Source organism: Neoarius graeffei, chromosome 18 (assembly GCF_027579695.1).
Source record: "Neoarius graeffei isolate fNeoGra1 chromosome 18, fNeoGra1.pri, whole genome shotgun sequence".
In the NCBI taxonomy this organism is placed as follows: Eukaryota; Metazoa; Chordata; class Actinopteri; order Siluriformes; family Ariidae; genus Neoarius; species Neoarius graeffei.
Genome location: NC_083586.1, coordinates 23,342,966 through 23,487,144, shown reverse-complemented (window position 1 = coordinate 23,487,144; position 144,179 = coordinate 23,342,966). Strand labels below are relative to the sequence as shown.

General features: G+C 41.9%; 2 protein-coding genes across 3 annotated transcripts; both read left to right on the top strand.

The window, feature by feature from the left end:
* Positions 1 to 4,425: 4,425 nt before the first annotated feature.
* gaa2 (alpha glucosidase 2) lies at positions 4,426 to 67,840 on the top strand. Its single transcript, XM_060898573.1, has 20 exons — positions 4,426 to 4,595; positions 11,220 to 11,849; positions 27,466 to 27,611; positions 32,798 to 32,963; positions 40,813 to 40,909; positions 43,649 to 43,768; positions 45,622 to 45,740; positions 46,237 to 46,368; positions 47,715 to 47,825; positions 47,940 to 48,053; positions 48,165 to 48,249; positions 48,333 to 48,450; positions 48,588 to 48,721; positions 59,512 to 59,663; positions 59,968 to 60,116; positions 62,634 to 62,775; positions 62,890 to 62,988; positions 66,215 to 66,379; positions 66,602 to 66,748; positions 66,837 to 67,840. The coding sequence occupies exons 2-20, from the start codon at positions 11,229 to 11,231 to the stop codon at positions 66,897 to 66,899; spliced, it is 2,880 nt and encodes a 959-aa protein (XP_060754556.1). The 5' UTR covers positions 4,426 to 4,595; positions 11,220 to 11,228; the 3' UTR covers positions 66,900 to 67,840.
* An 8,432-nt stretch (positions 67,841 to 76,272) lies between these two features.
* micall2b (mical-like 2b) lies at positions 76,273 to 124,807 on the top strand. 2 transcript variants are annotated; one of them, XM_060898572.1, is made up of 18 exons: positions 76,273 to 76,411; positions 80,538 to 80,838; positions 88,027 to 88,075; positions 95,381 to 95,522; positions 95,593 to 95,714; positions 96,999 to 97,129; positions 98,165 to 98,581; positions 101,188 to 101,472; positions 101,741 to 101,922; positions 104,442 to 104,502; positions 104,932 to 105,146; positions 106,337 to 106,398; positions 108,098 to 108,215; positions 109,086 to 109,188; positions 110,653 to 110,726; positions 116,447 to 116,561; positions 118,651 to 118,697; positions 123,799 to 124,807. In XM_060898572.1, exons 2-18 carry the CDS (start codon positions 80,696 to 80,698, stop codon positions 123,879 to 123,881), a joined length of 2,349 nt encoding a protein of 782 aa, XP_060754555.1. In that variant the 5' UTR covers positions 76,273 to 76,411; positions 80,538 to 80,695; the 3' UTR covers positions 123,882 to 124,807. The 2 variants fall into 2 exon arrangements, with proteins under 2 accessions (XP_060754555.1, XP_060754554.1); XM_060898571.1 differs by having other exon boundaries at positions 80,484 to 80,838.
* The last annotated feature ends 19,372 nt before the right edge of the window (positions 124,808 to 144,179 follow it).

Below are 144,179 nucleotides of genomic sequence, written 5' to 3'. Positions count from 1 at the left end.
GAGATTAGCAGCCATCTATGTGCTGCAAGATTTCATGCACCCAGATTCTCCTTTTCTTCTTCTTTCGGCTTTGCCTTCTGTGCAAAATGAACATCATAAGCAGCTCTTCCTCATTGTCACTGTCAGCCGTTGTGTGCTGCTGAGTGCACTGGGTGTGCACACAAACAGCATACAACCGCTACGTTTTCCTGCAAAAACCAACAACTGATAGTCAGGATTATAGTTGTGGTGTGACTTCTCCAGACTAGAACTAAATTCAGGTATAGTTATTGGTGTTGTGGGACCGGGGCATATAACAAATTCCTGGCTGCTGCGCGCTCGCTGCACACAATGCATACGGCGCAACACATTACCCACTTCTGCTGGCTCCAGCGCTGAAAGTCAAAGTGCCCAACACAAGGTTGACACTTGCTGTGCAGTGAGCTCTTTGGGATGGCGCTTCTGACTTTTGTTTCCATATCATAGGAACTGCTCTGCATACCAGACGTCACTCAAATCCTTCTATGTGAATTTGCCTCACAAATTTATCTTTTTCAAAATGTATGGAGCAGACACCAAACCATCCTGTCAGCTTGAAGTTATCTCTTTGTCTATACAAATAGAATCAATTCATCCCGTAAGTGTCCTGCTGACTTTGGGCTATAATGGATTGAAATTCTGCTTTTTTTTAATCAGCTACACTTGAACAGCCTTGAACAACAACACCTCTTAGGAGGCAATGCTTTGGTTTTCATTTTGTTTTGGAATTTTAAAAAAAATTGTTAAAAACATGCTACACTTTGCAAAGCAGACGAAGCCAGAAATGCTGCAACCTTTCAAGCATTGCACGTATGACATCACTTCCTTTGAATTAACAGTAACTTACCAGGAACGCATTTGTGTAATGGCAGACTCAAAGAGCCAAACTTTACCGGCTAAATAGAGCGTGTTCCTGGTCTCGTATTAAAATACAATTTAGACAGTAAACTCATCTCATTATCTCTAGCCACTTTATCCTGTCCTACAGGGTGGCAGGCAAGCTGGAGCCTATCCCAGCTGACTATGGGCGAAAGGCGGGGTACACCCTGGACAAGTCGCCAGGTCATCACAGGGCTTACACATAGACACAGACAACCATTCACACCTACGGTCAATTTAGAGTCACCAGTTAACCTAACCTGCATGTCTTTGGACTGTGGGGGAAACTGGATCACCCGGAGGAAACCCATGCGGACACGGGGAGAACATGCAAACTCCACACAGAAAGGCCCTCGCCAGCCACGGGGCTCAAACCCGGACCTTCTTGCTGTGAGGCGACAGCGCTGACCACTACACCACCGTGCCACCCTAGACAGTAAACTATTTAACATATAAGGTATAATTTCCAGGGGTGATGTCATTTTCGTAAGACTAGGACTTTAAAGATTTGACCAAATAATGTGTCTATTTTGATTGATCTATGAGTATAAAACAATAATACACAGAACATGGACTGTAAACTATTGTGCAGTGTAGCAACAAAAGGTGTTTGCGACATTCTACAATGCACTAGTTTTAGGCCTGGTTTTGCGGCAGCCATGGCCTGATGGTTAGTGAAGCAGTCTGGGATATAAAGGGTTGTTGGTTCAACGCCTGGGATTGGTAGGAAAAATGTGAAGAATGTTGAGTAAATGAACAGTATTTTTCCCCTCTGTATCATGGCTGAAGTGTCCTTGAGCACTTTGTTAGTAGGTTAACCCCTTCAGTGCCCTTGGACAAGTCATGTACATCATAAAATCTTCTACCTCCATGCCTTATGATGTACTCTACTCGTCATAAACGCCTCCTTTTATGTACCTTACATGGCATATTACTTTTACTTCATAGTAGCACATACTGTGAGTTAGCCTAGTGGTTAGTGTGTCCGCCTCTTGATCAGGAGAGTGTGAGTTCTATTTATGGTTGGGTCATACCAAAGACCATTATAAAAATGGTACTCAGTTACATGGGTTTTCAAGTACTAGTAATTCATGTTTATTGACAAGACCCATTGTTTTTGATTAGTAAAGTTATTTTTACTCTACAACAATGTTCTTGGGGTGGCACGGTGGTGTAGTAGTTAGCGCTGTTGCCTCACAGCAAGAAGGTCCGGGTTCAAGCACGAGGGCCTTTCTGTGCGGAGTTTGCATGTTCTCCCTGTGGGTTTCCTCCGGGTGCTCCGGTTTCCCCCACAGTCCAGAGACATGCAGGTTAGGTTAACTGGTGACTCTAAATTGAGTGTGAATGGTTGTCTGTTACCCCTTTTCCACCAAATCAGTTCCAGGGCTGGTTCGCGGCCGGTGCTGGTTCACAACTCGTTCAACTTGCGAGCCAGCTGAGAACCAGTTTGCTTTTCCATAGCTTGTGGTGCTAAGGGGAGCCACATCATTACGTCAGTTACATCGCTGCATTTGCATAAACTTTGGCACGAATATCGAAGCAACAACAACAACAATAATGGATGACTTCGCGTTTGTACAGCTGCTGCTTCTCGTCGCTTAAAAATGGCGACCTTTCGCGGTCTTGCGATTGTTGTTGGTCTTAACAACCCCCCCCCCCCCCCCCCCGCTGACGTAAGCGGTTCTTTCCTCTGGCCCAGCAAAGAGCTGGTGCTAGCCTGGAACCGGTTTTTCTGGCCCCAGAGCCAGTTCTTTGTCAGTGGAAACAGAAAACTCGGTTCCAAACTAAGCACTGGCCCCGAACCAGCACTGGAACTGCTTTGGTGGAAAAGGGGCATGTGTCTCTGTTACCCCTTTTCCACCAAATCAGTTCCAGGGCTGGTTCGGGGCCAGTGCTGGTGCTGGTTCACAACTCGTTCAACTTGCGAGCCAGCTGAGAACCAGTTTGCTTTTAGCTCGCGGTGCTAAGGAAAGCCACGTCATTACATCGCTGTATACGTCAGTTACGTCGCTACGTTTGCATAAACCTTGGTGCGAATATCGAAGCGAAAACAACACGGAAGAAGCAGCAGCAGCAGCAACAACAACAATAATAATAATGGATGACTTCGTGTTTGTACAGCTGCTGCTTCTCGTCGCTTAAAAATGGCGATCTTTCACGGTCTTGTTGTTGGTCTTAACAACTCCGCCCCCCCGCTGATATAAGCGGTTCTTTCCTCTGGCCCAGCAGAGAGTTGGTGCTAGCCTGGAACCGTTTTTTCTGGCCCCAGAGCCAGTTCTTTGTCAGTGGAAACAGAAAACCAGGTTCCAAACTAAGCATTGGCCCCGAACCAGCCCTGGAACTGCTTTGGTGGAAAAGGGGCATGTGTCAGCCCTGTGATGACCTGGCAACTTGTCTAGGGTGTACCTCGCCTTTCGCCTGTAGTCAGCTGGGATAGGCTCCAGCTTGCCTGCGACCCTGTAGAACAGGATAAAGTGGTGAGAGATTCTTTGTGATTTTTCTATACAAATATTAAAAATATAAAGTTCTGAAGAGGCGCATCTTGTCACCAGTCAAGGCAGGCAGCTGCTTGGGGCCCCTGACCCACTAGGTGGCGAAAGAGAGTCAAGATGTGACACTTGCGTTTTGAAAAGTCATTGCGCGTATTAACCTGCAAATAGAAAATTGTGCCTGTTGTACATAAACCAGCTATTCTTCTAATTACGACGTCAAGAAGAAAATGAAGAGGAGCTATCCACCTGGGAATGTAAAAAGAAAAAAGAGGAGGGAAGAAAGCAAGACAGTGGTAAGTCAGTCGAAATAATAATGAATGATGTAGTGCTATATAATGGTGCTAGTCTAGTTTCACTCACGTTAGCATGGCCATACTTTTCTTTTGTTGATTTTAATGACTGTACTACAGTCACTGCCTGGTTTAATTTGACAGCAAAGTTAGTTAACTTAAGTTGGCTCTCCAACAGACCGCACGGTCTGTTAAAATGAACAGAAACTTACAGTAACTTAAGAAATATAGAAAATGCTGCTCACAAATTGTTGTTTTTATGAAACATTTATGAAAATGCTGACATCTATTTGTAACTTTTTGTAACTTCATTTTTTGTAGCGTGTGAAATAAAAAAACATTACTGTTCACAATTTGTTGTTGATTTATTGAACTGCATGTGTTCGTAACTTCACAATTTGTAACTTGTGAAATAAAAAAAACTATATTGCTTAGAATTTGTTGATGTTTTATTAAAAAAAAAAAAAGAGTTTGTCCTAGTGAATTTCTGTTGTGTGGGGTGGGGGGGATTTCTGCTTGGGGCCCCACCAGACCCTAGAATCGCCTCTGGTTCTGAACAAGTTAGAGAAAGATTATTAAAATATCCCAATTTTGACCTATTTTTGTCCTACATGCCCGGCACATTACAATTAATAATGGGTGGCAGCCAAGGGGTTAAATGCAGAGGAGGAATTTCACTGTGCATGAATGTACAGGTAACAAAAAGACTGTAAAGGCAAAACAACGTTCTCTCAGCTACTGCATCAGACATGAATGTGCGCAGGAGGAGTGTAGAAGCTGCGGGTGTGAACACACCTACACCTGATCTCACAGGATCAGTGCTGCGGTATTCAGAGGCCAAACTCCTGGGAATAATAACAACAACAACTTCTCTCCGGCATGTAATGTCTGTCAGCTCTTTTTCTTCAGTCAGAAGGTATCATTTCTATTTTAATATAAATGGAAATAAGTGTATAATGTGAGATGGCTGTCTTTCTTGCAGTAGTAATATATCTGAGCGTTAAATCAACTTCACACACGTTTAGCGGATTATTTCTGGAAAAGAGTGAAAGGATGAACACAATGTTTTCAAATCTGTATCTTCACATAGCCAGTCAGTATCAATCAATAAAAGGACAGCTAACAAGAAGCTATCCTGCAGCTCTGATTAGTTTACACTGACTCTGAACGACTTTTTCACCTTAATATCACATAAATATTCCTTTTTATCGATTCGTTTTTGGAGTATTAAATGTTAAGACTTGTATTTTGTAATTTTAACTGAAGTCTACAGTTCACATGTTGGTTAATAACTAGCTAGCTGCGGTGCTAAAGTGAATCGTTTTCGTGACAGGAACCGAAACCATCAGCAAAGATGGACCTCAGCGTCTTAAATCACAAAATAAAAGATGTTAAAATTCATGACGGTAAACGTATATCTATAATTAGGCCCTATAATGAGAGAAATTAGCCTTAAACATTCTTATCCAGGCGGATGTGATGTGTAGTTCACAAACGAGTCGACTCCCTGAACCGAATCTTATAGGCGAACCTTAAGAGTCGACTCTCCCATCTAAAAAGCCAAACGCTGTGTCCGAAATCACTCACTCCTCCCCTACTCCCTATATAGGGGATTACTGTATAGAGGACTATATAGTGAGCTCATTGGTTAAAAAAAAAAAAAAAAAAAGCTTTTATTTACGTTATTACTGTCGCACAATTAAAACGTACCAGATCAGCCGGCTGCTGGGTTTTCAAAATAATAAATACATATGTTTACCAGCTTAAGGTCGGTCCGTATCGTGAAATACCGTGACCGAGGTCAGTATTCCACCATACGGACCGACCTTAAGCTGGTAAATAATATATTAATTTTTTTCTTTAGCAAATTCTAACAGAAAACGAGAGCGCCCGAAAGGGAAAACTGAGCCGAGCCGCCATTTTGAATCCTCATTCACGGCTGTAATGCAAATTGCTTCCTCCTCGGTATACAAGTGCACTTCCATGACAGGAAAACAACTACATTTTGCCGCCTATGTAGTCCCCTATTTATACAAATAGGAGTCATTCAGGATTCAGCCATGTTTTTGCTTGGCGTTAGCAAGCTACAGTTTTTAGCTTTCTCCTGAAATGTTTTCTTTTATTTCTTCTTCCTCAGGGTAGTAAAACTCGCTTTCGCTGTGAACACTGTCGTTATCACTATCGATGCTGTAAAATTAATGCTATTCTACTGAGAAATGCGAAAATAAATGTTGACAAAAATCGCTACTTTGTTCGTTGTTATTGTGAACGAGCGAGTCGCCAGAGGTCCATATCGGTAGCCTGACTAACGCGACTGCAAAGCTCTCCGAGCTATTGGTCTGGCCAAGATATTCAGCCCAACCGTTTCCCAGAGCCCGTGGTTGACCCGCCTCCCTGAAATGCCTCAGTTTGCTACTGGTCGAAGCCAGAAAAGGCTGTGACGAAGCTTAAACCAATCACATCACTCTTTCCTCTGACGTATGCGACGCGACGGAAACTGGGGGCTAACCAGTGTTGCCAGATTGGGCGGTTTTCCGCCCAATTGGGCTACTTTTGATTACATCTGGCGGGGGAAAAATGCATTGGGCGGGTATATACAATTTGGGCTGCTTTTGCCAACAACTGGCGGTTTTTTAATATTGTGAAAACTGCACAACAAACCGTTATTTTATGGTTTAAAAACAATACAAATACAAAATTCAGTATACATCACTCACTCGTATTATGGTCATTGCAGTGAGTTATTCAGTCGCTATAACAACGTGACGTCACATCAACAAACTAGCGTAGTGCGCCGACGCAGAAGCCCGCGCTCTCTCAACTCTGGTATCCTAGTCGTTCTGGGCTCTGTGCTGGTATTCTGGTAGCGAAATAGTCATCATGCCGAAGTGGGGAAAATATAAAAACTTTACAGGAAGGAATGGGAGACCGACCCTGAATTAAAAACCTGGATCGCGCCTGTCCCAGCAGACGACAGCAGGGCTCGTTGCAGAGCACACCTCAACGACGTGCCAAACCTCACGGCGTTGTGTGCTCTTGATCCATGTTAGCTGTCATACTGTAGACTAACAGCTGTAGCGCCATGCGTCTTTCAGCACCCTGGTGGAGAGTGACTGTTCATGTAAATATGGTCTCCATATGGCCTGTGATTTGCTATCTGTAACAGTCTAGATATTTCTGCAGTGTCGAGTAAGGCCACAAGAGGGTGGCGCCTACTTTTTTGTATCGTGTATGCACTATCTTGTTCTCCCCTGCCACACGGACTTCCATTCTCTTTCTTACGCTTATATTCTCTTGTAAGTGGTGATAGTATCAGCCTATGCGATCCTACGCATGTATGGGCCCTGTCACACTACGACGTTCTCACCAGCGTTCGAGTAACGTGTTGCGAAACGCAGAGGAACGTCGAGAACGTTAGAAAAAAGTTACAAGAAAGTTAGACGAGCGTCGGCAAACGTTGGGGAACGTCGAGGGACGTCGGCGAACGCTGAGGGTGAAAAATAGTTTTTGGTGTGCACAAAAATTCAGGACGTTCTATCAAAACGCTACTTACACGTTAGAGGAACGTTACACGAAAGTTTGCGGGCGTTACTCGAACGTTACTCGAAAGTCAGGACGTTCCCTGGACGCTAGGCGGACGCCGGCCCATCAGGGTCGAGTGTCCAGCGCGTGCCTAGCGCTTGGGTAACGCTTGCCTAACGCCTGTGTAACGTCCATCGAACGTCTGTCCAGCGTGTCGCCAACGTTTTTCAGCGTTCGTCAGCGTTCGCCGAGCGTTCTTAACGCTCATGTAACGCTCTTTCAACATCTTTCTAACGTCTGTCAGCGTTCTGAATTTTTCCAGCGTCTGTGTAACGTCCAGAACATTACCTGGACGCAAGGCAGACGCTACCCAAATGCTATGATAACGCTATCAAAGCGCTGTGGACGCTATGAGAACGCTAGGTTTTGCTGCTATTTTGGACCACAAACGTCGCCTGACACTGAGGGAACGTTGGCTGAGCGTTACCCAAACGTTACAAGAACGTTACAACATCGTTGACCTAGAAACTTAATTTGAAGAACGTCGACGTTCCCCGGCGTTTCTCAAATTTTTAAAAACGCAACCAAACGTCGAACAAAATGCTATAGTGTGACAGGGCCCTAAGACTAATAAACGCAAATACCGTTGAGATCTGGCAACTTAAGCCTTTGGGCGGGATTTTATTGGATTGGGCGGGTTTCAAACTGTGACTGGGCTGGAAACTGTCACTCTCATCTGGCAACACTGGGGCTAACTGGTAGATTAAACTCTTACCGAAGCCGGTCGGGAGCAAGGCGAAAACGGCCTTCCTTTCAATAAATACCTCCAGGGCTGCTCTTTGCTCCGTTTTCAATGAGAACTTGCTCCATGTTCGTAATGTTTCTAGTGAATGAAGCGCTTCCGGCATAGATTCTGTAAACAATCTATGGCTTCCGGTCGCAGTTCTACTACGTCAGTGCCTTGAACACGCCTCTACCCAGGGCCGTTGGAGATGCTCAAAGTTGATTGGCTCTCGATTTTTCGGGAGCTTGGAAGAGCTGTAGATAGCTTGCCTGGCCAGACTAAGCTCGCAACAGGCCCTCGTGTTGCGTCACGCTTAGGATGGGCGGGCCCAGGCTACCATATCGTAGGATACAGACCCGCTCGCCAGCCAATCAGAGCGCAGGATTTGATGGAAACCGGACCGTGAAAAAATAAGAGCATTTATTTTTTTCGCAGTCTGGTTTCCATCAAATCCTGCGCTCTGATTGGCTCGCGAGCGGCCCGGAATCCTACAATCCAGACCCCGGTTACGGACCTTTAACGACTCGCTCGTTCCTGTGAAGAATCTCAGTCATCCAGGTACATAGTAATCTGTGGTTGGTAGAAGAGAGCAACTGGACTTGCTTGAAGATTCTTGAAGACGTTTCGCTTCTCATCCGAAAGGCTTCTTCAGTTCTGTCTGACTAATAGGGAGTATCAAGTATTTATCCTCTCATGGATCATCATAGAATCCGAATCAGAATGCTGATGGCTGCATTGTAGGTGGCTGATAAAAGATGTCATAGACACCCACCTCTGTTCACTGATGGTCGTTCCAGGTTGGCAAAAATGAACGATCCTCTCTGGCTAAGATGTCTGCCAGTTTTCTGGAAGATATGTTTCTACACACTTTGGGATGAGATCCCTTCGACTGGTGCGGGAGTATGAGAGGACTTCCAGAAAACTGGCAGACATCTTAGCCAGAGAGGATCGTTCATTTTTGCCAACCTGGAACGACCATCAGTGAACAGAGGTGGGTGTCTATGACATCTTTTATCAGCCACCTACAATGCAGCCATCAGCATTCTGATTCGGATTCTATGATGATCCATGAGAGGATAAATACTTGATACTCCCTATTAGTCAGACAGAACTGAGGAAGCCTTTCGGATGAGAGGCGAAACGTTTTCAAGAATCTTCAAGCAAGTCCAGTTGCTCTCTTCTACCAACCACAGATTACTCGCTCGTTCACAACAACGAACAAAGTCATGATTTTTTTTTTTTTTGGTCAATATTTATTTTCACATTTCTCAGTAGAATAGCATTAATTTTACAGCATGGATAGCGATAACGACAGTGTTCACAGCGAAAGCGAGTTTTACTACCCTGAGGAAGAAGAAATAAAAGAAAACATTTCAGGAGAAAGCTAAAAACTGTAACTTGCTAACGCCGCGCAAAAACATGGCTGAATCCTGAATGACTCCTATTTGTATAAATAGGGGACTACATAGGCGGCAAAATGTCGTTGTTTTCCTGCCATGGAAGTGCACTTGTATACCGAGGAGGAAGCAATTTGCATTACAGCCGTGAATGAGAATTCAAAATGGCGGCTCGGCTCGGTTTTCCCTTTCGGGCGCTCTCGTTTTCTGTTAGAATTTGGTAAAGAAAAAATAAATATATTATTTACCAGCTTAAGGTCGGTCCGTATGGTGAAATACCGTGACCTCAGCCTTGAATACTGACCTCGGCCCAGAGGGCCTCGCTCAGTACTTTCAAGACCTCGGTCACGGTATTTCACGAAACGGACCTCCCAGCTGGTAAATAACATTATTTATTTATTTATTTATATATATATATATATATATATATATATATATATATATATATATATATGCGTGTGTATTTTTGTGATAAATCCATATTATACTGAGTGCATTTCCCACATTAATCAATAGAAAGTAGCTGCGTCTTTCAGTTCTTTTAAATCAAGGCTGAATACTTTCTTCTTTGCCGCTGCCTTTTATTAAATCAAATTTGAGACTTTTTTTAATTTGATTTCTTTCAGTGCGACCACAATGCATGATGGGATATATTGCTTGGTTAGTGACCATCGGTTGTACACTGTTTTCCGTGATGCATTGTGGGATACTTTGAGTGCGCTATATAGGGTGTAAATAATCCTCACTAAGGTTTCGGACAGCACTACAAAATGGCGTCCTCGCTATATAGTGAGGAGGACACAGGGACGAGATCCTTTTTGCTGAAGATTCATCATCACTTCACCTTTCAGACCCTCAACAGAATGCATTCTGATTGGTCAGAAGGTGTTGATTAATTTTCTATAAAAGCAGCTCTGAAAGTAGTTCCGGCTGCAAGGCAAATCACAGGTTTGTATTAATGCGCTTGTATATTAATAATAAATTGGTTAAGCCTAAGTCACAACCAGACGTACGATTTTTTGGCCATGCGATTTTTGGCGTTTCCCAAATCGCTGCTTTTTTTTTTTTTGTTCATGGAGAAAGACGCACGTTGGCCGTAAGTTTGTCTTGCAACCTGAAAAAAACGTAAGCGCCCGTAGAGTTTGTTTGACACGACAAAGAACCTCTGCGGCCGGTCTACGGCTCGAAAATCAGCACGTCACACGCGCGCCCTCCGTGCGTTTCTTGTGTTTTTTGCACGTAGACCGGCCGTAGGAGCACATACAGCCGGTTGTGACCGAGGCTTAAAAGTGTGTGTGGTTGTTGATGTGGTGAAGTGTTGTGTCAGGAGAAATGTGTTTGTGTAACGTTAACGGAAGGAAGGAAGGAGTCTCCAGTGTCAGCGCTCTGTCCCAGTCAGAGGTGAAGCTGTTCTTTAACCTGAGCCTAACTCACATCCATGTTTGTGAAATCTTTCTATCAGTCATGTGGATTATATCACGGGACGCTCAGGAGGCGGATCATAATCCAGCGATCATGTGACCATCTGTGGCAACACGATGACACGAGGATATGATTGTGACTTCCTCTTCTTCCTGCTTATGAGTGTTTCTATGACTTTCAACACATCTGCAGCTGACAATGAGGCACAGATGTGGGAATATGTGATGTAGTGCAGGGAATCAGACACTTGGGGGCGGTCTAGGAAAAACATGCAGCGTTTTATTAAAAATCACAACAATTACAAATTATATATATATATTTTTTTTATCAAGCACATCATATTCCTGTCAGTTTGTGCTGAATGTTGTGTAAACGTTGTTCTGATTTTAACTCTGTTTCTGTGTCTCTGCTTCAGCTCCACACCATGGTGTCGTATAACAGACTGACCCCGGAGGAGTTGCACTTCTCTGGCGTGCCCTTACTGCAGCCTCAGGATGATTCACAGGACAGTGAGCTGACGGTGGATGATGCAAAGCACCCCCTGCTGGCCCGGAGGCCTCACTGCTCTGTCACTGCTGCCCTGTTGACCCTCGGAGGCTTTATCCTTGTTGTCCTCGGTGTCTGGTTACTCGGAACCGTGCTTTGGCTGCATAGTAGCTCTTCAGTAGGAATCCACCGCCCTCCGTCTCCTGTGGCTCCACCCAGCAAGGGCGTGGTGCAGGAAAACCGAACGCAGCCAGAATCCTGCTCTCTTATTCCAGAATCCTGGAGGTTTGACTGCTATCCGGAGAGAGACGTTGTGGTGACGGAGGATATGTGTCACGCCAGAAACTGTTGCTTTACACAGTCAGGAAATGAGAAGACCGGCGTCCCGTGGTGCTTTTATCCACCAGATTTTCCATCGTACACGTTAGTGGCTGTTAACGACACCGAGACGGGATTGACTGGGAAACTGGTTCGTACTCAGAAGACATATTACCCGAAAGACATCGAGATCCTGAAGCTGGATGTACTGTATGAGTCGAACAGCAGACTGCGTGTAAAAGTGAGAGCTTTGGTTTTTGTTTCTGTTTGCTATCTCATCTTATTATCTGTAGCCGCTTTATCCTGTTCTACAGGGTCGCAGGCAAGCTGGAGCCTATCCCAGCTGACTACGGGCGAAAGGCGGGGTACACCCTGGACAAGTTGCCAGGTCATCACAGGGCTGACACATAGACACAGACAACCATTCACACTCACATTCACACCTACGCTCAATTTAGAGTCACCAGTTAACCTAACCTGCATGTCTTTGGACTGTGGGGGAAACCGGAGCACCCGGAGGAAACCCACGCGGACACGGGGAGAACATGCAAACTCCACACAGAAAGGCCCTCGCCGGCCACGGGGCTCGAACCCAGGACCTTCTTGCTGTGAGGCGACAGCGCTGACCACTACACCACCGTGCCGCCCTGTTTGCTAGCTCTAGTCATAAATTCATTAGTTAATCCATAGCATATGGGGAAAATTTCAAAGTTCTGCTTGTGTGATTTATGGCCCTTTTCCACTACCCTTTTTCAGCTCACTTCAGCCTGACACGGCTCGCGTTTCGACTACCTCAGAGCAGCACGACTCAGCTCGCTTCAGCCCTGCTTAGCACCCAAAACTCGCACGGTTTTGGAGTGGGGCTGAAGCGAGCCAAACTGAGCCGAGTGGGGCTAGGGGCGTGAGCAGACACTCCCCTGTGCACTGATTGGTGAGGAGGAGTGTCCTCACATGCCCACACACGCCCCGCGAGCACGCTGGGATCTGTAAACACCGTAAACCCGGAAGAAGAAGAATTACGAATTACGAGAATTTCTGAAGCCTTATGCGCCTCGCCTCATCTATACGCTCTTGCCAGTATCTGTCCGCGTTGTCGGTGACAACAAGCCACAGCACCAAGACCAGCAACACTAACGACTCCATGTCCTCCATGTTTATTGTTTACTATCCGGGTCGTGAGACTACCGCTTAAAAGATCACTGATGTCACTGTTTGCGCCGCCTAACGACATCACCTGACGTCCACCCACTTTCGCTAACTCCACCCAATGTGTCCACCCACTTCCAGCCAGCACGGTTCAGCGCGGTTGTAGTCGAAATGCAACTCCAGCAGCCCCACTCAGCTCGACTCAGCCCAACTCCGCACCACACGGCTCAGCCCGACTCAGCCGCGTTGGTAGTGGAAAAGCGGCATTAGTTACCGAGAAACCAAACTGAGGCTGAAAAGTCGTAGCGAGCATAATATAATGATGTACATCAAGCTAGTGAGCTAGCTAAGTGCATTAATACAGATTGTATATCCTTTTCTAAAAAAGAAGTGTGTGAGGTAAAACATCGCATTTTTGCACACGTCAAGTTAGTTAGTTATGGCTGGGGTTTTGCCCAAACTGTTAATCACATCATCAGTTTTTCTCTGGCTGATCAGACACAAGGTACAGCACCACTCTTGCCAGAGCAGTTGGGGGTTAGGTGCCTTGTTCAAGGGTACTTGAGCCAGTCCTGCTGGTTCAGGGAATCGAACCAGCAACCTTTTGGTCCCAAAGCTGTTTCTCTTACCATTTGGCCATAATAATTTAATAATTTGTATAGAGCCATTTACATACAATGATCAAAAGCACTTTACAATGTCAAAAATAAATATCAATACAACCAATTATTTTAAAAAAATACAGTAGCTAAAAATATATACAGTGGCGCTTGAAAGTTTGTGAACCCTTTAGAATTTTCTATATTTCTGCATAAATATGACCTAAAACATCATTCGATTTTCACACAAGTCCTAAAAGTAGATAAAGAGAACCCAGTTAAACAAATGAGACAAAAATATTATACTTGGTCATTTATTTATTGAGGAAACTGATCCAATATTACATATCTGTGAGTGGCAAAAGTATGTGAACCTCTAGGATTAGCAGTTAATTTGAAGGTGAAATTAGAGTCAGGTGTTTTCAATCAGTGGGATGACAATCAGGTGTGAGTGGGCACCCTGTTTTATTTAAAGAACAGGGATCTATCAAAGTCTGATCTTCACAACACATGTTTGTGGAAGTGTATCATGGCACGAACAAAGGAGATTTCTGAGGACCTCAGAAAAAGCGTTGTTGATGCTCATCAGGCTGGAAAAGGTTACAAAACCATCTCTAAAGAGTTTGGACTCCACCAATCCACAGTCAGACCGTTGTTACCCTCCCCAGGAGTGGTTGTCCAACAAAGATCACTCCAAGAGCAAGGCGTGTAATAGTTGGCGAGGTCACAAAGGACCCTGGGGTAACTTCTAAGCAACTGAAGGCCTCTCTCACATTGGTTAATGTTAATGTTCACGCATCCACCATCAGGAGAACACTGAACAACAATGGTGTGCATGGCAAGGTTGCAAAGAGAAAGCCACTGCTCTCCAAAAAGAACATTGCTGCTCGTCTGCAGTTTGCTAAAGATCACGTGGACAAGCCAGAAGGCTATTGGAAAAATGTTTTGTGGACAGATGAGACCAAAATAGAACTTTTTGGTTTAAATGAGAAGCGTTATGTTTGGAGAAAGGAAACCACTGCATTCCAGCATAAGAACCTTATCCCATCTGCGAAACATGGTGGTGGTAGTATCATGGTTTGGGCCTGTTTTGCTGCATCTGGGCCAGGACAGCTTGCCATCAGTGATGGAACAATGAATTCTGAATTATACCAGCGAATTCTAAAGGAAAATGTCAGGACATCTGTCCATGAACTGAATCTCAAGAGAAGGTGGGTCATGCAGCAAGACAACGACCCTAAGCACACAAGTCGTTCTACCAAAGAATAGTTAAAGAAGAATAAAGTTAATGTTTTAGAATGGCCAAGTCAAAGTCCTGACCTTAATCCAATCGAAATGTCGTGGAAGGACCTGAAGCGAGCAGTTCATGTGAGGAAACCCACCAACATCCCAGAGTTGAAGCTGTTCTGTACGGAGGAATGGGCTAAAATTCCTCCAAGCCAGTGTGCAGGACTGATCAACAGTTACCGCAAACGTTTAGTTGCAGTTATTGCTGCACAAGGGGGTCACACCAGATACTGAAAGCACAGGTTCACGTACTTTTGCCACTCACAGATATGTAATATTGGATCATTTTCCTCAATAAATAAATGACCAAGTATAATATTTTTGTCTCATTTGTTTAACTGGGTTCTCTTTATCTACTTTTAGGACTTGTGTGAAAATCTGATGATGTTGTAGGTCGTATTTATGCAGAAATATAGAAAATTCTAAAGGGATCACAAACTTTCAAGCACCACTATAAATAAACTCCAATAAAAGATAAAATAAGTAGTACCGCCACTAATAATAAAATTCATAAATGAAATCAAAATGCAGCGTAAACAAATGCATCTTTAACTTCTGTTTAAAACACAAAGTTATTTAATTTCGCAGAGACAAGGAGGAAGGCTGTTCCACAAAGTTGGTGCGGTGTAGGTAAAGGACCTGGCACCCTGTGTTTTTACGCATGATCTCCCGAGGAACTGCTAACGTAAACAGTATGAGCCATGGCTTCCCCCCAAACGCATGAGGGACATTCCACGTCAATTCAACCGGGGCCCGCGCACTTAGGTCTCAAAAAATTCTGAAAAAATCACCAGATGTACCCATGTTACCTAGGAGAAACACTGTAAATGTATTTGAATGTAAGATGTATACATGTTACAGCCAGTTTTACTGGGGGGGGGGTCAGTTTTGTTCAGACTTTTTTTTTTTTTTGTCAAAGTTCACAAGCCCATAGCTCAAAAACTAAACCATGTAGGAGGCTCAAATTTTGCATGCTGGTACATAAATAGGAATAGTACGTAGCAAAACTGTCATTTTGGGTCTGGATGATCCTGCATGGTCACAGCACTCCCTCAAAGATGATCAAAATTTTATTGGAGTTTTTGGCTGGGCTCTGTTTAGGCCTTCAGAAGACATATTTTTACCCAACATAGGCTCTTTATTTTTTTCCCCTTATTGAGATAAGTAGAAACGCTCTCAAAAAAAGCAATAAATGGAAAGGAAACTCTATCAGTGTTTGAACAGAAGACCTCACAAGTCTGACAAATCATTTTGGATGTCATTTTCAGAGCACCGTAACACCTTGTTAGCCTGGGAAATCCCATGCTGCTTTGCAGAATCGTTCCGATCTGAAAAGACAGCATGGAAACTATGGTCTAAAGGCTCGCCTGAGTTAGGGAGCCAATCAGAGAGTGGGGAGGGGTGGAAAGACGGTGACGTGTACTACTCGACAAACGGAAGCTTATAGTTTATTTGGGACTGTTTACGGATCACATTTAACATGGCGGCGAGCGATACAAACCAAACTTTCGATCAAGCTTTAGACACTGTTTTGAATAGTTTAGAGCAAAAGTTTGTTTTAAAAAAAGAACAGCGTTTGGCGTTAGTCTTTCTTCGCCTCTTCGTCGCTCTAACTACGTCACCGGGTACAACTGCCATGATTGGCCATGGGCTACGTATACGCCAAATGATAGACATTCGCAACGTCCAATAAGCGGCCGTTGACAATCGTAAACCACACCTCCCCTACGAGAAATTCAATAGGCGGATTCCAGACCATATTTCACTTGTGATATGGTCTGGTGTTAACCAGACTAACACCTTGTGGGAATGTGCGCAGATTTTTAAAATATTTTTTTCTTTATTCTCCATGATCCCTTCTTTTTAAAAACACCAATTTGGCTTGTCTTACTCGAATCTTTCTTTTTTATTTTCCATCCTGAACATGGGCAAAATGCACCATTGAGAGCAATATGTTTTCTATAACATTAATGTAAAGAGTAAATAACCAAAGGCCAATTTTGCCCTGACATGATCACCTTAGAGCGCCCGTGCAGGGGTGGAGGGATCCTTTTCAATTTCAATGATTCAGTGACTCAATATTGAGAGTAACCACAGGTGCCCCTAAAATCACTGAATCATTGAAATTGAAAAGGATCCCTCCACCCCTGCACGGGCGCTCTAAGGTGATCATGTCAGGGCAAAATTGGCCTTTGGTTATTTACTCTTTACATTAATGTTATAGTCGGCCTGCCAAGACCCTAAAAAAACCTTTTGATGGCATTTTTTGTTAAAAGTTGGCAACCATGCCAGAAGTTATCAGCATGGACTAAGATTTCAGAATCACCCGGTTGCCAACATGGAACTTGACCTTTAAGGTGTAATATAGAGGTCCAAAGGTCAACCGAGGTCAAATATCAGTTTTGTTTTTTTTATTTTGTGATGTGCTTTCATAAAATACAAATTGTTTGCCATAGATATTGGATAATTAGTACCTGGGGGATAGGAAGTTCAAATATATTGATGAATTATATGGATTAATACAACCCCAATTCCAAAAAAGTTGGGACAAAGTACAAATTGTAAATAAAAACGGAATGCAATAATTTACGAATCTCAAAAACTGATATTGTATTCACAATAGAACATAGACAACATGTCAAATGTTGAAAGTGAGACATTTTGAAATTTCATGACAGTAACACATCTCAAAAAAGTTGGGACAGGGGCAATAAGAGGCTGGAAAAGTTAAAGGTACAAAAAAGGAACAGCTGGAGAACCAAATTGCAACTCATTAGGTCAATTGGCAATAGGTCATTAACATGACTGGGTATAAAAAGAGCATCTTGGAGTGGCAACAGCTCTCAGAAGTAAAGATGGGAAGAGGATCACCAATCCCCCTAATTCTGCACCGACAAATAGTGGAGCAATATCAGAAAGGAGTTCGACAGTGTAAAACTGCCAAGAGTTTGAACATATCATCATCTACAGTGCATAATATCATCAAAAGATTCAGAGAATCGGGAAGAATCTCTGTGCGTAAGGGTCAAGGCCGGAAAACCATACTGGGTGCCCGTGATCTTCGGGCCCTTAGACGGCACTGCATCACATACAGGCATGCTTCTGTATTGGAAATCACAAAATGGGCTCAGGAATATTTCCAGAGAACATTATCTGTGAACACAATTCACCGTGCCATCCGCCGTTGCCAGCTAAAACTCTATAGTTCAAAGAAGAAGCCGTATCTAAACATGATCCAGAAGCACCGACGTCTTCTCTGGGCCAAGGCTCATTTAAAATGGACTGTGGCAAAGTGGAAAACTGTTCTGTGGTCAGACGAATTAAAATTTGAAGTTCTTTATGAAAATCAGGGACGCCGTGTCATTCAGACTAAAGAGGAGAAGGACAACCCAAGTTGTTATCAGCGCTCAGTTCAGAAGCCTGCATCTCTGATGGTATGGGGTTGCATTAGTGCGTGTGGCATGGGCAGCTTACACATCTGTAAAGACACCATCAATGCTGAAAGGTATATCCAGGTTCTAGAGCAACATGTGCTCTCATCCAGACGACGTCTCTTTCAGGGAAGACCTTGCATTTTCCAGCATGACAATGCCAAACCACATACTGCATCAATTACAGCATCATGGCTGCGTAGAAGAAGGGTCCGGGTACTGAACTGGCCAGCCTGCAGTCCAGATCTTTCACTCATAGAAAACATTTGGCGCATCATAAAACAGAAGATACGACAAAAAAGACCTAAGACAGTTGAGCAACTAGAATCCTACATTAGACAAGAATGGGTTAACATTCCTATCCCTAAACTTGAGCAACTTGTCTCCTCAGCCCCCAGACGTTTACAGACTGTTGTAAAGAGAAAAGGGGATGTCTCACAGTGGTAAACATGGCCTTGTCCCAACTTTTTTGAGATGTGTTGTTGTCATGAAATTTAAAATCGCCTAATTTTTCTCTTTAAATGATACATTTTCTCAGTTTAAACATTTGATATGTCATCTATGTTCTATTCTGAATAAAATATGGAATTTTGAAACTTCCACATCATTGCATTCCGTTTTTATTTACAATTTGTACTTTGTCCCAACTTTTTTGGAATCGGGGTTGTATGTATATTTAGAAATTATATGGCCATTATTATTGTGGTATGAATAACACAAAACGTTTTCTACAGTGACTGAATAACAAGACTGTATGTCAACAGATTGTTTCTTTATTTCAAGGCAAGAATTCAAATTCAAATGTGATTACAGACTGCATATTTTTGTAGTATGTTCAATTTTATGTATTTGTAGTAGTTGTGTAGCGTTGCACTTATTGTTGCTGTTATTGCAAAAAGGTTGTCTCATCCTTATCATGTTCCATCCCTGCAGTGTTTAAACATCCATCTGCATCACAACCACATGCAGGTATACAGGGCTGTCCATTCTTCAGGCAACTGCAGGCATGTGTACGACACTTGGTTCTACAACCACATGTTATCAGTTCTAAGCAACTATGTGGAACTGGAGGCTTCCTTTGCCACACAGCCACCAAGTGTTGGTCTACCACTTTCCAACCACCTGTCTCCTCAGGGCTTTCATTACCTCGTCAGACTGCAGCCATACCTTTGCCTGATGATTTGCACGTGCAAGATGCAATGCCAATGCATCACTCGTTGGCGGTAACATGTCAAGATTGCTTCATCTCAATAATCATCTGACCTTGTGCTCACATGAGAAACATAAGAAGTCATTATTTTTCTATGGAGTCTGTGAATTGGATGGCCAAAGCAAAGTCGCTGGTGAGCCAAGGCAAGGCAGATTTTATTTATATAGCACATTTCATACAGGCAGCTTAATGTGCTTCACATAAAACAAAAGAATAAAGTGAATTGGGTGACCAGGGTGAAAATTTAAAATTCGGTTTAAGTTAATTTTATGTTAATAAGCTATGATGTGTCTTGGCGAAAACCAGTTCGAATTATACATTTCAGAATGTCCAAGGCTGACTGGCCACAGTCGCTCCATGATGAGCTAAATCAAGCATCCCAATATAAAGTCTTGAGCATATATTATATTATATTATCTCATCTCATTATCTCAAGCCGCTTTATCCTTCTACAGGGTCGCAGGCAAGCTGGAGCCTATCCTAGCTGACTACGGGCGAAAGGCGGGGTACACCCTGGACAAGTCGCCAGGTCATCACAGGGCTGACACATAGACACAGACAACCATTCACACTTACATTCACACCTACGGCCAATTTAGAGTCACCAGTTAACCTAACCTGCATGTCTTTGGACTGTGGGGGAAACCGGAGCACCCGGAGGAAACCCACGCGGACACGGGGAGAACATGCAAACTCCGCACAGAAAGGCCCTCGCCAGCCCCGGGGCTCGAACCCAGGACCTTCTTGCTGTGAGGCGACAGCGCTAACCACTACACCACCGTGCCGCCCCTATATTATATTATATTACCACTGGAATCTGAAACCTCAGACCCTGCTGATAATTAATAACACGGTTGCCAGCTTTTAAAAAGAATGCCATGAAAATACAACCCCACAAAAAGACGAATCAGAACATCCTCGCTTCTGTTTTTTTTTATTATTATTATTATTATTATTATTATTATTATTATTAATTTTCAAATTTGACATTAAAGTACAAATATGACTTTGGCAACCACTGAAGTCTGGAACTTCAGACCCTACTGATGACTTCTAGCATAGTTTCCAACTTTTAAAAAAAGAATAGCATGTAAATAGATCCCCCCAAAATGGACGAACCACCCATTTAATTTATTTATTTTACTTTTTTACCTTCAAATTTCACCTTAAATTTGAAATATGATTTTGGCAACCACTAGATTCTGGAACCTTAGACTTTATTGATAACTTCTAGCATGGTTGCCAACATTTGAAAAAGAATTCCATGAATATAAGGCCCCCAAAAAAGACTAACCATAAAATGCATTGTTTTTGACCTTTTGACCTTCAAATTTGACCTTAAAGGTCAAGTTCCATGTTGGCAACCGGGTGATTCTGAAACCTTAGTCCATGCTGCTAACTTCTAGCATGGTTGCCAACTTTTAACAAGACTTTGCCATCAAAAGTTTTTTTTAAGCACTTTTGCTGCCATTGGCTGGCCGACTATTATAGAAAGCATATTGCTCTCAATGGTGCATTTTGCCCATGTTCAGGGTGGAAAATAAAAAAGAAAGATTCGAGTAAGACAAGCCAAATTGGTGTTTTTAAAAAGAAGGGATCATGGAGGATAAAGAAAAAAATATTTTAAAAATCTGCGCACATTCCCACAAGGTGTTACGGTGCTCTGAAAATGACATCCAAAATGATTTGTCAGACTTGTGAGGTCTTCTGTTCAAACACTGATAGAGTTTCCTTTCTGTTTATTGCTTTTTTTGAGAGCGTTTCTACTTATCTCAATAAGGTGAAAAAAATCAGGAGCCTATGTTGGGTAAAAATATGTCTTCTGAAGGCCTAAACAGAGCCCAGCCAAAAACTCCAATAAAATTTTGATCATCTTTGAGGGAGTGCTGTGACCATGCAGGACCATCCAGACCCAAAATGACAGTTTTGCTACACACTACTCCTATAAGCGAATTGCGAATCTCGGCCCGTGCAGTGCATTATGGGATCGCTAATTTTTTTGGCTACAAAACAGCACTTCAAAATGGCGAAAAGCAGTATTGACAACTACGATTTAGATCAGTTTAAACTCTGGAAAGTTGACGATTTGAAACGGTTTTGCAGTCGTCGTGGACTGCCTGCGACACTGACAATTCATTTGTAGCCTATCCTTTATACAAAATTTTATCTTAGGCCTACATTGTCTAGACCAGGGCTTTTCAAAGTGTGGGGTGCGCCTCCCCTGGGGGGCGCCAGAGTTCTTCCGGGGGGGTGCAACGTGAGGAAACATAAACCAGAATAAGTTACTATTACGGATATTTAGTGAACTTCAGCTAGCCTTTGCCAGAGACAAAATGGATCGATTTTTAGTACCTAAAGCTACAGTGAGTGAGGAGACAGAGTCTGGGCCAAGCAAAAAAAACAGACCCTCCAGGATTTCGCGATGTTGCGATTTGCAAATTCAACCAATCCCCGCGAATTCAGGGCGGTGTTGCAATTATATCCAATCACCGCAACCTTCCCGCAAATTTGACCAATCGTTGGCGTCGTCTTGAGGTGACGTCGACAAACTACCTTCCGCCTTACTTCCGTGTATACGTTCAAGAGAAGCAGCATGCGCTCAGCGTTGCCAGATTGGGCGGTTTTAAGTGCATTTTGGCGGGTTTTGAACATATTTTGGGCTGGAAAACGTCAGCAGTATCTGGCAACATTGCATGTGCGAGTCAGTGTTTATATAGGCTTAAATTCTGTTACTGAAAGTGTGTTATGTTTACAGTGAAGGACTGTGTGCACTTTATATTATTTTTTTTACTTAATACAAGAAATTAATGGATGCCAACATTTTTGCCAAAATGGTATTTTATTTTCCATTGTTTAGGCAGCTTCAGCATCATACTGTGAGATTCTGTTCAAATTGTTGTTGTTTTTTTTCTTCTATGAAGCCTGAGCCATTTATTTTATAATTATGACTTGTCCAGGGTGTACCCCGCCTTTCGCCCGTAGTCAGCTGGGATAGGCTCCAGCTTGCCTGCGACCCTGTAGAACAGGATAAAGCGGCTAGAGATAATGAGATGAGATGAGTTTATAATTATTGTTTAATTTAGTCTTCAGGAGAGACTGCTTGCACACAGTACTAGTATTAATAGTTTTTTTTTTTTACATGAAAGCTGAGGCATTTATATTATATTTTAAGGTAACTTCATGTTGTGCTGTGAGGTTCTCTGCACTTTAACTTTTGAACCAACAGGTGCATTTGGATAAGTAAAGCCTATTTTTCTGCATTTTTGTAGTCCTGGTAATCTTTTATATTGGTAAAGTTGTTTTATAGGACCATTTCTCAGTGTCTTTGTTTTTTTAGTCAATAGTTTTTCGGTAATAACTTAATATTTAACATATCACTCAATTTTAATCACAAAAAGAGAAAATCGCAACAATTTCTCCCAACTTTCACTTTCTCCCGCAATGTAATCGCAACAAAAACCTAAAAAACACTGCAACTTTCATCACAATTTTTTGGAAAATCCCCCGCAACATCAGACATTTTAGCCCGCAACAATCACAAAAAAGGCCCGCGGAATCCTGGGGGGACTGAAAAAAGAAGGAAGTCTGACCACGATTATTTAAAGTTTGGATTTTCATGGACTGGATCTGAAGATGCTCCACTGCCACAGTGTGTTGTCTGCCAAGAGGTGCTAGCTAACGATGCTATGAGATGTTTAAAATGTGTAAAACAAGATGTTTTAAAAAGAAAAGCGCAGATGTTTAAAATGTGTAAAAAATAAAAATGTGTACAACAACCATTTTTTTTTTAAATATGAATGGAACATTAAGTATAGCAACAACAAAAATTGTGAGGGGGGGCGCTGTTGTTTATTTGCTCTCTGAGGGGGGGCTCACTCTCCCACACTTTGAAAACCCCTGGTCTAGACTATACACACATACATGTGTGTATATATATATATATAATATGAATACATCTACTGTTAATTATATAAAGTAATCTAAGCCTGCTTTAATCTGTAGGCCTCCTGAATATAATCTATATGGCCCTTATTATGGGACACGAAGGTGGGCGATATTACAGTAAGATGGAAAGATGTAGTAAACCTGTAGGCCTTTTCTGCATAATAACTACGTAATATTTTGTTAGAATTGCCAAAAATAAATGACAAACTAAATATCTGAACAAACTTACAACTTTTTGCCATCTTTTACGTCCTTCTGGGTCTTTTTTTTTTTGGTTGGAAATGTAATCAAAACAAACGGAGGTTCACATTTACATGACCCGTCTTCAGATGTAGGCCCAGTACAACTGTGTGTTTTCTTCCACCGCTTAAGTTTATAACTTCCGTTAGTACATTGGTAAAAAGCACAGTGTGCACCTGTCATAGTTTTACAATTCGCTTAAGGTCTTTAAGCCATTCGCTATAAAGCTTTAAAGTTCACGGTCCGCTACCTGTCTTCCTATAGTAACTTCAGCGTCTCGGTAGTTCGTTTGGTAGCCGAAATAGTTGACCTAGAAAAGCCGCGCATGTGTACAAGTGTTGCGCACTTCGCTTATTTATGTACCAGCATGCAAAATTTGAGCCTCCTACATGGTTTAGTTCTTGAGCTATGGGCTTGTGAACTTTGACAAAAAAAAAAAGAGTCTGAACGAAATTGACCCCCCCCCAGTAAAACTGGCTGTAACATGGAAAGTATACATCTTACATTCAAATAAATTTACAGTGTTTCTCCTAGGTAACATGTAATCTGGTTAACACCAGACCATATCACAAGTGAAATATGGTCTGGAATCCGCTTATTGAATTTCTCGTAGGGGAGGTGTGGTTTACGATTGTCAACGGCCGTTTATTGGACGTTGCGAATGTCTATCATTTGGCGTATACGTAGCCCATGGCCAATCATGGCAGTTGTACCCGGTGAAATAGTTAGAGCGACGAAGAGGCGAAAGACTGTAACGCCAAACGCTGTTCTTTTTTTTTAAAAACAAACTTTCACTCTAAACTATTCAGAACAGTGTCTAAAGCTTGATCGAAAGTTTGGTTTGTATCGCTCGCCGCCATGTTAAATGTGATCCGTAAACAGTCCCAAATAAACTACAAGCTTCCGTTTGTCGAGTAGTACGCGTCACCGTCTTTCCACCCCTCCCCACTCTCTGATTGGCTCCCTAACTCAGGCGAGCCTTTAGACCATAGTTTCCATGCTGTCTTTTCAGATCGGAACGATTGTGCAAAGCAGCATGGGATTTCCCAGGCTAAGGTAACATGGGTACATCTGGTGATTTTTTTTTTTTTTCAGAATTTTTTTGAGACCTAAGTGCGCGGGCCCCGGTTGAATTGACGTGGAATGACCCATGACAAAAATGAAACGAATGTTTGTCTATGAGCCGTGGTGTTTTTTCTGTATACTTGAATACGACTCAAATGTTTCCTTCCTCTTGACATGTATAACTGTGATGTGATTACCAGGGATGTGATTTTTCCGTGAATTCGCGGAATTCCGCTTTTATTCACCTCAAAATTTGAAAAAAATAATTTTTTTTCTGATTTTTCGCTCAAAAATCCGCATTCGTATCCTATTCGTTCCGACTTTCAGTAATTCCGTCATTGAGATGAAACGAGGTACGTGATTGGCCTATCGCTCTGTAACAACCAATGAACGCGCTTGTTAGATAGCTGTACGTAAGCTCGCTTCAAACAAAGAGTTGAAAGATGGCAGCCTCCGTGATCGATCGTAAAGATGCAAATCGAGTTAAAGAAATCGACAGAATAGTGAAAAACAAGTTCCGCTGGGAATGGTTGGAGAAAGAGGTTGCTACAGACGTTGGACATAAGACTGTGAGACATTTGTTCAGCAATTTCGTTCTTTGGGGGGAGGGCAGAGGTCTCTGGCTGCCAAGTTTGGGGATGCTGGGACCTCCCCTGCCCGAGCTACGAGCGTGCAAAGTTGGGCTGGAGCCCGGGATAGAAACGAAACCTAAGCGGAGCGCCGCGGCTCGCCTCGGGGCGAATTACGTCCCGAGGCGCGGGGCTAGCGCGTCCTGCCCATGCTGGTTCTTTGGGGGGAGGGCAGAGGACTCTGGCTGTCAAGTTTGGCGATGCTGGGACCTCCCCTGCCCGAGCTACGAGCGTGCAAAGTCGGGCTGGATAGAAATGAAACCTAAGTGAGTGAACACAGTAGTTTTGAATATCCTTAAGTGAGTGAACACTGGGGTTCTGAATATCCTTAAGTGAGTGAACACTGTGGAGTTATGATTATCCTTTGGTGAGTGAACACTATAGAGTTATGTATATGAAGTTGACATTGCTAGAGTAGAAACTGCAGAAAAAAGTGACTGATCTGCTGGAACTGGACATGGATGCTCGCATCTTTTTTTTTCTTTGAGAGTTCCTGAAGACGTGTGGATGAATTCTTATGTTGCATCATGTTTGTTTGAAAAGGCACATTTAGGTATGTTCAACTTCTACAGTAATTGAAAGTATAAATTTTGTTTTTCCTTATACAATTTTCTATTTATTCTAATGCAGATGATTTAATTTAGAATGACATTTTTAGGTTTCATGTTTTGGCTTTTTGTCAGTTAAGAATCATTGAATTTGCTATAGGGGCTCAGAGTTGCATGTTGACCATTAAATTGGCTTGAATTTGTTAATCATGACAAGTTTTTTCTTGTGTGTTTGCTTGCCATTTTAGTACAATTTTTAAGTCAGAAAACCCCAGAACCCAGGAGCTTCGGGGGGCTTCGCCCCCCTTGTCCCCCCACCAGGGCGCTGCCCTGGACCAGCTGGGGGCCTGCGGCCCCCAGACCCCCGGCTAAAATTTTCAGATAATTTCACCAGCCCCAAATCACATCCCTGGATTACATGTTGTGCTCACAGGACAGCATTAACCTGTAAATATTCTTCAGTTCACTGCATGAGAGCAATTTGTTCACACTAGGGCTGCGTACCGGTACTGTACCGTGAAAATCGATTCGGTACAGGTCCAAAATACCGGATCATGAAGTACCGGTACTGTACCGATATAAATTTACACCAAGTATCATATGCTTATTTTGTGACTGAAGATGCATAAATACTTCCACAAAGACGGAAATTTAGCACTGGAAAAGACGTAAAATGCCGCACTGAAACTTGAAATCAGAGCCATCTTTGATTTGAGATCCTCTCACCACAGTCTCACGAGACATTGCGAGAGCTTGGCTGATCCAGCGTTCTGATTGGTCAAAAGCAGGTCAGCCGTTTTTCCTTTGCTGGCATTGGCGGGCTTTGTTGCTTTGTGTAATTTTGCCGCACAAGTTAAAGGCCGCAGAGTGAATTTGTTTGTCATGCCACGTGGGAAGACCAGTAAGGTCTGGGATCACGTAACAAAGCTTTCAGGGGGCCAGAACGCAAGTTATCTCGCTGTGAGACAACTTATGACTTTTTGTCCCAAGTTAACCAAGTGTGAGACTGAGAGAGCGACTGAGAAGTGAGGTAGGAAACCTAGTTATGTTCGGTTTTCTTTGAATAAAGATACTGACAAGTTGTCAACAGTTTATTAATGTTTGTCGTTATTGAAGAAGTTCAGAAGAACACATTAATTTGTCAAATTGACCTGTACCTAAACCTCTGTACCTGTACCTGATGTTACGTTTAGGTACGCAGCCCTAGTTCACACTGTCATCCGTGTATCCGGAGAGTTAAACACTACATCCACTAGGGGGCAGTGTAGAGCTGAGACATCCCTGAGTCTCTATCAGCTTCATCTGTGCTCCATTTCTCCAGAATTTTTCACATTGTCGCACGTTTCCATGTCGACTTCTAAAAGCGTAGCAATTTCCCACCGACTAACAAAGCATTTTAATTTTTTTTCTTCACTCTGATGCAGACGTAACTGTGCACAAGCTGTACTCTCTCTTCTCTGCGCTGTTGTTGTTGCAGCACGTCTCTCTGGTGCTGATGTGATGTGATGTGATGTGATGTGATGTGATGTGATGTGATGTAACGTCACGCTACAGTGCCCACACTTGTTTATTTTGGTTTTGCTCCATTCTGACACTGATCATTTTCGGCGCTCTAAACGATCCCAGGAAACATGTAGCAGCTGTTGTGTGATCATGTATTCAGTGTATTCGAAACAAGAGTAATAAAATTAATCCAGTAATGTGATGTTTTGATGATTCGTTTTATTGTTTTAGTCGGCACCATCTCTGTTCCTCAGATCACAGATCCAGCACAGCAGAGGTTCGAGGTTCCTATAGATGTCCCTGCGGTGGAAAAACGAGCTGCAAGTCCCCTGTATACAGTCGAGTTCTCCACACAGCCGTTTGGGATTATTGTTAAGAGAACGCAAAGTGGAGCTGTGCTGTAAGTACGTGAAGGAAAGAAATGTGAAAAGAAAACATTACCAGTAAGGAATAATTGAGAAATGTTTATAGGTGAAAGTGAAATGGAGAAATTTCCTGTTTCTACACAATAGTGACAGTTTATTAGGAATTTACTGGCTGCACTACAGCAGTGCTCTGGCACAATAAAATAATTCAGTTAGGGGTTAGACTGTGTGTGTTACACTAAGACTACGTTCAGACTGCACCCTGAAACGACCCATATCCGATTTTTTTGCCCATATGCGACCTGTATCCGATTTGTTATTGACAATCTGAACGACACAGATCCGATTTTTTCACATGCGACCCAGGCCGCTTGGATATGTGGTCCTAAATCCGATGCATATCCGATATTTTCACATGCGACTGCAGTCTGACCGGACAGGTCGCATTCATGCGACCTACACGTCATCAACAAGAGACAAACGTCACTATTCTGCGTTGGCTAATCCCGCCTCTTTGGTGGAAAACAACAACATTTGTACAGTTTTCAGAATTTAAATAGACTTTTATAGAATTGATCAAGCTAATGGTGGATTTGGTAGGGACCTGGATGTTGATCTGTTAGCCTGATTAAATAAAACAGTTTCTATAACTGATTTATAACTTAAACCATCCTGTATTACAAGATTGTTCTGGAAATTTCCAGTAATTTGACACCTTCGGTCTCATTAGTCTGCTGCCCACATTAATCAGATTATTGTGTGAGTTCCGCCGCCGCCACAAAAACCACATCGCCAGGTCTCGCCTCATCTCCATAGCAAACTGCGCTGGTGTTTCTGCACCTTGAGCCAGCGCTGAGAGAAGTTGCAGAATTCAGCTGGCTATAAACAATCTAAATAAATATTTATAAAAATGTAGAAAAAGTTTATTAATATGATGAAATAAGGGCGGCACGGTGGTGTAGTGGTTAGCGCTGTCGCCTCACAGCAAGAAGGTCCTGGGTTCGAGCCCCGGGGCCGGCGAGGGCCTTTCTGTGTGGAGTTTGCATGTTCTCCCCGTGTCCGCGTGGGTTTCCTCCGGGTGCTCCGGTTTCCCCCACAGTCCAAAGACATGCAGGTTAGGTTAACTGGTGACTCTAAATTGACCGTAGGTGTGAATGTGAGTGTGAATGGTTGTCTGTGTCTATGTGTCAGCCCTGTGATGACCTGGCGACTTGTCCAGGGTGTACCCCGCCTTTCGCCCGTAGTCAGCTGGGATAGGCTCCAGCTTGCCTGCGACCCTGTAGAAGGATAAAGCGGCTAGAGATAATGAGATGAGATGAATATGACGAAATAAATATGTGCAAATTATTAAGCCTGAATTAAGAGTTTGGTAATACAGCGGCCGTATCCCAAATGACTGCCTACTGAAGCTCGAGTGCACTATATAGAGTTTAAACATCCATTACTTCCTAGTAACATGTAGTGCACTTATATAGAAATTATAGAAATATAGAGAGACATTTAGGAGTCAACCCTCGTTACCAGGCTACACGTTTTCATTTCAGTTCAGAAACAAAAACACACACGAGACCTCACACTTTAACACTAACCAGATAATTAAACAAACCAACAAACAAAAAGAAATCATTAAACTTGAAGAGTGCGCTTTTTTTGTTTACGTATTACGTAGATGTGCTTATTACGTGTCAATTTGCGCATGTGGGACACTTTTGAGTCGTTTTCCGTTCATATTGGAGATCGCATACAAGTCTCATATAATTGGTAATGTGAACAGCCTAACAAAAAAATCGGATTTCACAACAAATCGGATATGGGTCGTTTCAGGTTGCAGTCTGAACGTAGTGTAAATGCACTACTGTGTTACTGTTGAGCGTGCATACTATACTACTATGCTATACCACACTGTTAGGCTACACTATATTAATGAACAGTTATTCACCGAAGGCGAGGTGAATATCCGTGAATAATAAGCGAGCGGAAGTCGATTTGGCTGGCGTTGAGTGGTATATCAGATATATTTCATTCATCTAGCATGATATTGAACGAGCTGAATGGAATATATCTGATATACCATGAAAAAAGCCATGATTATTATTATACATTCTTATCAGGTATTCAACACATCTTTCTCTTTCAAAATTCTCTCAAACTCTTCCATATTTAATGAAGCAAACCTGGCAGCCATGTTTGTTTATAGACCGTCTCAGCTGCTCACTAGTGCAGAAGTTTTACATCGCCGACGAGTGACGTCATGTTGTCTTGACAACCATGCAATATCGTAAACCATATTCACCGCTTGTTTCCCATTGGATAGAGTGGCGTAATACACGTAGGATAAGCGATATGCTAACAATATTGCATGCTATCAAACCAAATGAATGAAACCCGCTAGAAGGGAATAGAACACATGTTTTTATTCCATCAAAAAAGTGTCCTGTATATATAATAAATGTTATTTACCAGTTGGGAGGTCCATATTGTGAAATACCGCGACCGAGGTCTTGAAAGTACTGACCATACGGACCGACCTTAAGCCGGTAAATAATATATTTTTATTTTTTTCTTTACCAAATTCTAACAGAAAACGAGAGCACCCGAAAGGGAAAACCAAGCCGAGCCGCCATTTTGAATCCTCATTCACGGCTGTAATGCAAATGGCTTCCTCCTCGGTATACAAGTGCACTTCCCTGGCAGGAAAAAAAACCTACATTTTGCCGCCTATGTAGTCCCCTATTTATACAAAATTGAGTCATTCAGCCATGTTTTTGCTCGGCGTTAGCAAGTTAGAGGTTTTTAGCTTTCTCCTGAAATGTTTTCTTTTATTTCTTCTTCCTCAGGGGAGTAAAACTCGCTTTCGCTGTGAACACTGTCGTTATCGCTATCCATGCTGTAAAATTAATGCTATTCTCCTGAGAAACGCTGGCAAAACTTTATAAGATTTTTTTGATAAAAATCTTATAAATGTTGACACAAATTGCTACTATGATTGTTGTTGTGAACGAGCGAGTCGCCAGAGGTCCATAACTGGGGTCCGTACCATAGGATACGGACCCGCTCGCCAGCCAATCAGAGCGCAGGATTTGATAGAAACCGGACTGCGAAAAAAAAAATTCCCGATATTCACCGAGCTTGAGGCGGGTAATTGTTTTATTTTAAAATATATATCATATTAAAAAGTCATTTGTTTCAAATTTCAAAAGCGGCATGCAAATGTAATAAAGGCACGGCGCAGACTTGTATCACTTATCTACGCCGAGTCACATTAAATATGTTGTTTTGAAATTGATAAAATAAATCCCAGTTCCACCTTACCTTTGAATAGTTTTCGACGAAACTTTGTAGCATCTTTAGTGCTTTTAGGAACCGCGTTTTCTTTCGGGCCATCCTTAAAAAAAAATCTGTTTCCTGTCCACCAGGTGAGCAAAAAAATTTTCAGTCGGGAGAGAGGGATTTTTTTTTTTTAATGTATGGGTGGATAAGAAATCGCAATGCTGTGTTTGCGTTTTCTTTCAGTACTTTTTTATTACAAAAGCAGACACATTTAATAAAATATGACGGTTTAATCAACTGAAACTTGTACAAAAACTTTAAGTTAGCATTTTAAATGCTGACTGCAACATTTGCAAAACTTTTACAAAGGTACTTAAAATGTCCGACACACGGACTTTTTGTAGTTCTAAATCGAGCGTTAGGCCGAGTTCGGATGAAATTACACTATTAAAATGATCACTGAATGATTTGTTTTTCTGAATCTTTACTATTTTGTTGTTCGCTAGAATACCATTTTGCGATTTCACACTTAAGCGAATGTTTGAAAACTCCGGATCTCCTTCCTTCATGGTGGCTGCCATTTTTTTGTGCCGCACGGTGCATGCGCAGAGCTGATTCGACAGGGCTTTCCACAAGCGCCGGCTGCCGGCCATACACCCGACTACACAATTAAGTCCAGCCGGCTACTTTAATGACTATTATTTTTGTAGCCCACAGGCTCTAAATATTAATTTTCGATTTTAATAAAATTAAATGTTTATCTAATGGACTGACAATGATGTCAAACTGAACCGCACTCATTTAAGTTGTGATTCGTGCTGTTTGTACCGATAATAACCACAAATTCCCCGCCGACTTCGTTGATCAGGGGAGAGTAACTCATCCGCGGCCCCGACATGCGGTGTGTGCGCGCGCACTCGGCGGAGGCAGTAGTGTGTCGGAGGGAACAGAAGCAGAGATGACGCTTATTTTGTCTCCGGTAAACCAGTCTTCTCTCGTTCAATTACGTGCTGGCATCAAAAGACACCGCTGGTTGTAAATGAAGCCAAACTGAGTGGTTGGAGTGTATTTTCATACACAAATGGAGAAATGTTGGCTGAGTGTGTAATTGTGTCGCCCCACTGCAGACCGTTGTCGTTGTTAATTCATAGCATGCTCAGCTGCGTGAATGTGTCATGCACCGAAAATAAGAGATTCACAAGCCAGGAACGCCTCATGATGCAATACGCAAGAAAAGAAAGAAGATTTACTGCCATTTTACTTTGTATTTGAGTAAAGTGAATAAATAAATGGTCTGTGGAAAATACATTTAACCCTGGGAACTGCGTGCACAGGAGTTTATTTTGTGTTTACCCCCCCGGCTGGCTACTTATTTGTCATGGCTGGCTAGTATGAGCCTTAGTGGAAAGCCCTGGGAATGCGGAAATGTCAAGTTCGATTTTAGATTTACGAACCCGAAAAAAATGTCGAAAAACCGGTGTTAAAAAAAATTTTTAAACCGCACAAACGGCACTCACCCGGCCGGTGGACAGGAAACAGAACATTTTTTAATAATGGCCTTATCATTTGTAATTCTTCCTCACTTACTGTGACGACACGATTGGTCTCCATTTTGCCGAGTTGCTCGAGGTGATTATTGAGAAATAGTCCGAATCTCTCGACTAATCAGCGCGTGCAATTTCCTATAATCAGCTGTGTATTTATAGTAAACTCTATTATAGCTAATACTCTGACTATACTATAACCGCGGAGGGTGTGCACATTATACAATACAATACTATGCTAAGTTATGCCATGCTGTACCACACTGTTATGCTGTACCATACTGTGCTACACTATGCTGTACTGTACTGTGCCTCAGCCATGGAAGGTCTGCATACCATACTATATCGTACGATACTACTCTGGACTGTAATAACCTTGTGTCACTGGTGTACTTTTTGTGTTTAAGGTTGAACACGACTGTAGCGCCGCTCTTCTATGCAAATCAGTTTCTGCAGATGTCCACGTCTTTACCGTCTAATTTCATTTACGGGCTCGGTGAACATCGCTCCACCCTCCTGCACGATGTTCAGTGGAGCACGTTTACCATGTGGGCTCGGGATGCAGCTCCAGAAGTGAGTATCAGCTTTACTCGTCTTAATCAAAGTTCTGCTCCACGTTGTGATTTAGTTACCTAGAAGCCTAACTGTGGTTAAAGAGCGTTAGCTAGAACAATAAAACGATGTAGGTCAAGAAAGTCAGGGCTGTGAAAAATCCGCGGAATTCCATGAATTTGGCCGCCAAAAATATAATTTTAGTAAATCATCTAATTTTGCAATAACAAATTGGGGGGGTAGGGGTTGTTGTCTACCGACCGCTAGTAGTCTCGTACAGCGAGTGTCACCGAGCCGGCGAGTCTGGGAAAGAGCCTACCGCAAATTGTTCTTTCTGTAACGGCATTGTAATTTTTTTGGTATCTTTTTTTCTTTTGCGACAATGACAGGCCAGTTTACGGCATTTGTGCCATGCTTACAAACCACGGCGCGAATCTTGTGTTCTTTTCGTTTTACCATTGTGCTCTTTAAACACGCTTTCGATATCAACGGTTTTGAAAAGGAGAATTTCGCGGTATGTCCGCGTCACGGAGGGACATCGTTCAGAGGGAGGACGGTGAGACCGACGATGTCAAAAACATTGACAAGGAAAACGGCATCAAAAATCCATGGAATTGGCGATGGCTGGAGTTTAAAGCCGGTAGTGAATATCTCCATGAGCACATACGGAAGATAAAAGAACCAGGGAACGCTTACTGCATCTTGTGCCATCAGGATGTGAAGTACGGTTCTGGTGGAAGAACGCGTTTGGTTGACCATGTTAAAGGAAAAAAACATGCGGAATTGGTGAAATTGAAGATGTCGAACTATAGATTACCAGGTAGACCATCTTGTTCACATTTATTATTTATGTAGTTTTAACTTATGTTATTGTTCATAATGTTCATTGTTATCATGAATATGTAATGAAAGAGAGACCAAAAGAGCAAGGAAAAGCCGTATAGAAAGTCAGAAAGAAAAGAGTAGGCTTTCTGAGCTGAAGAAACTGCTAACAAAGAAAAGGAAATAAAAATAAATATTGACTTGTAAATAGTTGTATATAGTTTTTGACTAGAATCTGTCTAACATGAACAAGAAAGACATTTTGATATTGAATCAGTTCAAAAACAAGAACATTAGTGACTATTATTTAATAGTCAGTCTAGAATTTCCCCCCTGGAAAAGACATTACGGTACCCGATGAATTGATACGAATCGACACAAGAATATAAGTGAATTTACAATATGAGGTATGTTATTGATATATTTTCATTCTTCGAGTGAACCCTTATCAGTTAAAAGGTAAATCAGTTCAAATTGTATTATTTCAACATAATAATAACAGTTCAAATTAAATGGCACGGTTGAGAAAATATTTGCTTTCAGGAGATGCTTCAAATCTATCAATATACACAAAATCTGTTCAGCTTCTGGGGCCCTGCGGCCCCCAGGCCCCCTGCTAAAATTGTTTCCTCGGATTTTGTCATTTCTATTTCACGGTCCTGAGAAAGTTCGCTAGCTCAGTACATTAACACGGTGCTTAGGCCTCCTGTTAATCAAGGCAAGTTTATTTGCATAGCACTTTTAACAATAGATATTGTCGCAAAACAGCTTTAAACCTGAGCTAATTTTATCCCTAACCTATCCCCAATGAGCAAGCCTGTGGCGATGGTGGCAAGGAAAAACTCCCTCAGACCACATGAGGAAGAAACCCCGAGAGGAACCAGACTCAAAAGGGAACCCATCCTCATTTGGGTGATAAAAGATAGCGTGATTATAAATAACTCGCTTCTCTAACAGTGTCCTATAGAGTCACAAAGTATCCCTGGGAAAACAGGAAAATCATTATAGTTTTAACACGAAGTCCGTTTTGTTGAAGTTATAAACTGTTCATGACAACTGCAGTCCTAGAGTTAGCAAGTCAGCTGAAGTCCTCAGACGTAAATGTATTACTGTACGTATCCAGAGCGTCCTCCAAGTGCGACTTTGGACTGTCCATATGGGGCCGTCCTGCACAGGAGCGATGTGATGAGACTCCAGCCAGAAGTAGGGCATCAGGATGGATCAGGCAGGTCCGAGGAGCAGAAAAGGCCAGCATCTTACTGGTGTCTCAGGATCGACATGTAACTCAGAGAGGGACAGACAGAGTGAGGGGAGGGGGAGAAAACACAGGTTGTTGGGTGTCACCTAATGAGTAAGAACAGTATACATTTTGCGCTGAGTGCAAGCAGGGACTCCGGCAAGACTAACTATGACAGCATGACTAAAAGGGGAGAACCAGAAGGTAACACAGGCATGAGGGAGCCCCGGGACATAAAGCAGCCAGCCACTACACCGTCAGCAAACCTGAGTGAGTGGGGGACTGACAGCATCCATACATCCCAGTTTACCAAAACACTCTGCCTGAGGATCCTCTAGATCTACTCCTTTACCTAATAAAACTATTAACAAAAGGCTCGACTAAACAGATACAGGCCTAGAAATCCATATATTTTTTTCACCAGCCAGCCAGACTAGTTCCCTTCCAGAGTAACTCGCCAAACAGAAAATCAACTCGCCAAAATTTGTTCATGTATGAATTTTACTTCTGCCAAAAATAACGCAAAAGAGAGTAGTTACCGTTGTTCATGACTAATGTGCATTTATTTCAAGACCCGAGTATTTTGATACTGTTGTTAAATACATAAATGAGAACAACACAGAGCACCATAATATAATATCAACAAATAATAATATATTGGAAAACTTGGCAACTTGGTGTATGAGTATCGAAAACAAATCTACTTACTATCATGACTATCGCACCCAAAATATGTCCAACATGCTTTCTGTATTTAACCATTTATGAGAGAGAAAGCATTAGGAGCTTCATATTGACTAGGAATCAACTTGGAAAAAATTAATTTTTCCATAAAAATCGTATCGCAGCCAAGGCCTACCCTGCTCCCACGTTTGCTTATAAGTCCTTTGTCGTTTCTCCTTCTCGTACGCTTTATCGGCGGCCTTTTTCTCCTCTTCAGACCGAGGTCGCTTTGTCTCCGTCTCTGGCGGTTTCTGTACACCTTTCAGAAAATTCCACATTTCAACGTAGCTTTGGCAGATGTAGATGTAAACAACAACAAAAACACGTTTAAATGGGCGATAATGTGGCCACATCTATTGAATTTGATAACGTGATTACTGCGATATTCAACGAGACGCGTTATATGCATGCGCAGTAATGAAAAAACCGACAGCCTGACTCGTACACGATATGATTCGGAATTCTTCGTTATTTTCCGTCCTGCCAATAAACACATCGATTAACACAGACACGGCACGCGCTTAATATGTGGTGGCTTTAGTTGACGGTGTGTCTGAATCTTCGCTTAATATATATTTTTTATTTTCAACTAGCCAGCCGGGCTGACTAGTGACAGGAATTACCCACCAAATGACAAATTAAGTTGCCTCGGGTGACCGGACCACCGCGAATTTCGAGCCGTGCAGATATGTTTGCGGCCGAGACTTAAACGCTGAGACTGTGTCTGAGTCCGGAACACTACTTGGAAGGCTGTTCCATAACTGTGGGGCTTTGTAAGAAAAGGCTCCACCCTCTGATGTAGCCTTCACTATATGAGGTACCAACAAATAGCCTGCACCTTTTGATCTAAGTAGGCGTGGCGGGTCATAAAAGACCAGAAGTTCGCTAAGGTACTGTGGTGCGAGACCATTCAGTGCTTTAAAGGTCAATAGTAGTATTTTATAATCAATACGAAATCTGATTGGGAGCCAGTGCTGTGCGGTAGTTAATCCATAAACAATGACGTGGAGACAGATTTATTTTAAGTGTCCAAGTTACAGCCACATCCGCTAACTCTCCTGTTAAATTATTTACACATTACTTGCTTTAGTTTTTTCATTAACAGTCGATTTAAGATTGTTGTCTTTTGGATTTTTTTTTTGGTATTCATTACCTTTTTCATTGATTCAAACAATCAGATCATGGCACCCTGACACCTTATTACTTTACTGAAACCTGGACTACCACTGAAGCTTCTTTTTTTGAGTTTTGCAGAATTTGATACTAAGCTTTAAAATAAACGATAATTTTTTTTTTTTTAATGTGAGCATTTCAGTTAAGATGATCTGCTGAAAGAAATACCTCGCTGTTGACATGTCTTACCCTGAGCTTTTTACTAGAGGTTTTTGTTAAAGTAAACATATGCTCAAACTATAATGCGTATAATCTAAATGTTATAAATCTCATCTCATTGTCTCTAGCCGCTTTATCCTGTTCTACAGGGTCGCAGGCAAGCTGGAGCCTATCCCAGCTGACTACGGGCGAAAGGCGGGGTACACCCTGGACAAGTCGCCAGGTCATCACAGGGCTGACACATAGACACAGACAACCATTCACACTCACATTCACACCTACGGTCAATTAATGCTGTGTTCACATATATACCGGTACGAAAGTGGTATAACTGTATCAATACAAAGTAGGGATGTTAACCGATGACCGTTTGACCGACTCAACGTCAACTGGTTAATTTTTTTTTGGTTGTCGGTGAAAAAAAAAAAATCAATCGTTTTGAAGCTGCCGATTTTGGAGCGGAGAACCTGGAATTCTGTGTTGTAAACACTTGGGGCATGCCATGCGGTGTAAGGACGACAGCTGACAAATCAGAAACACCCATTCAGTCACGTCCCGCCCTCCCGCCCCAGTTAAAGACAGCTGACAAATCAGAAACACCCATTCAGTCATGTCCCGCCCTCCCGCCCCAGTTGAACACAGCTGCCACTCGGCGAAAGAAAAAAGTGTAGACACAGGCTTTTTAGCTTACAAATTACTATTCTGTTTGGTTTTTTTTAATTATTATTAGAAGGCACGTCGAGTTTAGTCCTGCCTTGGCCAGTGCATTCTGAAAGTATGTTTCGGTCTGTAGCCAACAACGCATGTTATTGCAGATCAGATCTCTCCACACAAACTAAAGGCGCAGATGCCGACTTTTTCACGGCTTTTTCATGGACTGTAACGGCATTTGCTTATGTAGTAATTTTAATACAGAATTTACTCTGATGAAATTATTCAGACACTCCAACGCGCCCCCCCCCCCAAAAAAAAAAAAATCGGATCTGCACGAGCCGTGAAAAAGGCGCGCCGTTTGCATCCCTGTTTAAACTCATAGGTTAACCGACTTTAACCGGCTAATGAGGCTCGGTGGTCGGTCAAGATTTTTTTTAGTTTTCGCCATCCCTAATACAAAGTATACCGGTACAGTTTAATGCATCTGTCCACACTAGCGAGAAATGTTTGCGGTTTTCTTTCACGGTAGTTGAAATGCGCGTGCGCGAAATGTTTCCGTGGTTACCAAGTAACTTCCTTCCGAGAATATGGCGTATGAAACAACGTGTGTGTGCGTTTTGTTGTCAGTGTACAGTCTGTATTTCTGGTGGTCATTTATTCAGTCGAATCATATAAAACGCGCGAGGCGATTGAGAAAGAAACAAACGAATCTCCGTTCTTCACTTCGATTGAGGTGTGTGACTTTGCGCCTGCGCATTATATTTGTATCGATACAGAGCTGCTTCATCTGTCCACACTACAGCGAAGCGCTACAGTACTGATACTGTACCGGTACGAAACCCATACATTTGTGGGCTTCGTACCGATACAGTTATACACTGTAAAAAAAAATCCGTTGTTTTTACGGAAAAATACTGGCAGCTGTGGTGGCCAGAATAATCCTGTTAAAAATACAGTGAAATGTAAACAACATTACAGAATAACTTGTACATTTCACTGGGAGGGCGGCACGGTGGTGTAGTGGTTAGCGCTGTCGCCTCACAGCAAGAAGGTCCTGGGTTCGAGCCCCGTGGCCGGCGAGGGCCTTTCTGTGCGGAGTTTGCATGTTCTCCCCATGTCCGCGTGGGTTTCCTCCGGGTGCTCCGGTTTCCCCCACAGTCCAAAGACATGCAGGTTAGGTTAACTGGTGACTCTAAATTGAGCGTAGGTGTGAATGTGAGTGTGAATGGTTGTCTGTGTCTATGTGTCAGCCCTGTGATGACCTGGCGACTTGTCCAGGGTGTACCCCGCCTTTCACCCGTAGTCAGCTGGGATAGGCTCCAGCTTGCCTGCGACCCTGTAGAAGGATAAAGCGGCTAGAGATAATGAGATGAGATGAGATTTCACTGGGATTCCATGTAGAATTAATGATAACTAAATGTAAATTTTACAGGTATTCAATGTACAATAATCAATACTTGTACAATAATCAATACGGATATTCATTGTACAATAAACAATGATTCAGAATGGTTACAAGCAACGATCTACTAGACAGATTTTTTGGGGGGCTTTTTTCACCTTTATTGGATAGGACAGTGTAGAGACAGGAAATGAGCTGGAGAGAGAGACGGGGAGGGATCGGGAAATGACCTTGGGTTGGAATCGAACCCAGGTCCCCGGATTCATGGTATTGTGCCTTAGTCAACTGAGCCACGATGGTGGTCATTTTTTATTTTTTTAACAGGGCAATGATGTAATTTTAACCATCACATTCTGTTTTAGTATTACAGTTTGTCTGTGTTTAAACTACAACCATTTGTAAATTCTACAAAAAAATATGATCAATTCAACATATTCTTACTGTTAAATTAACAGTGGTATTTGGTTAGCAGTTTTACAGTATATTGATGTAAATTACACACTGCTTCATTGTTTTTGTATTTACAGTTTTTTTATGTCATGATTTTACATAAATTCACTGTTAATTCTACGGACATTTTTTACAGTGTACCGCTACAGTGGACAGGTGTTGCGGTACGAAAGTAGTTTCGTATCGGTACAAAATCCCTAGTGTGGACAGGGTATTAGAGTCACCAGTTAACCTAACCTGCATGTCTTTGGACTGTGGGGGAAACCGGAGCACCCGGAGGAAACCCATGCGGACACGGGGAGAACATGCAAACTCCGCACAGAAAGGCCCTCGCCGGCCACGGGGCTCGAACCCGGACCTTCTTACTGTGAGGCGACGGCGCTAACCACTACACCACCGTGCCGCCCTATGTTTTAAATGTAAATTTAAAAATTACTCATTATGGTAACTTGAGTAGCTGCTGTTATTATTGCGTGTATCTTTACTTCTTTACAGTTGTGATGGGAGAGACCATGCAGACTGTCTCCACTTATAAATACCTGGGTGTCGTACTTGACAATAAGCTGAAATGGGACTCATGGACTGATTTACTGCATACCAAAAGACACAGCAAAGAATGTACTTCTTAAAGAAACTGCTTGTTTTTAAGGTTGACAAAAAGATGCTTCACATGTTTTATACTGCTTTTATTGAAAGTGTTTTAACCTTCTGTATTACTTGCTGGTTTGGCAATGCCACTGAGGCACAGAAAAAGGTGGTCAGAAAGACAGTCTCTACTGCCAGCAAGCTTCTTGGGATCACTCTGCCAAGTATGGAAAGTATCTATAGAGACAGACTTGTTAAAAAGGCTGATAACATTATTGAACAATACACACACCCGCTGTCCTCTTCATTTCAACTCCTGCCATCTGGACGTCAGTTTTGTCCCCCCCGCTGTCCAAAAACAGGTCAAGGTTTTCTTTTGTACCCCAAGCAATAAAAGCCCTAAACGAGGCCAAGTGGTAATTCAGTCAACCAATGTAGTATTAGTGTGTGAATAGCAATTTTCTGTGTATGTGTTTTTTCTGTTGTTTTGTATGCCTGTCTGTGTCTTGTGCCAGCGACTGTACAGCAAACACAATTGCCCCATGGGGATCAATAAAGTTCTAACTTCTTTTTCATGATGCTAAATTGTGCTTGAAGCAGTTGTGTAATGTTTCAGACTTCAGATCTGATCGGATTTGTTTTATTTTTGTTTCCTGGCGCCATAGGAGTCGATCAACCTTTACGGTGTTCATCCATTTTATCTTCTCATGGAGACTGATGGGCTGGCACATGGGTCACTCCTGCTGAACAGTAATGCTATGGGTGAGACACACACACACACACACACACACAGAAGCTGAGAGCAAGAGAGGGGGTGTAGGGTGTTGTTGTCATGGTAAGCTCTAATAAAAGAAATGTGGCCTTTGGACTTTTATCTTTTAGTGGTTTTATTGTTAACTGCAGAATAAAAGAAGCAGGAAGTCTGATAAGACTGTTCTACATCTCTTTTTCATTAACGCTACATTAACCTTTGAACACTTTTACTGCAACATAAAACACCCGAGTTTCTCTTTTGTCCATTTGCACTTCAAAAATATATATATATTTATTGTACATTAAAGAGTGTAACTCCAACAGAAACACACATGAACACATGACCGTGTCGTTATGTGTCTATGGACTTTTATATAGTAGTACAATAAAAACTTCAGAAGGAAAGAGAGGAAATGAGCCAAGCTCCTCTCCAGGCCTTAGCTCACAGCTCACTGCTTCCTGAAAAGCATCTCACACATTTCATTACACAATAGCACACACATATATATACAGTTGTGTTCAAAATAATAGCAGTGTGTTTAAAAACGTGAGTAAAGCTCAAAATCCTTATAATAGTTTTTATTTCCATGCATTGGGAACACTGCACATTATATTCTACATCAAAACATGAAGAAAAATGTATGAATGTTTTAATTACTTTACAGAAAATGAAGAAAAATGAACATTGGGCTGTTCAAAAAAATAGCAGTGTCTGCATTTTTCATTACAAACTCCAAATATTGACTGTATAAACTGAAAAAATCTTCAGGATTTAGTATTCCTGTGAATCACTAAACTAATATTTAGTTGTATAACCACGGTTTCTGACAACTTCTGGCACCTGTGAACAGGTATTCCAGCCCAGGATGATTTGACAACATTCCACAATTCCTCTGCATTTCTTGGTTTTGCCTCAGAAACAGCATTTTTGATGTCACCCCACAAGTTTTCTATCGGATTAAGGTCCGGGGATTGGGCTGGCCACTCCATAACTTTCATTTTGTTGGTCTTGAACCCTGATGCTGCTCGCTTACTGGTGTGTTTGGGGTCGTTGTCTTGTTGAAACACCCATTTCAAGGGCATTTCCTCTTCAGCATAAGGCAACATGACCTCTTCAAGTATTTAGATATATGCAAACTGATCCATGATCCCTGGTATGCGATAAATGGGCCCAACACCACAGTAATGGTGATGATACACGGGGCAACTTTTTGGGCAATGTTGCCGAGCAATGTTGCTGGCAACGGGCAACTAGGTGAGACACAGGGCAACTTTTCAGGGCAACTAACAATGGGCAACAACAGTTAGCAACGGCAGTTTACAGTTAGCTAAAAAAATCGATGTCTTAATTTTTGCTGTGACCATTTAATCAAGCTGTCTGTTGTTTTTTAGAGCTTTGGTGAGGTAAATTCCTCCATATAGAATATTAAAATAACAACTTACCGGCGTAAAAACAGATGAGGAGTCTGTCCATCTCTTCACTCCACTGACACTGAGCGGCCGCCATATTTGTTTGAAATTTCTGATCCGAACCTCACCGGAGGTCACATGACTCGATACTCGCGTTCTGATTGGCTTATCTCAAAAAGTTGCCAGAGATTATCAAAACCATTCAGAAAGAAACAATGTTGCCCAATCTCAATAGAAAAGAGTCAAAACGCAATTGCCCAGCAACATTGCTCGGCAACATTGCCCAAAAAGTTGCCCTGTGTATCATCACCATAAGAGAAACATTCCCATATCATGATGCTTGCACCACCATGCTTCACTGTCTTCAGAGTGTACTGTGGCTTGAATTCAGTGTTTGGGGGTCGTCTGAAAAACTGTCTGCGGCCCTTGGACCCAAAAAGAACAATTTTACTTTCATCAGTCCACAAAATGTTTTTCCATTTCTCTTTAGGCCAGTCGATGTGTTCTTTGGCAAATTGTATCCTCTTCAGCACGTCTTTTTTTTTTAACAGTGGAACTTTGCGGGAGCTTCTTGCCGATAGATTAGCTTCACACAGGCATCTTCTAATTGTCACAGTACTCACAGGTAACTTCAGACCGTCTTTGATCACCCTGGAGCTGATCATTGGCTGAGTCTTTGCCATTCTGGCTATTCTTCGATCCATTCGAATGGTAGTCTTCTGTTTTCTTCCACGTCTCTCTGGCTTTGCTGTCCATTTTAAAGCACTGGAGATCATTTTAGCCGAGCAGCCCATCATTTTCTGCACTTCTTTACAGTATACGTTTTACCTCTCCAATCAACGTTTTAATCAAAGTGCTCTGTTCTTCTGAACAATGTCTGGAACGACCCATGTTTCTCAGGTTTTCAGAGAGAAATGGATGTACAACATGTGCTGGCTTCATCCTTAAATTAGGGCCACCTGACTGACATCTGTTTTTTCACAGAATGAATGATCTCACTAATTAAACTCCACACTGCTATTATTTTGAACACGCCCCTTTCACTTAATTATTCGATTACACAGACTCAGGAGCATGCATATCATGAATGTTGGGTCTGTTGGTTTTCTATGACTCTACTACACCTACTGGTAAATTATTTGCCATGTAGTAATATAATTTCCACCAAAAACAGTGACTGATCTGGTTAGTCGTGTTGGACTGCTATTATTTTGAACACAAGTGTAGCTCTGGGACACACCCACACACGTCACTCTGAAGGCTGGTCACGTTGTAGCTCATTGTTCTCTGAATGATTTGAATAATGTTTTATCCATGTGTGTGATCTCATTTCTTTAGACGTGGTCCTTCAGCCTGCTCCAGCTCTCACCTGGCGCACCATCGGGGGAATTCTGGACTTTTATATTTTCCTCGGTCCAGATCCCAGCTCTGTGGTTTCTGAGTACCTAGAGGTCATAGGTCAGTGAAACATTCACAACACGATAACTACAATGGCGGCGCGTGTCGCTGAACCAACCGAGGACGAAATAAAAACTCGAAAACTCGAAAACAAATCCCCAAAAAATACAAAAAAGCAACGGAATATGGAATAAAAGTATTTCATGGTAAGAACATATCTTCGGCGGCACGGTGGTGTAGTGGTTAGCGCTGTCGCCTCACAGCAAGAAGGTCCTGGGTTCGAGCCCCGTGGCCGGCGAGGGCCTTTCTGTGCGGAGTTTGCATGTTCTCCCCGTGTCCGCGTGGGTTTCCTCCGGGTGCTCCGGTTTCCCCCACAGTCCAAAGACATGCAGGTTAGGTTAACTGGTGACTCTAAATTGAGCGTAGGTGTGAATGTGAGTGTGAATGGTTGTCTGTGTCTATGTGTCAGCCCTGTGATGACCTGGCGACTTGTCCAGGGTGTACCCCGCCTTTCACCCGTAGTCAGCTGGGATAGGCTCCAGCTTTCCTGCGACCCTGTAGAAGGATAAAGCGGCTAGAGGTAATGAGATGAGATGAAAACATATCTTTTTTTCAAGAATTACTATTATAACATTTTTCACAAATTGCTCCTGTCATTTCGCCGGTTTGTTTACATTCTAAGCGGAAATTATTTTGTCAGCTATTTTGTATAAAGTTTTTATTTATTGCATTTGCGCAAAAAAAAAATGCAATGATTTTCATTCAATCTCGCCGTACACGGCTTATAACCAACTCGGTGCGACACGCCTCATCGCCTATCAGCTCATGGACGACTGGATTTCATGGACTAACTGTTAAATACCAGGACAAGTGTTTCAGTGTTTCCTCAAAGAATCTGCACAAGTATCTTCTGAAGCATGTTTTCTATGGAATCAATTTTGTGCCAAAATGTTCATACAATACTTTTGAAATATCAAACAAAAACGACAAATCAAAATACAAAAAAACAAAAAAAAGTCAATTTTTTTAGACTGGCAAACAAATTATTCGTGTAATCGTGCAAAATATCAGTCTATTACTCTTCAGAAACCTTTTATTTTTGTTCCGCGTCTTTCTCAGTTTTGTTTGACGTAATTTATTTTGGTTGCGATTCCAGCTTTCTCGTTTGCGCTCCCTGACTTTTTGCTTGCAGTTTTGGCACAAACTTCCCGTGTGGGTGGGCTGTCCAGGAATGCATTCCCATTGGCTAACTTGTTTGACTGACAGCTACGCTCAGCCATTCCCTACTCGGATTTTGGCGGACTGTTTGACGAGTGACCGATCCATTGACGGTAAACAAGGATGGAGTGGACTTCAGTGGCGACTATGATATTGAATTTACACTTTGTTGAATTAATTCAGTATCATAGTCGCCACTGAAGTCCACTCCATCCCTGTTTACCGTCAATGGATCGGTCACCCGTCAAACAGTCCGCCAGAATCCGAGTAGGGAATGGCTGAGCGTAGCTGTCAGTCAAACACAAGTTAGCCAATGGGAATGCATTCCTGGACAGCCCACCCACACGTGAAGTTTGTGCCAAAACTGCAAGCAAAAAGTCAGGGAGCGCAAACGAGAGAGCTGGAATCGCAGCCAAAATAAATTACGTCAAGCAAAACTGAGAAAGACGCGGAACAAAAATAAAAGGTTTCTGAAGAGTAAACAGTTGGAAAAGTGACCTTTAAATGTTCTGGAATGTTCTTTAGGAAAAAAAAAACCTTGCAGCACAGTGCAGTGTTATTTTAATACAGATGTAGTATAGTTTTATATAAATGTAAGTCTTTTTAGATTTTTTTTTATCATAATATCACACCACTGTATCATCATGCACACGGTTTTTAGAGCTGATGTTCTTTCTTTCGTGTGCTGTAAACAGGAAGGCCTGCGATGCCGGTGTACTGGGCACTGGGTTATCACCTCTGTCGCTGGGGTTATGATTCCAGTAATAAAACCTGGGAAGTTGTGAGGGAAATGAGGAATTATGGGATACCGCAGGTACACTACACATCAACACTTTATTCATTATTGCGTGTGTGTGAAGTAAAGCTGTACAGAAAGAAGAGAATGTAGTTTTGTGTGTGTGTGTGTGTGTGTGTGTGTGTGTGTGTGTGTGTGTGTGTGTGTGTGTGTGTGAAGTAAAGCTGTACAGAAAGAAGAGAATGTAGTTTTGTGTGTGTGTGTGTGTGTGTGTGTGTGTGTGTGTGTGTGTGTGTGTGTGTGTGTGTGTGTGTGAAGTAAAGCTGTACAGAAAGAAGAGAATGTAGTTTTGTGTGTGTGTGTGTGTGTGTGTGTGTGTGTGTGTGTGTGTGTGTGTGTGTGTGTGTGTGTGTGTGTGAAGTAAAGCTGTACAGAAAGAAGAGAATGTAGTTTTGTGTGTGTGTGTGTGTGTGTGTGTGTGTGTGTGTGTGTGTGTGTGTGTGTGTGTGAAGTAAAGCTGTACAGAAAGAAGAGAATGTAGTTTTGTGTGTGTGTGTGTGTGTGTGTGTCTCAGGAGGTGCAGTGGAATGATATTGACTACATGGACCGCACTCTGGACTTCACCTTTGACCCCATGAGATTTTCCACACTGCCTGATCTGGTCAAGGACCTTCACCTCCACAGCCAGCGTTATGTCATGATCCTGGTAAACCACACATGCCCCTTTTCCACCAAAGCAGTTCCAGGGCTGGTTCGGGGCCAGTGCTTAGTTTGTAACCGGGTTTTCTGTTTCCACTGACAAAGAACTGGCTCTGGGGCCAGAAAAACCGGTTCCAGGCTAGCACCAGCTCTTTGCTGGGCCAGAGGAAAGAACCACTTACGTCAGCGGGGGGGTGGAGTTGTTAAGACCAACAACAATAACAAGACCGCGAAAGATCGCCATTTTTAAGCGACGAGAAGCAGCAGCTGTACAAACGCGAAGTCATCCATTATTATTATTATTGTTGTTGTTGCTGCTTCTTCCGTGTTGTTTTTGCTTCGATATTCGCACCAAGGTTTATGCAAACGTAACGACGTAACTGACGTATACAGCGACGTAATGACGTGGCTTCCCTTAGCACCGCGAGCTATGGAAAAGCAAACTGGTTCTCAGCTGGCTCGCAAGTTGAACGAGTTGTGAACCAGCACCAGCACTGGCTCCGAACCAGCCCTGGAACTGATTTGGTGGAAAAGGGATAACACACACACACACACACACACACACATTCCCTTAATCTAAAAGAGGTCGATGTGTGTGTGGTGTTTTAGGGTGTGTCTCCACATAGCATTTTGTTTTTTTTTTTTGTTGTTGGTTGGTTGTTGTTGTTTGGTTTTTTTTTTTCTGAGCGCCAGCATCTTTTTTCCCGTCATGTCTGATGAGGAGAGTGTATACTGCCACATGCAGCCGCTCCAGCCAGAGTCTTTATTCTCAGCGTTGTTGTGTGGCCGCTCCGAGCGCTGGTGTTGTCACTGCCGCTCCTTTTCAGTCGACCAATCATACGGCGGTGACGTGTTTCAAAATAGTGTTGTCATGGAAACAAAGCCGACGTGCAGCATGGGAGCACTTTTTTTTTTTGATAAAGCTCTCACCAGCGTACTGCTTTTCTGCCAGAAAACAAACTCTATATGAATACACGCCCTAATAATGACCACCGAATGGACGTCTTTCTTTCTTTTTCATCCTGGATTTATCCTTTTTATTTATTTAATTTTATGTCTTTCTGAACTTCTTTTTTGTTTGTTTCTTTCTTTTCCTCTTTATTTAAATTTTCTTTTATGAAATATCCAAATGCATGTGTATCGGAATATCTATCGTCCTGTATAATTTTTTTTTTTGAAAATGTACCTGTCTCTACCAATTTTTTTTTTTACCTATCTATTCTTTTTCATTTATGAATTTCTGGTTTACTTTATTATCTTGCATTTCTTTTCTTTCTTTTATTTGTGTGTGTGTTTGTGCTGAATCAGTGTGTTGTGTTGTGTTGTGTTTCCGCTCTCCTCTGTACTTCTCAGGATCCGGGGATCAGCAGTACTCAGCCTCCTGGTACCTACGAGCCGTTCGAGGAGGGAATAAAGAGCGGCATCTTCATCAACAGCTCCAGCGGAGGAACGCTTATCGGGAAGGTACACGAGAGAGAAATACTCTGTTTTCCCCAGAGCTGAGTGTGTGTCGGAGTTTACTATAAGGAAAGGAATTGTCAGTACGACTCGGATTCCCTACTTTTCTGCGTTCCTCAGGTGTGGCCAGGACTTACAGCATTCCCAGACTTTTCCAACCCGGACGCACACGAGTGGTGGTACCAAAACCTGCAGAAATTTCACAACCGAGTCCCGTTTGATGGCCTGTGGATTGTGAGTGACATTTGAGATTGTGATCGATGGTTAATGACTACGCTTCTTCTACTGCTTCACTTTTCATCACCACTTCTTCTTTTTCTTTGTCCTTTTTTTTTTGTTGTTTAGGATATGAACGAACCTTCTAATTTCTTTGACGGGTCTGTAGACGGCTGTCCTGACAACGAGTTAGAAAGCCCTCCTTATACACCATGTATGAAAGATCAGTGTGTGTTCCAGTATTTCCTGTAACTGAAGTGCGCGCAGGTTAATGTGCATGTTCATGATTTAATGCAGATGTTCTGGGTGGCAGTCTAAAGGCGAAGACCATATGTGCATCTGCACGACAGAAAACCACCTCCCACTACAACCTGCACAGTTTATATGGACTTATGGAAGCTAAAGCAACAGCAAGGTACCACGTACGATAGCTTTACGGACGAGTCCTCACTCAAAAACGCTCCCAAGAGTCTTCCGTACACACAGGACTTTATAAATGGAGTTTTAATTCCCCGTACTCATATTCCCCGTATGCGTGTGTGTGTGTGTTAGTGCTTTGAAGAGGATCCTGGGTAAACGTCCATTTGTGATTTCCCGCTCAACGTTCCCAAGTCAGGGAAAGTATTCCGGTCACTGGCTGGGAGATAACAGGAGCCAGTGGAAGGATTTATACATGTCTATTCCAGGTACTTCAATAGCTCACTGGTAGGAATATAATTTCTGCCGTACTACAAAAGCAGCTTGTACATTTTTGGTTTAATGTTTCTGGCAGCGTAATCCAAAAGAGACAAACAGCTTCAAGACACAGCGTGAGCGAAAATGTCATTAAAACCTTACGGAGTCATTCATCAACAGCAAAAACCTCACAGGATCACATTTCCATAATGGTGTGCGTGTGTAATATATAACAGTTATTCCACAAAATGGAGTCGTACATGATAAGGCGCACAACGCCGAGTTGGCTATAAGCCATGTATGATGAGATTAAGTGGAATAACTGTTTTATTCTATCCATATTCACTGGATTTTGAGAAACGGAGCATTTTTGTCCCCCGCTGGCGAAAAGGCCTGAAGGGGGATTATGTCATGGCGATGTCTGTCTGTCTGTTCGTCCCGGGAAGGGTACTCACCTTTCTATAATCAATTCCTCTCCCAATTTTTGAAGGAATTTCACGAAACTTGACAGGATTTTTTGTTATACAGTGGTGCTTGAAAGTTTGTGAACCCTTTAGAATGTTCTATATTTCTGCATAAATATGACCTAAAACATCATCAGATTTTCACACAAGTCCTAAAAGTAGACAAAGAGAACCCAGTTGAACAAATGAGACAAAAATATTATACTTGGTCATTTATTTATTGAGGAAAATTATCCAATATTACATATCTGTGAGTGGCAAAAGTATGTGAACCTTTGCTTTCAGTATCTGGTGTGACCCCCTTGTGCAGCAATAACTGCAACTAAACGTTTGCGGTAACTGTTGATCAGTCCTGCACACCGGCTTGGAGGAATTTTAGCCCATTCCTCCGTACAGAACAGCTTCAACTCTGGGATGTTGGTGGGTTTCCTCACATGAACTGCTCGCTTCAGGTCCTTCCACAACATTTCGATTGGATTAAGGTCAGGACTTTGACTCGGCCATTCCAAAACATTCACTTTATTCTTCTTTAACCATTCTTTGGTAGAACGACTTGTGTGCTTCGGTTCGTTGTCTTGCTGCATGACCCACCTTCTCTTGAGATTCAGTTCATGGACAGATGTCCTGACATTTTCCTTTAGAATTCACTGGTATAATTCAGAATTCATTGTTCCATCAATGATGGCAAGCCGTCCTGGCCCAGATGCAGCAAAACAGGCCCAAACCATGATACTACCATCACCATGTTTCACAGATGGGATAAGGTTCTTATGCTGGAATGCAGTGTTTTCCTTTCTCCAAACATAACGCTTCTCATTTAAACCAAAAAGTTCTATTTTGGTCTCATCTGTCCACAAAACATTTTTCCAATACCCTTCTGGCTTGTCCACGTGATCTTTAGCAAACTGCAGACGAACAGCAATGTTCTTTTTGGAGAGCAGTGGCTTTCTCCTTGCAACCCTGCCATGCACACCATTGTTGTTCAGTGTTCTCCTGATGGTGGACTCATGAACATTAGCCAATGTGAGAGAGGCCTTCAGTTGCTTAGAAGTTACCCTGGGGTCCTTTGTGGCCTTGCCGACTATTACACGCCTTGCTCTTGGAGTGATCTTTGTTGGTCGACCACTCCTGGGGAGGGTAACAATGGTCTTGAATTTCCTCCATTTGTACACAATCTGTCTGACTGTGGATTGGTGGAGTCCAAACTCTTTAGAGATGGTGTTGTAACCTTTTCCAGCCTGATGAGCATCAACAACGCTTTTTCTGAGGTCCTCAGAAATCTCCTTTGTTCGTGCCATGATACACTTCCACAAACATGTGTTGTGAAGATCAGACTTTGATAGATCCCTGTTCTTTAAATAAAACAGGGTGCCCACTCGCACCTGATTGTCATCCCATTGATTGAAAACACCTGACTCTAATTTCACCTTCAAATGAACTGCTAATCCTAGAGGTTCACATACTTTTGTCACTCACAGATATGTAATATTGGATCGTTTTCCTCAATAAATAAATGACCAAGTATAATATTTTTGTCTCATTTGTTTAACTGGGTTCTATTTATCTACTTTTAGGACTTGTGTGAAAATCTGATGATGTTTTAGATCATATTTATGCAGAAATATAGAAAATTCTAAAGGGTTCACAAACTTTCAAGCACCACTGTATGTCGGTAATACGTATTGCAATTTCGTTCAGTTCAGTCGCATTTTGCCAGAGTTACAGCCCTTGATTATGAAACTTGTGCTTTGACAATTTCATGAGGGTGTATGAAGGGGGAACTGAAGGCAAATTTTTTTTTATCAAAATTCTATTTATTTCTCTTTTATTAAATATAGGAATGCAATTTTGATAGCTGTTTTGTCACTGCTATAGCAAGTTATGAGTGTGTGAAATATGCTATGGGATATATCCGTCCATATGTCAAAGCAATGGCCGTAAACGAGATTCGTTGAGGCCTGTGCGAGGACGGAAGTAAAACGTACAGCGGAAATCAAAGTGACCAACTCTGTGTCCGAAATCGCTCACTCATTCACTACTCCCTGTATTAGGAATTACTATATAGAGGAAAAAAAACGTTTTCGGACACTAGTCCGTCGCGCTGGCATTTACGTCGTTATTGTCGCGCAATTAAAACATGCCAGATCAGCCAGCTGGTTGGTTTTCAAAATTAATAAATACATGCATGTGTTTTTGTGATAAATCCATATTATACTGAGTGCATTTCCCACATTAATCAATACAAAGTACCTGAATCTTTCGTTTCGGCACAAACAGCACAAAATGGTGTCCCCACTATATGAAAGTCTTCCGGATTTACCCGGAAATCTGGATATTTGACAAAACTCTTGAAAATCTCCGGTTTCCCGAATGGAGAAATTTATTTTTCGGATTTTTCGTGTTCCTAGATGCGGCGTAATACTTCGCATCGCCCTTGCACGGGCACGGTCCTTAAATAGCCCAAACATAGTTCACTGATTAAAGACAGGTGTTCTTTGTTAACGGCACGCGTGCCGGAGCTCGTTAGGCGCTAGTCTGGCTAACGCGACTTCAAAGCTCTCCGAGCTATTGGTCTGGCCAAGATATTCAGCCCAACCGTTTCCCAGAGCCCCTGGTTGACCCGCCTCCCTGAAATGCCTCAGTTTGCTACTGGTCGAAGCCAGAAAAGGCTGTGACGAAGCTTAAACCAATCACATCACTCTTTCCTCTGACGTATGCGATGCGACGGGGCTAACTGGTAGATTAAACTCTTACCGAAGCCGGTCGGGAGCAAGGCGAAAACGTCCTTCCTTTCAATAAATACCTCCAGGGCTGCTCTTTGCTCCGTTTTCAATGAGAACTTCCCATTGAATGCTTTCAATACAGCATCTATGCGTAATAGATGCGGAAGCGTGAATGAAGCGCTTCCGGCATAGATTCTGTAAACAATCTATGGCTTCCGGTCGCAGTTCTACTACGTCAGTGCCTTGAACACGCCTCTACCCAGGGCTGTTGGAGATGCTCAAAGTTGATTGGTTCCTGATTTTTCTAGCCTGGGCCCGCCCATCCTAAGCGTGACGCAACACGAGGGCCTGTTGCGAGCTTAGTCTGGCCAGGCAAGCTATCTACAGCTCTTCCAAGCTCCCGAAAAATCGGGAGCCAATCAACTTTGAGCATCTCCAACGGCCCTGGGTAGAGGCGTGTTCAAGGCACTGACGTAGTAGAACTGCGACCGGAAGCCATAGATTGTTTACAGAATCTATGCCGGAAGCGCTTCATTCACGCTTCCGCATCTATTACGCATAGATGCTGTATTGAAAGCATTCAACGGGAAGTTCTCATTGAAAACGGAGCAAAGAGCAGCCCTGGAGGTATTTATTGAAAGGAAGGACGTTTTCTCCTTGCTCCCGACCGGCTTCGGTAAGAGTTTAATCTACCAGTTAGCCCCGTCGCGTCGCATACGTCAGAGGAAAGAGTGATGTGATTGGTTTAAGCTTCGTCACAGCCTTTTCTGGCTTCGACCAGTAGCAAACTGAGGCATTTCAGGGAGGCGGGTCAACCACGGGCTCTGGGAAACGGTTGGGCTTAATATCTTGGCCAGACCAATAGCTCGGAGAGCTTTGAAGTCGCGTTAGCCAGGCTACGATTTTTCGGGAGCTTGGAAGAGCTGTAGATGGCTTGCCTGGCCAGACTAAGCTCGAAACAGGCCCTCGTGTTGCGTCACACTTAGGATGGGCAGGCCCAGGCTAGTTAGGCGCGCCTTTAGGTGCACGACCTAAGGCACGCAGGACTGACACTGTTCTGTGCAAGCGCAACACAATCACACTAGAAAGCATGTTCAAGCTGCCAGTGTAGCTCAGTGTTGCCAGATGTACGATAATTGTCTTATTTGTACGATAATTTTGCCCTATGTACGATCAATAATGGGAAAAAATCTGAAATGTATGATAATTTCAAAGTTGGCGGCACGGTGGTGTAGTGGTTAGCACTGTCGCCTCACAGCAAGAAGGTCCTGGGTTCGAGCCCCGTGGCCGGCGAGGGCCTTTCTGTGTGGAGTTTGCATGTTCTCCCCGTGTCCGCATGGGTTTCCTCCGGGTGCTCCGGTTTCCCCCACAGTCCAAAGACATGCAGGTTAGGTTAACTGGTGACTCTAAATTGACCGTAGGTGTGAATGTGAGTGTGAATGGTTGTCTGTGTCTATGTGTCAGCCCTGTGATGACCTGGCGACTTGTCCAGGGTGTACCCCGCCTTTCGCCCGTAGTCAGCTGGGATAGGCTCCAGCTTGCCTGCGACCCTGTAGAAGGATAAAGCGGCTAGAGATAATGAGATGAGATGAGATGAATTTCAAAGTTTTCAGTTGGTTGTCCAAACACGCATCCCTCTCTCTCTCTCTCTGACCCCCAAGAATCATTTCGCAGCCGGCTTTCCACTCAGGCGCCATCAAAAGACATATACACAGAACGCACACACGTAAACACGTACACGTAGCCATAGAAATGTATGCATCATTACCACACACAACTTTTGAGCCTAGCAGCTAAGAGAGAAACTGTCGACAAAGAGACGTAAAAAGAAAAGTGCCTAAATGAGTTCAGAAAACGAAGGGGAGGATGAAAGTGGAGGAGCAAAGAGAAAGGCAGCATCCGAAGAGCAACGGAAAAGTAAGCACAGGCCACAGACTTACCGCACAGAGTGGGAGAAAGATCCTAAATTTTCCGGATGGCTAAAACCTGTGCCGGGAAATGATGCTAAGGCATATTGCCGTTGTTGCAACATTCAAATGGTAGCAGAGAGCACAGTTTTGCGACCTGGAGGTTGAATTCGAATCTTTCTAGTCTTACGGCAATTGTGCATTTACTTTCTCTTTGTGTCATAGTTTTCCCTCTACTACAGGAATATTGCGAATTACTGTTTAAAAATTTAAGTAATATTCTTTGGAAATTAAAACACAGCTAAAATAACTATATTGTATGCGTTTTGTTTGCGTACGATAATTTCTCACAAAAAATGATAATTTTGAGGTTTTGGTACGATACTTGCATATTTCCTATCTGGCAACACTGGTGTAGCTGCAGTCTTTTTAGTTGCGAATTACAAGTATTTCCTTGTGTTAATAATTCGCCATGTCAAAACAAGCAGAACTTTCCTCCTTCTTTCGACGTGAAGAGAGGTAAGCAATTTATTATATATTTTTTCCACCAAAGTCGCATTTCGTTAGCCTGGCAAGCCAGACTAAATGTGAATATTTAGTCTGGCCTCGATCCGTAGACATTTCCGAAGCAGGTAGGAGGAACAAACCGCTGTCTTTCAAACTGTCTCTGTGCGTATTGAGGTATTTCACTCACGTGACCAAGTCATGTGATGCTGCCATTTTGGACGGCACGGCTCGAATCAGTTTGAATGCGAGGAAGGCGACAAACGAAAAACATAAAAGAAAAAGGAGCGAGATGCAGAAAACACCTTCACTATCCAGCGACGTAGGGCATTCACAGGGCGAGCAGAGGGAGAGGTATTTGCAAAAATTGAGGTTAGCAGGCTTAGAGAACGACGTTTACCTGCTTCCACCAGGATTGTTCACTGACAGCTAAGATTTGTTCACATTTTCATTTACTTTCGGTCCTCAGGATAAACAAAATGTTATTAAATGTCATTGAAATAACTTCTTAGTCTGTTGAGACATGGCCCGTTATAAGTTTTTCCTTTACTGTATTTACTAGTTTACTGAGCGCGCTCCGGGGCTGGCTGGCGCTAGCTAGCTAGCGCTCCGGGGCTGGCTGGCCGGCTAGCTAGCGCTCCGGGGCTGGCTGGCCGGCTAGCTAGCGCTCCGGGGCTGGCTGGCCGGCTAGCTAGCGCTCCGGGGCTGGCTGGCCGGCTAGCTAGCGCTCCGGGGCTCGCTGGCTCAGTAAACTAGTAAATCCAGTAAAGGAAAAACTTGAGACTGAAAGGTTTTAACAGTCATCCAAATGACTGAATGTAAACATTGCTACAGTAACATACTAGCTACTGTTGTTGACATTAGCTAGCTTGCCGTCCAAAATGGCGGACACTGGGGCGTCACGTGACCCTGTGACGTCAGGTGAAATACCTCAATAGGCCAACGCTCTGACCAATCAGCGCAACAGTGACTGTGGCGTAGTCAGAGAGACAGAAAGCAGTGGGGGAGGCCTTGAAATAAATAATTTTTCAAAATGCGTATTAATTAATAAACAGGTTCTAGATATTAAGAAGTTTGGAGATAATGACCACAAGTTTGGAGTCTGTACCACATACACATTTTTTTTTCCAAGTGTTTTTCAAGGGTTTGCTTAAACTGTTTTTGAGAGTTTTTATTTAGTGGTGTTTGGTGAAATAATTTCCCTTAAATTTAAAATAACGGGAAAATAAGAAACAATCAAAAAGTAATGTTTCAAAGCTGTTTATTAATTCTTCGTACTGCACAAACTAGCCCCATCCTTTTGGCTACGAGCGGAGCCAGCTGGTAGATCAGACTTTTGCCATAGCCGGTCGGCAAAACAGCGAAAACGTCCTTCTTGAAAAGGAATGAGCGGAGAGCCTCTTCCTGCTCATGTTTCAACGGAAACTCCAAGTCTAATTCTTCTAAAACTGATTCCAAAGCGGAGTCAAACGCGCGCTGTTCACTAGCCGTAGCCATCTTTCCTGCTGCGCTTTCTCCAGCGTCGCGCAGCTTTGTCGTCACTCCTGCAAAAGCCCGCCCAAAGAATCCAAACAAAAACCTTGCGTTGTGATTGGCGGGCACGATTTGATGCCCGGGGTGTTTTTGTTTATATGGTGCGAGGCTAGACCCACTCGCTAGGCAAAAATATTTTTGGCCGCTAGGCGGGTGGGTCTAGTTTACTAGGCTAGCATTTTGTGGCTTCGAAGCGAAGTTTTAGTGCCGTTTCTAGAACACAACATCAAGAAAATGTGGAAGAAACAGCAATAATGGAAGAGCCGGTTTCTAAGCTGCCTAAAACTAGCAATGGGAATTATTTTTTGTTACATAATGCACTCAGGCTGCCAGTCAGAGTGTGACACGCCCTGATTTACATGAGAAATTTGGTATTCATTGGTGTGTTTAAATTTACAGACAATATGAACTAATGTAAACAACTCGTATAAATCTGAATTGGAAATTTTTAGTTCACTTTAGCTTATGCAAACGCACAGCTCTACTAAAAGATTGATAAACGAGGCTCAATGTCCCCAACATTGAAACCTGAAAGCTTTAGAAACTCTAACAGACCTTTACTTTTTAAAAGTGCTGTTTTGGGATTTTGCTGAGTTTACCGTCAACTGTCTGATTTTTTTTTTTCAAAGTAATGAACTGTGCAGCCAGGAAAATCACCGCGTTTTCTAAATGCACTCCTGAAAATTACTCATTAACTAGGGGAATTAAATTTGATATTTTTGACATGTTAATCATTAAAGAAAAAGGCTTAAAAGTTATAACTTGTTTTAGTGAAAATAAGTACTAAAATGCACTAGAATGCAGGAGTTTTCCGTGTTATGTTATTAAATTTTTTTCAGGGGACATTGCCCCTCCCCCATCTTAGTTGGACTTTCAAAAGTTCAGGATTTTTTTCTTTGCTCCACTTTCATCTCTATATATAGTGCCCTATATAGTGAGTAGGGAGCAATTTCGGACACAGGGTGTGTCAAAAGACGCGCGCGCTCTCTTTCAAATGCTGATGTAATCAAGCCGGAAGTTTTGTTTGTTTTGCTAGCAGTCAGTTTTCTAAATGGCGGCGCTGACACGTCACGTTTCAAAGTCTCGCACAAGTCTCGTGAAGCTCGTGCGGATAAACGACGCCTGCCATGGACCAAACAAACTACATTAGGCCGATAAGTATAATATTTAACTGCAATTAGTTGCCAGTACGAGTCGCGATATAAGGTTGCTAAAACTGAAAACATAATTGAATAACACGTTAATTAGGAAATAAAGCAAGTTTAAAAATGACTTCAGTGCCCCTTTAAGCACTTCTAGCATTGATCTAGTTGCCAGCGGGGGATATTGTGTTCTCAGTGCACACGTGGTGTTTTTATTTTTTTGCAAATGCAGTTAATAAAACTTGTATACAAAACATGTGACAAAATCATTTCCGCTTAGAATGTAAACAAACCGGCGAAATGATAGTAGCGATTTGTGAAAAATGCTATAATGATAATTCCTGAAAAATAAAAAAGAGACATTCTTACCATCAAATACTTTCATTCCAAATTTTGTTGCTTTTTTTGGAGGTGTTTTCGAGTAGTTTTTACTTCATCCTCGGTTGGTTCAGTAACACGCTCTGCCATTTTGTTTTTCTCTACTCACGGTATATGAGCTGATATCCTAGTAGTGGAGTAGCCAATCAGAGCGCGCGATTGCGCATATCCAGTGAAATGTGGATAGAATAATACAGTGGTGCTTGAAAGTTTGTGAACCCTTTAGAATTTTCTATATTTCTGCATAAATATGACCTAAAACATCATCAGATTTTCACACAAGTCCTAAATGTAGATAAAGAGAACCCAGTTAAACAAATGAGACAGAAATATTATACTTGGTCATTTATTTATTGAGGAAAATGATTCAGTATTACATATGTGAGTGGCAAAAGTATGTGAACCTCTAGGATTAGCAGTTAATTTGAAGGTGAAATTAGAGTCAGGTGTTTTCAATCAATGGGATGACAATCAGGTGTGAGTGGGCACCCTGTTTTATTTAAAGAACAGGGATCTATCAAAGTCTGATCTTCACAACACGTTTGTGGAAGTGTATCATGGCACGAACAAAGGAGATTTCTGAGGACCTCAGAAAAAGCGTTGTTGATGCTCATCAGGCTGGAAAAGGTTACAAAACCATCTCTAAAGAGTTTGGACTCCACCAATCCACAGTCAGACAGATTGTGTACAAATGGAGGAAATTCAAGACCATTGTTACCCTCCCCAGGAGTGGCCGACCAACAAAGATCACTCCAAGAGCAAGGCGTGTAATAGTCATCGAGGTCACAAAAGACCCCAGGGTAACTTCTAAGCAACTGAAGGCCTCTCTCACATTGGCTAATGTTAATGTTCATGAGTCCACCATCAGGAGAACACTGGACAACAATGGTGTGCATGGCAGGGTTGCAAGGAGAAAGCCACCGCTCTCCAAAAAGAACATTGCTGCTCATCTGCAGTTTGCAAAAGATCACGTGGACAAGCCAGAAGGCTATTGGAAAAATGTTTTGTGGACGGATGAGACCAAAATAGAACTTTGTGGTTTAAATGAGAAGCGTTATGTTTGGAGAAAGGAAAACACTGCATTCCAGCATCAGAACCTTATCCCATCTGTGAAACATGGTGGTGGTAGTATCATGGTTTGGGCCTGTTTTGCTGCATCTGGGCCAGGACGGCTTGCCATCATTGATGGAACAATGAATTCTGAATTATACCAGCGAATTCTAAAGGAAAATGTCAGGACATCTGTCCATGAACTGAATCTCAAGAGAAGGTGGGTCATGCAGCAAGACAGCAACCCTAAGCACACAAGTCGTTCTACCAAAGAATGGTTAAAGAAGAATAAAGTTAATGTTTTGGAATGGCCAAGTCAAAGTCCTGACCTTAATCCAATGGAAATGTTGTGGAAGGACCTGAAGTGAGCAGTTCATGTGAGGAAACCCACCAACATCCCAGAGTTGAAGCTGTTCTGTACGGAGGAATGGGCTAAAATTCCTCCAAGCCGGTGTGCAGGACTGATCAACAGTTACCGCAAACGTTTAGTTGCAGTTATTGCTGCACAAGGGGGTCACACCAGATACTGAAAGCAAAGGTTCACATACTTTTGCCACTCACAGATGTGTAATTATTGGATCATTTTCCTCAAAAAATAAATGACCAAGTATAATATTTTTGTCTCATTTGTTTAACTGGGTTCTCTTTATCTACTTTGAGGACTTGTGTGAAAATCTGATGATGTTTTAGGTCATATTTATGCAGAAATATAGAAAATTCTAAAGGGTTCACAAACTTTCAAGCACCACTGTATATATACAGACTGCAATGCAGGTATTTTCTGAAAATAGTGAATATCTTTCAGAGAAAAACACTTGTGCATGTGCTATTATTGAAAACTAATCAGCGACAGGACAGGGTGGTGCACAGCAACCCAAAACGGACCAGAGTCACTCTTCCAACTCCAGAACTCCTCTGTCCCGACCATGTTAGAAAACGTAGTTACTGTTGACAAAGTGCTGACACTGGAGGCTCCTTCCATTCATTTAGCGTTAAACAAACATCTCCTGTGTCCATGTTTCCTCCCTGTGAATGAGTGTTACTATGGAAATGATAACGTATTAGAACGAAAAATGCTTGAATGTGTTTTCTTCTTCCAGGCATGCTGACCTTTAACCTTTTGGGCATTCCTCTGGTGGGAGCGGACATATGCGGCTTTTCTCAGAACACCACGGAAGAGCTGTGTGTGCGCTGGACTCAGCTCGGAGCGTTTTATCCCTTCACCAGAAACCATAACACGAAAGACTCGCTGGTGTGTAAAGTAGCGCTGGACTTTCATACACACTCCTAAACAAACACCACCAACTGTCTGCATTTATTCCACTTCATTTATGACACTTTTATTTCATTCAGAGACGGGTATCGTTCTGTGCATTGTACTTTTCAAATGAAAATCTTTTTTTTTTATGTTTTTTTTTTTAGCAGACAGGACAACACACTGGAGAATCCACACTTTTTTCATTTATGCTCAGAAAACTTTTATTTTTATTTTTTTAATGTTTTGTAAAATGTTTGCTCATAACTTTGTGGGTTTTGTCCCCCCCCCCCCCCCCCAGCCTCAGGATCCAACCGTGTTCAGTTCGGCTGCTCGGACAGCGATGAAGGAAGCTCTTCTGCTCCGTTATTCCCTCTTTCCTTTCCTTTATACACTCTTTCACTATGCACATGTCCATGGACACACCGTCACTCGACCTCTGTTTTTCGAGTAAGGCATTCAAATTTTTTCTAAAAAATAATTTATTCATTTTTTAAAATTTAACTTGAATGTAATATTGAATTTCATTTTCAGCCACACTGAAATGCATGGCTGTATTCGGATTAATGTGATTTTCCAGGAAGTGTCATCACCATATAAAGCAGCATACGGTGGTGCTTGAAAGTTTGTGAACCCTTTAGAATTTTCTATATTTCTGCATAAATACGACCAAAAACAACATCAGATTTTCACACAAGTCCTAAAAGTAGATAAAGAGAACCCAATTAAACAAATGAGACAAAAATATTATACTTAGTCATTTACTTCTTGAGAAAAATGATCCAATATTACACATCTGTGAGTGGCAAAAGTATGTGAACCTTTGCTTTCAGTATCTGGTGTGACCCCCTTGTGCAGCAATAACTGCAACTAAACGTTTGCGGTAACTGTTGATCAGTCCTGCACACCGGCTTGGAGGAATTTTAGCCCATTCCTCCGTACAAAACATTAACTTTATTCTTCTTTAACCATTCTTTGGTAGAACGACTTGTGTGCTTCGGGTCGTTGTCTTGCTGCATGACCCACCTTCTCTTGAGATTCAGTTCATGGACAGATATCCTGACATTTTCCTTTAGAATTCGCTGGTATAATTCAGAATTCATTGTTCCATCAATGATGGCAAGCCGTTCTGGCCCAGATGCAGCAAAACAGGCCCAAACCATGATACTACCACCACCATGTTTCACAGATGGGATAAGGTTCTGATGCTGGAATGCAGTGTTTTCCTTTCTCCAAACATAACGCTTCTCATTTAAACCAAAAAGTTCTATTTTGGTCTCATCCGTCCACAAAACATTTTTCCAATAGCCTTCTGGCTTGTCTTTGTGATCTTTAGCAAACTGCAGACGAGCAGCAATGTTCTTTTTGGAGAGCGGTGGCTTTCTCCTTGCAGCCCTGCCATGCACACCATTGTTGTTCAGTGTTCTCCTGATGGTGGACTCATGAGCATTAACATTAGCCAATGTGAGAGAGGCCTTCAGTTGCTTAGAAGTTACCCTGGGGTCCTCTGTGACCTCGCCGACTATTACACGCCTTGCTCTTGGAGTGATCTTTGTTGGTCGACCACTCCTGGGGAGGGTAACAATGGTCTTGAATTTCCTCCATTTGTACACAATCTGTCTGACTGTGGATTGGTGGAGTCCAAACTCTTTAGAGATGGTTTTGTAACCTTTTCCAGCCTGATGAGCATCAACAATGCTTTTTCTGAGGTCCTCAGAAATCTCCTTTGTTCTTGCCATGATACACTTCCACAAACATGTGTTGTGAAGATCAGACTTTGATAGATCCCTGTTCTTTAAATAAAACAGGGTGCCCACTCACACCTGATTGTCATCCCACTGATTGAAAACACCTGACTCTAATTTCACCTTCAAATTAACTGCTAATCCTAGAGGTTCACATACTTTTTTTTTTTAATCATTTTCCTCAATAAATAAATGACCAAGTATAATATTTTTGTCTCATTTGTTTAACTGGGTTCTCTTTAGGGCAATTCCATGTAAATGTCATCCTCACCATGCAAAAATAAAGCAACATGTAATACATCAAAACCACTCCCAGAGATCTCACCTAGGCCTGTATTTTACAGATGTGAATAAGTTGAACCAATTTGTAACCAACCTAATATGTCACTGTCAGTCTTTCTTTCTTATAATGTAAAACCCAAGCTAAAATCAACTTTGATCATGTACAATTCTATATTATTGCCACAAGCCACAGAAATGTATGCTAAAATCCACAAAACAGCAAAACAATAGCCATCCTAAATATTATTTAAGAACTTTGATAGTTTTAGCTGATATTTAGAGAGTTTTTCAAAGGGTTATGGTGGTTAAATTGCTGATTTTCTAAACATATGCCATGTCTATTTCAGACGCGTCACATCCGTAACGGAATTTCGTCACATCCATAACGCTGACTTTTCCTTCCGAAACTCTGCATGAAATACAAAATATTTTAAACAAAGATTTTTTTAATATTCACCTTGGACCCCTCTATCAAATGGATATCTCCATTTCGACATTAGGTTTACGATTTCACAGAGTTTGATAAAAATGTACAGTCACCCAAGAAAAGTGATACTTTTTCTGTCACATCCATAACGCATCTTTTATTGGCATTTTCTGGCATGCCCTAAATGTACTATGGGAATTGTTCTTGTTCTATCACTTCTCCAGTATGGTACAGCCTTAAAATATGCAACACCTGTTTAAATACTGGGAGACAATAAAACATGCACTGGGTCATTTGTTGCCATTTTGAGTTCAAGTGTCACGTCCATAACGCTGGAATTGCCCTCTATCTATTTTTAGGACTTGTGTGAAAATCTGATGTTGTTTTCGGGCATATTTATTTATGCAGAAATCTAGAAAATTCTAAAGGGTTCACAAACTTTCAAGCACCACTGTAACCTGTAATCCATGTAAACTGTGCTGCTTATTGACGAACATGTCCGTTATGTTTCAGGTTCCCTACAGATGCAAAGACGTATACGATCGATAAACAGTTCCTGTTGGGGAAGAGTTTGTTGGTGACACCTGTTCTGGAGCCCGGTGTGGATTTTGTGGTTGGCTACATGCCTGAGGGGCTCTGGTACGATTTTTACACAGTAAGAACGTTTATTTATTCATTTATTGCTCTGCCATAATTCATTCATTAGAATGATTTCTGATCTAAGGAATAAACTGTGTGTGTGTGTGTGTGTGTGTGTGTGATTGTCCAGGGTGACTCACTAGTCAGTAAAGGTGAAAAGATAAAGTTTCATGCTCCTCTGGACAAAATTAATCTACATCTCCGTGAAGGATCCATCATCCCCACACAGGTACTCAGTGTGACTCTACACACCTCTCTAACGGCTGTTTGTGTCTGAGATAAAGTTCTAACTTTATTTGCTGTATATTGTAGAAGTGGTTTATTTGATATTACTTTATATCGAGACATTTTAAAATGAAGAGCATTTCAAGAAATCAACAAGATACAATGCTTTATAATGGGTATTAATTGGAAATATACAGTTCATACATCTCATCTCATTATCTCTAGCCGCTTTATCCTGTTCTACAGGGTCGCAGGCAAGCTGGAGCCTGTCCCAGCTGACTACGGGCGAAAGGCGGGGTACACCCTGGACAAGTCGCCAGGTCATCACAGGGCTGACACATAGACACAGACAACCATTCACACTCACATTCACACCTACGCTCAATTTAGAGTCACCAGTTAACCTAACCTGCATGTCTTTGGACTGTGGGGGAAACCGGAGCACCCGGAGGAAACCCACGCGGACACGGGGAGAACATGCAAACTCCACACAGAAAGGCCCTCGCCGGCCACGGGGCTCGAACCTGGACCTTCTTGCTGTGAGGCAACAGCGCTAACCACTACACCACCGTGCCACCCCAGTTCATACATATATATGTTATTTACCAGCTGAGAGGTCCGTATTGTGAAACACTGTGACCGAGGTCTTGAAAGTACTGAGCGAGGCCCTCTGGGCCGAGGTCATTATTCAAGGCCGAGGTCACGGTATTTCACCATACGGACCGACCTTAAGCTGGTAAATAAATTTTTTTTTTCTTTACCAAATTCTAACAGAAAACGAGAGCGCCCGAAAGGGAAAACCGAGCCGAGCCGCCATTTTGAATCCTCATTCACGGCTGTAATGCAAATTGCTTCCTCCTCGGTATACAAGTGCACTTCCACGGCAGGAAAAAAAAAAAACGACATTTTGCCGCCTATGTAGTCCCCTATTTATACAAAATTGAGTCATTCAGCCATGTTTTTGCTCGGCGTTAGCAAGTTACGGTTTTTAGCTTTCTCCTGAAATGTTTTCTTTTATTTCTTCTTCCTCAGGGTAGTAAAACTCGCTTTCGCTGTGAACACTGTCGTTATCGATATCCATGATGTAAAATTAATGCTATTATGCTGAGAAATGCTGGCAAAAATTTATAAGATTTTTGATAATCTTATAAATAAATCTTATTAAAAAAAAGATAAATGTTGACAAAAAAATGCTACTATGTTTGTTATTGTGAACGAGCGAGTCGCCAGAGGTCCATATCCGGGGTCCGTACCGTAGGATACGGACCCGCTCGCTAGCCAATCAGAGCGCAGGATTTGATGGAAACCGGACCGCGAAAAAAAAAAACATTTATTTATTTATACGTTTGTTATGTTTTGTTGAGAGTGGTGGGCGCTGAAGAACAGGCAAACAGGATCAGGTTCCCTTTTTTGGTTTTATTTAACCACACTTCAACCAAAACAAACGCGCTTTTCAGCGGACTTTAAATAAAATGTCGTATGCCAATGCACAGGCGCGGTTTCAGCCAGGGCAGAACCAGCCACTCTCTGCTCTTTTCTCCCTGTCGCTGTGCGCGCACACACAGACACAGCACATTAATTCACCGCAGGTGCTTCCACTTTGCCACTCACCTTCCCCGGCTTCGCTGTCCATTCACAAACCGGCCCTTGACCACGCCCCTGCTGCCCCAATGTTCCTTTGTTAAATTTGCATTATATCTAATATATTCATTATTCATTTATTTGACTTTTTAAATGTTTAAAAAACCTATAAGTTTAATTAGAGATGATTGATTTTTTTTTTCCAATTCTGAAAGCTGGAGTTTCAGTTGATACAGAGACCCCAATGTTCCAAACTGTTCCCTCAACGTTTTTCACGTCACACTTTAACTGTTTCTCTGATATAATAAAAAATAATATTTAATACAGTGTGAATGATAGGGCGGCACGGTGGTGTAGTGGTCAGCGCTGTCGCCTCACAGCAAGAAGGTCCGGGTTCGAGCCCCGTGGCCGGTGAGGGCCTTTCTGTGTGGAGTTTGCATGTTCTCCCCGTGTCCGCGTGGGTTTCCTCCGGGTGCTCCGGTTTCCCCCACAGTCCAAAGACATGCAGGTTAGGTTAACTGGTGACTCTAAATTGACCGTAGGTGTGAATGTGAATGGTTGTCTGTGTCTATGCCCATGTTTACATTAGACCGTATCAGCGGATCATCAGATTAACGTTTTTAAAACGATTAGTGTGCACACAGCAACACCAATACACGATTCGCGTGCACACAGCAACACCAATACACGGATACGCTCGGCTCCGCAGGCATCCTGCGCTCCAAATCACTCTGCCCTGAACAGCGAGTGCCCTCTGGAGGGTGCGCACTCCGGCCCTGCGCAGCTCACAGAGCGCGCGAGTGAAGTGAACAAGCTGTGATTCGGGACTGAGCCGCTGTGTGTGTGATCCCAGCGCATATCACTTACCACTTGCAAGTGGAAGGATGGCAAGCCTAAAGACAATCATAACTACACAATGGGCAGTATTTGCATCAGTATTTGCAGTATTTTCATACTTTTATACTCTTTAATGAAAGGTGATACAAGGCGGAAGTCCGCGCCGTTTTTCAGCAGTCGCGTCACATGACCAACGCCAGCGAATCAGGAAGGTGGATGTCACAGTGACGTTGTCCAATGAGACGCCAGCTAGAGCTCAGCACAGCGTATCCACGTATTCTGAATGTTTACACAGCACCGGAGCTGACACGATCTGGATTGAATACGTGGATGCTGGCGGATTCCCGTTTCCCGGCGTTTCCAGGCGGTTTAATGTAAACGGACAGTGCATCCGCGAAGAAAACGAGACAGATATGGTCTAATGTAAACGTAGCCTATGTGTCAGCCCTGTGATGACCTGGCGACTTGTCCAGGGTGTACCCCGCCTTTCGCCCATAGTCAGCTGGGATAGGCTCCAGCTTGCCTGTGACCCTGTAGAACAGGATAAAGCGGCTAGAGATAATGAGATGAGAAGAGTGTGAAGTATAAACATATAACGAAATCGGGTTCTCCAATATCTGATCTAACATTTTTCACTGGTATCAGTACTGGTGCTGATTCTGGGTATTGGACTGTCTGCATTTCTAGGTTTATTATTTTTTTGTTTAAAAACAACACAATAATTCAGTTTTTCATTTTCTGTTCATCTGTTCGAGATGAATGACAGAGTGAAACATATTCTCTCTCTCCCTTTCTGTCTGTGTGTGTGTCAGAGACCCAACACTACACTGTGGGTGAGCAGCGGTCAGCCCCTGCACCTGGTGGTGTGTGTGCGTGAGGACGGTCAGGCCAACGGAGATCTCTTCTGGGATGACGGAGAATCTCTGGACACCTACGAGACAGGCAATTATGCCTACATCATGTTCAGCCTGAAACAGGTACCATACCAACATTATATCGCAAACACATAACATATGAACACGCACGTCACAGGGTCAAGAGCACGCTGCTGTTGTAGAAAATTCCCCACCATCTTCTGACCAATCACAGTCCAGAATGCAGCAGTGCTGTGGTTTAATCATTATTCTGTTGTCCTCACACACAAAAGCCATCCTGTACTTCAGCTGCATCCCTCACATCCTTACATTCATCTTCTCCAGAACACCATGACCTCGGAGGTGGTACGCAGTCATGTGGAGGCCACGTACCTCACCGTGGAGACGGTTTCCTTTTACGGCGTGAAGACTGCGCCGAGCAGCGTCACTGTCAATTCACAAGAAGCAGCGTTCAGCTACACGTCCAATCAGGTCATACGTCCTGACAAACTGTGATCATGGGGCGAAACGTCATTATTAAACTTAACATGTTCTCTCTCTTTTCTGTTTTTTTTTCTAGGTGTTGAGTGTAGACAAGTTGGGTCTGAACCTCAGTCAGAACTTCACCATCAGCTGGAAGTGAATTTGCACTTTGAACAAAAATAAAACTCAATAGGCTTCATTTCAAAATGTTTCAAGTTAGCAAGGTTTTTTGTTTGTTTGTTTGTTTTTCGAATTCCGAGATGGCTCGTTTAAAAATAAAACCACGTCCTTTTGTTTTGTTTTGTTGTTGGTGGTGTTTTTTTTTTTCCCCCCACCAACATAATTCTCATTGAAGGGAGTTGATTAATCCGAGTGTGCATTATTCTCCGAGCATTCAGGGAACGGGTGTGGTGCAATAAGCTTCACTAGGAGCAAACGTACATGATGGAAATTCACAAATTATTACATTTGGAATTCAGAGGTGCTGATATTTACAGGATCGCTGTAGCTGTTTTATAATTTTTTTGAAGGCCATACCTGAAAAATCCACTTGTACGCCTTCTCAGCTAAAGCAGCCAATAAAATTCTCCCATCAGAAAAGCGTCCAGAGAATCACGAGTTCGAATCCTGATGATACTACAGCCATCTGGAGCCAGGAGTCAGGACAGCAAAATCGTCACTAGCCAATCGTAGGCGTCTGTGAGTTCATGGATGCGGAAAAGGGCAAATAGCGTTTTCTTCCGAATGTGTTACCGTACGCCACCCTGGGACCTGTGACGCAAAAATGAAGACGTGAATTCCCTGAAGGGGAAAAGGATGTGTGAAAGATTTGCTTCTGGTCGCGGTTAGTTTTGTTTCCTGTAAAGGCCAATTTATGCTGACAACGCAGTCCTCGCAGACGGTGTCGCAGATGGCATCTGTGTAGCCCCCCCTTCACAGACGCTCTGCGCGCACCTCCCAAAAATTGTGACCGCAGAAGCCTCGCAGACAGCGTCGCAGACAAGAGGGCTCTGACTGGTCCACTCTACATCCACTGTACACGCACTTCCGCTTCCCTACTTTCCTGGTTTGGTTTGTTTTCACGACCGCCATTTTTAAAAACACGAGCGAAGATGGAGCAGCACGAAGAGCGGTTGATCGAGGAAGTACAGACATCTATACGACTCCAGTTCTAGTCATTATAAGTAACCGGAGGATAAACACTCCACTAACCACACCCACCAACTACTCCTAGCGATTTTGCGACTTCGCGCCCCCTTGCGTTGTAGCGGTGAATAACATCGCGCATGCCTATTACTCCCCGCTCAACGATAAATTACAACCTTTTTCTTTCGATTACGTTCATTATGTCTTATATTGAATATTGTTAGTTTTTTTTTTCTTTTTTATCAGACATCTAATTTTTTAGGTTTGTTTACCTGACATGTTTCGACGTACGACTGTCGTCTTCCTCAGAGTGTCACCGGATGTTATTGGTGACGCATCTTTTATCAGCTGATGTTTCCGAAGGCGTGGCCTTCCTGTCTGGATTGACAGGTCGGTCACGCCTTCTACTGTCAGTTCGTCCCCTGCAAGATGTCACTCCAGGTATGGGAGAGCATGTATGCTCCCTCATCTCGGTTGATGGTCCTCGGGCTTCGCTTACGGATCTCCATGGCCTCCCTGATCCAGCGCTGATGTTTGTTATCTTCTGTGCGGATGACTCTGGCATTCCCCCAGTCCATAACATGATTTTCCCTTTTGCAATGATCTGTTATGGCTGACTTATAATTTTCCTGTTGTGCCTTTTCTTTTATTGTTCGGGTTTGTCTTGTAGCTGTCTCCTTTTCGCACTCTTTCTTATGTTCATTTTTTCTTGTGTTGAAACTCCTTCCTGTCTCCCCAATATAAGTTTTATTGCATAATTGGCATGGAATCTCATATATGGTGTTGCATCTGTTGTCCGGATGTATTCTGTCTTTGGGATGAACCAGGATCTGACGGATTGTTGTGTGTGGTTTGACAGGTGTGTTAATGTTGTATTTCCTCATTGCTCTTTGAATGCGTTCCGTTATTCCTCTGATGTATGGTAATGTCACTACTCCCCTGTGTTCTTGTTTGTTGGTTTGTTTTTTCTCTTTCTTCTGTGTTTTATTGTTTTTGACCTGTTCCGCCCCTTTGGATATTGCCCATTGTGGATATTGACATGCCTTCAGTGCATGTTGTATATGTTGTTCTTCCTGTTCTTTGTCCTGTGCATCTGTAATTATTGCTGTGCGTTCATGTAATGTTCTGACTACGGATATTTTGTGCATTATGGGGTGTTCGGAAGTCCAGTTTAAATATTGGTCGGTGTGTGTGGGTTTCCTGTGTACTTTTATTTTGATGTCCCCCTCTTCTGTGTGATGTATTTTTAAGTCCAAAAATGCTATTGACTGCTCCGTTTCCTCTTCATGTGTGAATTTTATATTGCCGGTATTGTCTATAGTATTGAGATGGTCGGTGAGTTGTTGAGTGTGTCCCCTCTTTACTTTTTCCAATATGTCATCCACGTAACGTTTCCAGAGTGTTGGCCTGTATTCCACTGGTATTGTAGTGAGTGCTTTCTGCTCCAGGTCTTCCATGAAAAAGCCGCACATGATGGCTAATAGTGGGTCTCCCATGGCAAACCCTTCCTTTTGTCTGTAAATTGTGTTCCTGAACTGAAAGTATGTGGATGTGGCGATGAATTGAAGGAGCTGAGTGATGTCTTGTACGGTGAGGTTTGTATGTTTCTTGAGCGTCCTATCTGTTTTTAATTTGTCTTGTCCTACCTGTATGGTGGCTTCCGTGGGTGTTCTGGTGAAAAGAGATATGACATCATGTGAAATGAAAACTTCGTCTTGTTGCATTTTTATGTTTTTTAGTTCTTCTGCCAGTTGTTTTGAGTTTTTGCAGTGTTGGTCTGTGAGTCCTAGTAATGGTTTAATTATTTCGGTGAGTGCTTTTGATAAGTTGTATGTGACTGAACCAATGCTATCTACTATGGGGCGTAATGGTGTTCCTGGTTTGTGTATTTTTGGTGTGCCGTAAATCCTGGGGATGACATTGGCTGTGGGTACTAAATGATTATATGCCTGTTTATCTATTTTATTTTCATCGAGTAGTGGTTTGAGTAATGCTTTTAGTTTCTTTTTCTTGTCTTCTGTTGGGTCTTTTCTTAATATCTCGAAGGCGTTGTCACTGAGTAATTCCCTCATTTTGTATTCATATTCTTCGGTGTCCATGATAACTACTGTTCTGCCTTTATCTGCTGGGAGGATTGTGATATCTTTATTTTTTGCTAACGTTCTCATGGCTTTGGCTTCCTGTTTGGTGATGTTACTGGGTGGTGGTTTGGCCGTTTTCAATATACCAGCTATTGCGTTTCTTAGTGCTGCTTTTTGTCCCTGATCCTGTATTTTCTCACATGCTAATTCAGTTGCCAGAATGAATTCGTCGTGTGGTATGTTGTTCGGTGTGACAGCGTAGTTGAGTCCTTTTGCTAATATACTGCGTTCTGCTTGTGAGAGTTTGTACCTTGATATGTTGTGAATCCATTTGTCGTTGATGTGTGCGTGCTCCGGTTCTGCCTTCTTTTTCTGTGCGATGAGTTTGTCCAGTTTTCGGATTTGTCGGGTTTTTGTCTCTGTGAATTCCTGCTCGTGTATGTCTGCCAAGTGTCCGTGTATTGCTATTTCCATTTCCTTGTTTTGGGGAAACCGGCGTTTGAAAGTTTCCGTCTCCCTATGTAGTTCTCTATTGATATTCTTGAGTTTGTCAGTTGTGTACCGTATCCGTTCTTTTACCAGAGTCATCCGCACTTTCCTGATCACCTTTTCCGGACTTAAAAATACATCACACAGAAGAGGGGGATATCAAAATAAAAGTACACAGGAAACCCACACACACCGACCAATATTTAAACTGGACTTCCGAACACCCCATAATGCACAAAATATCAGTAGTCAGAACATTGCATGAACGCGCAGCAATAATTACAGATGCACAGGACAAAGAACAAGAAGAACAACATATACAACACGCACTGAAGGCATGTCAATATCCACAATGGGCAATATCCAAAGGGGAGGAACAGGTCAAAAACAATAAAACACAGAAGAAAGAGAAAAAACAAACCAACAAACAAGAACACAAGGGAGTAGTGACATTACCATACATCAGAGGAATAACGGAACGCATTCAAAGAGCAATGAGGAAACACAACATTAACACACCTGTCAAACCACACACAACTCTCCGTCAGATCCTGGTTCATCCCAAAGATAGAATACATCCGGACAACAGATGCAACACCATATATGAGATTCCATGCCAATTATGCAATAAAACTTACATTGGGGAGACAGGAAGGAGTTTCAACACAAGAAAAAATGAACATAAGAAAGAGTGCGAAAAGGAGACAGCTACAAGACAAACCCGAACAATAAAAGAAAAGGCACAACAGGAAAATTATAAGTCAGCCATAACAGATCATTGCAAAAGGGAAACTCATGTTATGGACTGGGGGAATGCCAGAGTCATCCGCACAGAAGATAATAAACATCAGCGCTGGATCAGGGAGGCCATGGAGATCCGTAAGCGAAGCCCGAGGACCATCAACCGAGATGAGGGAGCATACATGCTCTCCCATACCTGGAGTGCCATCTTGCAGGGGACGAACTGACAGTAGAAGGCGTGACCGACCTGTCAATCCAGACAGGAAGGCCACGCCTTCGGAAACATCAGCTGATAAAAGATGCGTCACCAATAACATCCGGTGACACTCTGAGGAAGACGACAGTCGTACGTCGAAACATGTCAGGTAAACAAACCTAAAAAATTAGATGTCTGATAAAAAAGGAAAAAAAAACTAACGATAAATTACAACTGTCTGCGAAAAGCTGTCTGCGAAAGCCTTGTCACAAGAGCATGCAGAGGCCTTAAGTCTGAGCCAATAGAAGGAAAGTGGGTGGGACTGTCGTCCATTTTGGTCATGGAGTTGCTTGTTATTACGTAGAGTTTCTCACATTTGGAGTTTCATCTCACTGCTTTCTTACTATTGTTTGTTGCACGTCTGTCAAAAATAAATATAAATCAATTGACTCATCCGAACAGATGCACTGCGGTGTTTGTGTGAGGGGTGGAGTTTGTTTGTTTGTTTGTTTGTTTGTTTGTTTGTTTGTTTGTTTGTTTGTTTGTTTGTTTTAAACCATGTCAGCACCTCTGTGAATTTCTGAGCTCAGGGCAGCATTAACGATAATATTTACTACATCTTTGTGCTGCTGAGAATCTACAAAAGCAATCCAGACAATACCAAATCCCAGTATTCAAACAATACTGTTTAGGTGGAGTATTATAAAGAGGTGTGTGTGTGTGTGTGTTGTTAACAGATTGTATTGGCTTGATTTGCACTAAAAAGTGATGGTACGCTGACGTAAAAACTATTGCATGTTTAAACTTCCTCATTATCGCTGGACTTCTGATTGTACTGGACATGTTTTTTGGTAATAATTTGCATCTTATGACACCTTGAAGGTGTAATGAGAAGCTTTCATTACTGTAGAAGGCTTTTTTTTGTCATTCGTAACATTTTGTGCCTTATAATGCATCAGAACTGCGATTTATCACACAGCTGCTTTACTGTGAATGTATTCAACTCTGTATCTAAAATTGTGAAATGCTTTAAAGCTAGACGGCCTTTTGAGTTCATAAAATCGGTGAAAATTGGTTCCCTCTCAAATTTGGTCAGTGTGATATGTTTCTGTAATATCTCACAAAATATCAGGCCATTCTGTGGTTTTGAAGTTATTTAACTTGAGCAGATTCCCCAGCAAATAATATGCATGAAATCACTTGCTTCGCGCAGTCAAGCAGACAGAGGAAGTCCGTGTGTGTGTGCATGCACAGGTTTACCTTGACCGTGCACTGACGGTTACATCATTCTGTCGCTAAACGAACAGCTGATCACACCGAGGTGCTCGCTGACTGCCGATATTTATTAGTTTAGTCCTGCGTTTCCTTTCCTTCGCAACATACATCTTTTCTTCTCGCTTTCCGTTACTGTAGTCGGTCTTTCATGTTTCATTCACGTCCTCCGTTTTTCTCTTCTGTTTCAAATTTGTATCCCACAATGCCTTGCGCGAACGGTGAAAGCCGACCACGTGATGCATGATGTAGTATCTTGAATTGGGTCATGGTGAAGCAGGAAAAAATAGCGGAGAATTTAGGGCCATGTGGCCCTAAATTCATTAATTGTTATTTTAAAAAAAAAAACCTAGCAAAATTGGAAGTCTGATTCAAAGTCAGTAGCTTTCGGTGCACTAAACAAAAATGACTGTCAGGAACAATTCTTTTTATGACCTACACTTGAAAAATCTGAAAGGCAGTCGACCTTTAAAGCCATAAAATTATTCGGCGCTGCATCATTCCCACTGGTTAATGTCACATTATTCAGTACATCCCATAGCTATAGGGTTTTTTGTCTTTTAAAACACATTGAAATGTAATTATTCTTCTCATTTGCAATATGTGCTTTTAATAAAAATGAAAAAATGGGTATTTTTAAGTTTGAACAAACTGCCTGAGAGGATGTAGAGGATTTGGGATATGAAGATGAAAATTCCAGATTTTAAATCCCACTTTTTTCATTATTTAAATAATAATCACTGCATACAGCAGTCATGTTTTATAATACATGTACGTGACTATACACTATATCCCAAATGCAGTAGTCATGATGGCAATTTCATTTTATTCACAGCTGTTGCTTCTTTTACATGTACAACCCTGATTCCAAACAGTTGTGACGCTGTGTAAAATGTAAATAAAAACAAAATGCAATGATTTGCAAATCCTGTTTGACCTATATTCAAATAAATACTATACAAAGACAAGATGTTTAATGTTCAAACTGATCAATTTTATTGCAAATATACACTCCATTCTGAATTCAATACCTGCAACGCGTTCCAAAAAAAGTTAGAACAAGGACATGTTTACCACTGTGTTTTATCCCTTTTTCTTTTAACACCACTCAGTAAGTGTTTTGGAACTGAGGACACTCATTATTGAAGTTTTGAAAGTTAAATTATTTCCCATTCTTGCTTGATTATACAACTTCAGTTGCTCAACAGTCCCAGATCTCCATTTTGTGCTTCATAATGTGCCACATTTTCAATGGGAGGCAAGCAGGCCAGTTTAGCACCTGCACTCTGGGTTTTTTTTTTTTTAACTACAAAGCCACGCTGTTGCAACGCAAGCAGAATGTGGCTTGGCATTGTCCTGCTGGAATAAACAGGGACTTCTCTGAAAAAGACGTCATCTGGATGGCAGCATGTTGCTCCAAAACCTGTATGTACCTTTCAGCATTAACACAGCCTGCATAGATGTGTAAGTTACCCCTGCCATGGGCACTAACACACCCCCATACCATCACAGACCTTTGTGCTGGTAACAATCTGGGTGGTCCTTTTCATCTTTAGTCGGGAAGACACAACAGTTGGTTTTCAGCCTTGCCCCTTATGTGCAGAGATTTCTCTGGATTCTCTGAATCTTTTGATGATGTTATGGATTGTTGATGGTGAAATTCATAAATTCCTTTTCATTGTACATTGAGAAACATTGTTCTTAAACTGTTTGGATTATTTGTCCGCACAGGTTTCACAAAGTGCTGAAGCTCACCTCATCTTTGCTTGTGAATGACTGAGTTTCCACTTTCCAATGAACCTCTTTACCTGTAGAATGTTCCAAACAGGTGTGTTTTTTGAGCATTCCACAACTTTCCCAGTCTTTCGTTGCCCCGTCCCAAATTTCCTCAAATTCAGAATAAGTGTATGTTTACAACAAATAATAAAGTTTATCAGTATCTTGTCCTTGTATTCAATTAACGGAATGGAATGACCAGTATTTTTCATTTGTGGTTCACCCAGTGTCCCAATATTTTTGGCCTTTTGGATTGTAGATTCATATTTTAATGTTCCACAAAATGCTGACTTTATTAATAATTGGTCATGCTTATAATTTAAGAAATCACAACAGTTCATGTGTGTGGTTTGTTTGTTTTTTCCATAAGTTTCAATAAATTCTTGAGGAACAGTTCTACATTTTTGGTTATTAGTCATGTGAGGATGGATCACCAATATGAAAGACTGACTGTGGTTTTTATCTGAGATTAAATCTATAGTTTAAGGCCCCTGGTAACGATATTTTTAAAAGTTCAAATCTAAAAATTTTTTTATAAAATTGTCATTAAATGAACATTTACTAATTGTAGATTTAAGAAATAGGTTGCGACTCTGCAAAATGGGGGAAAAGGTTCAACACAGATCATCACCCTGAGAACACCATCCACGCTGTGAAGCATGGTGGTGGGAGCATCATGTTGACGGTTACCCTCACCCACTGTGCCGTGGTTGAGTTGTATTCTTTCCATTTTTTTTTATTCTATGAGCTGTTCGAAGTTAGGGGGGAAAAAAAATCACCAAACCCCTGATTGATATTTTTCCAGAAATGTAACAAAATCTGGGTTCATCCCAGTATACAACAGAAATCATGTGACACTTTATATTGTTTTGCAAACTAACTTTGCAAACTCATCTCATCTCATTATCTCTAGCCGCTTTATCCTGTTCTACAGGGTCACAGGCAAGCTGGAGCCTATCCCAGCTGACTACGGGCGAAAGGCGGGGTACACCCTGGACAAGTCGCCAGGTCATCACAGGGCTGACACACAGACAACCATTCACACTCACATTCACACCTACGGTCAATTTAGAGTCACCAATTAACCTAACCTGCATGTCTTTGGACTGTGGGGGAAACCGGAGCACCCGGAGGAAACCCACGCGGACACGGGGAGAACATGCAAACTCCACACAGAAAGGCTCAAACCTGGACCTTCTTGCTGTGATGCGACAGCGCTAACCACTACACCACCGTGCCGCCCAACTTTGCAAACTATATATCAATATTATAGCTTATTGTTTGGAGATTTATGAAATAAAATCCGAATTAATTTCAGTTCAGTTCACTACCATGTGTGGGGAAAATGCAGGTTTTTCTTTTTTTTTGGGGGGGGGTTTCCCTCCATTTAATAATAATAAGCAAATAGTTTAAAACCTCCCAATAATTAAAAAATAATGCTAATAACTAAATAAATATGCCCTTTTTTTAACAGCCCATCAAGCATGCTAAAGATCGTTATCTTGATATTAGCGACCACATTCCAGTCCATGAGACAGCCGTCATGAGCTGCATGCTGGAACTCGGTCACATGATCAGGAATATCAGCAACTTAAATTATAAATATAAAAAATATATCAAAGTACTTTTAGATCCAGTTTACAGTTAAATGTGAGAGGAAGTGCTGAATACGCGGATGAAACACTGAGCATGTTGCTAAGCTAATGTGCTATTGTATGTGTCAGAAGGTCAGTGTAACTCAACAAGCCTGAACAGGTTCTACAAGAGCTTCTGAGTGAAAGCCACACCCAGAGGTGAATAACGAACCCTGCTGTGGTGCCGTACCTGCCCCCAGGGCAGTTTCAGTGAGACGCAGTGTGGATATGGAACAGGAAGGACAGAGAGGGGGAAAAAAACCAACACAAGCATGAATGTGTTCACTGCTGAACATTCCACCTGATCAACTGAACCCTGAGATTAAACAGAAAGAAGGTAAATATGTTTTTTAAAAAACAAAAGCATTATAACATAAGGTATTTTATATAACAATAATAACAACAATGGCACTAATTCAAATAGTGAAAATTGAAATTTAGTAATAAAATTAATAATAGTCATATTACAGAACAAATTAAATAGATTTTTTTTTCATTTTGTAGATAAAACATTGTATATTGGTAACTATTTTGTGTGTTTATACTGAACTTGTACAGAGCCAGATTTGTCGATGAGTGAGTGTGATGTAATGTTGGGCTTTCAGTGATCCTCTGATCTGTTCTTTTCTGTGACAGAATGATTACAACATTAACGCATCTTTAATAGAAAACACAAGAATTTGGCCTATTTGGGGTTTTCTGAAATCAACACAGGGTCAAAAATATACACCCACTCAGATTATAAATCCAGTGAAGCTGAAGGATCCAAAACTCGCCAAGGCCAAGACCTGCTCACTTCCTGTTAGAGATGATGATGATGATGATGATGAACTCCAGCTGTGAACTTCTCTGTGCACATCATCAGCAGAGTTTGATTGACAGGTTTGAGTGACTGGAAGGTGGAGCCACTTTACTGTAATAAAACCCAAACTGGCACCTTCAGCTGAGAGGAACCTCAGGTTCAGATGGTCAGGAACAGCCTAGATAGATAGATAGATAGATAGATAGATAGATAGATAGATAGATAGATAGGCAGATAGATAGGCAGATAGATAGGCAGATAGATAGGCAGATAGATAGATAGATAGATAGATAGATAGATAGATAGATAGATAGATAGATAGATAGATAGAAATGGAGGAAATTCAAGACCATTGTTACCCTCCCCAGGAGTGGTCGACCAACAAAGATCACTCCAAGAGCAAGGCGTGTAATAGTCGGCGAAGTCATAAAGGACCCCAGGGTAAGTTCTAAGCAACTGAAGGCCTCTCTCACATTGGCTAATGTTAATGTTCATGAGTCCACCATCAGGAGAACACTGAACAACAATGGTGTGCATGGCAGGGTTGCAAGGAGAAAGCCACTGCTCTCCAAAAAGAACATTGCTGCTCGTCTGCAGTTTGTTAAAGATCACATGGACAAGCCAGAAGGCTACTGGAAAAATGTTTTGTGGACGGATGAGACCAAAATAAAACTTTTTGGTTTAAATGAGAAGTGTTATGTTTGGAGAAAGGAAAACACTGCATTCCAGCATAAGAACTTTATCCCATCTGTGAAACATGGTGGTGGTAGTATCGTGGTTTGTTTTGCTGCATCTGGGCCAGGACGGCTTGTCATCATTGATGGAACAATGAATTCTGAATTATACCAGCGAATTCTAAAGGAAAATGTCAGGACATCTGTCCATGAACTGAATCTCAAGAGAAGGTGGGTCATGCAGCAAGACAACGACCCTAAGCACACAAGTCGTTCTACCAAAGAATGGTTAAAGAAGAATAAAGTGAATGTTTTGGAATGGCCAAGTCAAAGTCCTGACCTTAATCCAATTGAAATGTTGTGGAAGGACCTGAAGCAAGCAGTTCATGTGAGGAAACCCACCAACATCCCAGAGTTGAAGCTGTTCTGTATGGAGGAATGGACTCAGGACTGATCAACAGTTACCAGAAACGTTTAGTTGCAGTTATTGCTGCACAAGGGGATCACATAGTTTTGCCACTCACAGATGTGTAATATTGGATCATTTTCCTCAATAAATAAATGACCAAGTATAATATTTTTGTCTGATTTGTTTAACTGGGTTCTCTTTATCTACTTTTAGGACTTGTGTGAAAATCTGATCATGTTTTAGGTCATATTTATGCACCACTGTAGATAGATAGGACTCGACTCATGCTTTGTTCCCGGCATTTGAGCAGCTGCCATCTGGTCGCAGGTTCCGCTGTCCGGCCTGTAAGACCCAGAGGAGGAGAGCAACCTTTGTTCCCAGTGTTATTCTCCTCCTGAACTCTAAGAAGTCTAAGACAGTTACAATAACTTAAGTCTTCTGTACAATACTCTAGTGCAGGGCTTTTCAAAGTGTGGGGCGCGCCTCCCCTAGGGGGCGCCAGAGTTCTTCAGGGGGGGCGCAACGTGAGGAAAAATAAACCAGAATAAGTTACTATTGCGGACATTTAGCGAACTTCAGCTAGCCTTTACCAGAGACAAAATGGATCGATTTTTAGTACCTAAAGCTACAGTGAGTGAGGAGACAGAGTCTGGGCCAAGCAAAAAAAGAAGGAAGTATGACCACGATTATTTAAAGTTTGGATTTTCATGGACTGGATCTGAAGATGCTCCACTGCCACAGTGTGTTGTCTGCCAAGAGGTGCTAGCTAACGATGCTATGAGATGTTTAAAATGTGTAAAACAAGATGTTTAAAATGTGTAAAAAAAAAAGGGTGGGGTTAAAAAAGCACAAATGTTTAAGATGTATAAAAAAAGATGTTTTAATAAAGCTGTTTTAAATGTGTAAAAAAAGATGTTTTCAAAAAGTACAGATGTTTAAAATGTGTAAAAGAAAAAAATAAAAATGTGTACAACAACCTTTTTTTTTTTTTTAAATACGAATGGAACAGGCGGCACGGTGGTGTAGTGGTTAGCGCTGTCGCCTCACAGCAAGAAGGTCCTGGGTTCGAGCCCCGTGGCCGGCGAGGGCCTTTCTGTGTGGAGTTTGCATGTTCTCCCCGTGGGTTTCCTCCGGGTGCTCTGGTTTCCCCCACAGTCCAAAGACATGCAGGTTAGGTTAACTGGTGACTCTAAATTGAGCGTAGGTGTGAATGTGAGTGTGAATGGTTGTCTGTGTCTATGTGTCAGCCCTGTGATGACCTGGCGACTTGTCCAGGGTGTACCCCACCTTTCGCCCGTAGTCAGCTGGGATAGGCTCCAGCTTGCCTGCGACCCTGTAGAACAGGATAAAGCGGCTAGAGATAATGACATGAGAGATGAAAAATTGTAAGGGGGGGCGCTGTTGTTTATTTTCTCTCTGAGGGGGGGCTGAAGGCCTCTGCATGCTCTTGCGACAAGGCTTTCGCAGATAGCTTTTCGCAGACAGTTGTAATTTATCGTTGAGCGGGGAGTAATAGGCGTGCGCGATGTTATTCACCGCTACAACGCAAGGGGGCGCGAAGTCACGAAATCGCTAGGAGTAGTTGGTGGGTGTGGTTAGTGGAGTGTTTATCCTCCGGTTACTTATAATGACTAGAACTGGAGTCGTATAGATGTCCGTACTTCCTCGATCACCTGCTCTTCGTGCTGCTCCATCTTCGCTCGTGTTTTTAAAAATGCCGGTCGTGAAAACAAACCAAACCGGGAAAGTAGGGAAGCGGAAGTGCGTGTACAGCGGATGTAGAGTGGACCAATCAGAGCCCTCTTGTCTGCGACGCTGTCTGCGAGGCTTCTGCGGTGGTCACAATTTTTGGGAGGTGCGCGCAGAGCGTCTGCGAAGGTGGGGGGCTACGCAGACGCCATCTGCGACACCGTCTGCGAGGACTGGGTTGTCAGCATAAACTGGCCTTCACTCTCCCACACTTTGAAAACCTCCTGCTCTAGTGCAATATCACATGTCCTGATGTGCAATATTACAATGTCACTCTAATCATATTGTCATTTTAATTTTATCCACGCGTCATTTTATTTATTTGCCATATTTTATCTGCTGCCTTTTATTTATTTACTTTTACTTTGTTACTGGCAACAGGCCTGCCATTGTATATTGTACATAATACGCTGTTTTTTTTCCCACCCATTTTTGTGATTTTATTTTCTTGCTCTTTTAATGTACCGCTCTTCGCCCATCTAATTGCCCTTCGGGGATAAATAAAGTTTTGTCTAAGTCTAAGATAGACAGAAGCGGACAGAGAGAGAGAGAGTTAGTTTCCTGTTGGAAGAGGGGTTGGCTGACACAGAAAATGACGTAATTCCTGAAAATCTGTCCTGAACCCCTGAGGATTATTTCCTGTGAAACCTGGTTAGAGACAAACCGGGTTAAGACTGAAACAAACAAACTTGAAATCGTTTTCCTCCTTCTCTATTCTTTCACTCTTTTTGTGTGTGTTGGTGTTAAATTGCACTCCTCTGTCTCCGCCCCTCAGTGACACGCCTCTGTCTCCGCCCCTCATTGACACGCCTCTGTCTCCGCCCCTCAGTGACACGCCTCTGAGAGAGAGAGAGGGAGAGAGAGACGCAGTTTGTTCTCGGAGGGAAGTTTCTGTTCTTGAGGCTCGGACCGATCTCCGCCAGCCCCATGTGGATGTTGTTGGCGTCCTGCTCTGCGTTAGTGGTCGTGTTTTAGTGTGTCCGCACCATGGCAGCAGTGAAAGCCCTTCAGCAGTGGTGTAAGATCCAGTGTGAGGGTTACAGAGATGTGTCCATTACCAACATGACCACGTCGTTCAGGGACGGACTTGCGTTCTGTGCCCTCATCCACAAGCACAGACCCGACCTCATGTGAGTATTCCATTCTCTCTCTCTCTCACACACACACACACACACACTTCAGCCGGGATGATCAGTGCTGAGTTTCCCAAAAACATCTCAGCACAAAGATCATCGTTAAATAATAGACCGAGCAGCACAGTGAACTCTCTCTCTCTCTCTCTCTCTCTCTCTCTCTCTCTCCAAGTTAAGATGCTCTTAGCGTTAAAGTGCATATTCTGGACCAATTTCGTTTTTTTTTTTAATGGGTTGTTTTACAATCAGGGTGCGCAAGCTAAAAATCACATTTAACACTTATTATCTTCAATATCAAAAGGCTTGACTAAATAAACTTGGCTGTTTATTCAAGATTCAAGATTTTTATTTGTCATATACACAATAACAGACACAGCGGTTTATTATTGGATAATGAAATTCTTATTTTGCAACTGCCCGACCAAACTATGCTTACCAATATAAAAAGAAATATATATATGAAATAGGGCGGCACGGTGGTGTAGTGGTTAGCGCTGTCGCCTCACAGCAAGAAGGTCCTGGGCTCGAGCCCCGTGGCCGGCGAGGGCCTTTCTGTGTGGAGTTTGCATGTTCTCCCCGTGTCCGCGTGGGTTTCCTCCGGGTGCTCCGGTTTCCCCCACAGTCCAAAGACATGCAGGTTAGGTTAACTGGTGACTCTAAATTGAGTGTAGGTGTGAATGTGAGTGTGAATGGTTGTCTGTGTCTCTGTGTCAGCCCTGTGATGACCTGGTGACTTGTCCAGGGTGTACCCCGCCTTTCGCCCGTAGTCAGCTGGGATAGGCTCCAGCTTGCCTGCGACCCTGTAGAAGGATAAAGCGGCTAGAGATAATGAGATGAGATATATATATGAAATATAAAGTGCATATGGAATGCAAAATATAAAGGTAGAGTGAAAAATGAAGATAACATAACATAAAAAAAGGAGAGGCAAACATGTAGAGGTAGATATACTGTGCAATGTCTTGTGCAAAATTGCTAATATAATCTGTGGTTCAAAAGCCTGATGGCCTGGGGGTAAAAACTGTAGCCCTGTGATAGCTCTATTTCTCATCTCATTATCTGTAGCCGCTTTATCCTGTTCTACAGGGTCGCAGGCGAGCTGGAGCCTATCCCAGCTGACTACGGGTGAAAGGCGGGGTACACCCTGGACAAGTCGCCAGGTCATCACAGGGCTGACACATAGACACAGACAACCATTCACACTCACATTCACACCTACGCTCAATTTAGAGTCACCAGTTAACCTAACCTGCATGTCTTTGGACTGTGGGGGAAACCGGAGCACCCGGAGGAAACCCACGCGGACACGGGGAGAACATGCAAACTCCGCACAGAAAGGCCCTCGCCGGCCACGGGGCTCGAACCCGGACCTTCTTGCTGTGAGGCAACAGCGCTAACCACTACACCACCGTGCCGCCCATAGCTCTATTTACCATGCAAAAAAAAATTTGGTGATAATGTTATTTTGGTGAACGTATGGCAATATATGTCATATTTAGCAAAATTACTCGTGTCATTTAGAAAAAGTGCTTTTTTGACCACAGGTAGCTCCAAAAGGGATGCACTTACATCATTCTTTATACCATAAAACAAATATTTGGTTCCATATCATTGGAAACATAGTTAAGTTTTAATGTTGAATGCCAGTAAGTTTTCAGACTATTTGGATCAAATTAGTATGTAATTCTGTCAAAAAAAAGTCCTCTCCGAGACAGCCAATTTTTCAATATAAAATAACATATCTAAAATGATTAATTTCATCCTAAAATGTGGTCAAGATATTGGGACATAAATATTAGAGACAACTAACACAAAGCTTACAGCCTTATATTTAAAAGCGCTATGGAAGTAGTGGATTCTGAATTGTCAAAAAAAAAAAAAATGTCCTCGCCGAGAATCACTTCATTTGTTTCTCCCAGCCCTGCTTAAAGCTACACTTAATCTTCTTTATCTTATAGCAGATTACACAAAACTACCATACACGCACGTCAAAAAATTACCTGAAATCTGTTCTTTAACTCGTCCTTCACTTAAAAACTGGTACAAGAACCAGTTTGAATCAATTTGAATTTTGGACCCCTGTGACACAAACTTTGTACCCTGATTGTAAAACAACCCTTATATATATGAACGTATGTCCCTTTACACACTCATCCAGAAGGGTAATTTTGCACAAGGTCATCTGTCTACAGCAGAAAAAAATAAAATAACAAAACGCATCTGGAAAAATCCCAAGGGAGTCTGGAGCCAGGTTCGTGACGTCACCTGCAGAAGCGCCAGCAGGCTGCGCAAGCTTTGGATGGTTTCAGTGCACAGCCTGTGTAGACCAAGCGCTCCCATTTCTCTCTCATTTACCCCTTTTCCACCAAATCAGTTCCAGGGCTGGTTCGGGGCCAGTGCTGGTTCACAACTCGTTCAACTTGCGAGCCAGCTGAGAACCAGTTTGCTTTTCCATAGCTCGGGGTGCTAAGGGGAGCCACGTCATTACGTCAGTTACATTGCTGCGTTTGCGTAAACTTTGGCGAGAACATCGAAGCAACAACAACAATAATGGATGACTTCACATTTGTACAGCTGCTGCTTCTCATCGCTTAAAAATGGCGACCTTTCGCGGTCTTGCTATTGTTGTTGGTCTTAACAACTCCGCCCCCCCGCTGACATAAGCGGTTCTTTCCTCTGGCCCAGCAGAGAGTTGGTGCTAGCCTGGAACCGGTTTTTCTGGCCCCAGAGCCAGTTCTTTGTCAGTGGAAACAGAAAACCTGGTTACAAACTAAGCACTGGCCCTGAACCAGCCCTGGAACTGCTTTGGTGGAAAAGGGGCAATTGTCCGGTCTTTTGGAAAACGATGAGTACTAATCCCATCAAGATTGGTGTTGCTACACCCTCCTACAATACGTCTGTTAACCATTTTAATAATTACACGATAACATTGAAGAAATTTGCAGAAAACCACCAGGTCGTTTTCTCATAAACAAACCAGCGCTGACGTAGGATTCAGAGGGAGGCGTCCCGCACGCGACATCACGAAAATCAATGTTTGACGGGAAATCCAAATGCAAATTTTTTCAGAGGCGGACCAATTCGCCTCAAATGGCTTGATTTCAACTGAAATCGTTCGTTTCCCCATCAGCGGGGGTCTGCAGGCTGGGATGTCTGCAGTCTCTCTTGCGCTCCCTCACGCAATCCGTCATATGCGCAATGCAGACATTAATGTTTCGCGTGCACGCTGTTGCTCGCTTGCTCTAGATTCCAGGAGATATTCTCCAATTTGCAGGCATCAGGGAGACGCTATCAATATGCGGGAGACTCCCGGTACTTCCAGGAGACTTGAGATGTCTGTTATATGCATGCGCAGTAGTGAAAAAACCGACAGCCTGACCGTCCTGCCGATAAACACATCGATTAACACAGACACGGCACACACTTAATATGTGGCGGCTTTAGTTGACGGTGTGTCTGAATCTTCGCTTCATGTATCTTTTTTATTTTTAATTAGCCAGCCGGGCTGGCTAGTGACAGGAATTACTCGCCAAATGACAAATTAAGTCGCCTCGGGCGACCGGACCACCACAAATTTCAAGCCCTGAAAGTTTAATATAAAATAGGAGAGTTACAGTGCTCAGCGTAAATGAGTACGCCCCCTTTAAAAAGTAACATTTTAAACAATATCTCAATGAACACAAACAATTTCCAAAATGTTGACAAGACAAAGTTTAATAGAACATCTGTTTAACTTATAACAGGAAAGTAAGGTTAATAATATAACTTAGATTACACATTTTTCAGTTTTACTCAAATTAGGGTGGTGCAAAAATGAGTACACCCCACAACAAAAACTACTACATCTAGTACTTTGTATGGCCTCCATGATTTTTAATGACAGCACCAAGTCTTCTAGGCATGGAATGAACAAGTTGGCGACATTTTGCAACATCAATCTTTTTCCATTCTTCAACAACGACCTCTTTTAGTGACTGGATGCTGGATGGAGAGTGATGCTCAACTTGTCTCTTCAGAATTCCCCAAAGAAAATAATTTCTTTACACCACAAAGGTGAAGGCTACAAGATCAGCAAAGCTTTACTTATCAGTCAGAATACTGTAGCAAAAGTGGTACAAAACTTTAAGAAAGATGGAACTGCAACCATCTCACAGAGACGTCCAGGTCGTCCACGGAAGTTAACACCTCGACAGGAGCGTCTTCTGATGAGAAGGGTTGAAGAAAATTGGCATGCAAGTTCACTGCAGTTATCTAAAGAAGTAGAAAGCCAAACTGGGGTGACTATTTCCCGTGACACAATACGGCGTACACTGCAGAGGAATGGCATGCATGGATGCCGTCCACGAAAGAAGCCTCTCCTAAAGCCCGCCTAGAGTTTGCCAGGGCCCATGCTGACAAAGATGAAGACTACTGGGACTCTATACTCTGGAGTGATGAGACCAAGATAAATGTTTTTGGAACTGATGGCTTCAAAACTGTATGGCGTCACAAAGGTGAAGAATACAAAGAAAAATGCCTGGTGCCTACAGTGAAACATGGTGGTGGCAGTGTCCTTATGTGGAGAAGATGCTACTATCACTCCGTACCCTTGGTCGTTGTGCACTTTTCCAACATGACTAAACACGCATCTAAGGCCACTGTTGGATTTCTGAAGAAGAACAGGGTGAAAGTGATTCAGTGGCCAAGTATGTCTCCTGATCTGAACCCAATCGAACACCTATGGGGAATTCTGAAGAGACAAGTTGAACATCACTCTCCATCCAGCATCCAGTCACTAAAAGAGGTCAATGTTGAAGAATGGAAAAAGATTGATGTTGCAAAATGTCGCGAACTTGTTCATTCCATGCCTAGAAGACTTGGTGCTGTCATTAAAAATCATGGAGGCCATACAAAGTACTAGATGTAGTAGTTTTTGTTGTGGGGTGTACTCATTTTTGCACCATGCTAATTTGAGTAAAACTGAAAAATGTGTAATCTAAGTTATATTATTAACCTTACTTTCACGTTATAAGTTAAACAGATGTTATATTAAACTTGTCAACATTTTGGAAATTGTTTGTGTTCATTGAGATATTGTTTAAAATGTTACTTTTCAAAGGGGGTGCACTCATTTACGCTCAGCACTGTATATTGCTCTTGCTCCTGAATTTACCCGTGATATGCACTTTAAGAGGCTTTTGGGAAACACACCACAAAGCAGTTACAGATGCCCTTTCCTAACACACACAGCCTTTTAAAGCTCCATTGTAAGTCCACTTCCTCACATGTGAACCATCGGCACGGTGGTGTAAGTGGTTAGCACGGTTGCCTCATAGCAAGAAGGTTCTGGGTTCGAGCCCAGCAGCTGGTGAGGGCCTTTCGGTGTAGACTTTGTATGTTCTCCCCGTGTCTGGGTGCTCCGGTTTCCCCCAAAGACATGCGGTTAGGTTAATATGGGACGGCCTTGGGCTGAGGTGCCCTTGAGCGAGGCTCCTAACTCCCAACTGCTCCCCGGGTGCTGTTAGCATGGCTGCCCACTGCTCTGGGTATGTGTGTGTGTGTTCACTGCTTCAGATGGGCTAAATGCAGAGAGGAATTTCACAAGTGTGTGATGAATAAAGTTGTTCTTTCGTTCTTTCTTTCTTTTACATATATATATATGTGTGTGTGTGTGTGTGTGAGAGAGAGAGATCTGAATAACTTTAGTTATTCAGCTGATACTTTGTTTTCATCACTGACCTGAGAAGGTAATGCATGTGTCCTGCTCTGACGTCGCAGGGGGGCATTATTATTATAATTTTAGATGAAAATGTTTCTGCGATAAGTAGCTGGTTTTTATTGCGGTTTTGTGCAAAACAGACCCAATATCTTAATTTCTACAAAACACACTTGTGACTGTTCTGCTTCCAGTGAGTGATGTTCTGTGATTTAAAGCTGGGTTTGTCCTCTCGCAGTCCAGTTTCCTTCCATTTGCTCTTCATGTCATGGGACTTCAATACGAAAAGTGTTTTCGTTTCAGTCTTGCCAAATTGTCTGGAAAAAACCTCTTCATTTGAGCGTAAAATTTTTTTTCTGAGATATTTAAGTTTTTTTTTCCCAAAATTCGTGTTTCCATTACTTCCATTAAGTTTGCGATTTCAGAGGTTTCCATTAACCTGCTTAATGAACAAAAGCCAGAGATAATGGTGTTTCACTGTTTGCGCACCCCCCCCCCCCCCAAACAAACACATTTTCTCACTCGCATTTAATTTTCCAATAACATATCAATGAGAAACGGCGGCACGGTGGTGTAGTGGTTAGCGCTGTCGCCTCACAGCAAGAAGGTCCTGGGTTCGAGCCCCATGGCCAGCGAGGGCCTTTCTGTGCGGAGTTTGCATGTTCTCCCCGTGTCCGCGTGGGTTTCCTCCGGGTGCTCCGGTTTCCCCCACAGTCCAAAGACATGCAGGTTAGGTTAACTGGTGACTCTAAATTGACCGTAGGTGTGAATGTGAGTGTGAATGGTTGTCTGTGTCTATGTGTCAGCCCTGTGATGACCTGGCGACTTGTCCAGGGTGTACCCCGCCTTTCGCCCGTAGTCAGCTGGGATAGGCTCCAGCTTGCCTGCGACCCTGTAGAAGGATAAAGCGGCTAGAGATAATGAGATGAGATATCAAGGAGAAATGTGGTGGAGATCCATGTTCAGAGTTTGATGTGTGGTTAGCTCGAGGTGTTCAGAGCTGCTGATCACCTCATGGTGTGTTCCAGTGGTTTTGGTTAGAACAAATGGACACCATGAGGAAATAAATTTTTCTTTCTTGCTTGCTTGCTTGCTTGCTGTGCTCTCATACTGTAATGTGTCGCGTCGACGTCACGTTTAGCCGCCAGCATGACTGTATGTTTGTTGTTGACACGCCCTCAATTCTGGAAAATCAGGGCTCGTGGAAGAATCTGAGAATCCGAGTTCCTGCGCTGGAGTTACGTCATTGTTGTGGTGTTCACGCACACGCCTCGTAATTACAATCCTACTTCTGATAGGACTTAAATGCTGCACTGCATTGCATTGCTTCACGGCATTGTGGGTGAAATTCTTCAGAATTGCATTACAGAATAAATAAATGATTGTTTACAAGTATGCAAGTTGTTCAGGTTGGATTTTTATGTGTAAATAAATAATTATTTTATTGTTCTGAAAACGTACGTCTCATACAGTTCTTGTTTTTATTGCAGAAACTTTGAGTCCTTGCGCAAAGAAAATGTTTACGAGAACAACCACCTGGTAAGATTTTTATATTTAATGAGAGAAATTACTGTTTAATCTACTTTATTTTGCCGACATTGGGACCAGGACATTGATTATTTTCCTATAACAGCATGCTCTGTCATGTTTTATCCCTTCTTCTTCTTGTATAGTTAGTATGACGTCTTGGTCCACCTGAGCTCCAAATGGCACTCTATAGAATGTGATGTTGACGTGTAAGGCCCTGATCACCCTACAGCTCATGATGGGTTTGCGAATACTTGACAATGGAAAATTGTTAGCATCTCCACCAATCGTATAATGCATGGCGAATGTTCTCCGAGCTTCACGAGTTGTTTTTTGGTCCGTAGCCAAAGACGTCACGAAAAATTTCAGTGCATGCACTGAAATTTGGTGGTGGTGGTGATGCTTTTGTCAGCAAACTAAGCAGAGAGTACTTGCAGATGGGTTTGGGAACACTTCCCGAAGCATCGCCACCAAGCACCTCATTTTCATCAAGAACCCATCGTGAGCTGTAGTGACCATAGCCTAACAGGGAAACACGTGTTCTATAAACAAAGCAAAGGTTCCAGTGCTTCCTGCGTCTCTTTCTCAAAAAGGTCATTGCTCAAACGATGCCTTGGTAGAAAGTTACAGGTCGTTCCATGTGAAATCGTCTCCTTCAGAATTCCCAGAGAAAATTCCTTGATGTACCTCTGCTAGACTTAAAAAAAAAAAAAAAATCCCAAATATCAGATCAAGCTCTCCGAGTTTTTGTTCTCCAGCTTGCCGAATATTTTTTTTTTCCCTTCAAATTTCAGCCGATGTTATTTTCGTCTGACTTTGGACTTCCACTGCTCCTCTATGATTCTACGTACAAAGTTCGTTTTTGGTGCCTCGGGCTATCATTTCCCCCAGAATCATAAAATAAAGTCACTTTAGTCGTATCTTTCTCTGTTATTCAACTGTGAGGCTCCAAAATCAACCAAAAACTCATTCGTTTTTAAAAAAAAAAAGACTTTTCCATTTTATCGTCACAGCTCAAAGTTTAATGGGTACAGATCTGATTTTTTTTGAAGATGCATTTCTATATCTTTCTATTTAGCTCCCAAAACTGTGCCTGTGACTGTATTCGGATGGATCGAGTCTGTGGTTAGTGTCCAGTTAACTCCAACCTTCATGCTTTACCATTCGTTCTTCTGCAGTGGTGTCCGGCTTCCTTTATTTATTATGGCTTTTTAAATGTTGCATCATTCCGTTCTGTTGAACTTCATGATATCTGAGAAACTGTGCATTTTCCTGGATATTTCTGAGTATTTCCAAACCCATGTGCAGGAACATGTAGACTTTGCATGGGGATTTTTCTTGACAAGCTTTTCTTGAAAGCGAAAGTTGATGTAATAGTTGATGGTAAGATCCCAGGCATGTCCCGGTGTGTTGGTGCAGATGTGCTGATTGCAGGTGAGGGCTTGTCTGCTGTAGAATGTAGAGCTGCTGATTTTGTGTACATTTCTGTGCACTTTTTATCTTAAAAAAAAAAACAAAGCACGTACACTCGCACTCACTGGATTGTTCACTGTTAAACTGAAATGTCCCGCCTTTGCCAGATCGCTGACGACTACCTTTGGTAGCATTTCTGCTTTTAAACGATAAGGATCAGGTTTATTTCGACTTTGTGGCGAATTGTTCTCTCATGCATCATTTCTCTTTAACGGGAAAAATTACAACCAGAACTCAAGTTCAGGGTTTTGAGCTTGTCTTTGTGTCTGCATTCCCAGGCTAATGTTTGTTCTCCACTCGAGATGAATGCATGTCAGGAAAACTGCCTTCAAGCATTTCCTGTCTCTGTATTTACTTTAGCTTTTTATTTGTCATCCTGATGCTGTAGCAATCTGGCAGCTGTAGGGGGGGAAAAAAAAATCACATATTTTGGAAATGTCCAGCAGCACAGCTGGTTCAAATCATGATGCTTCTGATACATCAAGAGACACTAATGAGATTTTTCTGTAATTTGGTGTTAAAGTTCATTTCGGAGCTCTGTGTCATGCTGCTGGAATGTATAAAAATAATAAGAAGAAGAAGACGACAAACCCAGGGCGGCACGGTGGTTAGTGCTGTCGCCTCACAGCAAGAAGGTCCGGGTTCGAGCCCCGTGGCCGGCGAGGGCCTTTCTGTGCGGAGTTTGCATGTTCTCCCCGTGTCCGCGTGGGTTTCCTCCGGGTGCTCCGGTTTCCCCCACAGTCCAAAGACATGCAGGTTAGGTTAACTGGTGACTCTAAGGCTACGTTTACATTACGTCGAATCAGCGGATCATCAGATTAACGTTCTTAAAACGATTCGCGTTGACACTAAAACCGTTAGCCGTGCACACAGCAACACCAATACGCGGATACGCTCGGCTCCGCAGGCATCCTGCGCTCCAAATCACTCCGCCCTGAACAGCGAGTGCCCTCTGGAGGGTGCGCACTCCGGCCCTGCGCAGCTCACAGAGCGCGCGAGTGAAGTGAACAAGCCACGATTCGGGACTGAGCCGCTGTGTGTGAGATCCCAGCGCAGATCACTTATTACTTGCAAGTGGAAGGATGGCAAGCCTAAAGACAATCATAACTACACAATGGGCAGTATTTGCATCAGTATTTGCAGTATTTTCATACTTTTATACTCTTTAATGAAAGGTGATACAAGGCGGAAGTCTGCGCCGTTTTTCAGCAGTCGCGTCACATGACCAACGCCAGCGAATCAGGAAGGTGGATGTCACAGTGACGTTGTCCAATGAGACGCCAGCTAGAGCTCAGCACAGCGTATTCGCGTATTCTCAATGTTTACACAGCACCAGAGCTGATACGATCTAGATTGAATACGTGGACGCTGGCGGATTCCCGTTTACCCGCTTTTTCAGGGGGGTTAATGTAAACGGACAGTGCGTCCGCGAAGAAAACGAGACAGATACGGTCTAATGTAAACGTAGCTTAAATTGACCGTAGGTGTGAATGTGAGTGTGAATGGTTGTCTGTGTCTATGTGTCAGCCCTGTGATGACCTGGCGACTTGTCCAGGGTGTACCCCGCCTTTCGCCCATAGTCAGCTGGGATAGGCTCCAGCTTGCCTGCGACCCTGTAGAACAGGATAAAGCGGCTAGAGATAATGAGATGAGAAGACAAACCCATACACTTGTATTGAGTATTTTGTCAAGACTACATCATGATTTACAAATCAGTTATATGATCATAAACCACTGTTTATCTGAGTCGCGACTTTGATTGACTGACGTATTCTGGAACAGTCCTCTCTGTAGGAAGTGTATGGAGCGCTTATAGATTCATGAAGCTGGAAATGAAATTCATAAGAGAGAAATAAATATCTGGATAGTATAAATGCAGAGGTTTAAACTCCAAGTATAAATTTGTATAATTTGAGCTGATGGTTCCAGTCCAAAATAAGAGGAAATGCAGATAAACTGTTTGTATCATCAGTTCCAGAGAGAGAGAGAGAGAGATGCTACACACCTCGTTTTTAATACACACTGATAAATTTGATCATTGTTATAAGCTTGCTGTAGGGGGCATGGCCACATCTGATTATCAGTAGGTCACGTGACAGACCGTACCTGTGCTGAGATCTCAATAAAACTCCCAGAAGTCTCGCTTTTCTGACACGCCCTTTTAAACCTCATCTGTGATTTAAGGGTTTAAAACGACCGACACATTGATGGATTCGGACTAAAATCCCACCGAGACGAGACGTAATCCCATCTGAGCAGAGCTGTAGGGAGTGCTTTATTAGTATAGCTGTGTAAATAAATAGTGTCTTGCAAAAGTATTCATCCACCTTGGTGTCCTGTTTTGTGTCATTACAAGCTGGAATTAAAATGGATTTTTTTTTTTGGAGGGTTATCACCATCTGATTTACACAACATGCCTACAGCTTTAAAGGTACAATATATGTATTTTATTATTATTATTATTGTGACACAAACAATAATTAAGATGAAAAAACAAATCTGGAGTGTCCATAGGTATTCAACCCCCAAAGTCAATATTTTGTAGAGCCACCAGGCCTTTCAATTACATGAAACCTGCGACGGATAACATCGTAGGCGCCCAAATTAAAAAGGCGCCCAAATTAAGGTCAAGCGCCCAAAATATGCTACCAAAAGTAAAAAAAAAAACGAGATGTTGATTAAATAAACTTGGCTGCATAAAACCCAATGTCTTGACTTTCTTATTTAAAAACGACGAAATTAGCGTGTATTTCTCATAATTGATGCAAAATCAGCACCATTTCCATGTTGTTCTGGGTTCGTCGAACTCGCTGTAAGCCTCGCGCAGAGCACGAATTCTCCAACGGCGATCAGCACGCCATGATTTCGTGGAGGAGCGAGACTCGCATACCAATGACCAGAGCGGGATTTCCACATTAAGGCCTCTGCATGCTCTTGCGACAAGGCTTTCGCAGATAGCTTTTCGCAGACAGTTGTAATTTATCGTTGAGTGGGTAGTAATAGGCGTGCGCGATGTTATTCACCGGCACAACGCAAGGGGGCGCGAAGTCGCTAGGAGTAGTTGGTGGGTGTGGTTAGTGGAGTGTTTATCCTCCGGTTACTTATAATGACTAGAACTTTTTTTTTTTATAATGACTAGAACTGGAGTCGTATAGATGTCCGTACTTCCTCACTTCCTCAATCAACCGCTCTTCGTGCTGCTCCATCTTCGCTCGTGTTTTTAAAAATGGCGGTCGTGAAAACAAAACAAACCGGGAAAGTAGGGAAGCGGAAGTGCATGTACAGCGGATGTAGAGTGGACCAATCAGAGCCCTCTTGTCTGCGACGCTGTCTGCGAGACTTCTGCGGTGGTCACAATTTTTGGGAGGTGTGCGCAGAGCGTCTGCGAAGGTAGGGGGGCTACGCAGACGCTATCTGCGACGCCGTCTGCGAGGACTGGGTTGTCAGCATAAATTGGCCTTTAGGTGAATCTTCTTTCTTCTTCTTTTATATTGTTTTATGGCGGTTGGCAAACAGCTTTTATGTGCATTACCGCCACCTTCTGGACTGGAGTGTGAACCAGAACGTTTACTACCCTATTGTGCTAAATTCTCCTAATAATTCCTGTATCATTTAAAAACCTAAAAATAGCCATATATCCTACATTATCTGACCTCAACTGCAATATCTCTCTGATACCTAGTGTCATATGATTTAAATCAGGTAAAAGACTGAATAAAAGAGAGCTATTCAGGACACAACAACTGTGTGTATTTAAGATACAGCTTGCATCTTAAATCCACACAGTTGTGTAAGTGTGGGTGGAATCAGTGGCTTGGCGCTTGGTCCTCTTGTTGATGATAGTCTTAGACACTGGCCTTTGATTTAAACTAAGATCTTTTACCCGACTGCATGCTGTGAATTGCACTACCAATTCTTGTGATGTGACTGAAAAACCTTTAGTGTCGCAGGTCTGCTACAGGTTTGTCTCTTTGACGGCAACAGTGCAGAACTTGCTTTTTCATTCACAGGCTCCTTTCCTCCAGGCTCCCCTCAGGCCCCAACACATCTTTTAAATACTAACTATTCTAATTATTTTTGACATGTACATCAAGAGGGACTAATGCTGTAGACATTTTGCAATAAAGGTAAAAATAACATTCATAGATTTCTTTATTTATTCATAACTTTGTAGCTAAAAAAGCAGCAGCAGGTTTAAACACAGAGCGCTGGGAAAACAGCAGTTTGCGCATGCAGAAAAGCCCAAATTACCCTGGATCATGAAGGAAAAAGTCCAAATTCAGAAATACAGGATGTAGCCCAAATTATGTAATTGAAAGGCCTGGCCACCTTTTGCTGCAATTACAGCTGCAAGTCTCTTGGGGTATGTCTCTGTTAGCTTAGCACATCTAGATCTAGTCACTGGGATTTTTGCCCATTCCTCAAGGCAAAACTGCTCCAGCTCCTTCAAGTTAGATGGGTTGCATTGGTGTACAGCAATCTTCAAATTATGCCACAGATTCTCAATTGGATTGAGGTCTGGGCTTTGATTAGGCCATTCCAAGACATTTAAATGTTTCCCTTTAAACCACTCCACTGTAGCTTTAGCAGTGTGTTTAGGGTCATTGTCCTACTGGAATGTGAACCTTCGTCCCAGTTTCAAACCTCTGGCTGACTCAAACAGGTTTTCCTCCAGAATTTCCCTGCATTTAGTGCCATCCATCTTCCCTTCAGTCCTGACCCTGTCCCTGCAGATGAAAAACATCCCCACAGCATGATGCTGACACCACCATGCTTCACTGTAGGAATGGTGTTCTCAGGGTGTTGGGTTTGCGCCACCCATGGCGTTTCCCATGATGGTCAAAAAGATCAATTTTGGTCTCATTTGACCAGAGAATCTTCTTCCATGTGTTTGGGGAGTCTGCCACATGCTGTTGGGCAAACTCCAAACGGGTTTTAAGCAATGGCTTTTTTTTCTGGCCACTCTTCCATCAAGCACCACTCTGTGGAGTGTATGGCTTAAAGTGTTCCTATGGACAGATACTCCCATCTCCGCTGTGGATCTTTGCAGCTCCTTCAGTGTTATCTTTGGTGTCTTTGTTGCATCTCTGATTAATGCCCTCCTTGCCCAGTCTGTGAGGTTTGGTGGGCGGCCTTCTCTTGTCAGGTTTGTAGTGGTGCCACATTCTTTCCATTTTGCTATAATGGATTTAATGGTGCTCCGTGGGATATTCAAAGTTTGGGATATTTTTTTTATAACCCAACCCTGATCTATACTTCTCCACAAATTTGTCTCTGACCTGTTTGGAGGCTCCTTGGTTTTCATGTTGCTTGCTTAGTAGTGTTGCAGAGTCAGGGTCCTTCCAGAACAGGTTGATTTTATACAGACATCATGTGACAGATCATGTGACACTTTGGTTGCACACAGGTGGGTCTTAATCAACTAATTATGTGACTTATGAAGTGAATTGATTGGACCAGCTCTTAATTAGGGGTTTCATAGGAAAGGGGGTGAATACCTATGCACACTCCAGATTTCTGCTTATTCATCTTCATTATTGTTTGTCTCACAATATATTTAAAAAATAAAATGAAAAATTCTACCTTAAAGTGGTAGGCATGCTGTGTAAATCAAATGGTGCTAACCGCCCAAAAATCCATTTTAATTCCAGTTCGTAATGCCACAAAACAAGAGAAACACCAAAGGGGATGAATACTTTTGCAAGATCCTGTAAGGTTTTCTCTCTGTCTCTCAGCATGTTTGTAGCTCTTTTCATGTTGTTTCACATTTGGATTGCTGTTAACAAAATTACAGTCTTTTTTAAATGTTGAATTTTTTTTCTTCCTCCTTGTGTGTCATGTCAGGCGTTCAGAGTGGCAGAGGAGGAGCTGAGCATTCCTGCTCTGTTAGATGCCGAAGACATGGTGGCTCTGAGAGTTCCTGATCGTCTCAGCATTCTCACCTACGTCTCTCAGTATTACAACTACTTCCACGGCCGCTCTCCCAGTAAGACCTCTGTTATGATGATGATGATGATGATATACACTTTATAGTACTGACACACTTCTGTGTGCAGTCGGAGGTTTAGCAGGTGTGAAGAGGCCAGCTGAAGAGCCCGTCGATCGTACGTCCGGGAAAAAGAACCAACCAGTCACAGCGAAAGCATTCAGCTCGTCTAAAATTGAGACGGAAGCAAAGGTAACGAAATGAAACCATTATACGCATCTTCCGTGATAATGACGGTTCTCATTAGATCAGTACGATTCTATGATTACGATATTTCTGTTGATGTGTTCACCCCGGTCACTTTGAAACCCTTCGATTAGATCTGGGGCACAGAATTGGCACCATGAAGACCACGAGGGTGTAAGTAACAATCAGGGTTTGGTGTAAAAAAAAAAAAAAAACAAAACACCAAATGTTGAATATCCTGCTGAGCAACATTAAATATATGTTAATTAAAAATGATAGAATGTTGAACGACTGAGTCTGACTGACTCAAGGAGGCCTTCCAGCAAAACTCGGTGAGCAGGTAAAGAGGGGATTAGTGAGCGACACTACTTCTGAAAAAGCTGGAAATCCACAGCTCAGATGGAGAAGCTGGACACCAAAAGGCATGTTAGAGATTCAATAAACACGTGGGAAACCGTTCTCTGTGTAAGGAGACCAGAATTGAACTTTTGGCCTTGGCACAAAGTGCTGTGAAGCCTGGTGGTGGTAGCATGGAGGTGGGAATGCTTTTCATCAGCAGGGATTGGATACTGGAGTGGCTAATCATCCTTTTTTGCAGCTGAATTATGAAGGATGCAGCTCAACATGGTCAAGTCGAAAGGCATATAAGGGCACCACTGGCAGCTGCCACGTCTGGAACATGGCTCAGACATTCACACCTATTGGCAATTTAGAGTAGCCAGTTAACCTAACCTGCATGTCTTTTGGGATGTGGGGGGAAACCCACGCAGACACTGGGAGAACATGCAAACTCCACGCAGAAAGGCCCCCATCGGCTACAGGGCTCGAACCCAGAACCACCTTGCTGTGAGGCGACAGTGCTAACCACCATGCCGCCAAAATGTGTGTCAGTCTTGGGGTTGGAGCTTCACCTTTCAACAGGACTGTAACCCTGAGCATTCTGACAAAGTTACACTGAAGCGGCTCAACACCAAGAAGTCGAATGTGTTAGGACGGCCTGATCAAACCTCGTTCTCCAGTCTGATTGAGAATCTGTGGCAAGACTTGAAAGCTACTGTTCAACACCACCACGCCCCATCCAGTCTGACTGAGTGTAATGATTTTGCCAAGAACAAGTGAAAATATGTGCAGAGTGAAGACATGATCAGAGGCGTCATCACAGCTAAAGGCTGTCATGATTCGGGGGGGTGAATACTTATATAAGGCAGTAAATTTATAAACATGTCTATGGTTTGTTTTCAGAGCAGATACGTGTCTTTGGAATTCTGTTAACAAAGTGGTGTTTTGCAGAGAGACGTTCCGGTGGAGCGCCCCGATAAACCCGGCACTATAAACACGAGCTGCAGCGTCTGTAACAAACACGTCCACCTCGTTCAGAGACACCTCGTGGACGGGAAACTCTACCACAGGAACTGCTTCAAGTACGAGAACCCTTTCTTGAGAACATCATTATATTTACTTACTTTTATGGCACGTTGCAGTCTGTTGATTTTATTAATTATAAGAGCAGCAGGATAAAACCTTGTACTCATTGAAATAATAATGAAACCCAGTTACAGGATTTGAAGCCAATCTATCCAGTCAGTCTTCTTATCCGTGAACATTCACACACTTGGTAGCTTTTCCAGACCTGCAGGATTTTTCTGAACACCAAATTTGTTGGGTAAACAATCCTGTAACAGATTTACGAATAAATGTCTAGTGTAATGCATGAGGCCTAGTGTAAGATTTTCTGAAAGTCGTTCTCGGAAATATCTTTTAAAGAAAGAAAAATGGGGGTTTGATCTTTTTGTGTTCTTTCTGGTTTTTCTTATTTTATGAAGTGGAGATGAAGGACAGACTTACCCCCCCCCCCCCCCCCACCACCACCACCCTTAATTAATTAATTTATTTTAATCATTGATTGAAAATACATAGGCATCACAAAAGTTTGTATTTGTTCTACGTGATCTTGTTTAAAGCGAGTGTTCTCAGTGCTCTAAACAAAAATTTGACTCAATTCTGATTCATGCTGCAGGTTTTCATTTGACTCGCCCTCATACAAAGACGTGTAAAGAGACTTTCATACAAAGATTTCGTAATAAGTGCCCTTTAATTTTCACCATCGGTGCGTGTCCGTTACAACCCTTTTTTTTTTTTTTTAAATAGACGAGGTTCTCATACCTTTTTTAAAACTTCAGACTAGTTCTCTCCCTGATGCCATGGAACATTAGCTGCTGACTATTTGGCCTCATGTTGTGTCAACAGGCATAATCAGGCACACATGAGCAGTGAGTCATTGGTGTTGTCCGTAAGAACATGTGTCAGACACTCGGGAGGAAATTCCAGTGAAACCCCATCAGCAGTGTATATTAACCAAACGATTTAAACCACGTGTAACAACATGGAGCAGTTCGAATGTAGGACTTTGATCAAGAGGCTTGATGATTTTTTTTTTTTTCCCCCCCATTTAACAGATGCAGTGAGTGCTCCAATATTCTCCTCTCCGGAACTTACAAACCTGGAAAAGAGCCCAACACCTTTGTCTGCAAGTCACACCAAAACATACAGAAGGCTCCGCCCACTCAGGTCACAGCACCTGCACGCTATAACCAGACTACACCAACAACCACCAAGTCACCACCAAAGGACATCACACTCAAGAGTCTGGGAAAAGATTCCTCTCAGCCCAAGCCAGGCCCGCTTTGGCTGGCGAGTAAGAATGAAAGCTTCTCGGCCCCGAAACCGGCCCCGACAGCCGCCCCTCGCTATAAACCCACAACATCAAATTCTGTGACTGTGACGGTGAAAATTCCCGCTGAACAGAAAGTAATCACGGAGGCTCCTAAAGGTCCGAGCAGCTCCGTCCAGAGGAACCTGGAGGCCAGACAGAGGTGAGGGCTTTAGGGTTTCAGTCTGTGACGTAAAACGTGTTGAGTGACAGAAAATAAACTGATGGCAGCTGAATGAAGCATAGTGTGTCCTGGATCAGTAGGAACTAAAGGTGAACAAAGCAGTAAATAATATCAATAAAATTTATAAATCGTATAAACTTAGTGCCACATTTATTACAACCCCGATTCCAAAAAAGTTGGGACAAAGTACAAATTGTAAATAAAAACGGAATGCAATAATTTACAAATCTCAAAAACTGATATTGTATTCACAATAGAACATAGACAACATATCAAATGTCGAAAGTGAGACATTTTGAAATTTCATGACAGCAACACATCTCAAAAAAGTTGGGACAGGGGCAATAAGAGGCTGGAAAAGTTAAAGGTACAAAAAAGGAACAGCTGGAGGACCAAATTGCAACTCATTAGGTCAATTGGCAATAGGTCATTAACATGACTGGGTATAAAAAGAGCATCTTGGAGTGGCAGCGGCTCTCAGAAGTAAAGATGGGAAGAGGATCACCAATCCCCCTAATTCTGCGCCGACAAATAGTGGAGCAATATCAGAAAGGAGTTCGACAGTGTAAAATTGCAAAGAGTTTGAACATATCATCATCTACAGTGCATAATATCATCAAAAGATTCAGAGAATCTGGAAGAATCTCTGTGCGTAAGGGTCAAGGCCGGAAAACCATACCGGGTGCCCGTGATCTTCGGGCCCTTAGACGGCACTGCATCACATACAGGCATGCTTCTGTATTGGAAATCACAAAATGGGCTCAGGAATATTTCCAGAGAACATTATCTGTGAACACAATTCACTGTGCCATCCGCTGTTGCCAGCTAAAACTCTATAGTTCAAAGAAGAAGCCGTATCTAAACATGATCCAGAAGCGCAGACGTCTTCTCTGGGCCAAGGCTCATTTAAAATGGACTGTGGCAAAGTGGAAAACTGTTCTGTGGTCAGACAAATCAAAATTTGAAGTTCTTTATGGAAATCAGGGATGCCGTGTCATTCGGACTAAAGAGGAGAAGGACGACCCGAGTTGTTATCAGCGCTCAGTTCAGAAGCCTGCATCTCTGATGGTATGGCGTTGCATTAGTGCATGTGGCATGGGCAGCTTACACATCTGGAAAGACACCATCAATGCTGAAAGGTATATCCAGGTTCTAGAGCAACGTATGCTCTCATCCAGACGACGTCTCTTTCAGGGAAGACCTTGCATTTTCCAACATGACAATGCCAAACCACATACTGCATCAATTACAGCATCAGAAGAAGGGTCCGGGTGCTGAACTGGCCAGCCTGCAGTCCAGATCTTTCACCCATAGAAAACATTTGGCGCATCATAAAACAGAAGATACGACAAAAAAGGCCTAAGACAGTTGAGCAACTAGAATCCTACATTAGACAAGAATGGGTTAACATTCCTATCCCTAAACTTGAGCAACTTGTCTCCTCAGTCCCCAGACGTTTACAGACTGTTGTAAAGAGAAAAGGGGATGTCTCACAGTGGGAAACATGGCCTTGTCCCAACTTTTTTGAGATGTGTTGTTGTTATGAAATTTAAAATCACCTAATTTTTCTCTTTAAATGATACATTTTCTCAGTTTAAACATTCGATATATCGTCTATGTTCTATTCTGAATAAAATATGAAATTTTGAAACTTCCACACCATTGCATTCCGTTTTTATTTACAATTTGTACTTTGTCCCAACTTTTTTGGAATTGGGGTTGTAGTATTTGTAACGTTATTTTTCTTATTTACAAACTTGCATCAAACTTGACTACAAACCTGCTTGCTTATGAACTTACAAAGTTACTTATTAATGAACTTTTGACCTTATGAATATAGTTGTTTACTTGTTTAAAAGCTTCATTATTTATCAACTTACCAGCTTACAAATGTACTAATAAACTCACTCGCTTTTGATTTGCTTATGAAAAATTGAGCTTAATAGCAAACTTTTCTTATAAAGTTACTTACAAACGTACGAACAACTAACTAACTTTTGAACTTGGTTTACTTACAAATTTGCATACTTGACATCCTTAAGAACTTCCTTAATTATAAACCTACTTACACGTTTACTAAGAACTTAATTACTTATGAACTAACTTACGAATCTACTGAATTACTAGCTTACTTAGGAACTTGTGCTTACACTCATACTAAGAAGTGAACTACTTACTTATGAACGTGCCTTAGTCTAAAGGTTTGCTTCCATCCTTTTGAAATTACTTCCAATCTTGCAGACTTACTAACTCACTTCCTTATAAACTTGGTAAGAACTGAATTACTTGTGAATGTGCTGCTTTCTTATAAAAGTACTTACTTATTTACAGACCGACATAATTCCTAACTTGTTTTCTCGCGATCTTTTCTTCCGAAGAAGTTAATTCATTAGAAACAGAACGAAACTCTAAAGATCTCTACAGGTTGTGAAAGCTTAGTGTGTTTCTCCCTAACCTTGAGGCGAGAGGAATGCCCAGTCATCGTTTAATGTTAATATCATGAGGCCTGTTATGCCTTGAGTTGACGATGTTTGAGGATTAGACCTTTTACATTATGTTAATGACTTCTTTCTCATTTCCACCAGGTTCTTTGAGCCCAGTAGTAGCTCCGTATCAGTCACTAAGGGCACTACAGCAGTCTCGGTTAATGAAAAGCCAGCAGCAGCAGGAGGTACAGGAGCTGCTGGAGGTGCAGGTAAAGGCAAACTGCTGCTCCAGGCGGATGAGTGGACAAAAGAAAAGAAAAACGAAAAGCAAAATGATGGTGATAAGGAGAAAGCGAAGTCTATCATTAGCAAGTTTGTGACTGATGAGACCAACAAAACCAGCAGCCTACAATCACAACATGGTGGTGTGAGAGCTGGTGTTAAGTGAGTGCTTTTTCATTATTTTTCATATTTCCTTTAAATTCGTCTGCAGCGTCGCAGTAAAATTAGCATTGACTTATTTTAGCACAGGATATTTTTAATTTTATTGACAATATTGTCATTTCCAATACCAATAATACGTTTTTTGGTTATATTAAGGTGTTCTGATGTATTGTATTTTCTTTTTTTTTTAACGGTATCATGAAGTGATAAGCTGGTTTATGTCGCCCCCTTGTGCAGCATCAACGCTAACACAGCTCTGTTTGAACAGGACTAACGTTTCAGTCGGACCCGCTGCCGCTAAAGGGCCGAGCACCAAAGTACGGCTGAAACCACCGGTTATGGATCTAGAACTGAGTACAAACCCCACTTCAGAAAAAACCTCCAGCTGGCTGCGTCCCAGAGACAAATCTCCAGCTAGAGCAGCTAATGCACAGCCTTCTGACCACAATGGTGAGGGGTGTGGTTGTTTTAACTATCGAGGCTGAGCATGCGAGTGTGAAAATCTTTCACTCTTATTTCGGGTCACATGACCTTAAAGGTCACGTTACACCCTGAGCCGAAGCAGAACTAAAGAGTTTTGTGACCAATAATACGACAGTGTCCGTCATCTGTATTTATCTGAAAGGTACTAAGTGTACGAATGGACCGAACGTCCTGGATATCACCGACACTACACATGACACCGGGAACAAGTGATGTGGCAAAAAATATCGATGTAGCTTTCAAAATTATTTTTGACAAAACCTGAACGTATGTCATGTTATGGGGAAAAACCAACAAAGTATATATTCTTAAAATTACTTATGATCTTGCATAAAATGCAACACGATGGAAAGACACGTGTATAAAGTTAGTGCCGACCATGCCAGTGGCAGTTAGTGTTTTGTTAGTATTTAACATGTTTATTTATTTACTTGCTCACTGATTAACTTCTTTACAAACTTGCTTCCAAATTGCATAAAAAGTATACAGTGTCTTGCAAAAGTATTCATCCCCCCCTTGGTGTTTTGTCCTGTTTTGTCACATTACAAGCCAGAATTAAAATGGATTTTGGAGAGTTAGCACCATTTGATTTACATAACATGCCTACCACTTTAAAGGTGCATTTTTTTTTTTTTAATTGTGACCCAAACAATAATTAAGATGAAAAAACAGAAATCTGGAGTGTGCACAGGTATTCACCCCCCCCAAAAGTCAATACTTTGTAGAGCCACCTTTTGCTGCAATTACAGCTGCAAGTCTCTTGGGGTATGTCTCTATTAGCTTAGCATATCTAGCCACTGGGATTTTTGCCCATTCCTCAAGGCAAAACTGCTCCAACTCCAAGTTAGATGGGTTGCGCTGGTGTACAGCAATCTTCAAGTTATGCCACAGATTCTCAATTGGATTGAGGTCTGGGCTTTGATTAGGCCATTCCAAGACATTTAAATGTTTCCCTTTAAACCACTCCACTGTAGCTTTAGCAGGATGTTTAGGGTCATTGTCCTGCTGGAACATGAACCTCCATCCCAGTCTCAAACCTCTTGCTGACTCAAACAGGTTTTCCTCCAGAATTTCCCTGTATTTTGCGCCATCCATCTTCCCTTCAGTCCTGACCAGCTTTCCTGTCCCTGCAGATGAAAAATATCCCCACAGTATGATGCTGCCACCACCATGCTTAACTATAGGAATGGTGTTCTCAGGGTGATGGGTTTGTGCCACACATGGCGTTTCCCATGATGGCCAAAAAGATCAATTTTATTCTCATCTGACTGGAGAATCTTCTTCCATGTGTTTGGGGAGTCTGCCACATGCTGTTGGGCAAACTCCAAATGTGTTTTAAGCAATGACTTTTTTTCTGGCCACTCTTCCATAAAGCCCACTCTGTGGAGTGTACGGCTTAAAGTGGTCCTATGGACAGATCCTCCCATCTCCGCTGTGGATCTTTGCAGCTCCTTCAGTGTTATCTTTGGTGTCTTTGTTGCATCTCTGATTAATGCCCTCCTTGCCCGGTCTGTGAGTTTTGGTGGGCGGCCTTCTCTTGTCAGGTTTGTAGTGGTGCTGTATTCTTTCCATTTTGCTATAATGGATTTAATGGTGCTCCGTGGGATATTCAAAGTTTGGGATATTTTTTTATAACCCAACCATGATGTATACTTCTCCACAACTTTGACCTGTTTGGAGTGTTTCTTGGTTTTCATGTTGCTTGCTGAGTAGTGTTGCAGAGTCAGGGTCCTTCCAGAACAGGTTGATTTTATACAGACATCATGTGACAGATCATGTGACACTTTGATTGCACACAGGTCAACTTAATCAGCTAATTATGTGCCTTATGAAGTGAATTGGTTGGACCAACTCTTATTTAGGGGTTTCATAGGAAAGGGGGGTGAATACCTATGCACACTCCAGATTTCTGTTTTTTCATCTTCATTATTGTTTGTGTCACAATAAAAACAATTTTTACCTTTAAAGTGGTAGGCATGTTGTGTAAATCAAATGGTGCTAACCCCTCAAAAATACATTTTAATTCCAGCTTGTAATGCGACAAAACAGGACAAACACCAAGGGGGATGAATACTTTTGCAAAACACTGTACAATGATTAAAAAACACAAGTTTAGTTCCACATTTTAATCATTCTTACTACCCCATTTATTAACTTACTAAGAAATTAAGTTCCTAAGTGTGTTACTGATTTAAGAATTGAATTACTTGCCAAGTTCCACATACACTTCCAATCTTGCGAACATGGCTACGATGGTGTGATTATTCACCCCAGCAGCTCTGAAACCCATTTTGCCCCCTAGTGGAATAACAGAGCTCTGTTTTATTCCCCTGAAATATTTTTCAGTTAATTTCTGGTCCGCAACACCTTTTTAATTGAGGACGTGTATTCTAAATGGGTCGGATTGGAGGCTTTATCAGCCTGTGGGTTGTGTATTTGACCGCCAGCTGCACGGAATCCTGACGGAACCGGTTCTGTCATTTCAGAAACCGGTACAGCGCCTTCAGACTGGAGATCTCTGCTCAAACCTGTGGCCAAGAACACAAAGTAGGTCTCACGGTGCATGTTTGTTCCGTCTGTCCTGTTCGTCTCACTTCTCAATTTCCTGCCTTGTGCTTTCCTTTCAGAACGATGTTTTTTTGCTCATGATTTTTTTTTCAGACTTGATTTTTCTATATGCTGTTAAATCTGTTTTTGATTGGTTGACTCTCCAGATGCTCTGTCTCTCTCACTCCCTCTCGCTTTGTGACCGGCCTTGACGTGCCGTCCTCGCTACGCCGCTCACAACCAGCGGCATGTCTGATCTGAGCCGAGAATTTCTGCTTAGCCCCACCCGTTTCCCTTCTTTTCCTGTCCTCTTTAAAACCTTCAGCTAGTTTAAAGGTGAGGGGACGTTTAATATGCGATCCACAGCTCGGTGCTGAGTTACAGGAATTTCTTTACTACTTCTGCACCTTTTGCTCTTTCGGTTATCAGATTCAAAAGCTCCCAAGATTCCACGCCGACAAGTGAACCGAAGACATCTAACACAGGATCTCGTCCCTTGGAATCACACATGAAGATCTCCACTCCTCCATCTACTGCTCCTCTTTCTACAAACAGCAGCAGCACAAAATCACCCTCAACCAGTGTACTGAAAAACAGGACGACACCTGGCCAAGGCAATGAGGGCAATGAGGAAGGACTTAAAAGTAAGGAAAGATTATCCATCCATCCATCTATCTATCTGTCTCATTGTCATCTTCGCTGTTTTTGTCAGGCTTGTAGTACTCGAGTCTGACTCGTGACTCGACTTGGACTTGAGCACTGATGACTCGGACTCGTAAATTGAAGACGAGGACTCAAATTTTTTCTTTACTTTTTGTAACATGCCATAATAATTTTGCAGAAGATATTTATATCTACATTAATTTTGTACTAATTTTGTGTAAAAGTGTCACACCTGCGCGCCTTGGCGTGTGCACCAGATAGACAGCGCATGCGCCAAGTGGACTCTCGCGCACGTAAACGACTTGCACCTGCACAGGATTAAGGTGCAATCAGCGCACTGATATAAAAACTGTGAAAACACACTTACTTTGCGAAGTATTGAGTTGCATTGCTGACACATTACCGAGTCTTATTTCCTCGTTTGGTTTCCTGATTTCCTGTTTCTCGTCTTTGATTCTGCCGAGTCTACGAGAGCCTGTTTGTGCCTCGCTTGACCTGTTGCCTGTTTCACCGTTTTACGATTTTGCCGGCCGTTCTGGATTGTTTACCGTCTTCACTTGTATTAATAAACGCACCTTCTGCACTTCCATCCGTCTCCCAATCATCTCTGATAGAATACTTCACACTCCCTGATAAAGAGAAGCACATTCACCTGTTCATACATCATGTTCAGGAATAAACTAATGTTAATGACGCTAAAACAGCCACCGTCACATGGTGCAGTTGGAGACTTGGACTCGACTCGGATCAATAGTGGACTTGACTCGAATTTTTTTTTTTTAATGACTCGGACTTGAATACTGGGGACTTGAGACTGGACTTGGACTTGATGTTTAGTGACTCAACTATAACACTTTTTTTTTTTTTGTATTGTCTTGAACAGCTGGAACAACTTCTTGTGGGATCAGTGTTTATTTGATAAGTTGTTAGGATGACGTGGACCACTTGGGGGTGCCATAGGACAGGAAACTAAAGTGTGTGGGTGAGGGTGTGTGAGCGTCAGGACGGTGTGTGTGATTAGAACAAAGACTGTATTACTGTGAAACCCGTAGCTGTGGGATTAGTGTTGGAATAATTCAGGGGTTTGTTAACATTCTGAAAATGTTTGTCAGATTTTAAGACATTCTTTATGTTCATTTTCTCTCTCTCTCTCTCCTTTTTTTTTTTTTAGACTATAATGTCGAAAGCAGAACATCAGATTCAAATTCCTCTTCAACAACGCCAAAGTTGAAGGTTTGTGTTTAAGATCCGTAACAGTTTTATGTTTGTTTGATAAGAATTTTTCCGTTTGTAAGTAGTGATGTCATTTTAGCCAGATTCCATCAGAGTCTGTTGAAGGTTATGAAAGCAAATGTATTTTTAGTTCATTCACTCACCACTGTTACACATTCCACATCCTCCCCCATGAAGGGTTTGGAATATTCCACAAGACACACCAGGAAGTTGCATCATAATTCATTTCCTGAAGATGATTTTACAGAAGAAACTTCAGCTCTCTCGTTAAATTTATTTTCTTTTCTATATTTGATATTGAGTGCCGAAGTCACTTCGAAAGTATAACCCTGTTACACACATTATAGAGTTAAAGAATGCAGCAAAGAAAAAATTAAGATTTCTATTGGAGATGTTTTAAAGCTTTAAACTCTCAGGTTTTCTTGGATGCAGCGTTGAGGGGCTAAAAAGGTCAGGTTTAGTGTTGAGTTCTGATGCACTGGGGTACCAGGACGCCGCGTCATGTGATGTTTCTTCACTTTAACTGTGTGGCTAATATATTTAACATCAACTTTAATAAACCTTTATTATCCCCTGCTGGTTGAAAGGCCCAAAGGGGGATTATGTCGTGGCGATGTCTGTCCGTCTGTCCGTCCCGGGAAGGGCGCTCACCTTCTGAAATCAACTCCTCTCTCAATTTTTGGAGGAATTTCACGAAACTTGGCAGGATTCTTTGTTATATGTCGGTAATATGCATATTGTAATATCGTTAAATTTGGTCACGTTTTACCAGAGTTACAGCCCTTAATTAATAAAACTATACTTTGACAATTTCATGAGTGTTTTTTCCTTCTGAAATCAACTCCTCTCACAATTTTTGGAGGAATTTCACGAAACTTGGCAAAAGGCATTGCTATACATCGGTAGTACGCATATTATTTTGTTCAATTCGGTCGCATTTTACCAGAGTTGTGGCCCTTGATTAACAACCTTGTACTTTCACAATTTCATGAAGGTGTGTTTGCCTTCTGACATCGACTCCTCTTACAATTTTTGGACAAATTTCTCAAAGCTTGGCAAAAGGCCTTGTTATATGACCGTAATACGCATATCGCAATTTAATTTCATTTGTGAAAATTTTCTCCAGAGTTTTGATTAAATAACTTTGACAATTTCGTGAGGGTGTACATTCTTGTGAAATCAACTCCTCTCACAATTTGTGGAGGAATTTCACCAAACTTGGCAAAAGGCCTTGTTTATATGACAGTTATACGCATATTGAAATTTCGTTTAATTCGGGCAAATTTTACCAGAGTTATGCCCTTGATTATTAACAAACTTTTTAGCAATTTCATCAAGGGGTGCTTGCTTTCTGAAGTCACCTCCTCTCTCAATTTTCGGAGGAATTTCACGAAACTTGGCAGGATTCTTTGTTATATGTCGGTCATACGCATATTCCAATTTCGTTCAATTCAGTCGTGTTTTGCCAGAGTTATAGCAGAGTTGCCAGCGGGGGATATTGCGCTCTCGGGGCACTCTTGTTTCACATGTAAAGGGACGCTGTTTGGAGCAGTGCTGCAATTTCATTGTCCAAGATAATCGCACTAAATTCTTGGATGTTGAATTTTCATTAAATATAAGACGTAAATCTGCTCACATTCACAGCATATCCATACACAGTGTTAATGCCGAGCATTCTTTTGTTCTTTCTTTCATTCAGCCCGACTACATCCCCAGAGACGAGATCCTGAAGGAACTAAAGGAGATTGAGGTGAAGCTGAATGAGCTGGAAAAGAAAGGCGTGGAGTTGGAGAAACGGCTCAGGCAGTGTGAAGAGGGTGAGTGAGTGAGTAAATCCGTCAGAGAGGCATAGCGATCCGACGTGTTGCATCGTTTCGTCCGATCCGACGTTGAACAAAACGTTCAACGGACTGAATAATAAAGTTGTCCATTTGCCATGAAATACCTCTTGCAGTGTTACGTGAGGTGTAGCTGCACTTCCTGTTTATGTCACGCTTCTCTTAAGCACGCTATTAGTCGAGCAGCAGATTAAGTGTGAGAAAAATGGAAGCGTGAGAGACACTAACACCACAAGACTCAGGATTCAGAATAAGCGAGGGATGTTTAAACCCACTTTATCCGCCCTTACTTCCTGAAAAGAAAGGCCTGTAATGTCAGAGTTTTTAATAAAGAGCAGGTAAAAAGCTGGACGCAGAGCGGCGACACTGTGGATGTTGGCAGCCGTCCACGCTGCTCTTCTCTTAATCACGCTCTTGTCTAATAACCCACAGCCAGTATATTTCTAAATTACAAATCAGGGTCAAACTGTGTGTAATTACTGCAGTTAAATCACAGTATTAATGTCCAGCTGCTTTTAATACAATTCCACAGCGTTTTTCCTGACAGCGCTGTGCTTAATTATCACTTCTTCAGAATCTATTTGTCTAGTTATGTGTTTTAATTGATCTCGCACATTTCTTACGCACAGTCCTAGGTGTGTTTCGTTCACTTCTTTATCAGTTCCTAACAAGGATAAATCACCACCTGAATAAATGTAGGAGAGCTATTATTTTCAGTTGATCAAGTCTTAATTAGGAGCTAATTATAAACGTGTTCATTCTCATGCGCTCCGCTCGCTTATACTCGTTTTCCCTCGTTTATAAAGTTCATCCTGATGAAATAAAAGAAATGCTGTGTTTCTATTTCAGAGAACCAAGAGGACATGCTAACGAACGACTTAATGGTGGACTGGTTTACTCTCATCCGAAGCAAACAGGTTTACATCCGGCGCGAATCCGAGCTGGTCTACGTGTAAATATGTGTTTTAATTATTTCGTTATTGGAGATCAGTTTAATCAAACAAAGATGATGTTCTTTACTTAGGGTGACTAGACGTCCCCGGAAATGTCCCCGTTTTTAACCATGACCGACAGGCCCGGACGGGGGGGGACAAAAAGCCAGACCAAAACATCTCCCGATTTCATCAGACGCCTCATGTATTGTTTTTGTGGATCACTTTAAGACAGGCTCAGGCCCATTACAGAGATGTTCAAGACTACCTTTGGTGATAGCCTTTCCAGTATTTTGATTGGTGGAGCTGAGGAACAACTTTTTAGCAGAGCGCTAGAATCTTTGTCTAAACTAAAGTCATTCGTTCAGCTTTGACAGATCGCTTCATTCGCTCCTGGACATTTGAACCATAGTCTTTTCTTGTAGGCCTAAGTGACATTGCTTTGTTTTCTGTTATTTAGCCTTTAAATGTGTAAGCTACATTTTGCGATGTTGTAGTATATGACATAACATTGCTTGTCATGCTGTATTGAGATGTAACGGTCGACCTAACAAACATAGCCTGCTGCAGCTAATGCTAGCGGGAGAAAGCTCAGTGCGGCGCCAATCAGTCAGCTGAAGTTGTTGCTAGACGTAGCGTTGCTGTAACAGAAATCCAGCTGAGGTAAAATTGTAACAGTCCAACAGCATAAACTAATTTACACACTAGTTAGTGTGTTATCCCACAGGTTATGGAAAGCTGTAGACTTATGGTAATGTTACCAAAGTGTCAGTAATCTATATAATTTGTTGTGATGTGTAGCAGACGACACATTTTGATTAAGGCTACTCGTTTAAGCGAGGTCATCAATTCAGTGATGGCTACAGTTTACGCTATGAGAGATCAGGAATCATTTTTATCCTCGATGATAATAATAATAATAGTAATAATAATACGTTACCATTACCTTGAAATTGCTTGGATTGAAGTAAACTGTTTATTTAAATCATGTTGGGTGTTTTGTATATTTTTAAATACGTTGTCCATTACTAGTGGCATATATGGCAATTAATTTAATATATTTACTTTCATGGGTCTAAAACATCTATTTCAGCTTGCCTACAATTTGAGTCTATAAATCTAAACGATGTACCCATACCAGAGATTTTCACATTGTCTTTAATTAATGTGAACCTAAAGTAGTTGCAGAATCGGTCTACAGTGCACTCAGTGAGGAAAATGCCACTTTTTATGCAATGCATGATCAAAATGCATGAAAATCAGAAACGCCTCCTCCCCCCCTTTTTATTACAAAGATGAAAACGTTAGATGTTTTAATGATCTTTTCACCGCCGAGACAAAAATTTCCCCGGTGTTCATCTCAGAAATCTGGTCACCTTATCTTTACTAAATGTGTGAAAGTATTAGGCAGCTTCAGAACTGCAGGTGATGATAAGTAGTGTGCGTGAATCAGAAATTCAGGTGTGTGTGTGTGTGTGAGACAGTGGAAGATCTCAGGACCTGGAGGAAGAGCAGCCTAATGTTGAGGCAGAGCTTCGCAAATTGATGGAAAAACCAGGTAACAAAGCACTTTAAACTTTTTCTCAGTTCGGTGCCAGGAAACAACATTAATTTAACTACTTTTTTCTCTGTCTTAAAGTAAAGATGTGTTTTGTACAATCATTGTGCCACAGAAAAATGAACAGTTCAAAGAAAGCCAAGTATTACCCCGATATTCATGTCCCTGATGAGTGTATGTAAACTTCTGCCTGGAACTGCGTGTTAACTCCTGATTGACTCGCTGCCATTTTTGGCTTACATCACCACTTACTGATTTATTGACCGTTATTTTTATTTTGACTTGATTGATTGATTACTTATTTACAGTCAGGTCCAAAAGTATTTGGACAGCAACGCACCGTTGCTCATGGTTGCCTCTGTACTCCACCGGACTGCATCTGAAATGAAGCCATCAGGATGTGATTTGAAGTGTTGATTTCAGCTTTAATTCAGCATGTTTAACAAATAAATTGCATTAATGGGGAACTGAAGTCATTTTTAAACTTGCTTTATTTCTTAATTAACGTGTTATTCAATTACGTTTTCGGTTCCATTAACCTTATATCGTGACTCGTATTGGCATATTATATTACACTTCTCAGCCTTTTCGGTTTTTAGCCATGTTGAATGTAGTTCGTTTGGTCCACGGCAGGCGTCGCTTATCCACGCGATCTTCACGAGACTTGTGCGTGACTTCAAACGTGAAGTGTCGGCGCTGCCATTTTGAAAACTGTTTACACAGCGGCCAGATCGCCATATCATTCCAATTTGGATTCATTTCGAGATTTGCCAGCTTCATCAGTGATGGAGATTATTCCATACGACTTTGAACCAACGTGGAGTAGAGAAGAGTTGGAAAGACGACAGGATAAGGACGAGTCTGTCGCGCTGGTATTTTACGTCATTACTGTCGCACAATTAAAACGTGCCAGATCAGGCAACTGGTGGGTTTTCAAAATAATAAATACATGCATGTATTTTTGTGATAAATACGTATTATATTGAGCGCATTTCCCATATAATCCTCACTAAGGTTTCGGACAGCACTACAAAATGGCGTCCCCAGTATATAGTGCCCTGTATAGTGAGTAGGGAGCGATTTCGGACACAGGGAAAACTTTCAGCTTGATTGCATCAGCATTTGAAGGAGGGCACGCGTGTCTTTTGACAACATTGGCAGATGTCTGTCACTTTGATTTCCGCTGTACGTTTTACTTCCGTCCTACGAAGTCTCGCACAGGTCTCAATGAATCTCGTTTATGGCCATTGCTTTGACGTATGGACTGATGTATATTACAGAGCATATTTCAAACACTCATAACTTGCTATAGCAGTGACAAAATAGCTGTCAGAAACGCATTCCTACATTTTATAAAATGAGAAATAGAATTTTGATAATAAAAAATTTGCATTCAGTTCTCCTTTAACTGTTTAGGAATTACAGCCATTTATTACTCAGTCCCGCACCGCGAATTGGTCTAGTGGTTAGCATATCCGCTTCTCGATCGGAAGATCGCGAGTTCTATTCGTGGTCGAGTCATGCCAAAGGCCATCATAAAAATGGTACCTACTGCTGTCTGGCAAGGCACGCCGCAATACAGGTGCGAGTGGGGAGTCAAACTCTCACGGTTACTAGAGGACTAACCTCTGCTGTAACCCTAGCTGTATAGGCGAGACGCTGAGGGCTATGGAAATGAAGCTCGGCACCGCACCCATACACCTTAAAGAGTTGATTAGTACTCAGACAGGAGACTACCTGGAAAGACCAGATTCTGGTATGAGAGGGACTTTTGACTTTTTTGATTACTCAGTCCCTCCGTTTTCACAGGCTCAAACATATAATTGTACAATTGACTGAATAGTTTCCTGGCCTGTTTCCTCGTTATTTCATGACAAATTAAGAAAATAAAAGATCTAGAGTTGATTCCAAGTGTTTGCATTTGGAAGCTGTTCATGAGACTCTCAATATATGTGGTCCAAAGATCTGTTGATGCAAGTGAAGGAGGCTGAAAAACAGCCCTATCGGAGAGATAACAGAAACTTTAGGAGTGGCCACGTCAATAATTTGGTACATTTGAAGGAATGCACCAGTGAGCTCAGCAACACCAAAAGATCTCAAAGACCATGGGATACAACTAAAGCGGATGAAGTAGAGTTCTTTCCTTGGTGAAGGGAAAAACCTCTTCACAACATCTAGCCAAGTCAGGGAACCTCAGGAGGAGGTCAGTGTATCACTGTCAAAGTCTACAATCAAGAGATTCCTTCATGAATGTAAATACAGAGGGTTTACATCAAGGTACACACCACTAGGAACAATCAAGAACAGAAAGGCCAGATTAGACTTTACTAGAAAGACTGCACAGTCCTGGGACAAGATTTGGACAGCTAAAACCAAGCTGATCTTTGAGTAGGAAAGGAAGGTCTCATGATCCAAAGTACATTACATCATCTGTCAATCATGGTGGGCATGGGCATGTATGGCTACCAATGGAACTGGGTCACTGGTGGTTATTGATGAAGTGACTGCTGATAGAAACAGCAGAATGAATTCTGCAGTGCTTACAGATATACAGTTGCAACCAGAAGCTTACATACAGTTTAGAAAAAAGACTTTTTTTTTTTTTTTGAGGAAACTTTTCCTGTTTTAGGTCAGTTAGGATCCCCAAATTTTTATTCCCCAGGGGATTGTGTCATGGCGATGTCAGGCCGTCCGTCCCAGGAAGGGTGCTCACCTTCTGAAATCAACTCCTTTCACAATTTTTGGAGGAATTTCATGGAGCTTGGCAGGGTTCTTTATGTCGGTAGTACGCATATTGTAATTTCGTTAAATTGGGTCGCATTTTACCAGAATTACAGCCCTTAATTAACCAAATTATACTTTGACAATTTCATGAGTGTGTTTTCCTTCTGAAATCAACTCCTTGCACAATTTTTGGAGGAATTTCATGAAACTTGGTAAAAGGCATTGTTATATGTCGGTAGCGTGCATATTGTTATTTTGTTCAATTCGATTGCATTTTCCCCAGAGTTACAGCCCTTGATTAACAACCTTGTACTTTCACAATTTCATGAAGGTGTGCTCGCCTTCTGACATCAACTCCTCTCACAATTTTTGGACAAATTTCTCGAAACTTGGCAAAAGGCCTTGTTATATGACGGTAATACGCATATTGCAATTTAATTTCGTTTGTGAAATTTTGTGAGCTTTGACCTTTGATTAAAGAACTTGTACTTTGACAATTTCATGAGAGTGAACGTTCTTCTGAAATCAACTCCTCTCAGAATTTGTGGAGGAATTTCACCAAACTTGGCAGAAGATTTTGTTATATGACAGTTATATGCATGTTGAAATTTCATTTAATTTGGGCAAATTTGACAAGAGTTATGCCCTTGATTATTAACAAACTTGTACTTTGGCAGTTTCATCAAGGTGTGCTTGCTTTCTGAAATCAACTTCCCACGCAATTTTTATCACCCGCTGGCCGAAAGGCCCGAAGGGGGATTATGTCGTGGCGATGTCCGTCCGTCCCGGGAAGGATACTCGCCTTCTGAAATCGACTCCTGTTTCAATTTTTGTTGGAATTTCACGAAACTTGACAGGATTCTTTGTTCTATGTCGGTAATATGTGTATTGCAGTTTTGTTCAATTCAGTTGCATTTTACTAGAGTTATGGCATAGTTGCCAGTGGGGGATATTGTACTCTCCAAGCACCCTTGTTGGAGACATGTCCTGTGGTCTGATGAAACAAAAAATTTAACTGTTTGGCCATAATGATCATCGTTATGTTTGGAGGAGAATGGGGGAAGCTTGCAAGCCATCCCAACCATGAAGTACGCAGGTGGCAGTGTCTTGTTGTGGGGTTGCTTTGCTGCAGGAGGGACTGGTGCACTTCACAAAATGAACAGCGTCACGAGGAAAGAAAATCATGTAGATATATTGAAGCAGCATCTCAAGACATCAGCCAAAAAGTTAAAGCTTGGGCATGGATGGGTCTTCCAAATGGACAGTGACCCCAAGCATATCTCTAAGTTAGTTGCAAAGTGGCTTAAGGACAACAAAGTGAAGGTATTGGAGTGGCCACCACAAAGCCCTGACCTCAAGCCTATAGAAAATTTGTTGGTGGCACTGAAAAGGCATGTGCAAGCAAAAAGGCCCATAAATTTGATTCAACTCCACCAGTTCTGTCAGGAGGAATGGGTCAAAACTCCAGCAAGATATTGTGAGAAACTCGTGGAAGGCTCTCCAAAAGGCTTGATCCAAGTTAAACAGTTCAAAGGCAATTCTACCAAATACTAACCAAATGTATGTAAACTTCTGATTTTGATGAAAGTAATTAAAAATTCTCTTTCTGATTATTTTGACATTTTACAAATTAAAAAAATGGGGATCCTAACTGACCTAAAACAGGAAAAGTTTCCTCAGTTTTACTGTCAGGCACAGAAGGAAAAAAAAAACCTGCCTTTTTCTCAACTGTATGTAAACTTCTGGTTGCAACAGTACTTTCTGCTCAGATTCAGTCAAATGCTGCAAAACTGATTATATGGTGCTTCACAGCACAGATGGATAATGACTCAAAACATACTATGAAAGCAACCCAAGAGCTTCTCAAGGCAAAGAAATGAAATGTTCTGAAGTGGCCGAGTCAGTCGACTCAGTTGAGCTGCTTTTCACTTACTGAAAGCAGAAAGAAACGCAAACATCCAGCAACTGAAAGCAGCTTTATTAAAGACCTGGCAAAGCATCTCAAAGGAGGAAAATTACGATTTGGTGAAGTTCATGGGCTCCAGACTTCAGGGGCTCGTTAACTGCAAAGGATTTACATCCGAGTAGCAAAAGCGATGCTTATATTTATAAGTGCTGGTTTGTCCAGTTACTTTTGAGCCTGTGAAAATGGAGGGACTGCATAATAAATGGCTGTAATTCCTAAACGTTTAATGCAATATATTTGTTAAACGTGTTGAATTCAAGCTGAAGGTCGACACTTCAATCACATCCTGATGGCTTCATTTCAGAGCCAGTGCAGTGGCGTACAGAGGCAACGGTGTGTCGCTGTCCAAATACTTATGGACCTGACTGTGTATTTATACTTTAATTACCAAGCTGCTTGTTTATTTATTCATAATATATTTACTGAATTACTGACGCCTTTTACTTATTTATTTACATAGTGATTTATCCGGAAAATATAGGAAGTGTCCGTTCCTTGTGCAAATGAAGTTTGACAGTTTTGTTAAATATTTCTTTCCTTATGTTGCTCTGATGTCAGTTTCATGATAAACAAGGATCCTAGGTAACTTCAGCGTGAGGTACAATAAACCTGTCATCTCTACGTCTTTACCCGGTCTCGTACTGAATCTCCTTTGGAATGAAATAAATAGCAGTGAATTATTCCTGAAAACAGAGTTGATTCAGCAGAGTGGCCATTAAAGGCCTCCGGATGCTCGGACGCTGAGTGTCAGGTGTTAAGTGTGTAAGTGGTAAAAGCTTCACTGGTTGAAACTGTATAATAGATTAACGTGAAGAAGGACTGCAGAGTTTTATCATAAATTAAACATTGGAATAAGAGCTTTCACTCAGAACGGGGATAATGAATACTTGTAGAAAAGCATGCTGTGAATTCAATACAACTCAATTGTTTTGGGTTTTTTTTTAAAGGGCAGTTTTTAGAAATGATTAGCATATTTTATATATACTTTCTGTGATAAACACCTTAATAAATTGTGTGTGTGTGTGTGTAGAACACCTGAAGACTTCAGTAGATAAAAAACGAGAAGACGAACTGATGGCTAAACTGATGGAAATCGTCAACGACAGAAATGCAATAGTGGATGGACTCGATGAGGACAGACTGAGGTGTGTGGTTTTTTTTGGGGGGGGGTATTAATTTGCGCTAGCGGCGGTAGCGCAAATTGTTACTCTCGCTCAGGATCTTTTATTATTATTATTATTATTATTATTATTATTATCCTCCTAACATTTTTTAGGATGCCATTTCTCCCTCCGTTTTCAACCAATCATTACCAAATTTCACATGAATACCTCTGGACTCAGTTAAGTTGCTATGACTTTTGGTGCTGATCTGAATCACTGAACCAGAATGACCCATGAAAAACCGGCTTTTGTCCTCACTAAGTGCCATTCTCTATCTCTTACCATTCTGGATCTATAGGGTACGGTGACCAGACGACCGAGTTTGTAAGAGCTAGCTATATGCGCCGGAACCCTGTGCTGTGGTTTGACTGTAAAACATGTCTGGAATAAAACACTTGGGGTCATGCAGTTGCAGGAAGATAATCAACAATAGGGTGTTTGTGTGTGTGGGGGGTTTCCCCCTTTTTTTTATTTTAGTATCATCTAGTTCAGTGCTTCTCAACCACTAATGAGTCATGAAGCGCCATCTAGTGGGCCACATTTTTTTTTAAGTTTGAAGCCAAATACTAAATAGTTCAGGATGTTGTAATGTCCCAAATCTGGTAGCTGGTTTGATGACCACTTTTTTTTTTCCAAGTGGAATAAATGGTACATTTTATGAGTGAATTAAGAACAAGCCTTTATTTTTGTCACATTCCTCCTCTACATTTAACTCGTGTGCGCGCACATGGAGAGACAGCACAGTAGATAGAATAAATAAGTTTGTGGGTAAATTATATGGATCTGTGACGCCTGCTGAAAGAGAAGAGCAGGGAGGATTGGGAATCGAGTGGCTGTGGTTTGTTTACACCCAATATTAAAACTTGTAGCATCCTAGCAACCTTCTCAAAGACGCGAACAAAAAGTCCAGATACGTCTCCTTACCCGGGCAAAAATGATACAGGATTTATCTTGTAGTGTCCTGATCCACAGATCTTTAACCCAGCCACGTATAAAAAGTTGTACTCCTTCATGCTCTTCCAGGTTTTCATCTGTGTGTCCGTGTAGAACGATGCCTGCAGCACCAGGTAGTTTGAGATGTCGGGGAACTCAACGACATCTCTGAAAGTTATCCATTCAGAGTTGGATAATTTTCCAACTCTGAATGAATGACTGACTTTATTTAAACACAATCAGTTGATCAGCAGAGCTGGTGGGGTCATGCATGTACAGGTACAAATAATTACAAATACAAAAGACTAAAAATATACACAATCTTAAAACAAACAGACAAAAACAAAACCTTTAAAATCATTAATCCCTTTTGAGTGAGAATGCCCTGCATGCATGGTTTGGCTTCTGGCACATCCATACAGTTTTAAATACAATACCTACAATTAAAAACAGTTTGTTTTTATTGCATTTATTTAATTCCTGGACTCCCGTCTGTAACAGGGAGTGATGTTGCATCCCATTAATACACTTTACAGTAGAGTATTAGATTCTAATAGAATAGATGAGCCAAAATAATCGGGGATCTTTTTTTAATGGGCCCCGACTCGTTACAAGTATGAATAGGTGGGTCTTAAAGTAGAAAAGGTTGAGAACCCCTGTTCTAGTTTATTTATTAGCACTCTTATTTATTAACTTAATAATTTTTCACTGAATTACTGACTGATAGATGTGTGAAACACAATTTTGTTTTTATGTGCAGCATCAAAATGGCAATAAAGGAAATCTGCAGTCTTTTAAGAAGCAGTGTTACTCTCACCGTCCCCAGGTGTTTTATTCCCCTTACACCTGAGTAATTAATTACCACTTGTAATTTATTATTATTATTATTAATAATAATAATAATAATAATAATAATTTAATGTTGTGGAATGCAGGTGATCCCTCACCAGCCTCCAGCACTGACACTGGAGACTCCTTCCTTCAGGGATTTTATAAATAATCTCTTTACTTAAAGAAGACGTGTTCGTTTTTAATCAGTTCATGCAGAGCGTCTGAATTCCACTTTATTCCGTTTAAACAGGAAGTCCCCCCCCCTTTTTTTTTTTTTATAAACTCATTTCCTTTGTTGTTCCTGCAGAGAGGAAGAGGAGGATGAGCAGTTAAATAAGATGATGCAGAATCTTGGTAAGTTGAGAGAAAAAATCACCACTGTAACCTCTACAGTAATAAGAGTGTAGATGTAACTGTAAAGAACAAAGAGTTTCGAGGTGAATTGTACAATCGAGGAGACATTTAGCCGTGTAACTCTTAAACTTTTAAGAAAGATTCGAAGGAAGCATTATAATGTCTGTGTATCTCAGGCTTGAGTCTTAAGAATGTTTAGCATAGAATTCTCAAACCCACAAAGTTAAGTAACGTGAAGGAGGTTGTCGTGAAAGTGTTTTTGTTTTTTGAAACTAATAAACTGATTTGAATGTGTAAAGTGAGTAGCAGGGTCGTACTGTCTGCGTAAACTCCCGAGTCGTTATCATAGCGTCCTCAACATCACAGAGAAAGAAATGAATTTAATGAGAGAACTTGGGTTTTCTTCTTCACCCGAGCTTCAGGAAATCTATGATGCAGCTTCCTGTTGTGGAGTGAATGTGTTCAGGAAACAGGGTTGGGTGATGAATAAAACTGGGCGTGTCGCGGTACGAGAGCGTCGATAAATTCACACGTCAATGAAGAAACGTAATTCTGTTTAAGGATAAAATATAGCGAGATGAGACGAGAAACTTCAGCGCTGTTGATTTTGGTTGTATGAAAGTAAATTCTGTGAAATATGAACATAAGGTGGTGTTTTAAATGTTTTCTATTGTTACTTTATACAGTGGTGCTTGAAAGTTTGTGAACCCTTTAGAATTTTCTATACTTCTGCATAAATATGACCTAAAACATCATCAGATTTTCACACAAGTCCTAAAAGTAGACAAAGAGAACCCAGTTAAACAAATGAGACAAAAATATTATACTTGGTCATTTATTTATTGAGGAAAATGATCCAATATTACATATTTGTGAGTGGCAAAAGTATGTGAACCTCGAGGATTAGCAGTTAATTTGAAGGTGAAATTAGGGTCAGGTGTTTTCAATCAATGGGGTGACAATCAGGTGTGAGTGGGCACCCTGTTTTATTTAAAGAACAGGGATCTATCAAAGTCTGATCTTCACAACACACGTTTGTGGAAGTGTATCATGGCACGAACAAAGGAGATTTCTGAGGACCTCAAAAAAAGCGTTGTTGATGCTCATCAGGCTGGAAAAGGTTACAAAACCATCTCTGAAGAGTTTGGACTCCACCAATCCACCAATTTCCTCCATTTGTGTACAAATGGAGGAAATTCAAGACCATTATTACCCTCCCTAGGAGTGGTCGACCAATAAAGATCACTTCAAGAGCAAGGCATGTAATAGTTGGCAAGGTCACAAAGGACCCCAGGGTAACTTCTAAGCAACTGAAGGCCTCTCACATTGGCTATTGTTAATGTTCATGAGTCCACCATCATGAGAACACTGAACAACAATGGTGTGCATGGCAGGGTTGCAAGGAGAAAGCCACTGCTCTCCAAAAAAAACATTGCTGCTCATCTGCAGTTTGCTAAAGATCACGTGGACAAGCCAGAAGGCTATTGGAAAAATGTTTTGTGGATGGATGAGACCAAAATAGAAATTTTTGGTTTAAATGAGAAGCGTTATGTTTGGAGAAAGGAAAACACTGCATTCCAGCATAAGAACCTTATCCCATCTGTGAAACATGGTGGTGGTAGTATCATGGTTTGGGCCTGTTTTGCTGCATCTGGGCCAGGACGGCCTGCCATCATTGATGGAACAATGAATTCTGAATTATACCAGTGAATTCTAAAGGAAAATGTCAGAACATCTGTCCATGAACTGAATCTCAAGAGAAAGTGTGTCATGCAGCAAGACAATGACCCTAAGCACACAAGTCATTCTACCAAAGAATGGTTAAGAAGAATAAAGTTAATGTTTTGGAATGGCCAAGTCAAAGTCCTGACCTTAATCCAATCGAAATGTTGTGGAAGGACCTGAAGCGAGCAGTTCATGTGAGAAAACCCACCAACATCCCAGAGTTGAAGCTGTTCTGTACGGAGGAATGGGCTAAAATTCCTCCAAGCCGGTGTGCAGGACTGATCAATAGTTACCGCAAACGTTTAGTTGCAGTTATTGCTGCACAAGCGGGTCACACCAGATACTGAAAGCAAAGGTTCACATACTTTTGCCACTCACAGATATGTAATATTGGCTCATTTTCCTCAATAAATAAATGACCAAGTATAATATTTTTGTCTCTCTTTTTTTAACTGGGTTCTCTTTATCTACTTTTAGGACTTGTGTGAAAATCTGATGATGTTTTAGGTCATATTTATGCAGAAATATAGAAAAATCTAAAGGGTTCACAAACTTTCAGTTTCTTTGTAAATGTAAAATCATTGGGACTAAATGGCTCGTTTTAATGTCAGGTGTTGTACCAGCGTACTTGTAGATTTATTTATTTTTTGCTTTAAAGTCATGGTGTTGTGATTTAGTAATAATGACACCAGCACTTACGCTCCAAACCTTTTATTTCAGAGTAATAACGGAGATCATTTGCATTAAAGCATCTGTCTAGTGGTTGGTTTTTGTTTTGAAAGTGAAAGTTGGCTTTAAAAAAAAATAATAAATGGGGGGAAAAAAAGAAGTTTCTTTCCAGAAGTGCTGACACTTTCGCTTCCCTCCGCCTCCGTTAAGCGAGCACTGACTTCTCAGTAATTGCTGTGCGCATGTTTATGTATTCAGTGTTTTTATATAAAGGCCAAAATGTGAATAACACGAGAAGTTCGGCGTTCCATTTGATTTAATGACTGCTAATGGAAACTATCGGACTCAGTCCATGATGGTGACTTGCCCACTTTTTAGCACTGAAATGCATATTCACAAAGGGAAAAAAAAAAAAAGGAAAACAACGTATAATTCACTGAGCCAATTAAGCTGTCCCAGAAACGTGGGCAAAAGTCACAAGCATTTGCAATTCATGATTTTTAAAAACCGTTAAAAGCTGTTTTTGGTTCCCAGATGAAATGTTCCTTTAATGTGAAAGTTCTTGTTGTGTCTCTGAAGGCGAGATTCAACACGGGACTCCAGGCTGGTTTAAAAAAAAAATTATCAAAAATATGGAAATTTGACATTTTATTTATTTATTTGAATAAAACCCAATAATCTAGTCTTTGACTGATTGTTAAAGCGTTCATTTCACTGTTGATGCTGTCTCCATATACACACACACACACAAACAAACAAAATGTGAGTGTTTGTTTGACATTTTATTTTATTGTTTAATCAAAGTAATACCAGGTGTGCTTCTAAAAATATTTTGCCATATTGAGGTATAAAATCATCTAACAAATTTAAATATGACCAAGAGTTTGGGATCTTTCTCAGTACTAGAGTGGCGGCTACAATTATCGACAGTCCATAATTATCGACACCTTTTCAGATTTTCCAATAAAAAACAATTTTACAAAAATGACTTTCGGTTCCAACAGTTGTTGTTATTGGTTAATTAATCAACCGGAAGACCCGCCTTGTCCTTTGATCTTGTCGTATGATGACGCAGCTTGTTACATGAGATGGGATTTTTTTCGCACGATCAGCAATTTGAGGAAAACCCGAATGTTATCACCGCAGGTAAGCATGGTGGGAAGATCATGGACAGGTTTTTACTGATCAAATTCATCGATATTTCATGATCTCTTTGTCAAAACCTACTTTGTTTCTTAGTCTTTCATTTGACAGTCGCCATTTTGTATCGAAACGCGCGCTGGAGAAGTCACGTGAGGTGTCGATAATAGTGATCACTTTCACCGGTGTCCACCATTATCGACACCCTCTGCAATTAAGTGACATTTACAACTGTTATGGATCGATCTTTGTGTAACATTGTTTAAGTAGATGAAGTACTTTAAAAAAAAATAGAAGTGCTGTGATTTTGTAATAATTTTTTTCGGATTCATAACAGAATGGAATTTTTTATAGAGTATTTGGAATCCTATTGCAATAAATAGAATTAGACCAGAATTAAATTCCTAGCATATAAAAAATTGCACGCTTAAAATATTCAGATTTTTTTTCTTTGCAGTTTGTTGTAAATCTCTACTACGTACGTATTAGAATATCAGTAGACATTTTATATTTTGGTTCGAGGAATGAGATGCGACCTTTGACCTGGATTTTCATGTGGTTACAGTGTCAATTGCCTGTTGATATTTATTGGTAAACAACAAAACTAGAAATTAATACAAACAACAACGAATGATTAACAAAATGTGATCTATGAAAATACTTAGTTTGTAGAAAGTGGAAGAAAAAGATTTTCTGACGCAGGTTAAACATTCAGTTCATTTGTTTACAAACATTAGAATTGCTTCCTCATTTACATAAACACTGACTTCGATATATTTATATAAAAGATATTTTGTATTAAGTATAAATCTATGTAAAACAAATTTTAAATAAAAGCTGTTTTGGTAACTTAATACCACATACCCATTATTTTTTAATAAATCATCTGGATGTCGATAACTGTGGACAAAGGTGTCGATAATTGTGGAACGGTGTCATATGATCTGATGCGCAAAGTAATCGGGAATCAACTTTTTTTTTTTTTCCCTAGTGGAAGTTTGAATAATTATTCATGCACAATTTACGTATTGATAGTCTTTTCTACTTTTGTAATGGCCAAAAGATCGTTAAGGTGTCGATAATTGTAGCTGCAGCTCTAGTGTAAATTAAAATTTCATGAATGTAGGTCCTTTAGAAATAGAGGTGGTGGTGGTTGTTTGAATATTTTCTAAAGAAAAAAGTTTTTAATTTTTTTTTTTTTGTATTTTCCATGTCAGTTAGAGCAACTTTTTTTTGTTAAGATAAGAATTATACAGGAAATTGATATGTACATCATAAAAACCTATAAGTTGACATTTTATAACAAGAAGCGAGCATTTCAGGGATACATGACTTGGAGTGGGCGGAGCTTAAAGCCTTGTTCATGGTATCGATGCTGAGTGGTCATGAATGGACGAAATAAAGATGAAAACTATTGTATTGCCGAGATTGAATAAATTTTGTTACTAGAATTTAAGTGTAGATATGTTGTTACAGATGCAGTTTATCAAAAAATGGTAATTTGTATGTCTAATAAATAAACCGGAGATTTATTTGAATGCAAACTTCCTTTTCTTCTTGCCGACAGACATGAAGAAAGAAAAGAAGAAAAAATCGACCGTGTCCAAGTGGTTTGGTTGGAAGAATAAGCGCGAGGCTGTCGAGGACTGATCTTGTCGAGGAACGGAAATGATATTGGACAGATTTTATGATCATGTCTGTGACGTGTTGATAGGAAACGAGCTCCTGACGTCTGATCCCACCTTTAAAACTCTGTTATTAGTATCGTGTGACCTCATTATACATCATTTGAACTCTTCGCTATTACTGTACATTAGCCACTTTGCTATCTACAGAGCTAGCTCGTTAGCTTGTCCTGCTAAATGGTCGTGTAGTTGAGGAGGTCAAACAGCAGACGTTATTTCTATAGTTGGATCATCACGTGTCAGAATTTTTGTGGTGCGAATTGATGGGGGGGAAAAAAAAAACTGCCAGTGTGGTGGTGTTTTACACTCAGTCCAAAAGAGCTTCCACAGAAATGAGGTTAAGATCCCGAGCTGTGGAAAGCCCAAGCCTGTAGGAGGTGAAGCGTCTCGTGTTTTCGCACGTGGACGTGAGCTGAGTGATAGTGATTTATGTATTTGTAAAGTATTGGATTTATTAGAGAACATGTTGAGTCGATAAACACTGATTCATATTGAATCACACACCGAGTCTAAAACCTGAGTCTGTTCTTTTAATATAGATTTTAGTGATTTGGTAGATTTTTAGTGTTGTGATCGATGAAACCCCAGAATGAATGCGGTGCAGTTCTGCAGACTGACCTGCAGGGGGCAGCGTGTATCTTACACTAAACACAGGAACAGTTCAGTTTGTGGAAACGCAGGGATAAGTGGACATTTTAATGCTGAGTTCTTGGAAATATGTGGAATGTACATAAAATATAAAGATGTCAGTGTTCGCCAATTAAATTATTTAGTGTTTTAGGGGAAAAAAGTGATAGAATTTGTGTATAATTAATTCAAAATAAAATCAAGACTTGTGAACTGAATGTAAAATAAAATGTAAGATGATCAATAAAGGTTTTTCAAGAAGTTCTCAAAGTTGACTTATTTGAATAAAATGAAGTTTTGGGGTTTTTTTTAAAGGGAAAAGTTTGTGCACTGAGTATAAATCAAACCGGACCAAAGACACTGTTCCTGAAATTATTTACTGAAAAGTCTAAGATAAATACTGAGAAGTTAGACTTGAGTTCAAGTGTAGATGATGCCAAAGTTGTATGCAGTTAAACTTGGAAACCAAAATGTTACTCAAGTTTTTAAAAAGTAAACATGTTTAACTGGTGAAATTAAAGTTGATCTGATGATGATGATGACCAGATTGGCACCAATGCAATCTTAACATCTAGATGAATCTGAATCTGATTGGATGCTTCAAATGGAAAAGAAATAAAATGCACGTTCAGTTGATTGATGCGTAGCGTTCGAAATAGTGTAAAGACTTGAAACTGCCCGTGCTGTCCTGTAGAATTGGTTGTAACGTGGTTTAAAACAAGGTTTAGTTTAAAAAAAAAAATCATTACACATGTTCAACTTTAAATCTTCATCAGTTCTCTTCAGCAGTCCTTCCACAGTTTCTCAAGAAAATGATCTGGTTGTGTTTTATTGATGGTCTGAAAGTACCTGCTGCAGAACCTGTGGACACTTCGACTCTGTCATTTTTTATGTTGTAAAATTAACATCAGGGGTTTAAAGTAAAAGAAAAAGTTATCAGGTTTGAGAAATGTTTCATTTTTATAAAGTGATAATGATAAAATTGTAGTTCAAGAAAATGAATGTTTCAAGGTTTAAAAAAAAAAAGTGTGAAAGTATGTGTTCTAAAACAGTGGTACATCACACGCACACACTTCACTATAATCCTTTCATTGTGTGTGTAAAGATTTCTGGAAAAGACATTAGAGATGACCTGTAGAGACGGTGTGTGTTCAGCTCACACACACACACACTTTTTATGGCCTGTTTGTCAGGATTTTTAGATTTCTGAAAGGCTGTGAATGTTGCATACGACTATAATGAAAAGAAGAGCAGATCTGCTGACATTTATGCACTTTTAAATGATTTTTTTTTTGCATAAAGTTTAAATCTTTAAAAAATTGCATTCTGCCCTCCCCCCCCAAATAAAAACAGCAGATGAGCCAATTGACACATGATCCTGGAATGATTGACAGTTGTGCAGTTGTTTTTAGACTCTCTGTTATTACCTGAAACCCTGCCCCTTTCACACCATCTTACATTTGTAATCTGTCATCTTAGCATGATTTCCCTGGTAGAAAAACGCGTTGCATGGGGCTTTCTGTAATATTTTGGCTTTATTAAAATGAGAGAAATTCATCAATGTGTGTTCCACTTAACTAACATATTTTGATTGAAACAAATCAAGGAAACAAACCATCAGTCAACGATCAGTGAATGCACTGAGGGTTGTCTGTTCTGCAAAGAGAACTGGAGGTACAGCGTGAATAAAGGTCGATATTTCTACAATGTGGAGTCATGTTGTGTTTTATTTTATGATGATAAACTGCGATCTGCTGCTCTGCTCAGGGTCACACCAATTTATTCGTGTGTTTATATTTGGGGAAATTTGTTAGAAACACATCGGGGTTTTTACAGGGTTCCAGGAGGAGTGGAGCTGTTCGAAAGCAAGTAGAAAAAAAGAATGAATGATATCCCAAACATCAGGTATGTTTGATGCTGAATAGAAATCAGAATTGAGCTCGGACTCGATTGTTACGTCGTTATCAGACGTTTCCTCCTGACAGTCGGCAGGTTCGAGACCAGCCGTGCCTGGGGAAAATGTCGGAGGCCATATGCTGCCATTTTGTCTTGCCCTGATGGTCAGTGGGGTTCACTCGGGGCCTTGTTCCTCTGCTCAGGAACAGGTTTCATCATTTGTCTCCTGTGTTCTCTCCGTGTGTCTACCTGGACAGGATTAAAGTCATGCACAGTGTGAGCTCTTTCTGTTTTACTGGACTGGCTTGAGGCTGTGTCTGAGGCTTCATGCTGTGTGTGTGTGTGTGTGTGTGTGTGTGTAAGAGAGACGAGAAACTGATATATAATTCAATGTGACGCTGCTTTTTCACTCAGAGGTTGTGAATCATGTGTATTGACGTGAGTTTCAGAGTGCAGAACTATTTGTCATGTTTCTTTCAGTGTCTGAAAATCCTGATGAAAGATGAGCAAATTCCAAGACTAACATAGTCAAAGCATCGTTACCGCTTACTGTGTTTGCTCATGGATATGTGTGTGTAAATTGACGTCATATAAATATTGTCTGTGTGTGGGTGGGTGAGGGTTTCATTCTGCCTGAATGAACGCAACTGTGGCCTTCATGCAGGAATCTGAGCGTCGTCTCGTCCGTCATTGTGACCATGACAACCTGACTGATAATCTCCTGAGAAATCATCATCATCAGTGTAGAGTTTTCCATCTTGAGTTCTTTCACATTAGATGCGGATCCATGAAAATTAAATAACGGATTTTAGAAAATCCAAAATTACACCCTGGTTTCAGTAAATTCAGCAATCCTGAAATCATGAAGAAGAAATAATTATTCTTTTACGTCTGTTAAAATGTATTTCAGTTGATCTCTGTCCTTCTCACAAGAACGCAGCTTCTGCTTTAAAACATACATTTACAACTTTATCAGCTTGAATAAATCATAAATCATTAGCATATTCAATTCTACTCTTTCTCTGTTGTTGTTTTTGTTCTGTGGGATTTACTTCAAATAAATGAGGTTACAAATATACCTGGTTATACAATATACAGCTACACTTTAATCATATATAGGGTGTTTCAAAAAAATTTGATATTATTTGAGATGTAAATATCCCAGAAACTACATAGTCAAGGGAAATTAAACTGAACAGGCTTAATGTTGGTTGATATAAGATTTATTCCTCAAAATTTGAATGAGAAATTCAAAGGGATGTGGATTCCATGAACAATTTCAGAAATTTTCGCCTTGTTCGACTGTGTTCGAGCGTACTCTAACACACAAACCACCTTTTCTTTTCCAGTGAATGGCATTTCTGTATCTAAAAAGATAAAAACAAAAAACATTAAACATAAAATTTTGACCTGTTTCCATACATGCTGTTAAAATTTGAGGTCAGTTGAATGAGAATTGGCAAAGTTATTAGATTGTGAAGTGATATCAATTTTTTTTTAATACTCTGTATGATATATAACAATAATTACAGCTCGTGTCAAAATCTCAAGTAAAAGTTAAAAAAAAAACTCATTTCAAATGTACTCAAGTGTTAAAAAGTATAAAGAAGAAGAGGAAGGCAGAGGTGGACAAAGTACCCGACTTCATTACTTAAGTCAAAGTACAGATCCCACTGGTTAAATGTTACTCCGATACAAGTAAAAGTTGTCCAGTCAAATGTTTACTTAAGTTAAAGTACTGCAGTACTTGCTTTTAAAAATACTTAAAGCAGATACGCAGAGCCATGGCCTCACTTTCGTTTATAAATGCCTTGAGACCTCAAGAATGGTATAGGAATAGTTTTAGCATTAACAATAAATCTAATATAGTAATTTTTACGATTAAAGTGATTTATATAGGTAGCGGTCTGAGTGAATGCCCTTGACATCTGTGATGTCACAGCGGGAAGTGTATCGGTCTCATCGCCATTTCCGCTATACTAAAACACAGAGCTGACTGCAACTCTGATCCTCCATTTTAAGCTAATTTATCACCATGCCACGTAGATGTGTTGCTGGCAGGTACAGCAACGTGACAGAAGGTGGATTTACGTTGCATTCATGGCCCAAGAATGTTCAAACTGCAAAGATTTGGACACGTTTTGCGAGAAGTTCACGGGCACATTGGGTGCCTACGAAGTGGTCTCTCCTCTGCTCTGCACATTTTACTGAAGACTCGTACGAGACCTCTGATCTGTTGAGGAGCGTTGGCTATAAGCCCATATTGAAAGAGGGTGCAGTCCCAACAATTAAAGAAAAAGAAAACTACAAGAAAAAGAAAGTATTTATTTATTTATTTTAAAGGAAAGTGAGTTCAGTTGCACCAGTTCTCCCAGAGTGTAAGCCGAGGGCTGTTGGTAAAACCCAGGATGGAACGGGATGGGACATTTCACTCAGGCAGTGACCTCCCTGCGGTTGTTGCTAAAACCGGTGACATCCCGTTCCATCCCAGGTTTTAGTAATTGCCTGAGCCAAGCAGTAATGGCGGAGTACTCAGTATGGAGAAAAGTGAATGAGTGGAGCAGCCGTCTGATTTCTAAACTGAATATTGCTGCCATCTCGCCCTTATGTAGAAGAAGTGAATGAATGGAGAACTGAACGACCAACTGAAAGTCAGATTGTTTCAAAAACGATCGGCCTTCAAGAAGCGAAAACACAGACGGGTAAGCTCCGACTCTCATTTGGATAAAAAAAAAAAAAACACATTGTTTACCTGCATTTAGATTAATACATGTAACTTGCATTGTGTGTTTAAGTTAGCGGTATAAGATTATTTAATTTGCTTCAGAATGTGATTGTCTCAGTTCATCTGATTATTTAATTAGCCTTTTACGTTTTATCAGTGAAAATGCATGCATGTACATATATGTTGCACAAGTTATAACACCTATCCTGTTTTAATCAGTCAACCCACAATCAATGAAGTCAAATCAGTCTTAGTTGAGCGAGTCGGTGACGGGATTTCTTACTTTCACCATAAATTTTTATTTATATGACTTTGATCTATAGCTGTAAAAGGCCTCGGCCTTAAAACCGGTTCCTGCTGTGACATCATGCGCTGAGGGCTGGCTGGCTCAGTGGGGCAGCTCGAATGCCAACTTTGCAGTCAATTTTAACTCTCAAAAATATATATTTTTTATTCCCATTTATGCAGCATACAAGAGTCAAGGATGGAGATGTTATCCACTCAGAAATTTATTTAAAAATAAAGGTTCTGCGCATCTGCTTTAAGTGTTGAGGTTTTTCACCCACGTGACCAAGTCATGTGATGTATCGTTAGGCTGCCATTTTGGACGTCACGGCTCGAATCAGTTTGAATGCGAGGAAGGCGACAAACGAAAAACATAAAAGAAAAAGGAGCAAGATGCAGAAAACACCTTCACTATCCAGCGACGTAGGGCATTTACAGGGCGAGCAGAGGGAGAGGTATTTGCAAAAATTGAGGTTAGCAGGCTTAGAGAACGACGTTTACCTGCTTCCACCAGGATTGTTCACTGACGTACGGAAGTACACGAAGCCCTCGTCTTTACCTGACTTCGGCCCACATGATCTGTATACCTATGTCGTTAAAAACCCATCGCCATACACAGGTATTGATCTGAAAGCGTATGAGAGTTTGGATGCCTACAAATATTTTGTGTCAGGCTGGGTAGCACGCCTACATCAGTGGGTCGTCCCTGGAGCCGGTGGTCGCCATCTTATTACAGCTAAGGTTTGTTCACATTTTCATTTACTTTTGGTCCTCAGGATAAACAAAATGTTATTAAATGTTATTGAAATAACTTCTTAGTCTGTTGAGACATGGCCCGTTATAAATTTGCTGTTACCAGGCAATGACCAAGAACTGTATTATTAGGGTCAGTGTCTGTGTTGTAGCAGTGTACTAGCAGCTAGCTGTTAGCACTAGCTAATGTCAACAACATAGTAGCTAGTATGTTACTGTAGCAATGTTTACGTTCAGTCATTTGGATGACTGTTAAAACCTTTCAGTCTCAAGTTTTTCCTTTACTGTATTTACTAGTTTACTGTAATTATGATCCGGCAGCTATTTACACCGGATCCAGTGTAAATAGCTGCCGGAGCGCGCTCCGGCTTGCTCCCCCTCAAATTAAGCAGCGCACTCCGGGAGCAAGCCGGAGCGCGCTGCTTAATTTGAGGGGGAGCAAGCCGGAGCGCGCTCCGGAACCTCGGCCGGAGCGCTCCGGGAGCAAGCCGGAGCGCGCTGCTTAATTTGAGGGGGAGCAAGCCGGAGCGTGCTCCGGAACCTTGGCCGGAGCGCTCCGGGAGCAAGCCGGAGCGCGCTGCTTAATTTGAGGGGAGCAAGCCGGAGCGCGCTCCGGAACCTTGGCCGGAGCGCTCCGGGAGCAAGCCGGAGCGCGCTGCTTAATTTGAGGGGAGCAAGCCGGAGCACGCTCCGGCAGCTATTTACACTGGATCCGGTGTAAATAGCTGCCGGATCATAATTACAGTAAACTAGTAAATACAGTAAAGGAAAAACTTGAGACTGAAAGGTTATAACAGTCATCCAAATGACTGAACGTAAACATTGCTACAGTAACATACTAGCTACTATGTTGTTGACATTAGCTAGCTTGACCTTCAAAATGGCGGACACCGGGGCGTCACGTGACCCTGTGACGTCAGGTGAAATACCTCAATTAAAAGTAAACTTTCTGGGGGGTGTCGTGGCTCAGGTGGATGGGGCGCCATGCCGTAGATCCGGGGTCCCGGGTTTGGTTCCGGCCCGGGGTCATTTCCCGATCCCTCCCCGTCTCTCTCTCCCACTCATTTCCTGTCTCTACACTGTCCTATCCAATAATAAAGGTAAAAAAAAGCCCAAAACATATCCCAAAAAAAGCCCAAATCCATAGAAAGTCATTTGACTAACCAGACTGCATAGCTATTGCAACGTTATCGCGAGCTCTAAAAGCACAGACAACTTCATTACAAGCTTTCTCTTGTAATGAAACATTTATATACCTCAATATGCTTCCACAGGTTGGACAGCGAGTTTTTATAGGCCGTGATGTGGTTCGTTTCAGCAAGCAAAGCAAACAATTGAAATGAAATGAATCTTTATTCCTTTCAGACAACTGAAAGATGTGTTCTAGGTATGGCCATGAGTGTGTCTGCGTTCCCCAGAAGAACCGCCTCCTTCCATTCTGCCATCAACTGATCATGTTAAATAACGCTGCTGAGAAATCACTGAACTTGATTTTATACAGTCTATGGATGTCACATGACCCTGGTGATTACTGATAGACTGTCTCAATGTTACCTGCAAAAAAAACAATCACATTTTAGAAAAGAAAAGAAAAAAACATCAACTTTCAAAACTGCTTCATAGTAACGAGTAACGAGGACCTTGACAGAAATGTAGTGGAGTAAAAAGTACAATATTTGTCTTTCAAATGTAGTGAAGTTAAAGTCATAAGTTGCCAAAAAATAATACTCAAGCAAAGTACAGATACTCAAAAAGTGTACAGTACTCAAGTAAACATACTTCGTTACTGTCCACATCTGGAAGATCATGTTCATGTACTTGTAGTATCTGCGAGTTTGTTGCACATATGCACAAGTAGCCCTTCAGAGCTTGATAGTGAGTGAATCAGAAGTAAAATATTGTGTTAATAACGGATATTTAGCTTTAGTGAGAAGTTAGATTGTTATGTTAGTGAATGTAATTGCCTGAACAGATTCGTGTATTCCCGGAATGATTCATAATCGTTTTTCATCACTGATTGAAGCAGAATTATGAATAAGATGGTTGGGGTAAAGTGCTGAGTGATTGGCTGAAGGAGAGAAGAAGAAGAGGTTTGAAGGTCTGAATAAAAATACAATAATAACAAGTGTTGCCAGGCAAAACAATCCTCGCCCAGTAGCACTTATGATGAATATGAAGGAAGATATCGTGGAAAAAAAAAATTGGTACCTTATGGGTACATGTGGCTACTGCTTATAAATAAAACTGTTTTCTGATCCCATGTCCATACAGTAAATACAAGGTTTTTCTTATTTCATTACCATTTCTGATTAGTTCTGAAGTTTATCAAGAAATAGAACTGGTAATCGAACTTGATCAGGATAAGTGCTGCTTGGTTACAAACACTGTGTCCTAAATCACTCACTCGTTCACTACTCCCTACTCCCTATATAGGAAATTACTATATAGAGGACTATATAGTGAGCTCATTGGTAAAATGAAAAAAATGCTTTCGGACACTAGTCCATTGCGCTGATATTTACGTCATTACTGTTGCACAATTACAATGTGCCATATCAGGCGGCTGGTGGGTTTTCAAAATAATAAATGCATGCATTTATTTTTGTGATAAATACATATTATACTGAGCGTATTTCCCACATTAATAAATACAAAGTACCTGCATTTTTCAGTTCTTGTCATGGTCCGCCCCGGACATCCACTCCGGAGATTACGGATCTCCCGCGCCAGCACCGATCCGGGGCGGGAATTCCATCCCACCTGAACTCACTTCCTGGTTTTCACTGCTGCTTATTTAAAGGCCGTTCTCAGACTCTGACTTTGCCAGAATGTCTCGTTTGTTTTCTCTAGCCATTTCTGTGCCATTCATGCTTTTCATGGTTTTTCCCTTGAGCTATTTTTCTAGTTCATGTTTTTTGCACCAAGCGTTTTTTCTTGTTCATGGTTTTTTGCTTTAGTGTTTTTGTCCTTACCTATCTCGTGTTTTTGTCAGGTTTTTGTCTCTTGTTACCCGGACTATTTTTGCCATTTGTGTTTTTGTCCTGTTTTACTAACTTTTTGCCACGCCCTTTTTTCCCCTGGATTAAATCACCTTATTTATTGGATTACTGTCTGTTGTGTTTTTTCCTGCTTCTGGATCCAAACTTCACCTCCACCACCCTTAACAGTACGTTCTGGCTAACATGGATCCAGCGGAACTTGCCCGTCTGAGAATGGCCGTCCAGCAACAAGGGATTCTCCTCAGGACCCACCAACAAGACCTACAGCAAATTACCCAGAACCTCGCCACCCTGTCTGACTCACTCAACCTCCTCACCACGCGGATTCAGCACTTTCAAGCCGTGCATACCCCTACCCAGCCACCTCCTACTTCAGCTTCTGCCACCGCCTTTCTCCATGAACCGAGACTTCCAGCGCCTCAGCCCTACGATGGAGAACCAGGTACTTGCAGATCATTTCTGTCTCAATGCTCTTTGATCTTAGAGCTGCAACCTCTGGCCTTCCCCACAGAACGCTCCCGGGTAGCATATGCCATAACGCTTCTCACCAGCAAGGCCAGAGAGTGGGGAACAGCAGTCTGGGACGCCGATGCACCCTTTTGTTTCAGTCTCAAGGATTTCTTCGAGGAGATGAGGAGAACTTTCGACCGCTCTCTATCTGGCCGGGAGGTGGCTAGAGGGCTCATGGAGCTGTGGCAGGGGTCCCGGTCTACCTCAGACTACGCCATCGAGTTCCAGATGTTGGCGACATCGTGCGGTTGGAACAAGAGCGCCCAGATTGACACGTTCCTGCACGGCCTGTCCGATGCCATTAAGGACGAATTGGTATCGCGGGAACTGCCGTCGAACCTCTCCAGCCTCATGGACCTCGCCAACCTCATCGACTCCCAGGTCCAGCAACGGAGGAGAGAGAAGAACCGCCCCAGCTTCACCTCCTCTCTACCTCCCGTCGCTTCTGTCGAACCCATGCAGGTAGACTGGGTTCGGGTGTCAGTGGAGAAATGACATCACCGGTGGAGCACGGGGGCCTGTTTCTACTGCGGTCAGCTGGGACACATCTGCCGAGCCTGCCCGCTAAAAGGACAAGCCCACCAGTTGAATCGAGGGGCCCGGGTGGGCAATGCTCGGAACCAGTTCCCCGCTAATCGTCCGTTACTCCCTGTCATCGTTATCCGTGACAACCAGCATCACCACCTCCAGGCCCTCGTTGACTCAGGGGTGACAAGTACCTGATCTGCTCCGCCACCGCCAAGCATCTGGGCATCCCGCTACTCGCTCTCGACGTCCCTCTCACTGTCCTGACACTCAATGGCACCGGCTTGACCACCTTACTGCCCCACTCACCCTGAAGATTTCCGGTATCCACTCAGAAACCATCCAGCTTCACGTCATGAACGATCCCCACGTACCCATCGTCCTAGGATTACCATGGTTAACGCAGCACAACCCCCACCTAAACTGGGCTGACAACACCATCCTAAGCTGGAGCCAGTCCTGCCTAGCTTCCTGTCTGAATTCTGCTCCCACCAAACCACTGCAGCCTTCAGCCAGCGAATTTCCCGACCTCTCTCACATGCCTCCGGAATATCTGGACCTTAAACTTGTCTTCAGCAAGACCCGAGCAGTGTCCCTCCCTCCTCACAGACCTTATGACTGTGGAATCAACCTCCTACCTGGGACAGCGCCACCCAAGGGACGACTCTACTCTCTCTCTCCCGTCGAAAGGCAAGCCATGGAGAAATATATCTCTGAATCTTTGGCAGCTGGGATCATCCGCCCTTCCTCCTCCCCAGCAGGGGCAGGATTTTTCTTTGTGGAAAAGAGGTACAAGTCGCTCCACTCCTGCATTGACTATCACGGTCTCAATGCCATCACGGTCAAGAACTGCTACCCACTACCGCTCATGACCACGGCCTTCGAACTACTCCAGGGAGCCAAGGTATTTACCAAGTTAGATCTACGCAATGCATACCATCTCGTCAGGATCAGGGAGGGGGACGAGTGGAAGATGGCCTTTAACACCACCACTGGTCACTATGAGTACAACCCCGATTCCAAAAAAGTTGGGACAAAGTACAAATTGTAAATAAAAACAGAATGCAATGATGTGGAAGTTTCAAAATTCCATATTTTATTCAGAATAGAACATAGATGACATATCAAATGTTTAAACTGAGAAAATGTATCATTTAAAGAGAAAAATTAGGTGATTTTAAATTTCATGACAACAACACATCTCAAAAAAGTTGGGACAAGGCCATGTTTACCACTGTGAGACATCCCCTTTTCTCTTCACAACAGTCTGTAAACATCTGGGGACTGAGGAGAAAAGTTACTCAAGTTTAGGGATAGGAATGTTAACCCATTCTTGTCTAATGTAGGATTCTAGTTGCTCAACTGTCTTGGGTCTTTTTTGTCATATTTTCTGTTTTATGATGCGCCAAATGTTTTCTATGGGTGAAAGATTTGGACTGCAGGCTGGCCAGTTCAGTACCCAGACCCTTCTTCTACACAGCCATGATGCTGTAATTGATGCAGTATGTGGTTTGGCATTGTCATGTTGGAAAATCCAAGGTCTTCCCTGAAAGAGACGTTATCTGGATGGGAGCATATGTTGCTCTAGAACAGGGGTCACCAAACTACGGCCCGCGGGCCAGATCCGGCCCGCCACCCCCCTTTGACTGGCCCCCCAGCCCCTCTGCCCCCCATCACTTGAACCGGCCCTATGAGGCAATCCCCAAAAGTGGTCATGGCCTATTTTTTTAAATTGCTTTTTGGCAAATAATAACATGTCTGCATCTTGTATTTTGTTGATTTTATCAATTAAAATTGATATTTAGTTATAAAATGAACTATTCATATTTTCCGAATTTTCGTCATATGCTCGCGATCAAGCAGTGACAGGCAGCGCATGCGCAGAGAACTGTCAGTGTTCAGGACAGCAAAATGGCGAGCGGTCAGCGAAAAGTTGACAGAGAGTGCAGAGTTTTTAAACAACAGTGGACCACCGATTATTTTTTCGTTCAGTGTAAGGGCCGTGCAGTTTGTCTTGTATGTAAAGAAAGTGTGCCGGTTTTCAAAGAATATAATCTGCGTCGTCACTATGAAACCCGCCACAAAGCAGGGTTCGAATTATAAATTTGACCCTATGGGGGTCTCTATTTAAAAAAAAAAAAAAAAAAAGCAATGCATACTTGCTCTCCTGGACCAGCGCACTTTTGCGCACTGCAGTGCACAGCTTTCACACACAGGCGCGCGCATGCACGCACACACACACACACACGGTGTTGCGCATATATATATATATATATATATATATATATATAGTTAAACAAATTATATATATATTGTATATATATATATATATATATATATATATATATATATATATATATATAAAATTATATATATTGTTAAACAAAGGAAGATCGTTGTGAGATAGAGGACAAGTCTTCTTCGGACTTAACTTCACATTCGATTTCGCAGGCTGCAAATTTCAGTTTGCGCGCATAGTGGTGTGGTGGTGAAGTACAGCTGTACATGTTGCGGTTTAATAACACGTTCAATACAAAGTTATGGCTGCATGGTGATCGGAAATGAAATGAGTTTTATTTATATGGTGATATAGGCTATTCAAGCTTATTATGGTGATATATGACGTATTTGAGAGACTTCCACAGAAAATTAAGTTTGCTTCTTTCATGGGAGCCTGAGGGAATGGGAGCTCAGCTCCCATTGGCTCCCACGTAATTCGAACTATGCCACAAAGAGTATGCTAGTTTGCGAGGGCAAACAAGAGAAGACAGGATTCGGAGGATGAAATGCGGACTGGCTGCACAACAGAATGTATTCCTTCGCCAAACCCAGATCAACCAGGCTGCTGTCTGAGCTAGCTATAAGGTAGCTCACCTACTAGCTACCCATGGAAAGCCGTTTACTGATGGGGACTTTGTTAAAGTATGCATGCTTGCTGTGGCCGAGGAGGTGTGTCCCGACAAGAAGGATGCGCTCAATGCGGTGAGTCTCTCCACACCTACTATGACCAGGCGAACCGAAGATTTGGAGGACAACGTGTATGACCAGCTGAATGAGAAAGCGTCAGAATTCGAGTTTTTTGCTTTGGCCATGGATGAGAGCAATGACGTGCAGGACACAGCACAACTGCTGTGATCTATTGATCTATTGCTCATATTATTATAATTTCACTGTTTTTTAAAATGTATTTATTTTATAGGCCTATTTATTTGACCTTTATTAAGTGCTGCATACAATTATTATTAATATTATTAATAATATCAACAGGCCTACCTACAATTTATAATTTTCCACTCACCTTTGCCAGCGTCAATCACCTCAACTAGGCAGATGTTTCTTACCTTGACAGCTTTGATATTATTTTTATTAGAAAATAAATAAATGGAATATCAGTGGTATTTCAAATTAAAACAAAGTGTGAAGACTTGATTACTACTTTTGCAAACCACTAGTAAAGATAAACAAATATGTGCCAGGAATCAAGTGTTGATATAGTAGTGTTGATATAGTAGTGTTGATATAGTAGTGTTGATATAGTAGTGTTGATATAGTAGTGTGGATATAGTAGTGTGGGGATATAGTAGTGTGGGGATATAGTAGTGGGGATATAGTAGTGGGGATATAGTAGTGTGGATATGGCCGTGCCAGGCTAGTAATCTCTACTACACAATGAGGCCTGCTGGTGGTCATATTTGTCTGGGTTATACAATTCTATGTGATATAGCTGACCCGACCCCGGCCCCCATCACAGTCAGGAACGACAATGTGGCCCCCAGAGAAAAAAGTTTGGTGACCCCTGCTCTAGAACCTGGATATACCTTTCAGCATTGATGGTGTCTTTCCAGATGTGTAAGCTGTCCATGCCACACGCACTAATGCAACCCCATACCATCAGAGATGCAGGCTTCTGAACTGAGCGCTGATAACTTGGGTCGTCCTTCTCCTCTTTAGTCCGAATGACACGGCGTCCCTGATTTCCATAAAGAACTTCAAATTTTGATTCGTCTGACCACAGAACAGTTTTCCACTTTGCCACAGTCCATTTTAAATGAGCCTTGGCCCAGAGAAGACATCTGCGCTTCTGGATTATGTTTAGATACGGCTTCTTCTTTGAACTATAGGGTTTTAGCTGGCAAAGGCGGATGGCACGGTGACTTGTGGTCACAGATAATGTTCTCTGGAAATATTCCTGAGCCCATTTTGTGATTTCCAATACAGAAGCATGCCTGTACAGTATGTGATGCAGTGCCGTCTAAGGGCCCGAAGATCACGGGCACCCAGTATGGTTTTCCGGCCTTGACCCTTACGCACAGAGATTCTTCCAGATTCTCTGAATCTTTTGATGATATTATGCACTGTAGATGATGATATGTTCAAACTCTTTGCAATTTTACACTGTCGAACTCCTTTCTGATATTGCTCCACTATTTGTCGGTGCAGAATTAGGGGGATTGGTGGTCCTCTTCCCATCTTTACTTCTGAGAGCCGCTGCCACTCCAAGATGCTCTTTTTATACCCAGTCATGTTAATGACCTATTGCCAATTGACCTAATGAGTTGCAATTTGGTCCTCCAGCTGTTCCTTTTTTGTACCTTTAACTTTTCCAACCTCTTATTGCCACTGTCCCAACTTTTTTGAGATGTGTTGCTGTCATGAAATTTCAAATGAGCCAATATTTGGCATGAAATTTCAAAATGTCTCACTTTCGACATGTGATATGTTGTCTATGTTCTATTGTGAATACAATATCAGTTTTTGAGATTTGTAAATTATTGCATTCCATTTTTATTTACAATTTGTACTTTGTCCCAACTTTTTTGGAATTGGGGTTGTACCTTGTGGTCCCTTTCGGCCTGACCAACATGCCCGCAGTCTTCCAGGCATTCGTTAACAATGTCTTAAGGGACTTCCTAAACATCTTCATTTTCGTGTACCTGGATGACATCCTGATCTTCTCCCACTCCCTGGAGGAACATCGGGGTTCACGTCTGGCAGGTCCTCCAGCGCCTGCTAGAGAACAAACTGTTCGTCAAGGCGGAGAAGAGCAAATTTCACCAGAGCTCTGACTCATTTCTGGGATTCGTCATCTCCCCGGCGAGGATCCAGATGGACTCCTTCAAGCTTGAGGCAGTCGCTGATTGGCCCACCCCATCCTCACAACGAGAGCTCCAGCATTTCCTGGGGTTCACCAATTTCTACAGGTGCTTCATCCGCGACTTCAACACGGTGGCCAGACCTCTCATGGCATTGACCTTGATCAGGAGCCTGTTCAAGTGGGGGGAGGAAGCAGAGAAATCCTTCTCCATGCTCAAGCGCAAGTTCACCACAGCACCCATTCTCACCATACCCGATCTGGCCAAACAGTTCATTGTGGAGGTCGACGCTTCTGAGTCAGGGGTCGGAGCCATCCTCTCCCAGAGGGCCAGTGATAAGGTCCACCCCTGCTCCTTCTCTCTCCGGCTGTCCCCTGCTGAACAAAACTATGACATCGACGACAGAGAGCTGTTGGCCATCAAGCTCGCCTTGGAGGAGTGGAGGCACTGGCTCGAGGGGTCGGATCTCCCCTTCCTTGTCTGGACTGACCACAAGAATTTAGAATACCTCAAGTCCGCCAAACGTCTCAATTCATGGCAAGCCCGATGATCTCTCTTATTCTCCCATTTCCATTTCACGCTCTCCTACCGCCCAGGCTCCAAGAACGGCAAACCCGACTCCCTGTCCAGGATATTCTCTTCCCTCCAGGAGGAGTCTAGAATGCCTGAAACCATCCTCCCGCCACGTTGTCTGGTGGGAGCCTCCCTACTTGAGGTAGAGACGTTAGTGCAGAAGGCCCTGGAGCAGGACCCCGGAGAAGGTAACTCAAGCAACACACTATTTAACCATCTGTTTGTTCCCTGTTCTGTGTGAACCCAGGTGCTGCAGTGGGGTCATGGCTCCAAGTTGGCCTGTCACCCGGGAGCTGCTCCAACCCTGGCACTTATCCAACAATGCTTCTGGTGGCTATCCATCAAGGAAGATGTCCAGGAGTTTGTGGCAGCCTGCGACACGTACCTGGAACAAGACAGCCAATCGACCCCCTGACGGCTTGCTAAGACCCCTCCCGACTCCTCATCGACCCTGGTCTCACATCTCCCTGGACTTCATCACAGGACTCCCCAACTCAGGCGGCAACACATGCATCCTCACAGTTATCGACTGGTTCTCCAAGTCAGTCCATTTCATCCCTCTGCCCAAGCTTCCCACAGCTAAAGAAACCGCCGAATTACTCATTCTCCATATTTTCCACATACACGGACTCCCCACTGACATTGTCTCCAACTGGGGTCCTCAGTTCACTGTGCAGTTCTGGAGGGTCTTCTGCAAATTCACTGGGGCCTCCTGTAGTCTATCCTCAGGTTTCCATCCCCAAACCAATGGCCAGGTGGAACGGATGAATCAAGATTTGGAGGTGGCACTCAGGTGTATGGCGTCCAGGGATGCCGATTCTTGGAGTAAGTACTTACCTTGGGTCGAATACGCTCATAACACTCTTCCTTCATCTGCCACAGGTCTCTCACCCTTCCAGTGCTCCCTAGGTTACCAACCACCACTCTTCCCCAACCAAGAGGAGGAGGTCGCTGTACCCTCAGCCCAAATCTTCATACGCCACTGCAGGAGGACGTGGGCATTGGCCTGGAGAAGACTGATTCACTCCGCCCTTGCATCCAAGAGGCAGGCCGACAAACGCCGCTCTAATGTGTTCACCTACCAGGTGGGGCAACAAGTCATGCTCACCTCATGCCACCTGCCACTCAGTCCCCCACAAGCTGGCTCCCAGGTACCTAGGATCTTTCCTCATCTGTAAGGTAATCAATCTATGTTCCGTCAGACTGGCACTACCACTCACCATGCGACACATCCACCCCACATTCCACATGTCACAGCTTAAACTTCTGGTCTCTAGCTCTTTCCCATCATGCATTTTGGGGGTCATCTGGTCAAGGTCAAGGTTTTTGTGGCTACAGCCTGTATATGAGGCAGTAGCCACAAAAACCTTGACCTTGACCAGATGACCCCCAAAATGTTGGAGGTTCTATTTGAGACCAATGCCCATCTATCCTGAAAGTTTCATGAAGCCGTTTTCCCATAATATCATTTACAAACAAACAAAGAAACCCCACTGAAAACAATACCTCGCCCCCTGGTGGACTCTGTCCCGGGCAAGGTAATAAACAGTAAGTTTTGGTCATTCGGTAAGAGTACCCAAGTGAAGTGATAAATCCATCCATTTTGGCATATCACTACAGTGACTGCTTCAGCCATCAAAGTGTCTAGGGAACATTACAGTAGTGGCTTCCCGTTGCCCTCTACTGGATTATTATAGATGTTTTCTTCTCTCAACCATTCACATTCATGGACATTTTAGAGCCACCAATTAACCTAACCTGCGTGTCTTTGGACTGTGGAGGAAACCCACGCAGACACAGGGAGAACATGCAACTCCGCACAGAAAGGCCCTCATTGGCCACTGGGCTCGAACCCAGAACCTTCCTGCTGTGAGGCAACAGCACTAACCACTACACTACCGTGCCGCCTACGAAGTAATAAATACTGTGTATAAAAGACGACTTTGGTATTGTTGAATACGAAGTGTCACGTTTTTAAGCCGGTGTTTACAGTTTACTCAATTTTAACATCTTCATATGTGCTTCGTATTCGTTCATTTTCTTTCACTCCTTTTCGTCTTTTTATCGTATTTCTTTCCCTTCGCCCCTCCCCTCCCTCCTCTTAGCCATCCTCTGATTTCCGAGCTAATCTGATTTCAGTCCATGTAGTCTGCGCAGATGAAGACAGATCCTCCTCGGTTTAGTCGATTAGGTAGTTAATCACAGTGTATTACGGCCCCTCTGTTGGCTTTCCATTGAAGATGAGACACCTCTCTCGACCAAAGCACATTAGATGCTGTAATTGCATTTCCTTTCCCTCTCTTACAAATTGAATGACATAATATCCCACAATTTCCAATATTAAAAAAATCTTCCAATCGTTTAGTTTTCCCTTTCCAGTGGCTGTGTAAAACTTCATCACACGCCCATGATGGAATTAGGCGATATCCGAGCCGCTCGCTCTTACGGGACTCGGCTCTATGGCCTTCCTCTAAGGTTGGATGATTGAATTTGAGGGCGGTTACACCAGCCATTTAAGGATTTCTACACGCTCCTGATTGATTACAGCTCATCATATCATCTTGCCTCGAGATGCTTGATAGGTTTTGTAGCCTTCAACGGCTTTACTAGTAATGGCATCGCTTTCCATTTTCTTTGCTGTTACATGCTATTGATGTTAAATTCACATCATAACTAATAGCTGATGGACTCCTTTTAGACTCGTCTTTTACCTGACAACCAATAATCTACTGGATATGGAAAAGGATATGGAGTAGCATGTCAGAAGGTAGAAGAAACATTTTGTTCGTGCTAACGCTAATTAGGAATTATTGCTCTTGTTTTAGAAGTTTGTTCATCTTCATCAGAACTGTTTTCCACCTCAAGGTTCCACGTCTTGTGAGATGCTTTTCTGCTCAACATGGTTGTCAAGAGTCATTATACACTTCCAGTCTGTCCATTCACCTCTTTCATCAAATGTACCAATGGAACCAATGCTCACTGGATGTTTTTTTTTTTGTTTTCTGCTCCACTCTGTGTAAACTTTACTCAACAAACTAATCTGTAAAGTCACGGAGAAAAACACCACATCGTTTCATTTTCTGTCAGTTATCCATCAAGACTATTAATAAGAACAGATTAATGAATAAAATGAAATGCTCTGCTTGTCAGTCAATAAAGTAGAGAAGTTGCTTGCTTTTAAAATGAGCGATGTTTCCGTCTGTCTCTGAGGAACATGTGATTGAGGAGGGGTGGGATGCTATCCGAGTGCGGCGGAAGCCTGAGCATGGAAGTATAAGTGCTATAAGCTTTAAGGCACTGCTCAGGATCATATAGAACATGCAGGATGTTAATATCTTCTGAGTTACATCTGGGCTCCAGACGAGTTCTCAGACTACAATCCTAGACGTCTGTTTTAGTTTTCAGAACATAACACTGGATATTTTTACATTTTTCTTTCTTGAAGTACAATTCACACAGGAAATAAAACATCAGTTTCAAGTAGCAAGCTGGAATGAATATATTACACCATAATTACACAGTATATTCTGTTCTATTCACGTCACGTATTTAAAATGACATTGCAAAATAATGTCGTTGTCAACAGTATGCAGTCAGCTTAAAATTGGAGATGAAGTAAGTTAAATATGTAAACTATATAAACGATCACGTGTTTGTTTTTGTCAAACTGGGTGCAGTGTGTTGATGAAGTAGAGCAGTCACACACACGATAAACATGTTTAAAAGTTTTATACACAATTACAACACAAAAACGGGGTTAACAACAGAAAACAGTGCAGTGTAAAAGCGTCTAATTAGCATAAAAGTGAAATACGGACTTTCAGCTAGAGGTCTGGATCTTGGTGGTTTCAGAAGGTTTGTCAAATTCACGTGGAACCGATGATAACGTTGAGCAGAACATAGCAGTGATGAGGCGCTGCACTTCTACTCTTTAACAACACGAGACACAACACCTTTCTGATAAAAGGTGTGTGTGTATGTATATATATATATATATATATATATATATATATATATATATATATATATAATCATTTCTATCCACATTCACTGGATATGAATCGCGTGCTCTGTTTGGCTACTCTACTACTAGGATATCAGCTCATATACCATGAGCAGAAGAAAACAAAATGGCAGAGTGTGTTGCTGAACCAACCAAGGACGAAATACAAACACTACTTGAAAACAAAACCCCAAAAATTATCAAATATTTAAAAGAAACAGAAATAGCTAAAAGAATATAGTTTGTTTTTCCCCCCAATATCTCCTGTTCCACA

What these genes read in the sequence shown, in the direction of transcription:
- gaa2 (XM_060898573.1), top strand. Translation starts at nt 11,229, where the DNA reads ATGGTGTCGTATAACAGACTGACCCCGGAGGAGTTGCACTTCTCTGGC. An exon ending in GGAATTATGGGATACCGCAG is followed by an intron (nt 45,741 to 46,236) that starts GTACACTACACA and finishes TGTGTGTCTCAG; the next exon opens with GAGGTGCAGTGGAATGATAT. An exon ending in AAGCCCTCCTTATACACCAT is followed by an intron (nt 48,250 to 48,332) that starts GTATGAAAGATC and finishes GATTTAATGCAG; the next exon opens with ATGTTCTGGGTGGCAGTCTA.
- micall2b (XM_060898572.1), top strand. Translation starts at nt 80,696, where the DNA reads ATGGCAGCAGTGAAAGCCCTTCAGCAGTGGTGTAAGATCCAGTGTGAG. An exon ending in TTTACGAGAACAACCACCTG is followed by an intron (nt 88,076 to 95,380) that starts GTAAGATTTTTA and finishes GTGTCATGTCAG; the next exon opens with GCGTTCAGAGTGGCAGAGGA. An exon ending in GCTCAGGCAGTGTGAAGAGG is followed by an intron (nt 108,216 to 109,085) that starts GTGAGTGAGTGA and finishes TTTCTATTTCAG; the next exon opens with AGAACCAAGAGGACATGCTA.